The sequence below is a fragment of the Dipodomys spectabilis genome, unplaced genomic scaffold (genome assembly GCF_019054845.1).
Source record: "Dipodomys spectabilis isolate Male_0828 unplaced genomic scaffold, ASM1905484v1 ptg000036l, whole genome shotgun sequence".
In the NCBI taxonomy this organism is placed as follows: Eukaryota; Metazoa; Chordata; class Mammalia; order Rodentia; family Heteromyidae; genus Dipodomys; species Dipodomys spectabilis.
The window spans coordinates 2446572-2587536 of NW_024870713.1; the positions used below are offsets into that span (position 1 = coordinate 2446572).

General features: G+C 45.4%; 1 protein-coding gene across 1 annotated transcript; it reads right to left on the bottom strand.

Moving 5' to 3' along the window:
- Window positions 1–39893: 39893 nt before the first annotated feature.
- Uck2 (uridine-cytidine kinase 2) lies at window positions 39894–108324 on the bottom strand. The gene is made up of 7 exons (XM_042677352.1): window positions 107907–108324; window positions 56434–56593; window positions 55379–55475; window positions 51721–51863; window positions 45281–45378; window positions 42504–42552; window positions 39894–40325 (listed from the first exon to the last, which is right to left on the bottom strand). Exons 1-7 carry the CDS (start codon window positions 108003–108005, stop codon window positions 40186–40188), a joined length of 786 nt encoding a protein of 261 aa, XP_042533286.1. The 5' UTR covers window positions 108006–108324; the 3' UTR covers window positions 39894–40185.
- Between the last annotated feature and the right edge of the window lie 32641 nt (window positions 108325–140965).

The window sequence follows — 140965 nt, forward strand, 5'->3', positions numbered from 1 at the left end:
CCTGTAGAATGCAAACACACATAACACAGCTAGGAAACATGCTAAAGAGGAAAGAAATAACTAGAACAATACCAACAAGCCAATTCAGCTCCAATGGAGAACTGCATTGGGACTCTATAATGACTGGAGATGAGCCAGGAGACAGGACACAGGACACAGGACACAGGACACGATCACGGAGATACATGTGGCATGGAGTCCAGAGGCTAGGCTGGTCCAGGCCTAACTAGGTTGGTGTAGGGGGTAGATCCTCAGGAAATTCCCAGTCCCAGGCACTAGACTGACAGATTCGGTAACCTATCAGCCAAGTGCCTGCCCCTGCCTCCAGGGGTCTGGGCACGCCCATTACCTGGGGGCGGGGGCAGAGGAGGTTCCTTCCCCCGGCATGAAGACAAAATGCCAGACCTAATATATGTGGCCAATATGGTGCCAGCCAGACCTGGCCTCCTTGCTTCAGTATTAAGCATTCTAAATAACCTAGAGATGATTTAGACAGGAAGATGAGGGTTCCACACAAATACCATGCTTTTTTATATGAAGGATTTGAGCATCTGTGGACTTGGGTATTCATGGAAGATCCTGGAACCATTCCCTCGCACATGCCAAAGGATGACTGTATCACATATTTGGACAGAACTTCCAAACTAAACTAACAGCATATAGTACAGTACTTGACTGGGCTGCCAGGTCCCAAGACGCTTGGCTACCAATGACCAGGCCTTCCTCTCATGGCTCAAAGACATTTGTGGGAGATAAGAATTCACTCAAGTAAGATATCAGCTTCCCTTATTTGAAAGGAGACTCCATGGTTTACCAGTACTTGGCCCCAAATTGTCATCATGCCTCCCACTGCAACCAACTTTCCTCGGAAAGTGTAAAGGATTGGACTCACAGCACACCTTGAGGATCTGCAGAGGCTGGCTGTCACCTTCGGTGGTCAGATAAGAGACTTTCTGTACGTGAGCTGATGCCAAACACAAAAAAGGCTGAGACATAGCCAATTAAAGATTTGAAATTCCAGGAAAACTGGAGAAATGAACAACAATAAAAAGGCAAACATTAGAATTAGCCGATCTTATTTGAGAATGTATTTATTGAGTGTTTATTATTTACCAGGCAGAAACTCTTAGGACCTGTGATCATTGCAAACCAGAAATCCATACCCTCAAAACATGAACTGATCAGCATATAAGCAAAGAAATGTTACAAGGTAATTTCCATTACTGGGCAAGTCAAATAGTAAAGTAAGATACAGACATATTGCAAAGCTGCCTAACTGGAAAGCCCAGGAAGAGGCTAAGAAAGTGGTAGTTGAATGATGAAAGGGGAACATACCAGAATAGATCTAGAAGAACCTTATCCTGTGACAGAGCATGACTGGTACTTTCAAACCCAATGCCAAAGATCAAAAGAGGGGAAAAGCATGGAAAGAGACCCCTAGATAGGAGTCAGATAGTAAAAGATCTTACAGGTTATAATGAGGAGCTTGCTTGCTTTTCTTTCTTTCTTGCTTGCTTGCTTGCTTGCTTTTCTTTCTTTCTTTCTTTCTTTCTTTCTTTCTTTCTTTCTTTCTTTCTTTCTTTCTTTCTTTCTTTCTTTCTTTCTTTCTTTCTCTGGTCCTGGGGCTTGAACTCAGGGCATGGGCACTGTCTCTGAGCTTCTTTTGCTCAAGGCTAGCACTCTACCACTTGAGCCAAAGTGCTACTTCTGGCTTTTTCTGTTTATGTGGTATTGAGAAATTGAACCCAGGGCTTCATGCATGCTAGGCAAGCACTCTACCACTAAGCCACATTCCCAGCCTGAGGAGTTTTTTTTTTTTTTTTTGGGAGGGGGGGGCAGTCCAGTCGTGGGGCCTGAACTCTAGGCCTGGGCTCTGTCCCTCAGCTCTTCAGCTCAAGACTAGCGCTCTACCACTTGAGCCTCAGTGCCACTTCCTGCTTTTTTTTTTCTGCTGAGGAATCGAACCCAGGGTCTCATACATGTAAGGCAAGCGCTCTATCACTGAGCCACCTTCCCAGACCCGCCTGAGGAGTTTTATTTCACTCTTACTACATTGGTAAATCATTAGAGTTGGTTAAACAAGGGAGTGACATAACTTGATTTATCATTAGAAAGATAATGCCAGCTACTATATGGAATTTAGATGGGGAGAATGGAGACAGACTTGCATGTTAAAATTTTATGAATGGGATTCAGGACATTAAAAATAATCTCCAATAATTAAACAAAGTTTATCCCATAAATACAAGGCTAGGTCAAACAGGAAGAAATCTGTGGGTGTATCTTATTACAACACATATAGGACAAAAGATCTGATTATCTCAATAGGCATACAAAGGGCATTTAATAAAATGTGATTGTATTCCAAATAAATACATCTTTGAAGTAAGAAGAGTCAAATTGTTTCTCAACATGATAAAGAGATTTTATTTCCCACTGACATTATTTTTAGCTGTCAAGTGCTAGAAGTCTGAAACTGAAGCACCTGTCATTATCATTATGGTTTATTACTTTGTTTATAAAGTTGTAGACAATCTAATAAGACATGAGATATAAATAAGAAGCCTCAATTTAGGGAGAAAATTGTTATTATTGATAAGAAATTTGGATTAATTTACCCTTTTGAGAATCTAATCCTTGGCACCGAACTATTATCTTGCAAATGTTCCTATATACCACCTCATCAAATACCACAATGCAAATACCACAATGCAACTGTTCTCACCTGAAGGACACAGACAGTTAACTTTCTGAGCTACTAATCAGGAAGCTGAGATTTCACAATACTTATGTGATTAGAAAGCCTGTGTTCTTGTACAACGTTGCCAAAACAAAAAAAGATACCTCCAGAGCCTATCAGCATTTCTTCTTGCCCATAAACCCAAAGCTGTGAAAATTTCAGCCTACCTCTGGGATCAAGGTAGAACCTAGACCACACCAGCACCTCAAAAATCTAGGTGCCAACCAGGTGCCAGTGGTTCATACCCATAATCCTAGCTACTCATGATTTGAACACAGCCCAGGCAGAAAAAGTCCATAAGACTCTTATCTCCAATTAACCACCAAAAAGCCAGAAGTAAAGCTGAGGCTCAAGTGACAGAGTACCACCCTTGAGTGAAAAAGATAAAGGGACACCAGGCTCCTCTCATTTTAAGCCCTAGGGTTAGGGTTAGGGTTAGGCACAGAGAGAGAAAGAGAGAGAGACAGACAGACAGACAGAGAGACAGATAGATAGAGACAAAGAGAGACAGAGACACATAGAGAGAGGAGAGGTGGAGGGAGAAGAAGGGAGGGAGGGAGGGAAAATACCTTAATGCAGAGGAAGGCAGCATGACTCATAGCAGCCTTCTAGCCTTCTGCATCCCTTGGGCCATTTCAGCTAGGAAAAGGCCCTAGAATCTCAGCTGCTCTGCATAACAAATGCTAAAGAATGCTATATTTCCGTGTGAGTCTTAGCCCTTCAAGGGATTATTTAAATTTTTCAAAATAAGAGACATTTTCAACCAGTTGAATCAACAATTAAATTGTGTGAAAAAATATTTTTCTGTACAAGGGGCAGTTCTAGATTCTCTTGCTTCCTCCAAGTTTCTGCCACATGTCACCTCCCCTATGCTAGAAGAAAGCTAGGACATTCTCTCTCTCTTTCTCTCTCTTCCTCTCTCTCTCTCTCTCTCTCACACACACACACACACACACACACACACACACACACACACACACACACACACACACACACTGGTGGTAGTATGCTGAAGTTGAAGTTGCTTAATTTTCAAGGCACAATTACCCAAACTGGCTAGTTTCTTTGTCCAGATAAGACTCAGCCTACATTCATGGATCTTGAGAATTGTCTTGAACCAAAACAAATTTCAGCCACTCTGAAACACTAAGTGCCTGCTGAGACCCCAGAACTTTTTCTCATTTGGATGGCAGCATCCAACTAAATATTTCTCTTCCCACTTTTAAATGAAACCCTCAGTTCAAGGAATTGAAGCCCTCTTGCCTCTCCAAGATAAAGTAGACTGACATCTCTCTACATTTTCCTCATTACTCTGGAAATGCCAGTATCTTGGGCAGCAGGCCATTCACCAGCTGCTTCACATCAGCTGTGTCTAATAAATTGGCAAGCCCAAACTGGCCTCTCCTCAGTTGCCAGTCAAGTTGAAGCTTCTTGGTTTCCTTTGGAGATTCTTCATTCCTCCCACTCTGAATAACACAGTGCTCACCTGCAAGCAGCCTGTGTATCTCACTCTGCTCCCAGCTCAGCCCTCTATCACGGAGCAAGAGTGACGCCATGTACAGTAGGAAGGAAAGGAGAAGGATGGACAGATGAGAGGAAGGTAAGAGTGGGGGGGATGGAAAGGAGGATCGCCTTAGGATGAGTCAGGAGGGGTGGGGTGCAATGGAAGATCTGAATCTACAGGGCACATGGCACTGAGTTCATGAACTAGAAGGTTCTTCCTTGATGCCTGAACATCTTTTACAATACCATGTTATTTCAACACTTATATTCCAACCATATAGCTCAATACTGAGGAATTGGGAATTTCACTGTTCTAGAATCTTGGGAAATCTGCCTTAGAGGCTACCTTCTATTTCCTCCAGACCACACCTGTAGAATACCCTGCGACCTTGGACAGGACCCAGGACCTTGGACAGCTCCCTGCAACCCTTCCCTTTCAGAGATTTTCAATAATTATAGTCTACCTTTCCTGGATTTCAGTCACATCAACAATAAAGATGGATAGTAAAAAATAAATAAATTTGGGGCCATCTAATGCACAGGCAGGACTGGGTTTTCTAATTCCAAGGCTCTTTAAACATGGGTCCCAAGTCCCCCTCAAGTTACCCCGTTTATCATTTATGACAAGATGTTTATTAGCAGCAGAGCAGTAAACGGTGAGTGAACATCTGAAAACAGGCTATAAAATCCCCTAAATCACAACTCTGCCCGGGAAGCCGCCAGCACTAGGGCGACCCCTCCCTTCATGGCTGTGGAAATGTGGCCCATCTCCATCTGTACTGGGCTGTTCATCAGCTTGGATGCTGTGGAAGGTTTCTCCTGGAAGACTCATTCTGTCCTCTGAATGCTTTGCATGCAAAGAGCCTACTGTGTGTTGCATGCTAGAGTCAGTGTCCTGAAGTTTAGTACCTCATAACCCATAAACAAGGGACAAGTAGATTCATCCTTTGTTTTCTGATGGGCCCAGTTTCCCCTTCTCTCTGTCTCTTTCCACCACCTTGCCCGTAAGCTCATATTTGGGTACAGAATTCAATCAGTATGGGTCTGAGATGAGCAAGGCCATGGATTATTGATGTTGCTCCAATGGATCACCTGACATTCCTACATTTTGGGAAGGGGGCGACAAGAAGAGGGTGATACCATAGCTGGAGATTTGTTGAACTTTGCAACAGCATTCCTGGCAGATGCATTTGGCTTGCACACTCTGCCAGGCTCAATGTGGCAGTAGCATCCTGTCTCCGATGTTGCTCAAGGCACAGGGTAGTCATGTATCTCAAGTCTCACTGGTCAGACTCCATGCCTTGGGCTTCTACTTGCCATCTGCAGGACCCACTGTGCCTCCCCAAATATGTGTACATGCACACACATGCCACAAAATACGCATGTACACAGAGTGGTTAGACTGTAAGGTTTCTATTGTTAATTGGCAGGGAGGCTTACAACCATCACCTATAGTATGGGATCTGCCCTTCCAAGAGGGCCAGGTGACAGAAACTATGAGTGCAAAGAAATTAGGGCCCATGGGGGAGAACTTGGGCTGACCAGAGGACAAAGACAGGAAAAAGACCATGATGAGTTCCTCCCCCTTCCTCCTGCCAACAGACTGCAACCAGAGAGTGTGTCTGTACAATGTTTCAAAGACTTTTCACTCAGCTTTGTGCCAGTGGCTCATGCTTGTAATTCTAGCTACTCAGAAGGCCAAGATCTGAAATTACAGTTCAAAACCAGCCTGGGCAGAAAAGTCTATGAGACAATTATCGGCAATGAACCAACCAAAAATCCAGAAGTGGAGCTGTGGCTCAAGTGTACAGTGTTTGACTTGAACAAAAAAGCTCAGGGCCAGCACAAAGGCCCCATGTTTCAAGCCCTAGGACTAGAACAAACAAATAAATAAATAAATAAACCCTGACTCAAATAATACACTTATGATTATTCTGCAGTCAGCTTGGTAATGGAGCTCCTTATTCTTGCCTTCCCTCCCTGTTTGCCTCAGTTCCCTTTTCCCCCACACTTGTACCTCTCTAGGATTTTACTCCTGCATTCTGATAGACCAGGAGCTCATGTTTTACCTCAAGTTTTATTTCCAAGGAAATTCAGGCTAAGGTTGTGTGTGTGCGTGTGCACGTGCATGTGTGCATGCATGTATGCATGCATGCATGTGCACACACATGCCAGTGCTGGGGTTTGAACTCAGGGCCTGGGCATTATCCCTGAGCTTTTTGTTCAAGGCTAGTGCTCTGCCACAGCTCCACTTCTGGCTTTTTGCTAGTTAATTGGAGATAAGAGTCTCACAGACTTTCCTGTCTGGTCTGGCTTTGAACTGTAATCCTCAGATCTCAGCCTCCAGAGCACCTAGGATTACAGGTGTGAGTGACTGGCACAGGGCTAGGCTAAAGATTATAATAAACACAAAATAACTACTCCATAACCTTCTCTTTGTCCTGTTCATCCTGTCTCCCTAAGGCCTGCTTCAGGCTTTGCCTCAGAGCTAATTCCCTGCCAAAAGATAGAAGACACAAGGAACTTTTCAAAAGAAGTCACAATGGAAGGTCACACTTCACCCATGTCTCCCAAGTTCCCAGGCGCCCTCTTTCTCTGCTAGGATACCCAGTGCTGGTCAGCCCTGAGAACTCATCTCCAATCCCTGGGGAGTACAGAAAGCTTGAGGCATTACCCAGGGCCCATCAAAACTGGGTCGGTGATGGTTTTCATCCTTTCCAATTTTAAGCATCCCCCCTCAGACTTCCTCTGTTTTTGCATCATTTTTTCTCTTCTGACAAGCAGCACACAGAGAGAGGAAAATGATGAAATCTCAAGGCTTAGGCACATTCATAATCTCAAGGATTGTCACTGCTAAACATGGCTGCAGTTTGTGGTTGCTTTGTTTGATTTCAATCAGTGTGTGTGTCACTTGCCACTTCTTAGAATCCCCAGCAGATCCTCAGCAAACAGGCACCAAAAAGATTAGGCTTTTCTCCTCCTGAACATATATTTCCAGGAACTTTCCAAGCAACAACACATACAACTAAACAGCTTTGAATTCTCTTTCTCTTCTATCTTTCTCTCATACACATTCAGACCCTTTCATTCTCTTTGTCTCAAACTTTTTCACTCCTTTCTCTGTCTTTCTCTCTCTCTGTTTCTCTCCCTCTCCCTCCATCCACCCCTCTTTTTTAGGTACTGATTCTAGCCATCTAGAGGGAACTCTGAGTCACAAACACCTCCATGTGGCTAATTTTCTTAAGCCAGATACATGTAGCACCTGGCAGCCCAGTGATTTGGGAAAATAGCTTCTTGTCACACCTCTCTGCACTCAGCCAGCCCAGGGAACCATGGGAGATTTCAGAGCTTGGTGTGGCTGCTTCTTACTTACCATAGAACAACCGGGGTAAGGAAACCCAGCTTCTTTGATTTCATCTCAGGACAAGATGGGAAATACACACCACCTCATTTCATATTTTGTTCATATAAAACTCTGTATCACATGCTCCTCGCAGGCCAGAAAGCAACCTCAAATGTCTCCTCATGGAATCCAAATTAAGTCCAACATCTTTCCAAGTCTCAAATAAGCTGAACCAGATCTACTTTTCTATTTCACATTGCACAGAATGTTAGGACCTGAGCAAAGACAATCATCGTCCATCCATTCTCTGAACTTTCCCTCATTTGTAGTGGTACTCATGTAACCCCCTCTCTTCCTACCTCCTGAGCAACTGAGCATCTCCTGCAATCAGTAACAACTGTAACAGCTCCAAGGTCACCTGACCTCCTGTAATCCTTCCATGCGCCTCCTTTACTATATCTCATGATCTTCATGATCTCCTCACGTAGCAATCACTGATCAGAGTGCCTGGCTCTTCCTCTGTGTTAAAATCTAATAATTGTAGAAAGATAACTGCCACTTTTGACTGTATCTCACATGTCCTAGGCACTCAACAATATTCTCCAGAGTGAATGTTAAAATAAAAAAGAACAAGATGGCATGCCAGTCATTTCTCTTTGGCATCAAACAGCCCCCAAGGAAATCTTAGCCAAATCAGCTCTCCTTGCAAATGCCCTGTTTAAGAGCCTCTGAGGTCCCTGAGTTTAGTTTCTCAATCTCAGTGCTGGCCAGACAATAGAGTGCTGATCAATGCCCGAGGGATAAGAAAAACTCCACTCTAGATTCACCGTTCCTTCGCTCACTAATTATCTACAATGTCCACTGAACAAATTGCTCCATAATCAGTGACTTCATCCTCTGCGCACAGCCTTAGTCTCACTTCCAATCCTCTCTTACTTTCTCGGGGATAAGATGGCAGCACACAGGCCCGAGAGTGGCCTTGACACAGGGCATTTAACGCAGAGACAAGAAGCCTACAAGAGCTGAACTGAAAGGAATTGGGGGGGGGGGGGAATGAGGGAGGGGATAACAAGACATGTACTCACTACCTTATTTATGTAACTGTAATCCCTCTGAACAGCACCTTAACAATAAAATTAAAATATTAAATAAATGAATAATGGGTGAGAAAGTTGAAAGGAACTCTTCTGCCTATCTGGACCAATGCTCTTATTTTACACACAAGAAAAATAAAGCCCATAGTGTAAGGTTCACCAAAACGATACCTCCATGTGGTTCAGGCAGAGAAAAGTTTGGAGGGGGAGGGGCCAAACTGCCGGCCTGCACAAGATGGAGATGGGCAGGGGGTACAGGGAGTGCTGGGCCGAAGGGAAAGGGAAAAGAAAGGAAATGAAAGAAGGGACCTAATGATGGAGACTGGTTATATAGGGAAAGGGTGGGAGGAGCTGCAGTCCCAGTGATGACCTCAGAGCCTGGGAGACCTCCCACTGCCCCCAGGTGCATCAGTTACCTGGGTTACAAGTGCTGAGAGGAAACTTCTAGGGAGGGACACATGCCCACAGAGGGAAAACAAAGGTAAGGGACCATTCCCCTCCTTCAGGTTAGTCCTGTTTATTGAAGAAGAACAAGGGGCAGCAACCTTCTCCTGGGATCACAGGTTTATGAGGGGGTGGATTTGGGGTCAGGCTTATATGGGTCTTAACAATGAAGCAGAAAATAAAAAATAGGCTATGGTCTCTTGGGGGCCAAGGGCGGGTGCCATTTTTCCCAGTTGAACCTAACACAAAGAAAGCTGGGAACTAGCCAAGGTCGTGTGGTTCCTTCAACATATAAATGTGCTGGTTGCTGGTGGTTCATGCCCATAATCTGAGGACTGTGGTTCAAAGCCAGCCCAGGCAGGAAAGCCCGTGAGACTCAAAGTGGAGCTGTGGCTCAAAGTGGTAAAGTGCTAGCCTTAAGCAAAGGAGCTTAGGGACAGTGCCCAACCCCTGAGTTCAAGCCCCAGAACCAAAAGACACACACATACACACACACACACACACACACACACACACACACACACAGAAGGTATACATGGGAGAGGCTAGCTGGAAGCCTCAATCTCAAAATAGTTCACACCACCAATTGTGCCAGTGTTTCTCCAAATTAACCTCAACATGCATTCAAATTTCCTGGTGTTAGCAATCCCACTTTTGGGCATTTACCCAAATGATCATAAACAAGACCATACTAAAGCTACCAGCTTTAGTTTATTTAGTTTATTGCAGCATTATTTACTATAGCTAAGATATGGAACCAACCCAGATGCCCCTCAATAGATGAATGGATCAAGGAAATATGGTATATATACACAATGGAATTCTATGCCTCCATTAGAAAGAATGACATTGCCCCATTTGTTAGGAAAAAATTATATTAAGTGAAGTAAGCCAGGTCCAAAGAAACATAGGTCCCATGGTTTCCCTTATTTGCAATAACTAGTATATGTCTGGGACAAGCAGAAAAGTTCAAAAGCTATGTACATATGACATATAAGATGATGTTAAGTGAAATGAACCCCAAGATAGGAACACAAGTGGTTTTTTCTTTCTTGCTATTGTTTTTAATCTATTTATAAATTTCCATTTGATGTTTTTGTTGCTTTGTATGTTCCTCCCCCACAGTCTAGCCGCTGTTTTCACTGTATTTGATGTTGGTATAATTTGGGGAGGGGTAGGGAAAAAACGAAATGTTTAAATAGGGATACAGGTTGACTCATTGTAACAATGAGATGTACAACACACTATGTGGGCTGGGAAGGCAGCTCAGTGATAGAGCGCTTGCTTTGCATGCCTGAGGCCCTGGGTTCGATTCCTCAGCACCACATAAGCAGAAAAAGAAAAAAGCCGGAAGTGGCGCTGTGGCTCAAGTTGTAGAGCACTAGCCTTGAGCTGAAGAGCTGAGGGACAGCGCTCAGGCCCAGAGTTCAGGCCCCACGACCGGACCCAAAAAAAAAACAAACATATGGGGCAGTGCCTAAACCCTCTAAACCCTGAGTTCAAGCCCCAGTACCAACACAAAACCAAAAATAAAATAATATTAAATCTTGAAATGGAAAAAAGAGGAAGAAAAATCTTGAAGTGAGAGATTATCCTGGGTTCAGTGTATGGGACGATATAATCACAAGATCCTTATGAACAAGAGGTAAAAACATCATGGATATGTATGCTAGGAGCAGAGGTTAGAATTATACACCTTAAAGACAGGGGAAGATGCTAGCAGCCAAATAACATAGGTAGCCTCTAAGTATTGAAAAACACAAGGAAACTGACTCTCTCTCACTCTTGTTAATACCTTGATTTTAGCTCATAAGACCCACTTCAGACTTCTGTCCTACAGTCTATAATTATGATAATAAACACATAGTTTTAAGTTATAACTTTGTGGTAATTGGTTACAGCAAAACACACACATACACACACACACACACACACACACACACACACACACAGATATAAATGCCAAATCACTAGTTTACCTAACAGTTTCACTTTTACTCATGCCTTTGCTTCAAACAGAAGTAATTTGGAAAAATCTGGCAGGCAAATCAGTGTGTGTGTGTGTGTGTGTGTGTGTGTGTGTGTGTGTGTGTGTGTGTGTGTCCCTTGAAAGGTACAAGCCAAAGAGTGTTGTAAGACGTAATTATTACAAAGATAATTGGAAATTCATCATAAGGCAAATCTGCCATCATGACATTTCCTAGGTAGGCAATGCCATACCCAGGATGAGAATCTGAGCCAGGTGAAGATAACTGATCAGAATGGTCCGTGCAGAGCCTCTGCTTTCCGTGTTGTACATTCTTCCTCCTTACTGCCTTTAACCTCCTTACTGCCTTTAACCTGGCATGGGTGGCTGCAGTCTTTGTTCTCAGGAGCCTGCTGTCAAGCTGACTAATTACGGTAGTGTGATGATCAGAAATGGGAACTATAAAAGGAAAATTGCTAAGCGGTTGGCTGCCCATTAGAGAAGGGTTATGCCTATCACTCCCCATTAATAAGAGGAAGGTGGGACTTTGCGTCAAATCTCAACTCCGATCTTGCCTGGCTGGTTTTTATCGGTCATGGGAGACTGCAGGCAGGAGCTACTGGAACAGTTCAAAAGCACTTTATTGTACAAGATTTACTCCACATTTTACAAGGCAAAGCAAGTGTGATCTGCTGCTAGTTAGCCAGTAATGGGGTAACTAAGCATTTTGTTTTCAAGAAAATATAACCAGTTACCATGAGAAAGACGTAATTACCCTATGATGTGATGGAAATGATACCTTATCTCTGTGGATTTCCTCTCGAATGTGTGTACTCCAATCTAATCAACAGGAAAACATCTGACAAGTCCCAATTAGAGACATTCTAATAAAATAACTGACAATGAGCACATCTTAGTAGCTATAAGATAGCCACTTCCCACAAGGTATAAAACTCTCTCTCCCTTCTTCCTCTGGTCTTTTACCTCAAAGGCACTCTGAAATTCTTAGCCACAGGATCCAGATGGGAAATCGTCCTAATTTCAGAAATAACCACTATCAGTGAACACAATGCCTCATATATGCAAGCCTCAGGAGACACAAGACTTCAGCTTGGGCAAGTGTTCTCCTTCGTAAACGGAAGAGGTTGGGTTCTATCAGTGTTTTGCTAACTACATGCACATCAGCTAAGGACTTCTTTGGGCAGCAGATTCAGTAGATTTCGGATAAAGATCAGAAGTCATCTAGTAAATTCATAGGTAAAACTTATACTAGCAGACCATGGACTGATTGTGTTTTAGAAAAAAGGGTCTGGAGGGCTGGGAAGGTGGCTCAGTGGTAGAGCGCTTGCCTTGCATGCATGAGGCCCTGGGTTCAATTCCTCAGCACCACATAAGCAGAAAAAAAAAAAGCCAGAAGTGCCGCTGTGGCTCAAGTGGTAGAGTGCTAGCCTTGAGCTGAAGAGCTGAGGGACAGTGTCCAGGCTCAGAGTTCAGGCCCCACGACTGGACCCAAGAAAGAAAGAAAGAAAGAAAGGAAGGAAGGAAGGAAGGAAGGAAGAAAGAAAGAAAGAAAGAAAGAAAGAAAGAAAGAAAGAAAGAAAGAAAGAAAGAAAGAAAGAAAGAAAGAAAGAAGAGTCTGGAGTCTTAATTCTCAAATAAGGATGGTCTGGGCCTTCAGGGGGACATTTGGCTATGTCTAGAATCAGTTCTGGTTATCATAGCTGGAGGGCAAATACCTCTGGCATCTAGTAGATACAGGCCAGGAAGCTGTTAAACACTGCTTGATGCACAGAAGAACTACTCACAGACAAGAATTATCCAGTCCAAAGTATCGCTAGCACTAAGAGTGAGAGACCATGTGTATGTGCATCGTGGCTTCCAAACATGAGCATGCATCAGAATCACCTGGAGGCTTGTTCAAGTACCCACTGCAGGGTGACCCCCAGTTTCTTACTCAGTAAGTATGGGGTACACCTTGAAGACTTTGCAACTGTAGTGTTCCTCAGTGATGCTGAGGCTGCTGGTCCCTGCACCCAGAGTGAGAACCACTCACTGCTCCTGATGCTGATGAAGATCTTTGAAGCTCCAGCACATCTTGCCGCTTGCACTACCCATGCAAAAGAGGTCGCCACAACTCATGATGAAACACAACCCATTCAGTCCTAAGGTGGAAATTGTCACCCACCCCGACTCTCTGCCCCAACTCTTTAGTTCTAAAGATAAGCCAGAAATAAAGTAGAGCAGACAAACTGCCACTTGAAGATCATTCCTGATACATTTGGATTCATGAAGAAGTGGATCCCCTTCTCAAGGAACAACCTTTCCCCTGAGGTAATCTCGTCCTATGGTTACTGCCCCTTCCATCTTCCTTCTCCTCAAATGGCCAATTAAATGCCAGAATGATTCACAGGATGATAGCAAAAGAAATTAGTAAGTAAGGTAACATCTTGGTGGGGCCATGAGAGGGAGAGATGTGTCACCCCAAATCCCGCATTCTCTCACCCAAAACTGCACTGTCCCAATTAATCCAGCTGCCCTAGGAAGGAAAGCACATACTCTCTCTCGTTCTCTGTGTGACCTTGTGTGAGTCCCTTTGCCTCTGGAAGCCATGGTTTACAATCTATAAGTGACAATGATACCTGGACTCTAGGGGGAAGATCTACAAACAAAGCAATATAGGTTATTGATCCCCAACTACGGCAGTACCATTTTAAACAGCAGGTCCATACCAGTGAATGAACTTAGAAATCCATGCCTGCTTGTTCAGGGTAAGCTCTGGCCATTTTTTTTTATTACTGAATTTGCCCAAGAAAAATTAATGAAGGTGGGGGCTTCTCTGGCTAAGAGAGCTGTCAAGCACAGCCTGAAATCCACTCACAAAGAAAAATGCACACAAGCAAGGCAGAAGAGCAGAGAAAACTGAACCCAGTGAGGCCTTCTCCAGGATGAATTATTTTTAGGCACCAGGGCTGCAGCTCTCCGATCTTTAAATATTAAGAGTTTCATCATGGCTAGTTCATTACCCTAAGCAGTACATTCCAGGAGACGAAAGTACCCAAAGCACTGACCAAGGCAGGAGGTAAGGCTGGCTGGAGTCAGAAGCTGAGTCCTATGAGGCCATCAAATCCCATCCCCTGAGAACTCCTGGAGAATTGCAGGCAGTGGGCGGGACACAGGGGCACGGCAGACATCTTGACACCAGTGCTGAGTAGGTGACTACCAAACTCTACCCTCGGATGCCAAGGGCCAAAAGCTCTTTCTGGATGAAGGCTTCATCTAGAAGATGGCTGAGCTCCTGGCTGGTCAATATAGCAAAGGCTCAGAGCCTCAAGAAGGTTCAATGAACTAGCAGCCATGCTCCAACTCCTGCCCTCAGGCTGTCTCCTTATGGTCACCTCTGTACTTTTAGAGCTCTGTCTGGCCCCACTGCCTTCCCTCTTCCCCCAAGATAATGGCCAGTGTCCTTGGCACTGTGTATCTAGCCTTTGGTCCCCCTCTCTAGACTCCACCCCTGCGGCTCCTGTCAAACTAAATGTGATTGATTCTTTCAAGCACGGTGTCAGTGAATGCTGATTTATCCCTCGCCTGAAACACAGTCAGTAGACAGTTTACATTTTTCCTATAGGTTTTCTGTAAGCTAATTTTTCTAAGAGAAGGATGGATGTAGCCAGGCACTGGTGGCTCACACCTGTAATCATAGCTACTCAGGAGGCTGAGATCTGAGGTTCAAAGCCACCCTGGGCAGGAAAATCCATGAGACTCATCTCAATTAACCACCAGAAATCAGAAGTGGCGATAAGGCTCAAGCGGTAGAGCACTCACTTTGAGCTGAAGAGCTAAGGATCAGTGACCAGGTCCATAGCTCAAGACCCATGACAACGAGAGGGTCAGGGGGCAGGGGGGGAGGGGAGGGGAAGATTTGTAGCACCATGGGAAAATGCAGGGGATTGAAGGTAAAGTATGGAAGAGGTGAAAACATTTACTTGTGCAATCATGGCTGCTGAAGTAACAACAACTTGAAGCTGATCCAAACATTTTTTTCAGGGAAATTTTCACAAATGAAGAGTCTGTGGATAAGAACTTAAGAGTCACACAGCTAGTAAAACACCCAGGCAGAGTCTTCCATGTCTAAAACTACACCCATAACCACTAACCCTGGGAGGAAGGAGACAAGTCAACCCTTTGCCCCCACCCCATGTCTAACCTCCTAATAAAATCTGGGTTTAAGGAGTATGAACAGCCTAGACAATAAAGCCTTCTCGCCTTCTTTTCTGACTTCGTGACTAAAATCTGAGCTTGAGGAGCCTCGACAATAAAGGCTTGTCCGAACACCTGTTCTGAGCCTCCCCTTGACTTTATCCCATCCCCCAAAGTCCTAGTCTATGGGCTACAGCTGAAGTGATTAGAAAAACGGGGTCCAGCAGCCAGGCCATTCCGACCCCATCACGAGACTGAAAACAGTTCAGTGTTCCCTGACAGTAATCAGAAGAGTTAGACCTGACAGTTCAGAAGACCAAAGGGGGAGACTAGAAACAGCTGCGCTTCCAGGTCCCACTTTGGGCCACTAGCAGAGAAACTGGCCAACTAAAGCATTCAGCAGGCAGGGGCCTCTAATGTCAGCCCTCCAGGTCCCAGCTACATGGAAAGTCATGTTCAGTGAGGGGAGGAGATATGTTTGTGGGCGAGGGGCACAAAGAGAGGGTTTTCTTTGACCCAGAAAGGTTTTTGTTTTTCATGTTTACTGGACTCTTCCCATGAAGGCTGCTTCTCATTTCTCTTCTATTGCAATGAGAAGGACTCTGACTTCCAGGATCCCCTGCCTGAGTATTTTCTGGCCAAGCAGCATAGCCTCAGCTGAGCTGACTTCTAATTAGGCAAAGGCTCCATCTAACTTCTCTTGTCCCAGCTACCCAGTCTGGGAGGGCTCCTCCTGTCCTTCCTGCCACCTCCTATCCCACTCCTGCCTTGGATTTCTGTGTCTCCCAACTGGTCCCTTCAACCTCTACATCCCCACCAGCTCCGCAGCCCATTGTTCTACATACCCCAGTCACGTGATGATTGCAAGGCACTCACACACAGCCAGACTGCCAGTTCTGCTACCTGAGAACTGTTTGGCCTCACAGCACAGCACCTCTAAGTCTCAGTTTACACACCTGAGAAATGAGGAGGAAACGAACATCTGCCCAGCTTATTCCACAGGCTTGTGGAGGAAGAGAAAGAAGCAAGAGGCCCAAGCAATGACACTGCTGCTTTCACTCCTGATTTCAGAACCAACTGAAAATCAAAATTAAATAAATAAAAAAGCTGGCACCAGTGGCTCACACCTGTCATCCTAGTTACTTGGGAAGCTGAGATCTGAGGACCATAGTTCAAAGGCAGCCCAAGCAGGAAAGTCTGTGAGACTCTTATCTCCAATTAACCAACAGAAAACAGGGAGTGGCTCTATCGCTCAAGTGTTAGATCTCTTGCCTTGAGCTGAAGAGCTGAGGGACAGCTCCCAGGCCGAGTTCAGGCCCCATGACCAGACCCAAAAAAAAAAAAAAAAAGAAAAAGAAAGAAAGAGAAAAAAGGAGAGAAAAAGCGAGAGGGAGGGAGGGAGGAAGGAAGGAAGGAAGGAAGGAAGGAAGGAAGGGACGGAGGGAGGGAGGAAGGGAGGGAGGGAGGAAGGAAGGGAGGAAGGGAGGGAGGGAGGGAATATGAAGTGGATTCAACTTGGGCCAAGGAGTTTTCTAATATATCCCTCCTAAATAAAAGTGTAAAGGTAGAAATTAGTTGATGGGGTTGCACTGATAGGCCAATTCAAGATCCTCCTGCCTCAGCCTCCCAAGTGCTGGGATTATATGTGTGTACCCTATAGAAGTAGCCAAAGAGGGAATTTTTGAGCGGCACACTGAACTAGGGATGTACTGTATTCACCTCCAATAATCACACACTGGACTTGACACTTGTAGCTATTACTGACTTGCAAAAGAGAGTACAAAGATCCAAAGGGAGGAAGCAATTTATCTAAGCTCACACAATGAATAAACTGTGACACTAACATCCGAAGCAAATTAATTAATTCCAAAGCTCAGATTCCTGCCACTACTATAGGTGAACCCAGGGTCCAGGAAGTGAGTGAGTGACTTTGCTGCAGCAGGAACAAGGCATGTAACAACTCTTTCAATCCAGGGGCAACCCTTTCATATTGCAAGCGGATTCCACTTTCATCCTCTCATTTCATTTCCTTGTCTTCCTATCCATTCTAATGAGATAGATTCCAAAGTACTACCTGTAGAGGAAAAGCAAGTATGGAGAAACAGGCATAGAAAACTCAATGAAACAATTAAGTTAGGGAATTGGGAGAAAAAAAAAATGATCAAAGATGGCTGAGATTCATACAGTGAGGGAATGTGAAGACCAGCAAAGAAACATTCCAGCAGAAGACAACACCAGAGAAAAGTTTCTATGAAGGAAGCAATGTAATCATCGATTCTATTTTTAAAAAAAGAATCATGAGTCCAGGACTCTCAAGAGGATCATGGTTTGAAGCCAGACCAGAAAATCCAAGAGAGTCATCGCTAATTACCAGTAAAAGAAAAAAAAAGAAGTAGAAGTATGGCTCAAGTAGTAGAGCACAAGCTTTAAACAAAAATGCCAAGCAAAGCCAGGCACCCATGGCTCATGCCTATAATCCTAGCTACTCAGGAGGCTGAGATCTGAGGATTTCGGTTCAAAGCCAGCCCAGGCAGGAAACTCCATGAGACTCTTATCTCCAGTTAACCATCAGAAAACCGGAAATGGCACTGTAGCTCAAGCAGTAGAGCCCTAGCCTTGAGTTGAAGAGCTGAGGGAAAGCGTCCAGGCCCAGAGTTCAAGCCCCATGACCAACAATAAATAAATAAATAAATAAGATATGTATATTGTTGCAGGTAGCAGGAGATAAGAGCCTTATTGCCGACAAGAAAGACATTTGGGTTTTATTCTTCAGCGTATCAAGAACCAGAAAATATGGGGCTGGGAAGGTGGCTCAGTGGTAGAGCGCTTGCTTTGCATGCATGAGGCCCTGGGTTTGATTCCTCAGCACCACATAAGCAAAAAGAAAAAAGCTGGAAGTGGCGCTGTGGCTCAAGTGGTAGAGCGCTAGCCTTGAGCTGAAGAGCTGAGGGACAGTGCCCAGGTCCAGAGTTCAGGCCCCATGACCCAATCCCCCCCCCCAAAAAAAAGAACCAGAAAATTAGAACAGAGTATCTTGATTGTATTTGCATTATTGTTCCCCTGTTGTCACTGTATTTGACTTTGGTACCCTGGGCATTGTATATATGCTTATCTGCATTAGGGAAGGGAAGGGGAACAAAAAAAAAATGATGAGGTAAAGGACAAAGGGGAAATCAATGCAACAGCAAAACTCCTAAGACACTATGTTTGCTAGGTGCCGGTGGCTCACGCCTGTTATCCTAGCTACTCAGGAGACTGAGATCTGAGCATCTCCGTTCAAAACCAGCCCATGCAGGAAAGTCCATAGAATCATCTCCAAATAACCCAGAAAACCAGACGTGGCGCTGTGGTTCAAGTGGTAGACCACTTGCCTTGAACTGAAGAGCTCAGGGACAGTGCCAAGGCCCAGAGTTCAAGCCCCATGACTAACAAAAATAAAAAATAGGGCTGGGAAGGTGGCTCAGTGGTAGAGTGCTTGCCTTGCATGCCTGAGGCCCTGGGTTCGATTCCTCAGCACCACATAAGCAGAAAAAAAAAGCCGGAAGTGGTGCTGTGGCTCAAGTGGTAGAGCACTTGCCTTGAGCTGAAGAGCTGAGGGACAGCGCCCAGGCCCAGAGTTCAGGCCCATGACCGGACCCCCCCCCCCCAAAAAAAAAAAAAGTTAAAATAAAAAAAGGCACTATGTTGGAAATGCGGGGGGATGGGGGAGGGAAAGAGGGAGAAAAATGAGAGAGGGGATAACAAGTTCGACAAGAAATGTACTCACTACCTTACTTATGTAACTGTAACCCTTCTGCACATCACCTTGACAATAAAATAAAACAGGAAGAACAAGCTATAAAGGGCAAGGAAGAAAGAGCCCAGGTGAGTCATGAGCTATTAGTACTTCACCTGACAGTAATGGTGGCTTGTACCAGAGAGAAAGCAATGGAGATACTAAGAATCAGTTGGGTGTGGGGTCTCTTATGAAGACAACAGGGTGAGTGTCCCCAAAAGCCAGAATGAGGAAAGGAAGATCAACGTATGATGTGTGAGATGCTCAGTTAACAAGAGCTTCTCTCCCAGAAGCAGTTTCTCCAGACCTCTGACCAGAGAACGCTGCATTGAATGCACTAAACAAGCCAGGTTGTCCAGCTCAAGGCCCAGCCCAGCTATGGAGCCATCCATGGTTCTTCACCCTGCTCCAGGCAAGATGGCAGACCAGCAATCAATTGCTGTGTATGCTTCAACCGACATTTTGCCAATAGCAAAAACAGCATACCACTTGAGTGCAAGATGATGGAACCATGGAACAAATCTGGGGGAGACAATACAGATTGCCCCTACTCAGGGAGCCACACCATATCTCCCACAGAGAAGCTGGTGGCACTTCATCTAAAGAAATGTTCCTGAACAGACTTGCCAGGTGCTTGCTAGGGATTGGGTTATATGATATAGGGAGTGTTGCTCATAGCTGCAGGTGGGAAAGAGATGTAAAATGAGTAATCAGGAGAGCAATCACAGGCAGTATGGTCACCGGGGGCTAGGAAAAGGATCTTCAGTGTGCGCTATGGGGTCCACAGGTTGGTCTGAGCCGCGGGAGTACAGCCAAAACCATGGCAACCCACCTAGCAAAGTGCCAGGCCAACACTAGAAGCTTGTGGGTATGGATTCAGAATGCTCTGAGAGACAAGTGTTGGTGGCTCAGGCCAGTAATCCTAGCGTAAGGTTTTAGGATTGAAGTTTGAAACCAGCCTAGGCAGGAAAGCCTGTAAGACTCTTTTTTTTTTTGGGGGGGGGGGGGGGTCCGGTTGTGGGGCCTGAACTCTGGGCCTGGTCCCTCAGCTCTTCAGCTCAAGGCTAGCGCTCTACCACTTGAGCCACAGCGCCACTTCTAGCTTTTTTCTTTTTGCTTATGTGGTGCTGAGGAATCAAACCCAGGGCCTCAAGGCATGCAATGCAAGCACTCTACCACTGAGCCACCTTCCCAGCCCCGCCTGTAAGACTCTTATCTCCAACTCATCGGCAAAAAAGCTAAGGCACAGTGCCCAAGCCCTGAGTTCAAGCTTAGTACTATCCCCCGACCAAAAAAAAAAAAAAAACTAAAGAAAGAAAAGATGCTACCATAGTGTCTAGTTGGGGAACTGCTTTGAGGATGCAAATCCCAGGTGGGAATGTTAAAAAGGAATCTGAAAGGAAGGCTTGGAAGTCACGGTGTGCTGGCTGAGTGAACCATGAATTTTAGGGACTATCTTAGAGAAATCCAGTTGCAGGGAGGTTGAAGAACACAACTCTGTCTTCAAGATACCATGACACAGATCGAGATAATGGAATGTAAAGGAATACGGTTTAAGCTTTGCAATCAGTAAAACACAGATTCAAGTGCCAGCTTCTGTAGGTATTGCTGACTCAGCACCATTTACTTAACCTCTCCCAAACTTCAATTCCCTTTATGGAAAGAGGGGTAATACAATATTCCTCACAACATTGTTTAACAACAATGCTGTGACAAACATACTGGAAAGGTTAGCTAAGGAAAGGTTCCATACATGGTTGATGAATGAAATGCGTGAGAGAAATTGCAATCCTGCCCCCTGGTGGGATGTTGAAGCCTAGCATATTAGAGGATGAGAGAAGCCTTTGGTGTGTAGTGGCCAACACACAGAGGCTACCTGGGCCAGATCCATCTTCCTGCTGCCACAGCAGAGGCGAGCTTGGATTAAGTCCCTATGCCCGTGCTCTCTCATACACGAATGCAACCAAGAGAATGCCTCCAAGTCTGAGTGTGCCCATGATCTCCATTAGAAATTGTCTATTAGCAAACTGGATGGCACCATTGCTGACTACAAGATCTCTGAATAAACAAATAAGTCTGTAACATAAAACAGCTATCAGAGGCCCAATTGGAGGCCTTTCAGGGAAAATTCTCTTTAAAATAGTCTTTCCTAGCTGGGCACCGGTAGCTCACACCTGTAATTCTACCTACTCAGGAGGCTGAGATCTGAGGATCGTGGTTCAAAGCCAGTCCGGGCAGCAAAGTCCATGAGACTCTTATCTCCAACAAACCACTAGAAAAACCAGCAGTGGCACTGTGGCTCAATGGTAGAGCACTCACCTTGAGCTGAAGAGACCAAGGACAGTGCCCAAGCCCAGAGTTCAAGCCCCACAACGGACCAAAACATAAATAAAAAATAGTCTTTCCTTTGGTGCTTTATTCCTGCCCCAGCAGCTCTCTACATGCACACAAACACACACACATACACACACACTCAAAATGCCTGCAATGGAAAACTTACCTTCAATGAAGTTCTGAAAACACAAGTTGTGATCAAATCAATAGATTGTTCTTTAAAAAGACTCTGAAGGTAGCCAGGCACCTTTGGCTTATGCCTGTAATCCTAGCTACTCAGGAGGCTGAGATCTGAGAATCACTGTGCATAGCTAGACCAGGCAGAAAGGTCCCCATGAGATTCTTATCTCCAATTAACCACTCAAAAACTGGAAGTAGGGCTGGGAATGTGGCTTAGTGGTAGAGTGCTTGCCTAGCATACATGAAGTCCTGAGTTTGATTCCTCAGTACCACAGAAACAGAAAGAACCAGACATAGCACTGTTGTTCAAGTGGTAGAGTGCCAACCTTGAGCAAAAGAATCTCAGGGATGGGCTGGGAAGGTGGCTCAGTGGTAGAGCGCTTGCCTTGCATGCTCAAGGCCCTAGGTTCGATTCCTCAGCACCACATAAGAAAAAAGCCAGAAGTGGCGCTGTGGCTCAAGTGGTAGAGCACTAGCCTTGAGCTGAAGAACTGAGGGACAGCGCCCAGGCCCAGAGTTCAGGCCCCACGACCAGACCCCCCCCCACAAAAAAAAAAGAATCTCAGGGACAGGGCCCAGGCCCTGAGTTCAAGCCCCAGGACTGGCAAAAAAAGAAAAGAAAAATTAATTAATTAATTAAAGAGCGCAGGGACTGTGCCTAGACCCTAAATTCAAGCCCTATGACAAAAAAAAAAAAAAAAAACTCTAAAAAAAAGAAAAAGAGCTTAAACATCTCAGCTAGTTGACATGCCTGGTCTGACTTCCTTTCCCCTTTCGGATCACAGTGAGCACTTTGAGACTCTCAATGGCTTGGAATGGGTGGCTCTCTACTCAAGAGTGAGGAGCCAGGTATGGTAGCAGCATCCCATCTATTATTCCCACAACAGGGTTGCAGCCCAAGGCTAGTCCCAGAGAAAAATGACACCTACTAGAAAAATAACAAAAGCAAACAGAGGTGGAGGTGTGACTCAAGTGGTAGACCACCTACATAGCAAGTATTTAGGCCCTGAGTTAAAAAAAGAAAAATCGGGCTGGGAAGGTGGCTCAGTGGTAGAGCGCTTGCCTTGCATGCATGAGGACCTGGGTTCAATTCCTCAGCACCACATAAGCAAAAAGAAAAAAGCCAGAAGTCGCACTGTGGCTCAAGTGGTAGAGTGCTGGCCTTGAGCTGAAGAGCTGAGGGACAGTGCCCAGGCCCAGAGTTCAGGCCCCACTACCAGACCCAAAAAAAAAAAAAAAGGAAAATCCCAGCATTATTAAAAAAAAAAAAAAAGGGCTGGGCATCAGTGGCTCACACCTGTTACCCTAGCAACTCAGGAGGCTAAGATAAGAGGATCAAGATTCAAAGCCAGCCTGGGCAGGTAAAAACCTTATCTCCAATTAACCACTAAAAAGCCAGAAATGATGCTTAGGCTCAAAGTGGCAGAGAGCTAGCCTTGAGCAAGAACTGTGCCCAGGTCTTGAGTTCAAGCCCCAGGACTGGCACAAAAAGGGAAGGGAACAGAGAGGAGGGGAGGGGAGGAGAGGGGAGGGAAGGGGGAAGGGAAAGGGAGAAAGGGGAAGTGGAGGGGAGAGGAAAGGGAAGGGAGGAGAAGGGAAGGGAGGGGAAGGGGAAGTGAGGGGAGGGGAGGGGAGGCGAAGGGCAAATCTAAGTCCTGAAAAGTGGTCTGATTTTTCTTCTTGAGAGCTCCTCAGGGGAGAGTGTTGTCACTCTACCCCTGACTCCATCCTCCCAGTCCTTGTAAAGATGTCCCCCTTTTCAGGCCAAAGCAGATCCTCCTACAGGACCACTCTTCTCTAGGACAGGCTGCATCCTCCCACACAAGGGAGCGCACAGTATTCACCTGACACTTTAATAACACTGCTGTTTCCTGGACTCAGAGGTGTGTCTGCACAAGCCTGGGGCCCACCAGCCAGCTGTGGGCCTCTCCTCCTGGATGAACTTATATTCTAACTAGTTAGGTGAATGTCCACAATGAACCTGACCTTCCTAGGCTTGAAGGGATTTAGGGGAATTTATATTCAATATTCTAATGGCTCAAACACATGCAGCACTTAAGAATTGTTTTCAAAGTGTTCTAACCTTCATTACCTCTCTTAAATTTGGTGCAACCCTATGAGGTGGTAAGGATTTGCTATTATTATCCTTAAATTAAAAAAATTAAGGATGGGGGCGTCGGTGGCTCACACCTGTAATCTTAACTACTCAGGAGGCTGAGATCTGAGGATCTCGGTTCCCAGCCAGCCCAGGCAGGGAAGTCTGTGAGACTCTTATCTCCAATAAACCAATAGAAAACCAGAAGTGGTGCTGTGGCTCAAGCAGTAGAGCGCTCATCTTGATCTGAAAAGCACAGGGACAGTGCACAAGCCCCAGAGTTCAAGCCCCATGGCCGACCAAAAAAAAAAGGATGAATGTGTGAGTGGCTGATCTTGGGTCTTGCAGGAGGTCGACGCAAAGCCAGGTCAATGAGGGTCGTAGTAGAGAATAAGACATAGCAATGTATACACAGCCATGGTAAGACAAGGTTCCATTGAAAGGATGGGTGACAGACAGCCAATCTGTGAACTCTAGGCAAGACACCACAGCTCCTCACACTGGAGGACCCCCCCCACCCCCGAAATGAGATTGGCATTGCCTTGAACACATTCTAGGCTGGGTTTTTGTTTGTTTGTTTTGGGGGTTTTTTTTTTGGGGGGGGGGTTGTTTAGGTTTTTTTTTTGCCATTTGTGGGCGCTGTCCCTCAGCTCTTCAGCTCAAAGTTAGCACTCTACCACTTGAGCCACAGTGCCATTCTAGTGGTTAATTGGAGATAAGAGTCTCACGGACTGTCCTGCTCTGGCTGGCTTTGAACCTCGACATTCAGATCTAGACTGTTTTCTATGAGACTGTGTCTATAAAGGACCATGGGCCATTTGACGGCATCTGTGAGAACAAGCAGGGCTTGACACAGCACTTCACTTGTGTTTGGCGTCTCCTAATGTTTTATAATTGACTCCTCCAGCTGTTGTGAAGGTTACAGGATGTGACTGTGCTGAGACTCATTACTACCAGCTAGTGGCCAGCTCTACAAAAGACTACAAATGGAGCTGAGTTTCCTGGGCCTACCCAGAGGCCTACACACACAGGTCCCAGTTCACTGTTCCCCAGAGAGGCAATTTAGATTCAAATAGTCACAACATTCTTAAAAACAAACAAATCGTTTAAATAGGGATACAAGTCGACCCATTGCAACAATGAGATGTACCTTATGTCGAAAAACAAACTTTATAACTTTGGCCCCCGGGGTGGGGGGGGGGGGGGGAGGGTAGGGGAGAAGAGGGGGGAGGAGGGGGGGAGGGAAAGGATGGTAAGGGAAGGGGAAACAAAGGAGGAGGCAACAAAGCTTGATAAGAAAAGTACTCATGGGCTGGGAAGGTGGCTCAGTGGCAGAGCGCTTGCTTTGCATGCCTGAGCCCTGGGTTCGATTCCTCAGCACCACATAAGCAAAATGAAAAAAGCCGGAAGTGGCGCTTTGGCTCAAGTGGTAGAGCGCTAGCCTTGAGCTGAAGAGCTGAGGGACAGCGCCCAGGCCCAGAGTTCAGGCCCCATGACCGGACCCCAAAATTAAAAAAAAAAAAAAAAAGAAATGTACTCATTACCTTGCCCATGTAATTGTAACCCCTCTGTACGGTATTTTCACAACAACAACAACAACAAAAAAAAAAAAAATATATATATATATATATAATTTTTTTTTAATGTATGTGTGGCCAGGCCCCAGTGGCCTATGCCTGTAATCCTAGCCACTCAGGAGACTGAGATTTGAGGATCGCAGTTCAAAGCCAGCCCAGGCAGGAAAGTCCATGAAACTCTTTTTTTTTTAATATTTTTTTGGGGTCCAGTCGTGAGCCTGAACTCTGGGCCTGGGCGCTGTCCCTCAGCTCTTCAGCTCAAGGCTAGCGCTCTACCACTTGAGCCACAGCTCCACTTCTGGCTTTTTTTTCTGCTTATGTGGTACTGAGGAATTGAACCCAGGGCCTCATGCATGCAAGGCAAGCGCTCTACCACTGAGCCACCTTCCCAGCCCGAAACTCTTATCTCCAGTTAACCACCAGAAAATCAGAACTGGTGCTGTGACTAAAGTGGCAGAACACTCGCGTTGAGCTGAAGAGCTCAGGGACAGTGTCCAGGCCCAGAGTTCAAGCCCCATGACCAAAAAAAAAAAAAAAAAAAATGTGTGTATGCATGTGTGTCACACTAGCACAGTGCCTGGCTCTAGAGCAAAAGTCAGAAAAGAAAATCAGCCAGATGTTGGCTAGCTGTGATGATGTGGGTGACTGTTGTGCAGAATACATGAAGATACAGGAAAAGAGCTAAGGAAAAAAATCCACAGTGAGTTATGTCCGTGTGTGTGTGTGTGTGTGTGTGTGTGTGTGTGTGTGTGTGTGTGTGCGCGCGCGCGGCTTGCATGCTGGTACTCGTGCTTGAACTAAAGGCCTCTTGCTTTTGCTCCACTTTTTTTCATGGCCAGCACTCTACTGCTTAAGCTACACCTCTTCTTGTGGCTTTTTGAAGGGTAAGTGGGGATAAGAGTCTCAAGAATTTGTCTACTCAGGCTGGCTTCAAGCTGCAATTCTCCCAGCACTCAATTCACAACAGCAGTGACTGGAGAGGTGCCTACAGGTCAATGTTTAGAGGAAATTTTTTTTGTCAGTCATGGGGCTTGAACTCAGCCTGGGCACTGTCCCTGAGCTCTTCAGCTCAAGGCGAGCACTCTACCACTTGAGCTACAGCACCACTTCTGGTTAATTGGAAATAAGAGTCTCACAGACTTTCCTGCCTGGGTTGGCTTTGAACTGTGATCCTCAGATCTGAGCCTCCTGAGTAGCTAGGATTACAGGTGTGAGCCATCAGTGCCCGGCTTAAGATAAAATATTTTTTAAGAAATATTCTTTTTGTTGTTGTTATTGTAGGGCTTGAACTCCTTGAGCCCGTCTGCTCTACCGCTTTGAACCATAGCACCACTTCCAGTTTTCTAGTAGTTAATTGGAGATAAGACTTCCTGCCTGGCCTGGCTTTGAACCTCAATCCTCAGCTCTCAGCCTCCTAAGTAACTAGGATTACAGGCTTGAGCCATCAGCACCCAGCAAAGAAATTCTTAACACATACATAGCTGAGCATGTAAGAAAACATGAGCCAGTGGCTCACGCCTCTAATCCTAGCTACTCAGGAGGCTGAGATCTGAGGATCATGGTTCAAAGCCAGCCCGGGCAGGAAAGTCCATGAAACTCTTATCTCCAATAAAACCGCCAGAAAACTGGAAGTGGTACTGTGGCTCAAGTGGTAGAGTGCTTGCCTTCAGCTGAAGAGCTAAGGGACAGTGCCCAGGCCCAGAGTTCAAGCCCCATGACTGGGAAAAAAAAGAAAGAAAGAAAAAAGAAAAAGAAAACAAAAATTTTCAGGTGCCGAGTGGTGCTGTGGTTCAAAGTAGTAGAGTGCTAGCCTTGAGCAGAAAAGCTCAGGGACAGTGCCCACGTCTTAAGTTCAAGTCCCATGACCAACACAAAGAAAAAATAATTTTTTTTGTGGGGGGGGGCGGTCCAGTCATGGGGCCTGAACTCTGGGCCTGGGCGCTGTCCCTCAGCTCTTCAGCTCAAGGCTAGCGCTCTACCACTTGAGCCACAGCGCCACTTCCGGCTTTTTTCTTTTTGCTTATGTGGTGCTGAGGAATCGAACCCAGGGCCTCATGCATGCAAGGCAAGTGCTCTACCACTGAGCCACCTTCCCAGCTCCAGAAAAAAGAATTTTTAAAGGGACCAAGAATAGGATTGAAATGTAAGTTAAGACTCTGTAGGTTGGGCACTGGTGGTTCATTCCTATAACCTTAGCTATTCAAGAGGCTGAGATCTGAGAACTTCAGTTCATGAGTCTAGGAAGGAAACTCCATGACTCTTTATCTCCAATTAAACACCAAAAAGAGTAGAGGGGACTGCATACGTGAAACTGCAGATACACAGGGAGAAAATAGAAAAGCAGATAAATAAGCAGGCAAGACTAGGAAACATAATAACTATTAATTTCTTCATTAAGTGAAACACATAGATCTTGCCATTCAAGAAGCACAAGGCCTGAGCTGGAATATGGCTCAAGTGATAAAACATCTGCCTGGCAAGTGTTAAGTACCAGGAGGAGGGGAACACTAGGTCTAAGTAGGATAAATAAAAATAAAGGGGATGGAAATGTGGCTTCCATGGTAGAGTGCTTACCTAGTATGCATGAAAACCAGGGTTCAATTCCCCAGTACCACATAAACAGAAAAAGCTAGAAGTGGCACTGTGGATCAAGTGGTAGAGTGCTAGCCCTGAACAAAAGGAGCTCAGGGACAGTGCCCAAGCCCTGAGTACAAGCCCCAGACTGCCAAAAAATACAAAAATAAAAAAATTAAATGAAAATAAATCCACACGGCAACACTTCACAATGAATTATAGAACATCCAGGATAGTCCACACAGAAGTCAGAGCAACACTTACATCTAGTCAGCAAAAAAGGTAGAGCACCAGCCATAAGCGGGAAAAAAAGCTGACCAACAGCACAAGACCTTCAGTTCAAGCCCCAATACTAGAGTGAAACACAATATGTATGTACACGTGTGTGTGTATATATATATATACATATATATATATATATATATATATATATATATAACTATATGCCAACTATACCCCAATGAAGTTATTTTTAAACAGATAAAATCACACAAGAACCTGAATTCTATCCCCAGAACTGCCTAAATAAAATTATAGGCAGGATACCGGTGGCTCACGCCTGTAATCCTAGCTACTCAGGAGGCTGAGATCTGAGGATCACTGTCAAAGCCAGCCCATGCAGGAAAGTCCATGAGACTCTTATCTCCAATAAACCACTCAGAAAACCAGAAGTGGTACTGTGGCTCAAGGGGTTAAGCTTGAGCTGAAGAGCTGAGGGACAGTGCCCAGGCCCAGAATTCAAGTCCCTCGACTGACAAAAATAAATAAGTAATTAATTAAGTAAATAAATAAATAAAATTATATTAACAGCTTTCAGCTACTAAGAACTATAGGGTCTGGCTTGTCTTCCTCTCTTCTCTGGATGACAGTAACTTCTGGCTTCCACTTCATAGTCGTCTCCTGCACCTGTGGAATTGATTTTTAATGTGTTCCACACTAAAAATGTCTATTCATGAGTTTCCCAAAGATTTTGCCTTACCAGATTCCTTATAGACAGCAGTCCTTTTATTTCTCTCGACCCTGAATTGCTTTGAAAAAGATCATTTTCTCCTTATTCATGGCGTAGCCAGCATCTATTGTTCCTGCAGGGAGATGGCCTGCTCACCCATCGCTGAATCCTCTCCAGCCCTTCACACGCTCCATTCTCGCCCTCTCAGCTCTTTTAAGCCATTTTCTGGCCTCATTCTTCACTATTGTTCTGAGCAGCCTACAGCCTGAGCTATTCTTGAAGGAGTCACGGTCTTCCTCCAGCCACATAAAGACAGCTTGATGATAGCACTGCTGCTAGACCAGTGCAAATGAAAGCTTTGCTCTCCAGCTGGCTAGCCATGACCTTGAGGCAAGTTAGTTCCTCTCTCGAGCCCTTGCCCAGCCCTGACACAGGAAAATTCTAACATATTGACATTTACTATCCAATGACATGGGCCACAACCACATGCTGTTGAGCCTTAGAAATGTGGCTAGTCTGATCTGTGTTCTGAGTGCAAAATAGATATCAAGGGCCACGCAAAGAGCCAGGTGCCAGTGGTTTGTGGCCTATAATCCATGCTACTCAAAGGGCTGAGATCTAGCCAGACATCTGTGACTCACACCTATAATCCTAACTACTCAGGAAGCTGAGAGCTGAGCATTGTTGTTCCAAGCTATTCCAGGCAAGAAAGTCTGTGCGATTTTTGTTGTTGTTGTTGTTGTTGTTGGTCATAGGGCCTGAACGCTGGGGTCTGGGCGCTGTCCCTCAGCTCTTCAGCTCAAGGCTAGCGCTCTACCACTTGAGCCACAAGTGCCATTTCTGGCTTTTTCTGCTTATGTGGTGCTGAGGAATCGAACCCAGGGCCTCATGCATGCAAGGCAAGCACTCTACGACTGAGCCACCTTCCCAGCCCTGTGAGACTCTTATCTCCAATTAAATACCAAAAAGCCAGAAGTGGAGCTATGGCTCTAGTGATAAAGTACTAGCCTTGAGCAAAAAAATTCAGGGACAGTGCCCAGGCTCTGAGTTCAAGTCTCAGGACCAGCTCCTCTGAAATAGAGAGAGACGGGGGGGGGGGGGGGGGGGGGGAGGCTGAGAAATGAGGACTAAGGTTCAAAGCCAGCACAGATAAGAAAGTCTATGAGACTCTTTTTTCCAATTAGCCATCAAAAATAGTTGGAAGTAAGCATTAGCCTTGAGCCAAAAGCTAAGGGACTGTGCCCAGGCCCTGAGTTCAAGCCCCAGTACAAGGGTTCCAGGCATACTGAGACATTGCATATGTGCAATATCCCTTAGCAATGTGGCCCCCAAGAGACTCTTTGGTAGCAGAATCCGAGGGGACAATATCTTATCCCTATATTTGATTCCAGCACTTTTTTTGGCTTTCGAAGCCTTAAAATACCATTTAAAATTGCTAAATAATATATACCAACAAATATCCAAGCTCCTCATTCCACCCAGGCACACAAATCCCACCTCAAAGCCTCATGATAGTATGGGTATCAGGCTGGCAAGGCACTGGGAAATGGATGGGTCTCAGGCCTCAGAGGCAGACCAGCTCTGACTCACAGAGCATCTGTACATCCACACTCCCCTGACAATCTCTGAGGTCAGCCTGGGGTAGGGCTCCAACATGGCTACTGAGAAAATTCCTTTAGGGATTCTTCCTCAAGCCAGCAGCTACTCCTAGATCCCCAAGCAACTCAGCCTCACCCACGGCCCACTCACTAAGCAGCACCCCAAAACTGCCAGGCAACTTTTTCGCCAGGGAAAGTCCTGCCACTCTGGCTATACCAGTGCTTTCTGTATTCTTGGAAAAGTAAGAATGGCATCTGAGGCTATAAGAATAGACACTGAAGCCTGTCAAAAGACTGCAAAGGAAATGGATGGAGCTAGAACAAATCGTGTTAAGTGAGGTAAGCCAACCTCAGAGAGACAAACAGCACAAGTCCTCTCTGCTAGCACACAATGAGACCAAGAGAATACTCTTAGGAGAGAAACACAAAGGTGCAAGGCCTAAGTGCCTCTTCACATTTATCTGATGTGATATACATATTGAAACAAACTCCAAGATAAAGGAACAAGAGTCCTTTTGTTTCTTTTTTCTTTTTTGATGATTCTGCCTTCTTTACCTTATGGATAGCATATTCATGTGTATATCTTCAGAAGGGTGGGGGTAGGACACAGAACTTGAGGGAAAAGGGGTGAAAAAGGGCAGCAGTGGAGCCCGGAGGACATTGATCGTTACTATGCAACTCATGAGTGGAGAGAGGAGGGAAGGACTGGGAGACAGTGGGGGCACAGAAGACATTGTAGGAAAGGAAATGAACCTGACTCATGTAATTGTAATCTCTCTGTATATCACCTCTATAATAATAATAAATTAATTTAAAAAGAGTGAGAGACGGCAGCTCTTGAAGCAGAAACCAAGTTCCTACTCTAGGTCTGCTTTGATCCAGTGCTATTTCTCCCAGACAGGCTGCCTCCCCCATGAGTCCAGGCCAGCTAATACTAAAGCCTTCAACAAAAGATGGAAATCCTGCTGGGTGCCAGTGGCTCATGCCTGTAATCCTAGTTACTCAGGCTGAGATCTGAGGATCACAGTTCAAAGCCAGCCTGGGGAGGAAACTCTGTGACACACTTATCTCCAATAAGCCACCAGAAAACCAGAAGTGGCGTTGTGGCTCAAGTGGTAGAGCGCTCGCCTTGAGCTGAAGAGCTGAGGGACAGTGCCCAGGCCCAGAGTTCAAACTCCATGACCCACCAAAAGAAGAAGAAGGAGAAGGAGAAGGAGAAGGAGAAGGAGAAGGAGAAGGAGAAGGAGAAGGAGAAGGAGAAGGAGAAGGAGAAGAAGAAGAAGAAGAAGAAGAAGAAGAAGAAGAAGAAGAAGAAGAAGAAGAAGCTGGGCCTATAATCCTAGCTACTCAGGAGGCTGAGCTCTGAGATCTCAGTTCAAAGCCAGTCCTGGCAGGAAAGTCCATGAGACTCTTTTTTTTTTTTTTTTTTTGGGGGGGGGGGGGAAGGGTCCAGTCATGGGGCCTTGAACTCTGGACCTGGGCGCTGTCCCTCAGCTCTTCAGCTCAAGGCTAGCGCTCTACCACTTGAGCCACAGCGCCACTTCCGGCTTTTTCCTTTTTGCTTATGTGGTGCTGAGGAATCGAACCCAGGGCCTCAGACATGCAAGGCAAGCACTCTACCACTGAGCCACCTTCCCAGCCCCTCCATGCGACTCTTATCTCCAACAAACCACTAGAAAACCAAAAGTGGTCCAGTGGCTCAAGTGGTAGAGCCTTGAGCTGAAGAGCTCAGGGACAGCATGCAGGCCCAGAGTTCAAGACCCATGACAACCCAAAAAAAAATAAAAAAATAGGGCTGGGAGGGTGGCTCAGTGGTAGAGCGCTTGCCTTGCATGCATGAGGCCCTGGGTTCGATTCCTCAGCACCACATAAACAAAAAGAAAAAAAAGCCAGAAGTGGCGCTGTGGCTCAAGTGTAGAGCACTAGCCTTGAGCTGAAGAGCTGAGGGACAGCGCCCAGGCCCAGAGTTCAGGGCCCACAACCGGACCCAAAAAATAAAAAATAGATAGATTGTAGCAAAGGAGAAATTAAGAGGATCAATTTCTATCTACTCTTAGTGAAGGCTATAAATATTTTCCAGAAAAGCAAGACCATACCTTAGTGAAGATTGTACAGGCACTTGGGCAGTTCTGCCATACCAAAGTAGTGAAGCTGTCTGAATTTGCCCACTAGGTGGCAGTGGTAGATCAGATAACTTCAGATAACTTCACACAGCTTGCCCTTCACTGGAGTTGTTTTGAGTGAAATCAGTTTAGCAAACACACAGAACAGGACCACATTCCTTGCATACTTTGCAAGTCTGTCTCCAGGATAAAGTGAAAGTGTAACAGGCTGGAAGAGTGGGTGGATATCAGTTGCACATGACAGGGATAGGAAAGGACTCTTGCTGGGTGCCAATGGTTCACACGCGTTAATTCTGGCTATTCAGGGGGCTGAGATCTGAGAACTGCAGTTCAAAGCCAGCCTGGAAAGTGGGTGAGTCTCTTCCATGAACAATCAGAAAACTGTAATCAGAGCTGTGGCTCAAGTAATAGCATGCCAGCCTTGAGCAAAAAAGCTAAGGGACACACTGATGCTGATGGCTCATGTCTGTTAATTCTAGCTACTCAGAAGGCTGAGATCTGATCAGTTTGAAGCCAGCCCCTGGAGGAAAGTCCATGAGCGAAAAACCTAGAGCTGTGGCTCAAGGTCAGTGTCTAGGCCCTGGGTTCAAAGCTCCAGTACTGGCACACAAAAAAATAGGTGAGAAAGTTAATGAAAGTTTTCATATATGCACACGTCAAAATGAACCCCTTTGTACGATTAATAAACAATAACAAAACTGTTAAAATAAAAATAAATGAGACAATGCCCAGACCCTGAGTTCTAATCCAAGTACGGGCACAAAATAATTCTTAATAATAGCCGGGCACCAGCGGCTCATGCCTGTAATCCTAGCTACTCAGGAAGCTGAAATCTGAGGATCACAGCTCAAGGCCCAACAAGGCAGGAAAGTCCATGAGACTCTCATCTCCAATTAACTACCAGAAAACCAGAAGTGGCTTTGTGGCTCAAGTGCTAGAACACTAGGCTTGAGCTGAAGAGCTCAGGGACAGTGCCCAGGCCGAAAGTTCAAGCCCCATGACCAATCATCATCATCATCATCATCATTACCATCTTGTTGCCAGAAGCCAGTGGCTCACACCTGTAATCCTAGCTACTCAGGAGGCTGAGATCTGAGGATCCCAATTCAAAGCCAGACCAGGCTGGAAAGTCTCTAAGACTTTTATCTCCAATTAATCACCAGAAAACTGAAAGTGGAGCTGTGGCTCAAATTGGTACTAACCTTGAGTGAAAAAACTCAAGAACAGAGCCCAGACCCTGAGTTCAAGCGCCACAACCAAAAATAATAAAATAAAAATAATCATCGTGTGAGCATCCACAACTTCATCTTGTGTGGGAGAATCCTGAGCATTTAAGCTCACCTGCTAATTGTTCCTGGACTTGGAGTCAAAATTCAGTGTACACTGAATCTTTATACATAGAATTCTTTTTTTACTGGCACATTCATATTTATTATAGCACTTTTAACAATAATCAAGATATGCAAACAGTGTAGGTGCCCAACAACCAGTTAGTGGAGGAAGAAAACGTAATGTACATATAGTGACAAATAAAATTATGTCATGTATAGAAGGGACAGAATTGGAGATCATTTGAGCAAGATGAGCCAAGCTTGAGATAGGAAAATGTATTTTTGCTTAGATGCAAATCCTAGATCTAAAAGTAACATAACATCATACTAAAAGATTTATTTTATTATAAAGATGCTGTACAGCCGGGCGCTGGTGGCTCACGCCTGTAATCCTAGCTACTCAGGAGGCTGAGATCTGAGGATCGCGGTTCAAAGCCAGCCCGGGCAGGAGATACCGTGAGACTCCTATCTCCAATAAACCACCAGAAAACCAGAAGTGGCACTGTAGCTCAAGTGGTAGAGCGCTCGCCTTGAGCTGAAGAGCTGAGGGACAGCGCCCAGGCCCAGAGTTCAAGCCCCACGACCGACAAAAAAAAAAAAAAAAGATGCTGTACAGAAGTGTTACAGTTACGAGTCAGGTAATGAGTACATTTCTTGTCAACCATTGTTACCCCCTCCTTTGTTGTTCTCCCACTATCCCTTCCCTCCTCCACCTCCCTCCCTCCTCTTCCCCACCCCCCACATACAGAGAATTCTATGTATCATTTTTGTTCTACACATCATAGGCACCACTGGATCCAGTCCAAACTGGGAAAAAGCCAGTGCCCAGCATGGACTTGGTAGGCTGAGAACCAAGTTTGTATGAAGTTATTACATGTTCCAAACTCTTTGCCTTATTTCCATCCATTTCATTGAAAATGTCATGTTTAGTCATAGCTCTAATTTTTACCTCAAAGTTTTTTTTTTTGTTGTTTTGTTTTGTTTATTTGGGTCCGGTCGTGGGTCCTGAACTCTGGGCCTAAGCACTGTCCTTCAGCTCTTCAACTCAAGGCTAGCACTCTACCACTTGAGCCACAGCGCCACTTCCGGCTTTTTATTTTCTTTGGCTTATGTGGTGCTGAGGAATCGAACCCAGGGCTTCATGCATGCAAGGCAAGCGCTCTACCACTGAGCCACCTTTCCCAGCCCCTCAAAGTTTTTTAAAAGCCAGGCACCAGTGGCTCACACCTGTAATCCTAGCTACTCAGAAAGCTGAGATCTGAGGATCACAGTTCAAAGCCAGCTCAGGCAAAGTCCGTAAGACTCTTATCTCCAATTAACTACCAAAAACAAAGCCAGAGTGAAGCTGTGGCTCAAGTGGTAGAGCACTAGCCTTCAGCAAAAACGTTCAGGGACAGTGCTCAGGTATTAAATTCAAGCCCAAGCCCAAACAAACAAACCTGGTAAATTCTGAGAGGAGGGGAGGGGAGGGGAGGGGAGGGGAGGGGAGGAGAGGAGAGGAGAGGAGAGGAGAGGAGAGGGGAGGGGAGGAGAGGAGACACAGGACAAAAGCACACACGTCTGGGAGAGCAGATGGGCTCTGACTTGACTGATTTCAGCTCAGCAATCCAAGCTCATAGGCAATGGGTGGCAGTGAAGGGTAGCTAAGAGGTCAAGAGGTCAGAGCTAGCAGGGGTCAAAGATATTAAAAGCTTTTATTTTTTTTTTTAAAATTGTACTGGGGTTTGAACTTAGGGCTTTGTACTTTTTAGTGGCTGAGCTACACCTCTAGCCCCAAAAGCCAATTACTTCTTTAGTCCCTGGCTCAGGTCTTTCAGAACCAAGGACAGATATTTATTCTATGGTACACAATGTGATGAAAAACAAAATTACATCATGTCCCTGCGCTGCTTCACACACTGCAGATGTAGTACTGTGACTCAAGTGGTAGAGTGCTAGTCTTGAGCACAGAGCAGCTCAGGGATAGTGCCTAGGCCGAGTTCAAGCCCCAGGACTGGCTAAGAAAAAAGAAAAAAAAAGTCACAATGTGTACTTGTGTACCCAACTTGAACTTGCGTGCCCTGTTACATAAACTATCCTCCACTCAGGGACACAGTCTCTCCAACTGCACTTCACTTAGCAATTTTTTGTTTTCAATGTGGAGGTAGAAGAGCCCAGGCCACTGGGCTCAAGAAGGCAGAGCTGTATATATCAGATGACCATGGGGGAGGTCAGAATGTTCCCTAGAAACTGGGGCCGAATCCTCCTGTTTCATGAGGTCTGGGACCCTCTCTGCCCCAACCCCCAACAACCAGGACTGAGGCTGAATCACAGCCGGCTAGGTGACTTGCACAAACAAGCCATGACCCTCCCTCCACCACTGGATCTTACAGCCAGAAGGCCACAGTGACTGCTCTGGGCATACACTACAGAGAAAGCAAGAAGGCTGAGCACTGGTGGCACACATTTGGAATCCTTGCTACTCAGAAGGCTGAGATCCGACGATCGCAGTTCGAAGCCAACAGGAAAAGTCCATGAGACTCCTCTTACCTCCAATTAACCACCAGAAAACCAGAAGTGGAGCTGTGGTTCAAAATGATAGGGCAGTAGCCTTAAGCAAAAGGAACTCAGAGACGCTCCCCCTCCCGCCCCCCCCCAAAAAAAACCCCAAAAAGAAAAAAGCAAGAGGTTGCATCTTTTTCATTCATTCTTTATTTACAGCAAAGTACAGAGTATGTGATCTTATTTTGTTTGGAAGTGCTAACAATAAAGGTATGGTAGTAAAAAGCAGAAGCAGAAGAGCAAGCATCTTGAAAGGAAAGAAAAGCCCAAGTGTTTACTTAGCTGCTTGACTTGGTTCCTGTGCAGGCCTGGCTGCGCACTCACTTCCTCTAGATGACGAGACCCCCATTTCCTGCATCTGCCACCAGGAGGGCACAGAACACCCAGAGACAGAAAGTGTGAAAGGGGTCTTCAAGCTTCAGAGCAGTCCCAATCATGCCCTTTGCAACCTGTCTTCTTCCTTGTCTTGTCTGATGTCAGTAAGCTTCCTCCATTCTGCCTGGAGCCAAGTGCGAAGGGGAAAGGAGGTAGAGAAGGCCCACTGGTCCTTCCATGTGTATTGTCCTATCTGTCAGGACCAACCCCCAGCCTCAACCATAACAGCCCTTTCATTCCCTAGCACTGGAATCTTTGACAAGCACACATGAGACTCGGGGCAGTGGAAAACATTTCCCTGCAGAAATACTTCTGTCTTGGGTACTATCATGGATCAAGCTAATTCAAGGGCTGCTAGAAGGCAGGTAATAATACCAACCAACCAACTCAAGCCAACCAGACTTGTGCATCTCCACTTCCTGGTTGCTCTGAGGAGCACACAAGCCTCCAGACCCAGTGGCCTTATAGGGACAGGATCCAGTTCCAAGCCAGGGCGAGGCTGGAACCAACCTCCTCTTGATCATGAAGCAGCCTCGATCAGAAGTATTAGTTCCAAGAACATGTGAGCTTGGAGACTCCTCCCTTTGGCCTAGTCTGTACATATCCCTCAGTGTAACCCACTACACTACCTCCCCAGGCCCTGCCCGTCCACCTTCCATCTTTGCTCATTCTAGCTTCAGACTGCCTGAGAATGGAACACTTGGATCAGAAGTTGTTGCATTGTGTAAGTGTGAGGCCAGTCTTCTCATGACGAACACTTGGACCATAGACAAGTGAGCAGGGAGGGGAAAGGAGCACCACTGGGTGGCTCTGAAGCCAAGGAATTCCTGTGCACACGTGACTACTTCACCCCCTGCTGAGCTCATCTGTGCCCCACCTCCACCCCGATAGCTCAGTGCCCCAGAGACAACGGTCATGATTTCTGCCCAAATAATTCTACCCCTGCCTCTCCAGTGGCATCGGAGATCCAGAGGCTCTTGAAAGTCAGATCACATTGTAAGAAAGTTCAAACACAGATACACAAGTGGCTAAATCCTAGTTTGCCACAAAAAGGTAGAGTCTCCCATCTACTCCCCTGTCCCAGACACAGTGTATCACAGTACCCAGGGCATCACTGCATCCAGGGTCCGACACCACAGACCCTGAACACTGCCCAAGAACCCTTGCCAAGCTGTCAAGAACTAGTGATGATTTCCCCAAGGGTAGGGGCAGAACAGCTGGAAGCTGTGTCCTAACTTGGAGGGGGCGCTGCTCAGAGATCCTGGAGGCTTGGTCCCAACACCACAGGTAGATGAGGAAGCGGATAAGTAAGTAGAGGCTCAGAGATGAAAAGAATCCATCTTCCAAGGCAGTGGGATAGACAGCCAAGGCACTAAATGGTTTGGCACCTGGGAGCTTCAAGTATAGTTAAGCATGCTACCCACTGAAAGGCCAAGGCTCTCCTGGGTAGGGAGATGGGCTTCACCTGAGCACAGGGAAGGCCAAGGACCCTATGTCCTCAGGATCCTAACCCAGGCCTGCCCTCCACCCTTAATCTCAGAACTGTACAGGCATGACCATGAAGATGACAGAGACAGGTCCTGAACCACACCCTGCTGAGAAATGGCTTTCAACACAGGTGTCCTCCTCTTCTCCCCACCAAATCTTCCTTCGCTGTCATCATGGGGACACCCCTGCAGAGCCTGTGCCATGGCTTCCTGGCATCCTGGGTGGCAAATCTCTCGAATACCAGGGCTGACTGTGTGAGTTAGCAAAAACGTATTTGGAGACAAACCAGACCCATAAAAGAGAAATCCAGCTGCATGGCAAGTCTGAGAGGGAAACTGTTGTGATGGAACAGTGACAGGTCTCATTCACTCACATGGCTCAAGTGGGCTCTGAAAAGCACACAGGAGAGCAGTTCTCCAGCGTTCCAGCCACCACAGCCACAGTGACAGAACTGCAAGTGGGACTTGCCAAGTGCTAGGATGGTCACGACAGACATGACAATCTCTGGCTCTTCCCCAGCAAGACACTTAGACTTGGGGGGGGGGGGGGGGGGCGCGGGGGCAAGGGGAGAGGGAGAATCTCATCTGCCCTGTCTCTCACTTGGTCCTTCAGTTCCTCCAGCCCTCCACCAACATTCTAGGAGTTTGAGCTTCCTCTAGACAAGGAGTTTCCACTATGAGGAAGTTCCATGTCTAGTTGAGTGTTTTCTACCCATGATTCTAACTCAGGTAGCCATGATTTAATATCTTCCTTTTAAATACTTTGTTTCGGCCTGTCCCTTGTGACCTGGCAGCAGCCATATTCGTGTAATGATACTATAGTTAAAGAAATGGCCCTGGCCCTGCTGCTGTGAGGAAGAATGCTAGGGTGACAGGTGTACACTGGCATTTCCACACCACAGGGGAGTAACACCTACTGTCCCTCCATGAGAAGAACTCCCTGGCAATGCCATGAGCGGATGCTAGCAGTCCTTTGGTCCGTTACAGAGATCCTCAACCATAGCCCGGACAGTGAAGGACAACTCTGTTCCCCAATGAAGCTCACAGGGGTTTCCTTGGAAGGCGCAGGACCAGAGCTTCAGATACTCCAACAGGCAGTACCTCATTCTTTTTGAGTTAGGAAAATGACTCCTCAAAAAAAATACATCCCCAAGGGCAGCTCTGGATTTCTGGACTCAGAAGAGGCAGGATTAAGGAGTCTAAGCCATCCAAACAACCCAAGTCGGATGAAGTAGCGCAAGAAGAATTGCAGACTTGCTCTCCTCAGTGGGCCTCTTCCCTGAGTTTGATTTGAGTTGAGATCTTACCTAATGTCAACCCAAAAAAAGAAAGCAAGAGTATCTCTCATCCACACATGAAGCAGCTCTATCTAGCTCCAAGGAGGCAACATGGGATGGGAGGCAACTGAGGGCTTCTAATCCCATTCCCATCAAGCCCCCGGGAACTGACAGTCATGGAACATCAGCTGCCCTCTTCCACTCCCTGTCTCTCCAGATGCCTGAGCTGGGCCCCCAATGGAGCACAGGAGCCACTCATCTCAGTGGACCTCCAAATCTGGGCCCAACATACAAGCGCAGGCCCCTGCTGAATACTTACGGCAAACAGCTTTACAGTATTTGTACATTTACACAAAAATAGATCCTTTTATATATATATATATATATGTATATATATATGTATGTATGTGTGTGTGTATGTATTTATAACTGGTTACACGTTGGATTCATAATTAGGCATCACCAGTAGTAGTTGGCACGGTCCATCATTAAGCTCAGGGTTAAGTTCTGTTTGATTCGCTGTTCAAAAGTACAAAAAGGGGGTTTGGAAATCAAGGCATTTCATCTCTGGTGTTTTCTTAAATACGGTCATGTCATAGGAAAAGGTATGTACAGATGAATGATGCCTTCTGGCCCCTCCTGTTTCTTGGAGCTAAGGGCTGGGGTCGGAAGAAGACAAGGGTCAATGTGGCCGGCTGCTGGACTCTGATGCCTGCCTCTTGCGTGAAGGGGTGTAGCCGTTGAGACAGCCATTGGTCTGCCGCTTGGAGAGCCCTCCGTTGAGGATGTCCTGGATATGCTGCACAATGAGGTTGATGGCCACTGTGGGACAGAGACCAGCAGCGTTAGGGTACAAAGGGAGGGGTAGGGACACACATGCAGGGCTGTGAGCACAGAAGTCAAGTACACAGGAACCAGAGACAGACATCTCCTGGGAAGTAGCCACTCCTCAAGGGCAAGACATACACCATCCCTGTGCCTGGGGCTGGGCTAATACAATCTCCCTTGTGGAAGGACTCTTAACAAGTAATGCTTAATTAATGGGCATCCTGCCAAGAGACTATCAACCAGAATTCCCATTGGATAAAGCAATCAACCAAAACCCTATAGATGACCAGCTATGGTTGTGACACCACTCTAAGGAACCTACCAGCTCATTTCAAAATGGGAAGCCTCATCATGCAAGGCCCTCTCCTCCCACAAAAAGTTCAAAGTAGGGCTGCTTTATAAAAGCATCATCAGGGGCTGGGAAGTTGGCTCAGTGGTAGAGCGCTTGCCTTGCATGCCTGAGGCCCTGGGTTCGATTCCTCAGCACCACATAAGCAAAAAGAAAAAAGCCAGAAGTGGTGCTGTGGCTCAAGTGGTAGAGCGCTAGCCTTGAGCTGAAGAGCTGAGGGACAGTGCCCAGGCCCAGAGTTCAGGTCCCATGACCGGACCAAAAAAATAAAATAAAATAAAAGCATAATCAGGGGCTAGGAAGGTGGCTCAGTTGTAGAGCACTTGCCTTGCATGCCTGAGGCCCTGGGTTCGATTCCTCAGCACCACATAAGCAAAAAGAAAAAAGCCGGAAGTGGCGCTGTGGCTCAAGTGGTAGAGCGCTAGCCTTGAGCTGAAGAGCTGAGGGACAGTGCCCAGACCCAGAGGTCAGGCCCCACGACTGGACGCCCCCCCCCCCAAAAAAAAAAAACATCATCAGAAATTAACTATATACCTCAATCAACTGACCAATGTTCACATCACCAACTATGGAACAAACACCAAGTGCTTTCAGATATAATAAACAAAGACACAGCACAGTATTGCTCCTGTGGCATTATATACCCAAAATTGTATGACCTGAATCTGATCACTAGGATATAAGGGGCAGATCTAAAGTAAGGGTCACCAACCAACAATAGACCTGTGCTCTCAAAAGTATCTCTATCAGCTGGGCACTGGTGCCTCATACCTGTAATGCTAGCTATTCCTGAGGCTTAAATCAAGGTTCAAAGCCAGCCAGAACAGGAATGTCTGTGAGAGTCTTAGACCCAGTTAAGCACCAAAAAAGCCATGAACAGAGCTGTGGCTCAATACATGGTAGAGGGTTAACCTTGAGAAAAAAGTTCGGGGACATGGTCAGGAATGTAGCTTAGTGGTAGAGTGCTTGCTTAGCATGCATGAAGCCTGGGTTTGATTCCTCAGTACCACATAAACAAAAAATAAGTAAGAAAAATAAAATTAAAAGAAAAAACAAATGTCAGACAGTGTCTAGACCCTGAGTTCAAGCCCCAGGACCAGTGCATCCAAAAAAACATGGTGAAATAGTTATCACTGTGAGAACTCAGAAATCCCTTTTCTTTTTTTCCTTTTCTTGCTGTTTCTGGGGTTGCACTCAAGGTTTGGGCACTGTCCTTGAGCTTTTTTCTGCTCAAGGCTATCAAGCCACAGCTCTACTTCCAACTTCTTGGTGATTAATTCTCCAAACCGTTCTCAGATCTCATCTGCCTAGGATTACAGACAAACCACCAGCAATACCCTTTTCTTAAAAGGAAGAAATATGAAATGAATTATATGAAGAATAAAAAGACAAGATCCAGTCTCATCTTACAGATCAACTCTGCCACATTACATCAGGAAGTTTGGAAACACTTGCCAGACCAGCCAAAACACATAAATGCCTACAACCAACCAGTTCCTTTTCAGGATCTACCATGTTGGCAGATTATAAGGAAGAATTCCACTTTTGCTGAAGAGCATGATGAAAACAAGGTACTCAAATGTTATTGATGACTCAAATGTTATCTGAAGACAGTCTGTAACCGTCTCTCGGTATGAGAGAATTGTTCTGTGCCAGCATTTACAGGTGCCTAGACACCTCTCCCCAATATCAGAGATGCAGGTAGGAATGCTTCTCTGACTCAGACACAGACTACAGATCTCTGTTCGGTCACATCCTGCCCAAACTAACACTGACAAAGGCCAAAAGTTTCCCTCCACAAGAGATATCCAAATGGGACTCACCAAGATTGTCTGCACCTCTTGGAATGATCACATCAGCGTATTTCTTTGTCTGGAAAAAAGATAATTATAATACATTAATAGAGGAACTCAGAAAAAAACTGTTCCAAGGCTGCCTCAAAGGGATATGAGGGAGGATGCGACTCAGGCACAGCTCAAGGTTTTGAGTGTAATATTGTTTACAATGTCGTGGGAAAGAGTCTCAAAATGCGGGAAGCCCAAGAAGGAAAGTGGTTTGTTTACAGGGATGTGAATGGAAGAAGGGAGACTGAATGAAATGAGGAAAGAGGACTTTTATGTGACAGTGAAGGGAAGGGGGTTGCTCCACTGAGCACTTTGTCCACAACCAATTTGCAACTCAATTCTGAATTAAGTACCCAGAACTCTACTTTATCCAGATTATAATAAAGCAGTTTGAGTTCTTGTTATTAATGCTTAATCTACACAGAAAATATCCAAAACCAAACATATGTGTCCAACATTAGGGAAAACGAGTTTAAAAAAACTCAAACTCTAGAGAATGCTGAAGGGATAAGATTAATCAACATGTATTGTGTTCATAAATGCTTTGTTGAATGGCAATTCCTTTGTACAACTACTTAAATAAAGTTGTTTTTTTAAATAAATCTTAAAAATGAAAAGAAATTTGAGATCCATGCTCAGGGCCAGTGGCTCACTCCTTGTAGTCCTAGCTACTCAGGAGGCTAAAATATGAAAATTACAGTTCAAAGCCAGTCCAGCTCAAGGCTAGCAGTCTACCACTTCAGCCAAGGTGCTACTTTCTTTCGGCTTTTCCCGCTTCTGTGCTGCTGAGGAATCAAACCGAAGACCTCATGCATGCATGTGGCTCTACCACTGAGCCACCTTCCCAGTCCCAGGCAGAAAAGGTCTGAAAGACTCTTTATTTAATTATCACAAAAAGCCAGAAGTGGAGCTAAGGCTCAAACAGCAGAATACTAGACTTGAGCAAAAAAAGCTCAAGGACAGTGCCCAGGCCCTGAGTTTAAGTCCCAGGACTGACTTTTCAGTCTGCAAATTGACACAGTCCCTCCAAGCCCAGGGATAAAGACAGAAAAAATAATCCCTACTGATAACTACTTTCCTGGACTCTATTATTACAATATTTAAAAATAGTAAAAACCATAATTAGACATATTCTATAGTTTCTGTTTTTGCATTGCTTGTTTCCATTTCTGTGGACCCTTCTACAAATAACTACATCCTGATTCTGACTTGAGTTTAGCCTACCACCACCTGTATAACCAACCTACAAATCTAGTATATGTGAGCATCTGTACGACAAGCACCCCAGCTTGACTTCTGGGAACATTTATTAGGTCCCATTTCCTGGTTTTCATGGGACTGAGCAGGTCTTCATTCAGCCAAGAGTGGCTGGACAGTGGGAAACATCAAAAAAAGGCCAAGAAAACAATTGCCTGAGTTTCAGCACCATTAACGGCTTAGGGAATGACCAGTTAACTCTGACCCAATGAAACATTCACTTCTTGTTCTTAATAGGAAGTTTTCAAAGGAGCAGGAAGGACCTCAGATAGGTAAATAGACAAAGGATTTCACAGTTCCCAGCTTCCGTTTTCCTCTTAGCAGGAACCTAATCTTGTAACCTAATTCTTGCCAGGGCAGTGAAAAGGGTAGTAAGGCTACTCAGGCAAAGTATACTTGGCCTTGAATGGAAACAGAAAGTGTAGTTGGACAAACACCTTCTAACAGACATCTTATTCAGAAGAGAATGGCAGGCATTCAATATTAGCATGAAGAGAGAAGTTCCCATAGCCAGTCTTACCCTAAACCTATTCTCAAGGCCTTCTTGAATTCCAGTGCCAAAGCCAGGTGAAGTTCCAGCCTCCTCCTTCCTTCATTCTCTTCCTTCCCTCTTTTCCACCCTCACTTTCTTAAATATAAATAATTGAGATGTCAGACTACGGTTTGGCCAAGCTGGGGAAGACAGGATAACTCACAGGCATGGTTCTCCTGAGTTAAATACTTATCCTACCCAAATTAGGCCATATTCCATGCCTTTTCCTACACAGTCCCACTCTGGTGGCTTCCCTCCTCAGGAGGAAGGGGAAGTGTATGTATTATTGGCTGAGGACTGTTGGACCAAAAGAAGAGACTTGGATCTCTTTCCCCACTTCATTCTCTGAAAACCATTTCACTAGATAACCCCAGCTGCCTCTGGAGACAGTTGATAGCATGGCCTGGGTGAAAATAGGGACAATTGTTTGGGTATAACACAGCATTTCCAAAATGGGGCTAACCAAGGAGCCAAGAAGAAGTTGCAAAGCTCTGTGGCAGATCCAAGCATCCCTGTACCAGCACTCCACCCTCCTAAACCTTCTGAGGACCTAATCAGGGACATGGCATGGCTTGGCATGGCATGGCCAGGACACCATCAAGCAAGAAATGCGGCTCTAGCTAAAAATTACATAGCCAGCCAAAGCAAAGCATGTCTCTAAAGGACTACTAGAAGAATGAACGGCAGAACAGAACTCCAAGTACCCAGGTTGCCCTCTTAGGACAGGAGGGCAGTCAGAGAGAAGAGTCCCTGGCAACTTAAAAACTTAGGTCAATCATTACATTTTAAGTTCTAAGCTGGAAGTGTGGCTCAAGTGATCAAAAGACTTGCCTAGTGAGCACAAGACCCTGTATTCCAACTCCAACACTGCCCCCACCACCACCAAAAAGAAAGTCAAACCCTAAAAAGGAGGAAAACATTTTTTAAGTTCTCCATTCAGCAAAAACAAATCAAGAACACAACTCACTGGCAAGCAGAATTCCTCAAAGGCAGGCTTGACGAATGTAATATACTGAGACAGAATCTGTTCCAGGTCCCTCCCTCTTTCGCTGATGTCCCTTAACACTATAAGAGAAAAGGAAAGACAAGAATCAAAAAAAAAAAGGTTCAAGAGCCAGCAGCACCAACCTGCCCTTGCTGGGGATCCGGGCTCTTGGGCTCTCGCAGGCTGACAGTCACTGGATCATTCACAAGGCGGACTCCAGGTGGATTTGACCCAGTACAGTCAACAGAAGCTCCAACAAAAACAAATCACTTTGTTTGTTTGTTTGTTTGTTTTGGTGCTATCCCTGAGGCTTGAACTCAGGGCCTAGGCTCAGTCCCTGAGCTTCTTTTGTTCAAGGCCAGCATTCTACCACTTAAACCACAGTGCCACTTCCTAAATTGGCTTCAAAACTCAATCCTCAGATCTCAGCCTCCTGAGTACCTAGGATTACAGGAATAAACCACCTGTACCCATCTAACAATTCAGTTTTGTTAGGACCAAGCATCAAATTCTGTCACAAAATGCTCTCTAATGTTAGACTGACCAACCAAGGTCTTCTCATCCCAAGCAGCATTTTGAATTTCAGTGTGAATGAGCAAAGAGCAGGGTAGTCCGGAGAGCTCATGGTAGCTGAAAGCAGTCTGGCCTAGAGAGGTGATGGGCTTTACCCAGCCCCTGTGCACTCACCTGTCTAGTGGGTCAGCTCATTGGCCAGTGCCCCAGTACTCTCCTGGGGCAGGGAGGGCAGGTTGAAGGTCAGTGGGGAGCAGGGGGTGGGGAGGACTTTAATGAGAAAATCACACATCAGGAAGAGCCCAAGTGGCCCCAGGCTTTCCACCTTCTATCATCTACCATCTCTGCCAGATCAGTTCTAATAAGGGACTCAAACACTGGAAAGGGAGTGGGAACTGCATACCTGACACTATTTATTAGCCCCCCAGGCTCCATCTCCCTTCAGCAGTGGCCTGGGAAGGCATTCCTCTCATGCAACACAGAGGTCCCTGAAGCTGTCTCATTACATCTTATTACCAAACTGCTGACCCCTCACTCTCAACCTTAAAGGTGACCATATCTACTCACAACCTGGGTTCTGGCCCCTTGGCTCCTTCCCAATCATTTCTCAGAAACGGACAGTATACAAATGTTGGGGCTTCTCTGTGAGTTTCTGGAAAGCTGTTTCTAAATAACTGTATTCTCACTAAGCACCAATGGCTCATACCTACAATCTTAGTTACTCATCGGTCTGAGATATGAGGACTGCAGTTTGAAATCAGACTGGGCAGCAAAGTCCAATGAGACTCTTAATATCCAACTAAGCAGAAAAAAAGCTGGAAGTGGAGCTGTTGCTAAAGGGGTAGAGCTCCAGCCTTGATTGAAAAGACTAAGGGATAGATCATGCCCCACCTTACCCTACAGACCTGTAGATATAGACAGACAGAAACACACACACACACACACATACACACACACACACACACACACACACACACAAATCTGAAGAAAGGAAGAACATTATAGTTATGATTTAGATAAACATGACCACTCTAAGACCAGAAGGGAGAAAACTCAGCAAGACCTAAGAGCTAGGTACCAATGCTACCACTCCCTGATCTTTATGCCAGCTTCTCAATTTACAAAGTGCTTTCCACATGAGCCCTGGTAATGAAAAATGGTTGGTTCCAAGACTTACACAGTCTCCTGCTGCGAGGGCTTGGCTTTCCCTAGCATTACCACACAGGTCTCTGGCTCCTCCTTCCCCACAGACCTGCTCTGGAGCCTCAGCCAGGAAGGAGCCCTGGGGAGCTGCGACGTGGCTTGCCTCCATACATTCTTAGTGCTCTAGTACATATAGGGGCCAAACTACACAGCCAGGATGGCCTCCTGATAAAACCTCAAGAAAAAGAAAAACAGATCAAAAGGATATCTGAGCTGGAGGAAAAACACACACTGGGCAGCTTTTACTGTCTTGTCTACGCCTGGGACCAGATTTGCTTCACAGCATGTGCCACTGGCTTCCTCACCTAACACCAGGTCATTTTCCTTATACTCTTTCATGTGGCCCACTGACCTCTACTGGCCTCAGGCGGAGTTTCTGCCTTGCAGACCAGTAAGTAACCTGTTACATTGGAGAAGCAAACTTGCAGAAAGCTACAGTCACAGCAAATCTGCTCTACAGTCCAAAGGCCATTTCTTATAATGCTATCTACGGTTAGGGCCTAGGGTGAAACTGACCTGGATTTGAATCCTAATCCCAGTAACTCCTACTCCGGTGAATATGGACAGGCAAATGACTTATCCACTTTGAATTTCCATTTCCTCAAAACAGAGAAAATGCCTTCCTCATAAGGTTATTCTCTAGGAAAATAGGAAGGTGCAAATACTCTTCTGCCCACCCACTGATATATATGTTCAATAAACCTGCACTGTCATGATTCCTGTGATGGCAAAGCCCTAGGAGGCTCTAGGAAAGCAATGTCTCCTGCCAGGCAGACCCATGTGGCAGAGGGCAGGAAACTATAGACCCAGGTAAGAAAGAGGAGTCTTCCAGAACACTGGTACGTGAGGTGCTCTGCAGGAGGGACTAACAGGAATCCAGCACCTTAAAAGCCATCGTGAGGAGGAGAAACAGGGAAAAGGGAAAAACCACACCAAACCAAAGGACATGGGCCCCAAAGTGGTCCATCAGAAACATAACAATTAGAAGGCACTGGTATCTCTTCTCCAAGAGCCTTTGAGAGAGCTGCCACCTTAAACAGCCTGGGACCACTCCCTCAGCCCAGTACAATCCCAGCCAGCTAGCATCCTCCTCCATGGGCACAAATTAAGAGAACTCCAAGGATTCAAAGCTAACTCTCCCTTCCTCCCCATGACCCACGCACATTTTCTGGCCAGGATGCCACAAATCTATCTGCATATACCCTGTTCGGCCTTTCATCTAAGCCTTTCCAAATCTACAAATGTTCTTTCTTGGCAGTGGAAGCCAAAAGCAAAATTTAAAGGGACCCACAGTAAGGATGATTCCCCAGTGATTGTCACCTTACTTGGATAAAACAACTTGTTGAGATATAGTTAAAGAACAGAATGAACAAACTGATCAGTACTGCAGCGGTAACTAACAACGTGACCTGGTATAGGGTGTGATGCAGGGGAGAAACAAGGAGTCAGCAGCCCTAAGCCCCTGGGTCTCCTTCCTCACTGTCCCAGAATTCAAGGGTAGACAAGGGTAGAGAGTGCAGAGAGAAAGTTGTGCCTAAATAGGGAGCTCCCGGGAAAACACTTTATCCTATCAGGGCTATCTGACTCAAGACAAATTCTTCCCCCATCAGAGGGTCACCTTGGGATCTAAAGGTTCAATGCCCAGGAGAATGAGACAAACCCTTGGGCAAAATCATCAAGCTAGATTTCCAGAAATGTCCTCCAGCTCTAACAGCTGTTCCTGACTCACTCAGCCCTCCCTAGCTCTGCACCAGGCCCACACCCCACCCAACACATGCCAAGCATGTTGTTTGTCCCACATGAAGAGAGGATATACAGTTGTAGAAATAGTATGTAGAAAAGTCCCTAAGACTACCTGGAAAGTGACTCAAGAGCAAGTGACTTGTAAAGGCAGCAGATCTGAAAGGAGGCAGCAATAAACCTATGCAGGCAGCCTGGGGTTGGCAGAACTGGCCCCAATCCTAGGGTTGGGAGTGGTGCAAATCTCTCAGGGGGGTTCCCTCATTTAATATAATAAGCCCAGGCCAAGAAAGGAAGAAAGAATGTTCTGTTTATTTAGAACATTATTAGATGTCAACTCTCTTTTCCAACAACTTTGATCCTACTCTAAGCCTGGTTATAATTCCCTACGTATCATCTTGTATGGACTGCCTCCTGCCAGTCTAGTGCTGGTTTCAGCCCAAAGACATGGTCTGAGGACATAGCCCAGCCAGATCCATTCAGAGGCCCTGACAGCCCACAGAGACAGAAAGGCACCAGCCTCTAGATCAGAAGCTGATTACTGATCCACCATGTAGGTATTTGCTAACTAATGAATCTCCAGGCTCTTCTCTAACCTTTTTCTAGTCTTAATAACCAACCCAGAAGTATTCAATGTTAGACGACTAACAGGCATTTTTAAGAACTAACCAGGAAATATTAAATGTTAGATGACTATAGACTAATACTAATAATAGACAAAGTATAAAGAGGTAAAGACACAATTTACCTAAAGCTACATATCTGAAGTGTTGTAAAACTAGGATCTCAGCCCATCTCATCTGAATCCAAAAACAAACAAGAATTTTTTGGTTGGTTCTGGGGCTTGATCTCAGGACCTAGCACCATCCTTACGCTTTTTTGCTCAAGGCTAGCACTCTATCACTTAGAGCCACAGCTCCAATTCTGGTTTTGGGATGGTTACATGGAGTCTCATGGACTTTCTTGTCCAGGCTGACTTTGAAGTGAAGTTCTCAGATCTCAGCCTCCTAAGGTGCTAGAATTACAGACATGAACCACCAGCACCTGGCTGAATCCATAATTTATTTCTCTCAATGCATCTTTCTACTTCCCTAATTTGGTACCTAACAGTGATATCAAGCACTCAAGCAAGGAAAAACCCCAAATGACTTGTAGATATAATGATAAGCCAGGATCTGGGGTAGAAGCAGCATAGGTGTAGGTATTAAGATTTCAATTATCTGCCAAAAGAGACTAGCCCAGGCCAAAGTCAAGATACTAAAAAACAAACCTGTCTCATAGTCCCTACAAAGAAATCCAAGCCTGAATGTCCCAAGAACATTACAAAGTCAGACAGACACTAGAGGCTAGGCTGGGCCAAAAACACTGGCCTCTTATTTTCATCCCTTTCCCATCACACTTGTGTATCATCTAGTGTGAATCCTACTGACCTAAAAAGAGTGTGGACAGCCAGACACTGGAGCTCCTACCAGTAATCCTAGCTAACTAACTCAGGAGGAAAAGATAGGAGGGTAGCGACTCAAACTCGGCCCAGGCAGATAAACCAGAAAGGCTCTTATCTCCTAAAAAGCCAGAATGGTTGTGTGGCTCAAACAGTACAATGATAGAGTGGAGCAAAAGTTAGGCAATGTTGTTGCTAGCCTCCTGCGTTCAAGCCTCAGTACCAACATGCACGCGTGCATGCATGCACACATGTGTGCACATACACATACATACATCCATACAAACACACACATAAAGTGTCACTTCTTAGGAAGGCAAAAACCAGATGTACTTTTCTATAATCTACACGTTCCATTAACAGCTCTTATACTGATATTGCTAAACTGAATAAACTCAAGATTTGTTTCATGGACCAAGGAGAAAAAAAATTACATAGATTGAAAAAAAAAAAAAAAAATGACAGACCTTGAGAACAGAAGGCTCTGGCTTGGAGCTTACAAAATGTGTATCTGCCAATAATTGGCTCTGTGGCTAGGAGCTAACCTCACCATTTCTTATGACTCTCCCTGTTTCACACAACAGAGACTCAAACATCAGTCACCTCTCTTTCCCCTTTCCTGGCACCACCATCCTTCTGCCTTTGTTGAGCCCCGGTCAGTTCTAACTGCTGATACCTTCCTCACCTCACCCCAACCCTTCACCCCCTCCGTCCCACCTAAAAGTGCAACCGCCCACCTCTAGTCCAGGTCCATATGGTTTCCAAATGGTCTCCCTGTCTAGTCTCTCTTTCAACTTGGGCCTGAGCTAGCTACATCCCAAATCTCTACAGCCTTCTGTGTCCTCCAGCTACCTGCCATTTTCATGGGGAGCACGCAGTCCCTTGGGTACTTTGGCACTGCTGGACCCCACTTCTATGTTCTGACCTCTTCCTTCCCCTAAGTCTCCTGTATCTCCCAGTAGAAGTGAACTCCTTAGTGTCCTGCACAGCTCACACCTGCAGTGGGCCTGTGGGCTCTGCACATCACAGGTGCATATTGGGTTAAGACCATGGGGACTCTGTTTTGGGCTGCCTGTAGAGAATGACACCACACAGGGGAAGCAGGTGGAGGACAAACCACCCCAGTGCTGCAGTTACACACAGAGGCTTCTGTCCCCAGATCTCCTACAGTTGGCCTCCAGTCAAGACATCTTGATGCCTTGTATGTAAGAAAACCATAAGAAACTGGGGTTTTCCCAGCCAAATCAGAATGTCAACTTCTTATTTCACTTTAGTGACCTCACAGGTCTTTCATATCCAAAATAGTTAAGTGACTAATCCCTTCTCATATGTCACCAAACATTTATTTGGGCAACAGGATGTCCTGGAACTGAACTGGCACGGCCAGGTTGGATGACACCACCACAGAGTTGTCTCATGAAGGCCCAGGCTTGAGTCTCAGTAAGGGCTGTCTCTGTTGCAGGCATCCAGCTTCCTTCTCCCAAGGCAGCTACCACCAAGGCCATTGGAGACTTTCAGAACGCACCTCTTCGGGAAAGCCGGGTGTCCGCATCTGTATCTACAAAAAGCTTCATCTGGAAGAGGTCTCGAACCTCCTGGGAGTAGAAGGCCAGGATCCCTTCAAAGAGCACCACGTCTGCAGGGTAAATAGTGACCGTCTCCTCTTTCCTGCAAAGCAAAGGGCAGGTAATGGGCCGGCCAGCAGGGTGAGCAATAAGACATGAGCCAGAGCTCGTGCTGGACTGCAGCTGCTGGGATCCTCTTCCCCAAAGTGAGAATGGGGACCAGGGGCTTGGCCCTCAGCCTCACAGAGACCTCAGACCACCACCAAAGGGCCAAGAAGTGAGCACAGCTAGGACAATGGTTCTCCTTTGCCCAGATCTTCTGAGGTTTTGCCACCAAGTAGAAATAGAGGCGAACATACTTCTCCTAGGAATACTTTAAAAAAGAAAAAAGAGCCAGGCATTGGTGGCCCGTGCCTGTAATCCTAGCTACTCAGGAGGCTGAGATCTGAGGATCACAGTTCAAGCCAGCCCAGGCAGTAAAGTCCGTGAGACTCTGATCTCCAATAAGCCACTAGAAAACCAGAAGTGGCGCTGTGGCTCAAGTGGTAGAGCGCTCGCCTTGAGCTGAAGAGCTGAGGGACAGCGCCCAGGCCCAGAGTTCAGGCCCCACAACTAACAACAACAACAAAAAGTTTCTGGAATGATACTTCAGACAGACAAGGAGATGTGAGTTCTTACTCTCTGAAGGCGTCTCCAGGAATGCTTTCATGCCTGGCATTTCTGCAACCTAACTCTGAACTTTAAAAAACAGAAACTCTGTTCTCTCTCACATCAACCCCTCCCCCAGACCTAAACTAAATGGAGAGAAGAAAGGAAAAAATAAAGTATTAGAAGATGGATAAGAAAGTATTTGCGTGAACATGCAGCAAAGTAGCTCAAGGCCTCAAGTAGCTAGGGCCTAGTACCTACATTTCAGGATTGATAAAGCAGGGAGCTGGGTACTAGTGTCTCATGCCTCTAAACTCTGTGACTCAGAAGGCTGAATCATCAAAGTCAGCCTGAGCAGAAAAAGTTTGAGACTCTTATCTCCAATGAACCATCAAAAAAGAAGTAGAGCTGTGGCTCTACTGTGGTAGAATTTCAGCTTTTAGTGGAAAATGCTAAGAGCACAAGGCCCTGAGTTCAAGCCCAGTATCCCCACACACAAAAAAGGAAGAAGAGGGGAAGACGGTGGAAGAGAGGGAGGGAAACAGCAAGGGAGGAGGGAGTCAGGCAGGCAGGCAGGCAGGCAGGCAGGCATGTATATACATGATCCTGTCCACCCACCCCACAGGGTTGAGCAGACCATGGCAGATATTAACGTAAACCTGACTCTTCCAAAGGTGGGTAAAGTATTGTGAAATGGTTAAGGGATGGGCCTCTGTCTTGTGGACTGGCCTACTTGGATGTATTTCTGTCCCTTGATCCTGACCCTATATCTTCCTTATTATCTTGCCTCTCACTCAAAATTCACTGGCAGGTTTATTAGTCATGCTATCAGATGAACTAACATGTGCAAACAAAGCCAAACCAAGTTTTCTTAAATTCCCTAAGATAACAGTTCAGTGCAAACACAGGCCAGCAGCAAAGGGTCTCTAATGAAGATGTGATCAGAACTCCCTCAAAGACATGCTCTGATTCTGTGTGAGGTCCGACCCCTGGCTTTGTGTCCATTTGCTGGAGAGAAATAGGTTCTCTAGAACTGTGAAGTAGCTTAGGTACACATCAAAATCAGGGTTGGAAGGAGAGCATGGATATTTATACCTGTTGATAGCTGGATCCAACACCCAGGGCTAGGGATGTAGCTCAGTGGTAGAGCACTTGCTACATTAGGTCATCATCTCCCAGCCCCCAGCATTTAGGGTAACTCCAGTCCCTACACCAAATGCCATTATTCTTCTATAATCTGTAATTCAGTAAAAGATGGGCACAGAAGATAAGGGGTTTGGGACCTCTCACACAGGAGGATCTGGCCCTTGTGTGATGTGCTTCAGAAGACACTGGCAAGGGATGGGCTGGGTAGCAAAGCAGCCCCATTATGCATCTGAGATACTCTCTCTTCCGGTGTAACCTTTTCCACACTGTCATACTCTGCTCATGAGAAAGGCACAGAGCATGGGCACACTACATTCAGGAACAATTGAAACATGTGCAGGAGCCCACAGGGAGAAAAAAAACTGGCCTTAAGCTGGGTGCCAGTGGCTCACTCACGCCTGTAATCCTAGCTACTGAGGAGGCTGAGATCTGAGGATCGCGATTCAAAGCCAGCCCGGGCAGGAAAGACCGTGAGACTCCTATCTCCAATAAACCACCAGAAAACTGGAAGTGGCACTGTAGCTCAAGTGGTAGAGCGCTCGCCTTGAGCTGAAAGACAGCACCCAGGCCCAGAGTTCAAGCCCCATGACCGACAAAAAAACAAACAAACAAACAAAAAAACTGGCCTTATAAGAATATCTGGTAAGAGACATGTGAGATCAAATTTTCCTGCTTCAAAAACTTTCAACTCAAGAGAGAATGAATAGAACCAGAGAATGCTACTGGAGAAACTTTCACAAAGGCTTACCAGCTTAAAAACACTCTCAGAAGGGCTGGGAATGTAGCTTAGTGGTAAAGTGCTTGCCTAGCATGCATGAAGCCCTGGGTTCAGTCCCTCAATACCACATAAACAGAAAAGGCCAGAAGTGGCGCTATGGCTAAAGTGGTAGAGTGCTAGCCTTGAGCAAAAGAAGCTCGGGGACAGTGCCCTGGCCCTGAGTTCAAGCCCCAGAACTAGGGGAGGCGGGGGGGAGGAGCACATTCCCGGAGTCACAACAAACCCAAACTACGTGAAGAACCACACATGTGTCATAGGCCATTTAGGAATTCAGCATCTGGCTGGGTAGTGCCATATTAATGGGATACTGAACAGAACTGTCCCCAGTTCTCAAGGCCCCGTGGGGGTGTGACCAACAAGATCAAATGCTGTTGGAACCCATTTTCCCCACTTGGGAAGGAAGACAAGCTAGAAGTCTAGCCATTACTCTATTCCTAACCAAGATTACCACCTCACCTTCAACCTCATCTCTAATCTTCATCAGGAAGTTTTCAGGAGAGTTTATTGAACTTTGAGATATGTCTTTTTCTTTTCTTTTCTTTTCTTTTTTTTTTTTTTTTTTTGGGGGGGGGGGGGAGGGTGGTCCGGTTGTGGGGCCTGAACTCTGGGCTTGGGTGCTGTCCCTCAGCTCTTCAGCTCAAGGTTAGCACTCTACCAATTGAGCCACAGCTCCAGTTCCAGCTTTTTTTCTTTTTGCTTATGTGGTGCTGAGGAATTGAACCCAGGGCCTCATGCATGCAAGGCAAGCATTCTACCACTGAGCCACCTTCCCAGCCCATGAGATAGGTCTTTCTTTTCCAGGAAGGTCAGACCTTTCCAGGAAAAACAAAACAAAGCAAAACCCCCCAAAAAACCTATATGATCTCACCACCTTGTGCAAACTCCCAACCTACACTGCATTGTGGACAGCTGCGGTAGCCCAGGACCAGGTCAGGACCGAGGCCCTGAGTGCCCAGGATGGAGATGGGGGTACAAGCACACAAGAGGGATGCTATGGATTAGATGAGTATCCATCTCCAGCTCAGCCAGTTCACATATCAACTTACCTGGAATGGGAGACAAAGTCATACACAGGGATCTGGACTGTTTTCCCTTCCGTGATTTCTTTGAGTGTTTTGAAGATGAGTTCATTGTCAAAGGCATCTGAAGAAAATTAGGTTGTGTAAATGTTTTCCCAACTAATATTTCCTATGATCACATACAAGACAATCCCAGAAACCGGTATTTGATATAAGCATATCACATCCTAAAGCAGCTTACTGCCCACCACCTTGCAAAACCAATCTCTACCCAAAGCAGAATACAAATGTTCCCTAGATCTTGAAATGGGATGTACAAATTAATTCCTCCTGACATTCCAACTCCTCCTTTTAAGTTCAGCTGTTGGCTTAGACTGGCACATGTTAGCCAGAATACCTGTTGCTGACAACTAGGGGAGGACATGCCCGGTGTGCTGGTGGCTCACGTCTGTAAGCCTAGCTGTTCAGAAGGCTGAGATCTGAAGCCACCCTGGGCAGTAAAGGCTATGAGACTCTTATCTCCAATTCACCATCAAAAAGACTCAAGTAGAGCTGTGACTCAAATGGTAGAGTGCCAGCCCTGAGTGAAAAGCTAAGCCCAAAGTTCAAGCTCTAGTCCTTGCAACCAAAATATGAAGGGTTGGCAACAATAATAAGGAACCCAAACCAGCTGAAGGAACACTGTATGGATCTGGCTGTCAGACACTCATTTAGGCAGCCATACTAAGCTCCACATCTCAAGATGATCAGTCTGTGAGCTGAGCACACACAAGCCAGCTTATACACAGGGCAAGGAGAGGTGATAGGCTACTACAGATTAGTGTGTGTGTTTGTGTATGTCTGTACATGTGTAAGTACATGTATGTGCACACTCACTCTCCTGGGGCTAGTCCATCTCAAGTTCCAAGTTCCCATAGGTCATCCTCTGTACTGACAATACTGAATAAGCCAAGTACTATATAGCATTCCAATAGATTCACACTACCCCTTCCATCTCCCAACACATATGCTCACAGGTGTGCACGCATACACATGCATGCACGCATGCACACATGCATACACAAAGTCAACTTCCCACTCACCGGGGTGATCAAAGTTGAACTGGCCCTTCAGAGCTTTGGCCTTCTGCTCCGAAGTGAGGACACGGTAGAAGCTATCCTGGCTCAGGATGACCACTTGCTTTTGGCGATAGTCCACCTCATTCTGCCCCAGGAGCTGTACAATCTTTGCACAAACTGAAGACTGTAAGGAGAGAAGAAGACACTGGGGAATAAGAGAAGGGGAGCGAGTGAGGGAAAAGGAAAATTTGGGGCTGTTAAGGTGGTACCCACTCCCTGACAAGGGCTGAAGGAAGCATTCATAGGCTGCTGTAACACAATAAATAGTCCTTATCCTGTTCAGCTTAGCACAAGTTACTACTCCTGAATGCTCCTGTCTCCAAAAGGTGGTAAAGCATTTAATTGTGCTGCTCTCAACTCCCATAAAAGCTTCCCCCAAAGCCACTGAGAAGGATAGTGCACTTACTCATTCTGCTGTGCCCTGGTGCAGACACACAAAAGGCACCAAAAAGCGGGAACAGGGTCCTGCTGATATTAGGCTAATGGACCAAAGGGCCATAAGAGCAAGAAGTTAACTGTGAGGCAGGAGGGGGTCATGAGGCAGAGGTAGTATTGCAAGTCCAAGGTTAACCTACAAAGCTAGTTCAAGGCCACTGTAAGTTCCATGGGGAAATGCTGTTTCAAAGAAACCAAGGGTTGGAACTGTAGGTTAGGGGGTTCCATCATCAACACTCCAAAAAACAAAGGGTGAATGTATCCATGGGACATCTAGAATCTGGCCCATCTATCAGTAGAATTGGAAAGCATAGCTAAAAGTGCAGCTAGTTAGAGGAAGCCAAGATGGCGGTTCCATCCTGGTTATTTCCACTCTGTCTATATACAGAAAACTGGGGCTCTTTCACAAATGTGGACCATTATGTATGAAGTGACTGACATAGGACACAAACATCATTAACATTTAAAGCAACTGTGAGGGTATCCTAGCAGAGCAAGGAGCCACATATCACCCTGATCCCTTGCCAAAAAAAAAAACAGTTTATGAAAGGAAAACTTAAGAAAAAGGAATACACAAGAATGAGATGATAGGGGCTGGGAAGGTGGCTCAGTGGTAGAGTGCTTGCCTTGCATGCATGAGGCCCTGGGTTCTATTCCTCAGCACCACATAAACAGAAAATGCTGGAAGTGGTGCTGTGGCTCAAGTGGTAGACCACTAGCCTTGAGCAAAAGAAGCTCAGGGACAGTGCCCAGCCCTGAGTTCAAGCCCCAGGACCCCCCCCCCCCCCAAAAAAATGAGATGACAGCGTATTTATGTACTCATTTCTTTTTTTTCATTTACAAATGACTCAAAAATGTATTAGAAAAACTCTAGAAGCCACATGTCAAGGCTTCTTATAAAATTTGATCTAATTATAAGAGATGAAAAATTCGCATCTTTCACAGAGTTTGGAGATCAAACTTAGAAAGCTTGCTATTATTGGGTTTTCTTTACCAACTGATTTTTTTAAATATAGGCAAAAATTGTTTTAAAGTTACAATTCACATGAAGTTCTTTGATTTGCTTGTACTTAAGAAAAACTGGTCATTCTTGCTATACTGGTCCATGCAAATTAAACTGTTTCACATAATATTCTCTATTACACAAGTTGTAACCAAAACCAAGGAAGAATATTTCAAGGCACAACATTTCCTCACAGTTGTTATATCTTTTGCTTTCATGACCCACTTACATATTAACCCATTTGAAATTATTTTGGACTGTGAGACTGAAAGTTTACTATAAAAAAAAGTCACATATAGGAAAATGAAACTCGCACAACTCTGCCTCAAACCAAAAAGTGCCAGGCATGGTGGTACATGCCTGTAGTCCTAGCAATTTGAGGAGACTGAGGAAGAAGGATCACCAGTTCAAGACTGGCCCAAGCTAAAACAGCATGATCCTGCCTCAAAAAGGGAAAAAGTAAAACAGCAACAAAAACTACAGCAAAACCAAAGGCTCTATAAAATTACAGACAATACGCCTGTAATTCCTTTTCCTAGATTAACATCTATTTCTTATACTCTATGGTTGTGGGAGCATAGAGTCTTTACCTGTAGCCTTTTAGTACACAGCATTCCTTCTAGAAGCCCAAAGAACAAAACAAAAAGAGGAATTAATGTAGCTAGTTGTATATTTTCTATATAGTTAGCTGAAATATTTTTGTTTGTTAAAACTCTTTAAATGTTTTTATATGAATAATAATCCCAACACAATTTTTTTGTTGTTGTTGTTGGTTGTGGGGCCTGAACTCTGGGCCTAGGCACTGTCCCTCAGCTCTTGCTCAGGGCTAGCGCTGTCTACCACTTCAGCCACAGCACCACTTCTGGCTTTTTCTGTTTATGTGGTGCTGAGGAATAGAACCCAGGGCCTCATGCATGCAAGGCAAGCACTCTACCACTGAGCCATCTTCCCAGCCCCAAGCTATGCTTTCTAATGATAATCTTATCTTTCAACCCAGATACAAACCAGAACAGCAGCCAGTAGTTCGGTGGCTACTGAAATTGAGCTAAGAAGGTAATAAGTAATACACTCCAGAAAGTTAAGCATTTAACGTAATTCTTTTTTTTTTGGTCGGTCGTGGGGCTTGAACTCTGGGCCTGGGCACTGTCCCTGAGCTCTTCAGCTCAAGGCGAGTGCTCTACCACTTGAGCTACAGAGCCACTTCCGGTTTTCTGGTGGTTTATTGGAGATAGGAGTCTCACGGTCTCTCCTGCTCGGGCTGGCTTTGAACCGCGATCCTCAGATCTCAGCCTCCGGAGTAGCTAGGATTACAGGCGTGAGCCACCAGCGCCCAGCTTAACGTAATTCTTGATCAAGGGTGAAATCCGGATATTGTCAGTAAGTCTATGTCTGCATTCAGTGTTCTCAAAGGCCTGGCTGGTGACCCTTTCCTTCCAGACACACCCCCAACAACAATCAGTACTGACACTGGCCCATGTCAAGTGCTTCAAGGATGATAAAACCAGGGTAAAGTGACTTGCTGCTGTCACCCAGTCCTCCTGCCCCATCTTGGCCTTAACCTGAAGGCAAAATGACCAAGTCCCAGACAGAAGAAATCCAGTCTAAGGAGATAAATAACACCACTACACACACACACACACACACACACACACACACACACACACACACAGATTGTTAAGGTTATTTCCTTCCTTTTGGTTCACGTTGTAAATGGGCCCTTAGATATCCAGATAAAGGTTAAATTGTATTCAGAAGGAAGCATGGAAGGAAGGGAGCAAGGGAGAGAGGGAGGGAGGAAGCCTTACTTAAAGCACATCTCTATCTCCTTCACTTTGTGTTCTCCATTCCACCAATCCTGCGCCCTCTTTGAAATGATAGGATGGTACTATCTTGTTCCCTTATGAAACAACTCACTAGTAGCTACAGGTGACAACCGTGAGCATACAGAAAGCTGAAAAGAAAGGGGGGGGGGGGGGGGATGGATGCAATTGCTTTTGGTGGGCTAAGACTTACGAAGTACCTTCATAGAGATTAAGTTTGATGGTGGCTGACTGGGACTGAGGGAAGGAAACATGGGGATCCGTTTAATGGACACCATTTATGTGGTACAAAGGTTCTAGAGATGGGGTTGTCCAACAATGTGTGAATGTGACCACATTTAACACTACTTAAAAATGTAAATTTGATCTCCAGTCCATCCATCCCTACCCAGCAAAAAAAAAAAAGAAAAAGACTGTCGTGGTGCGTGCCTGTAATTCTTTGCTCTGGAGGCAGAGGAAGGAAATTTGCAAGTTTGAGACCAGCCTGGGCTACACAGGGAGACCTTTTCTCATAAAGAAAAAACAAGCAGGGAGCTTGTGTCCTTCACCTGAAGGCAGTGCCTGTAATCCTACCTACTCAGAAGGCTGATTTCTGAGAATTATAGTTCAAAGCCAGCTAGCCCAAATAGGATCATATCCATGAGACTCTTTTCTCCAATTACTTACCCCCCCAAAACCCAAAAACCAAGGGCTCAAGGGATAGAGCACTGGCTGAAAAAACTCAGGTACAAGATCCAGGCCCTGAGTTCAAGCTCAGGACATTGGGGGGGGGGGGGGGGGGGATATCACGCAGATTTATTTCTCCCCTAGAGAGTAAATGACACTTAGGGAATCAATCACGCTAAATGACTCACTCAGCCACAGAGCCAAGTCTCAAACTACTGCTCTTCTAAACTGCAGGTGCACAATTCTGCTACTCCAGAGTGGAAGCAGGTCTGGGTGGGCAACCATGTGCTCCATCAATGTACTCCACTTCCAGAGAACCAAGGTGGGGAAGGGAGACAGCAGGAAAACATTCCCCCCCCCCCATCCTTGCATTTAGTCAACATTTAAATGAAAATGCTATAATAAAGGAGACAAGTGATTTACATATTTTTAAGCTGAAAGTTCATCTTTTAGAAGAATTGTTGTTGAAATTTTTGTTATCTTTGAAACAGTCTAGCTGTTAGAAGCCAGTAGCTGTGAGCCAAATAAGCCAGATGTGCTCAACAGTAGACTCCTTTTTCTCAGAGACTCCTGGGGAGCCCTGAGATTATCTCACAGAACTCTCCAGCTGGCAGCTCCCAAGGGGGCAGCTACCCACACAGGTTCCTGCAATGTTAGAAAGGCTTCTTCTCTAAAATCATCCTTACACGAAGATGGCTCTGACATCCCAGGCTCCACTCTGCTACCTCATTTCTAGTAAGCATGGCTTCCAGAATCTGCTTCTGGCCAGATCCCAGTATTGTCAGGTGAGTCAAACTGTAAGAAGAGCACTGGAGCGCTCAGCCTCAAGTCCTGTGTGCCACCTCCATGACTAGCTGGGAGCTTCAACAGGGCCCAAGGCTGACTGACTCAAGTATCTGCCCTGGCGAGGGGTACAAGGCTGCACCCCCAGAGAAATGGGGCATGTTTCATCAGCAGCCTCAAAGAAGATCCCAAACCAAGAGCCATGCTGCCCAACATCCCAGAATCCCACCTAGTTTGTCTGTGATGTTCTGGCTGAGCTGCTCCCAGAGAGAGGAGCAACTAGCAATGGCTCAGCCAAGCTTAGAGGAGCCAGTCAGCTCCTAGGGAGATCCACTGACTGACCACTTTCCCTACACACACTCTTTTCAATGGGCTTTAGACATCAGTGAACATCTACCCTGAATTCAACTGACCCCACCAGCTAGTAGTACCAGAAGACCAGACACCTGGCTTCACATATGCTTTGCTCAGGGAATGTGAGCAAGTGACATCATTATACAGGAAATGCTCTCCCTGCCATTGTCATTAAGTAAATTATCATTAAGTCCCGGGGAAAACCACACAACCCCCAGATATTACATCCCTCCTCTCAGGGAGCGGGGAACAGGGACTGCTCCCCCATGTCTCAGTCTAATTTACAGGTGTTAGAAAATCAAAGTGCCTGTTGTTTTCCCTGATGAAACTAAGAATAAAGTTTAAATCTGCGGGCTGCACCCCAGAGCAAACCATTCTGCAGCAACATTTGAGGTTATCGCTCAAATTGTACCCCTGAAATTGGCCATGAGGAGAGTGGATGGCTCCAGATCCATGTGTTACTGAGGAGACTCTACTAGATACAAAATGAACACATGTACAAAAGATCTGAGCTAGAAACTCACTAAACTCCAGTACCAGAAGGCAGTCACTGATCAACCCAATAGCCTAAGAACTCCTAGAGTCTGAGGATCATTTTGACTCTCCATGGATTCCACACAAAACTACAGGAGATACATGATAAGAATGGCTGGTGGTGGACCCTAAATCTCAATCCTGAGCTTCAGTGAATAACTGACTTTACTCAGCCTCCCTTGCAGCATCTTTGTGACCATGCTAAAGTCTAAGCCAAAGTTAGGAAGTGGCAGCTTCCTGGAATCTCCTTAAATAAACTAACTGTCCCTCTTTCTTATTACTGGAGTAATAAGAGTAGGATGCTCAAGTTGCCGCTTTGTAGCATCTAAAGATGGAAGAGACGACTTCCACATAACCAAGATCAGGCTGAGAGGAATGAGAGTGAGCGCTAAGATACAAATATGCCCACCAGTTTTTGTGTGTTCAAACCAGGTGGAGCCTGGTGATAAGCCCTGTGGTTTCCTCTTGGGCCCCTACAGCTAAATTTTATTCACAAGCTTATTCTCCCAGAGGAGGCAGACCTGGGCACCATCTTGGAAGCAAAGCGGCCCTCCACAGACATCAATGCCATCACCTTGGACTTCCAGCCTCCAAAATGCTGAGAAATATTATTTTCATTCATGAATTACATGGCACACCTGTGGGCAACATTTCTTGTTTCCACCCTGGTATCTGAGGTTTTTCTATCACTTTCGAAGTGAATGATCCTGATACCTAAGTCCACGCCCACACAATCAGCATACATCAGTGAGACTCAGTGTGAATGTTCCCTTGAAGGTTAGGAAAACCCTTCAGATCTTATCAGAGAAACTGCCTTCACCACAGAAGCCACAAGTATTTCGAGAAATAAGCCATCATGTCCAAGAGTGTTCAAAGGTAGAGTTAGGAGCATCTGCCTAGACCAATGTTCCCAGGCCACTGGGCATGTCCCTATCACCCATCAGCCTCTTTAAGTTTACCCAGGTGTCAGAACAGTTACATAGCGTTATCCACTCCTTTTGCACCTACTATGCTGAAGATAAGGCCCTCACGTTGGAAACAGTCCCTAGGAAATGACTACGAGTGAACAACTCCTCACATTGGAGCTCCCATTTTAGTCCCTGATCTCTATGTGTGTGATTCACAGGTATTCCACATAGAAGTGCTCCGGTGTTGGACCACATCTGAAAGAAATTCTGATGAACAAATATGTTCCCAGGCTTTACAATTAACCCAATTCATCAGGCCCTTTGATAGAAAATATGTGTCACAATTCACAATCTGAGTTCATAAAATAATGTTTGGCTCTGCTCTCTTTACAATCGCAAGCATATAAAATTAAACTAGTTTCCTTGGGGCCATGACTTAGGTAGTAGAGAGCTTGCCTAGCAAGCACAGGCCCCAAACACAGTACTACTTATTAAAAGAAATTAAGCTGACCGCCAGTGGCTCACACCTGTAATCCTAGTTACTCAGGCAGCTGAGATCTAAGGATCACAGTTCGAAGCCAGCCACAAGGAAGTCCATGAGACTTTTATCTCCAAATAAACTACTCACAAAAAGCCAGAAGTGGGGCTGGGAAGGTGGCTCAGTGGTGGAGCACTTGACCTTGCATTCATGAGGCCCTGCATTCAATTCCTCAGCACCACATAAGCAGGGGGGAAAAAAGCCAGAAGTGGCACTGTGGCTCAAGTGGTAGAGCGCTAGCCTTGAGCTGAAGAGCAGCGCACAGGCCCAGAGTTCAGGCCCCACGACCCGACCAAAAAAAAAAAAACAGCCAGAAGTGACATGTGGCTCAAGTGGTAGAGCACTTGCCTTGCATGCATGCATGAGGCCCTGGGTTCGATTCCTCAGGGACCACATAAGCAGAAAAAACAAAAAAGCCAGAAGTGGCGCTGTGGCTCAAGTGGTAGAGTGCTAGCCTTGAGCTGAAGAGCTGAGAGACAGTGCCCAGGCCCAGAGTTCAGGCCCTACGACCGGACCCAAAAAAAAAAGGGGGGGGAGGGGATAATATTCACATACAGCCTACATCCATCCGCTCAAGGTTACTTCTAATAGCTAATACAAGGCAAATGCTGTACAAATAGTTTTTATATTGTATTGTTGGTGGAATATTGACAAGGGAAAGGTCTGGATGTGTTCAGTAAAGATGCGATCTTTTAGAAACATTTGCAACCAGGCTGGTTAAAAACATGGGGTATGGAACCTGCAGGTACAGAGCCAATTCAAACCAGTGATGTGGGTATTACTGGCCCTATCTTGCATAACAGGAAACTGAGTCAGAGGCAGATAAAGTGACTTGGCTGAAGATCCCACATTTGGAAAACAGCTGAGCCTGTCTGCAAGCCCCAACATGCTGCCTTGAGGCTGCACCCTCTTAACCACTACACTGGCTGCCGATGGAAAGGGCCTGGCTTCTGAGAACCATGGGCCCCTATGTGCAGGGTGTCCTGCCTGTGACATGTGTAAATCTGGCACAGGGGGGAAACTTTCAGCAGAACTACAACTCTAACCAGCCCATTACAGGTGCCACAAAGTGCTGGCTGGGACTCTTTAGATGGTAGTATTTCTGATAAATACTAGGAAGAGAGAAAAATAAGTTACTTCTGATTCCATACAATTCGTCATCTGGTAAGAAAGCCTGACCAAGCACATGCTTAAAGGGCCTAGGATTGGTACACTGGGAAGCGGGTAAGCCCTGATATTTCCCTGGGAGAGAAATGAGCAGACAGTGTTGAAACTGCTACACTCACCCTAGGCCACTGGGCTACAAACTGGCAAACCTTGTTCAGAAAGCAGTACGGTAAGCAGTACAGCATTCCTCCACCCCACCCCCACCCCCATCTTGACTACATAACAAGCTCCCACCAGTGATGGCTGAGGAGTCCTGACTAACCCTAAAAGACAGTAAGACACAGGCTGGTGAAAATACCACAACTATTACTTAGTCAAGCATGGTACATATGAAGGGGGAAATTCTGAACAAAAAACTGGTCAAAATGGAAAACTGTAGTCAGGCCCTAGTGACTTACACTTACAATCCTAGTTAATTTGAGATTGAAAGGATCCCAATTTGAGGCTATCTTGTACAAAAAGGTTCCTAAGACCCCTTCTCTGGTATCCCTGAGTGGTGCAAGTACAGAGTGATACAGGCATACACTTCTCAGACCCTAGCCTCCTGAGGGAGCAGGATTGTAGGTGTGAGCCACTCGTGCCCAGCTGAAGCCCATTATTTTAAACAACATATGCTAATAAAAAGCAGGCCATGAGTGAGTAGAAAAGAAGATGCTCCGTAGGCTGGTGGGGCCTCTGCAAAATCTTTCCAAACGGAATACGTGGCCTTAGCACTTCTAGTGCTTTACTGTACGAAGCCTATTTCAGTTTCAAGCAGTAGAAGACCAGAAATCAAACTCGTCACCCAGAAGTGTTTGCCAAATGTCCTGTTAGTCCTCTGCGGGCACCTGCACCTCATACCAGGTAGAGAGCAGTGAGGAGGGGATGGAGCCTGTGCCAGGAATCCAGGTGAACTCACCTCATACCTCTTGGAAAAATTGACTCACATTTTGAAAAAGGCAAAATATGGAAAGAAAAAGATCAGAGGCTGCTAGGGGTCATGTGGAAAGGATGAGTAATACAGGTGCATTTATGCAGTGAAACTTGACTGTATAGTTCTACAACAGTGGGCACAGAATGATTACATGGCAGGCACCATTGCCTGTAATCTACTAGCTACTCAGGAAGCTGAGATCTGAGAACTGAGGCTTGAGGCTAGGCCTAGTACAGACAAATTCAAGAGATTCTATCTCCAATTAACCAGCCAAAGCCAGAAGTGGTGTGGTTCAAGTAGCAGCATGGGCTGGGAATGTGGCTTAGTGGCAGAGTGCTTGGCCCTAACATGAAGAAACAGTGGGTTCAATGCCACATGAACAGAAATAGCCGAAAGTAGCATGGTGGCTCACTTAGAAGAGTGCTAGCCTTGAGCAAAAGAAGCTCAGAGACAGTACCCAGGCCCTGAGTTCAAGTCCCAAACAGGCAAAAAAGAAAAGAAGTGGCAACATGCCAGTCTTGAGTAAATAAGCTAAGGGAGTGAAAAAGTTATGCAGGTACAAAGACTTTGAGTTCAAGATACACACACACACACACACACACACACACACACACCCTCTGAGGTCAGGCTCCAGTACCAACACACACACACACACACACACACACACACACCCTCTGAGGTCAGGCTCCAGTACCAACACACACACACACACACACACACTCACACACACTCACACACGCACACTCACACACACTCACTCACACACGCACACTCACACTCACACACACACACACACTCACACACACTCACACACACACACACACACACACCCTCTGAGGTCAGGCTCCAGTACCAACACACACACACACACACACACGCACACACACACACAGACACACACACACACTCACACACACACACAGACACACACACACACTCACACACACTCACACACACACGCACACACACACACACAGACACACACACACACACACTCACACACACACACACACACACACACACACACACACACAGAGTTTTGCCGGGTTTTTAATGAGTGAGTTCAATTTCTTTTTTATGAATAGGAGAGAATATGCATACCACCTTCAAATGCTATTTATGTCCACTCCTTTCATAGTCAGCCTTGCTCTCCCTCTAGATAAGTATCAGAGTCCCGTCATTGCATTTCATCATCTTTCCTTGCAGAACTTTTCCTGGTGTTTCTGTTTGCTCTAATAGTAAACTGTTCCTTTATGGAATACAAATGTTTCTATAATATCAAGTAAATATCCTGGTTAATAATTACTACACACACTAAACACAACCACTGAGCACTAGACTGAATCTAGTTCCTTGGTGGCTACATACTTGCTTCCAGATCTAGGAGGGTTCTGGATTTGGATCTTCAGAGAAGCAATCATTAGTCTGTCAAACTAGGGAAGTGCCCATACACTTGGGGCTTGAATTCAGGGCCTGGATGTTGTCCCTGAATGTTTTTGCGCAAGGCTAGCATTCTACCACTTGAGCCACTTCTGGCTTTTTTAGGCTTACGTGGTTAATAGGAGGTAAGAGTCTCACAGACTTTCCCATTCAGGCTGGCTTCAACCCACAATCCTCAGATCTCAGCTTCCTGAATAGGTAGGATTACAGATTTGAGTCACTGGTACCCGGCTGGCAACATTAATTTTTAGGGAGCAAGACAGATATGAAACTCAGGGCCAACTACCACCTACCATGTGGTCTAATCAAAACATGGGTTCCTTTAGAATCAGAGTAGGTACAAAAGACCTGGCTTAATCCCTAAAGATATCTCTTGTGGGGCTGGGAAGGTGGCTTAGTGGTAGAGTGCTTGCCTTGCATGCAATGAGGCCCTGGGCTCGATTCCTCAGCACCACACAAGCAGAAATGGCAGGAAGTGGTGCTGTGGCTCAAGTGGTAGAGCACTAGCTTTGAGCTGGAGAGCTGAGGGACAGCGCTCAGGCCCAGAGTTCAGACCCAGGACCAAAAAAAAAGATTATCTTTTGTAAGCTGCCTCTTGGAAGGTGAATATCCTTCCAGTAAATTCAGAGTGATGGTGTCCATCCTACAAAAGTCATGTTAATGGCTAAAATGTTACTCGGGGGCTGGGAAGGTGCCTCAGTGGTAGAGCGCTTACCTTGTATGCATGAGGCCCTGGGTTCGATTCCCCAGCACCACATAAGCAAAAAGAAAAGAGCCGGAAGTGGCGCTGTGGCTCAGGTGGAAGAGCGCTAGCCTTGAGTTGAAGAGCTGAGGGACAGTGCCCAGGCCCTGCCCAGAGTTCAGGCCCCATGACTGGACCCCAAAAAAAAAAAAATTAAAAATAAAATAAAATGTTACTCGCTTGGAACCATCATAATGAATCAAGCTCTGATTTCTTCACATGTTTAAGACTGCACAAAACCATACTATCAGCCCAGTGATCCATACTACACAATTAAAATAACATACCAAGGTAAGGGGCAATGTCATTCATAAACCTATGGTCCCAGATATGAGGGAGGCATAAGAAGGTAAAACATGAGACATTATCTGAAAACTGAAGTGGAAAAAAGAAGGGCAAGTAGCTCTAGCAGTACAATACTTGCCCAGCAAGAATAAGGATCTGAGTTCAAATTACAGTATTGCCACTAAGACAAAAGTGAAAATATAGTCTGTTCCAGTGAAGACCAAGACCTTAAGCTGTGGGTATAGCTCAGGGGTAGACCAAATGAAGGTCATGAATTAAATCCTAAGAACAGGCACAACATGGGCAAGGGGAAACATCTAAATCTGCCTTCTAGGCAGGTATAATGAAGTCCAGAACTCAAGAGGCAGAAAAAGAAGAGCTTGAGGCCAGCCTTGACTAAATAGCATGGCCCTGCCTTAGGCAGGAACGGGTAGCTTTTACCCAAACACTTATTTAGGCTTTGTTTTATTAATAAATCACCCTTTTCTTTTCTTTTTCTTTTTTTTTGGTTGGTTGTGGGGCCTGAGCTCTGGGCCTGGGCGCTGTCCCTCAGCTCTTCAGCTCAAGGCTAGCACCCTATCACTTGAGCTATAGAGCCACTTCCAGCTTTATTCTGCTTATGTGGTGCTGAGGAATCCAACCCAGGACCTCATGCATGCAAGGCAAGCGCTCTACCACTGAGCCAACTTCCAAGCCCCCAAATCACCTGTTTCTATCTTTCCAAAAAAAGAATAAACAAAAAAGAGCTTCATCACAGTTCTACTGAATAAAAAAAACTATAGCTAGATAGTCCTCAATTGATGGACACCTAAATGGTATCTAACCTTTTTCTTAGAACTTTGGGTATACAATTATAAAATTATAAAATTTCTACTAGATTTGTTACAGCAAAGCATTTCCATCTATTAAGAGATAGGCTCAGGCTGGGAAGGTCCCTTAGTGGCAGAGTGTTTGCCTAGCATGCATGAAACCCTCGATTCCTCTGTACCAAATAAACAGAAAAAGCCAGAAGTAGCATTAGTGGCTCAAGTGGTAGAGTGCTAACCTTGAGCAAAAAGAGCTCAAGGAACAGTGCCTAGGATCTCAGTTCAAGCCCTGGACTGGCAAAAAAAAAAAAAGATAGGCTTGTTCAGCAGTGGAGCACACTGGCTGCAGTAGTCATTGGTGAAAGTGAACTACGCAACTCGTGGGTGGAGGGGGGAGGAAGGGAAGAGAATAGGAGAGAATGAGGAAACAGATGACACTCTGCAAAAGGAAATGTACTGTATACCTGTTTTATGTAAAGCTAACCCCACTGTATTGAAAACAACAAAGTAAAATTTTTTTTTAAAATAGGCTCTTTACAACTACTATTTACATACACTATTTACCCATACTCATTTTATTTGCTGGGCCTGGGCTCTGTCCCTGAGCCTCTGTGCTAAAGGCTAGCACTCTGCTTGAGCCACAGAGAAACATCTGGCTTTTTCTGTTTATGTGGTACTGAGGAATCAAACCCAGGGCTTCATGCATGCTAGGTAAGCACTCTACCACTAAGCCACATTCCCAGCCCCACCCATACTCTTAATATCTAAATTTTTTAATTAATTTGTCTACCTATTTTAAGAGAGGGCAGAGAGTTTTACCTAAAAGGACCTTTTTTTCCTGCAACTAATTTGTTGATGCTCTATCATCACTGATGTTGTGTGTGTGGGGGGTGGTTCTTATTGGCTTATAAATGCTCTTTATTATTAAGAAAACTGGCTGTCACTTAGATCAAATTCTTTCCAATTAACTGTCTTTGGTGGGGGAGGGGGAAATATAGATCCTAGGGCCTAGATGCTATCCCTGCACTAAGATAGCAAGTACGAAAGCCACCAGCACCCGGCTGTCTTTTTATTTTTATTTATTTTATTTTATTTATTTTTATTTTTTGTCAGTCATGGGCCTTGAACTCTGGGCCTGAGTGCTGTCCCTCAGCTCTTCAGCTCAAGGCTAACACCCTACTACTTAAGCCCCGGCGCCACTTCGGGTTTTCTGGTGGTTTATTGGAGATAAGAGTTTCACGGACTTTCCTGCCCGGCCTGGCTTTGAACCGAGATCCTCAGATCTCAGCCTCCTGAGTAGCTAGGATTACAGGCGTGAGCCACTGGCGCCCGGCTTTATTTATTTTTAAATGTAATTTTGTTATTAAGGTGTTGTACAGAGGTCACCATTTCATAAGTCAGGTAATAAATAAATTTCTTTTCTGGACAATGTCACCCTTTCTTTCACTTTGCTCCAGTTCCCCTTTCCCATCCCTGCCCACAAGTTCCATAGTTCATTTGCCTTTTTATTTTAAAGAAATGCTTGCAAAAGAAATTTTTGTTGATGTGGTCAGATTCATCTTGTGTTGTCTATCAAGTTATATTTTGAAACAATTCTTCTCCGAAGGATAAAGTTTCCCTACTTTTTTTTCTTGGTTTCCCACCTTCTTTATTCATTTCTTTTTTGCCAGTCCTGGGACCTGAGCACTGTCCCTGAGCTTCTTTTGCTCAAGATCAGCACTCTACCACTCAGACCCCTTTCTTTATTCTCGTGTGGTTCTCTTATTCTCCCTTTCCCTTCAACTCCCAGGATTGCAAATAGATCCCAGGAGGACCACAAGAGGGCACCAATCCAGGAGTTTCCTGAGCCCACTTAAAGATAGGCCAAACACCCAAGGAGAACAGAAGGCAAGTAACTGAAAGGAAATGAGGTTGTAAGGAACTTCCTGTGCATATACAAAGAGGCACAGAAAGACCTGCAGCTGTGTTCCTCTGGAACTCATCAGGAAAGACACAACGGGCTCTGCTCTCAACCCTGTATCACAGCTGCCCATATGCTAAGAAAGGAAGCTTTGAGGTCCACTTGATGAGGAGAAACCTGCAGTTTGTATGGTCCTCCACAATGCTATTTTTCTTTAAAATACATGGTTGCATCACCACCCCATGAAGGGTCTCCTGTTAAATAGTGTAAGTCTCTCCCTGCCACAACAAATACCTAAAGTGTATGCACACACACACAAAATGCCACAAAGCACTGGAAACCACCACACACACACACACAAAGACAGACACACACACACACACACACATATACACACACACACACACAAAGACACTACACTAAGACCAAATGGAAATTTCTGTCCTGACAAATGTTCTATGAAATAGTATGTATAGCTCAAGACACAAAATCAAGCAGCACTGTAAGTACTCTTTGACCCAATCTCCCCTGGACAATCTTCTCCTCCTTTTCCTTCCCTGCAATACTTCTTGCAGCATTCCCTGGGGAAGCTCACTGTCCAGTGCTGCCTATACATAATGGAAAGAGGTCATGAATCTCTTCCTCCCACATCATCAAGCAGAACCCTGATTGCCAGATACTGCAGCTCAGTAACTGCTGAGCAGCAGCTAAGCCTCTTCTTTCCATTTCTTTCTGGAGATGGAGGGTCATGATGGCTATGAACAATGTAAGGATACTTATTAATTAATGCCATGGATCTAACTGGTCTCATCCCTCCGCCTCTCACCAAGGGCAAGGACTTACCTTGCAAATCTTTGGACACCCATAGCAGAGTCAAGCCCTCTATAAGAAGTGTATGGGACCTAAGTGACACTTCTCAGGTACAACTACTAAAACCCAGGTGTGTCTTCCAGTTCTGTGTACTAAATCATATTTGAAACCACAATAAGGGGAGGTCTTATTCTCTAAGCCCTTTCTTAATATACAACTCAACTCACTCACTCACAAATACCTTAAAAACTAAGCTTCCATTACTGAAGGGTAACTACATAAAATCTCAATTTTACAAAGAAAAAAGTTCTATGTATGTATGTACACGGGCATGCAATATAAATTAAAGCTGGAAACAGAATTGTGGCTCAAATGGTATAGAGCACTAGCCTTGAATGAAAAGGCTAAGGATAGCATACGAACCCCGAGTTTGAGTTCAAGCCTCAGTACCAGAAAGAAAAAAAGAAAAAAAAGTAACCCTTGCCTTGAAAAGACCATTTGCTTCAGTCACTGTAGATGAGGAGCACATTTTCCCCTTACACAAAAGAACAAGATCAGGCTCCCAGCATAACTACCCCCCCACCCCTCAATGCTACAAGGACACCAGGGCACTGAGCCTGCTAGCAAGTATTCTACCACTGAGCTACATCCCAGCCATAAGCATGATAATGATTTCTAACGCCAATTTACCTCAAAGTGCTGGTGAAAACAAAACTGCTGTACATCAAAAATGTAAGATTTAAGAAGGAACATTAAAACTGCTGATGCCTGCAGATGGAGCAAAATCTAAATTTTTTTCTTTTCTTTTCTGCATGCCGTGACAGCAGAGGGCCTACATGGCTTATTCAACAAACACTGTTGCCACCTTCCACTGGACTTCTCTGCTCCCAACCCCTCTCCCACCCTGCCTACTTTCAGTGTTCCCAGATATAAGCCCCAAGGGCCTAAATAACCCGTTAAAGTAAATTTGGATGGGCCTTGGTCCCAGAGAGGACAGTGTCTTCTGAGAGGCCATCACAATAGCCCTGTGGGTCTCTTTTCTGGCCCTAAGTTTCCTACGTAATTACGTATCTCCTATACTCCCCATCCAGGCAGTAAAAAGGATTTTTACACAGTCAAATGCCTACTAACATCCTGAAGCATTATTTTTCTACACAGGGAAATCCTATTTCTTCTGTTTACTCATAGAAATCTAAAATGCTTCTGTGACATATTTCAAAGGCTACAAATGCGGAAGTGAAAGGAAGGTGCAGTGACATTACTTGAGAACCTCTTTGCATCCAGAGAAGACACTACGTGATTAGTTGTCATGCTTAACGTCATTGGGCAATGACACTGACCTGTGAGCTGCCACTAAATGCACCTAGAGGCAGTCTGTTGCCAGAGGCCACCTGCACAGACGTCACAAGTCACAAACACTGACATCAGACATACACTAACGTTCCTTATGGAAACAAGGTATGTCTTCCTAAGATTCAGTTGCCTAAGGGCTGGCAGTTAAAAGGGCCCATGTAAAAGCCAGGCTCCGGTGGCTCATACCTATAATCCTTGCTACACAGGAGGCTAAAATCTGAGGATCACAGTTCAAAGCCAACCTGGGCAGGAAAGTCTTTTATCCCCAATTAATCACAGAAAAACCTGGAAGTAGAGGCTTGGGTCAAGTGGTTAAGAGGCAGACTTGAGCTAAAGGAGCTCAGGGATGGCACACGGGCCCAGAGTTCAAGCCCTAGGACTGCAGGAGGGAGAGGGGGTAGAAATTGAGAAGGGGGATCTATGTGAATGAACCACTGTTGAACACTAGCAAGGTTGCATACAGGGAGATTTTTTTTTTTTTTGTCAGTAGTGGGGCTTGAACTGTGGGGCTTGAACACTATCCCTCAGCTCTTCAGCTCAAGGCAAGTGCTCTACCACTTGAGCCACAACACCACTTCTGGCTTTCTTGTGGTTAATTGGAGATAAGAGTCTCATGGACTTTCCTGCCTGGACTGGCTTTAAACTGCGATCCTAAGATTTTAGCCTCCTGAGAAGCTAGGATTATAAGCCTGAGCCACCAGTACCCGACTAGATTTTTTTTTAATTTTAATTTTATTGTCATGGTGATGTACAGAGGGACTGCACAGTTACATAAGTAAGGTAGTGAGTACATTTTCTGTTGAACTCTACAGAGATATTTTTTGTTGTTGGTAGTAGTCATAGGGCTTGAACTTTGGGCCCGGACACTGTCCTTGAGCTCTTCAGCTCAAAGCGAGCGCTCTACCACTTGAGCCACAACACCACTTCCAGTTTTCTGGTGGTTAATTGGAGGTAAGAGTCTCGTGAACTTTTCTGCCTGGACTGGCTTTGTACCGCAATCCTCAGATCTCAGCCTCCTAAGTAGCTAGGATTATAGGCGTGAGCCTCTACAGGGAGATTTTTAACACCAAACTCTAGTCCTCTCTGTGCCCATCAGCTACTACTGCCTCACTTCTCAAGGCTGAACCAGCCAATATCCTGTGGCAATTCTCAGCACACAGCACTGACCTGGCCCCACTCCTCTGGCCACAGTGACTTTGATTTTCTACTGTTTGTAATACAGCATGAAGACACTCACACTCCATAGCAGGAAAGGGTTTCGCTTTCCAGAGACTTTGATGACCTAATGGTGCATGCTTGGTTTGGGGCAAGAAACCAGCTAGGAGGTACATGGAGGGTTAGCAGGGAGAAGGGTAGCATCCAAAGTAAAAGCAAGGGCCATCTTCCCAGGTTTGAGAAAAATCGCATGGATAGGGTATTTATTTAGGTCTCAAATGCAAGGAAGGTTGAGGGATATGAGCCCAAGAGCAGCCATAAACAGAGAGTGGGTCTCTAACAATGGAGGGAGATGAGGACTCCAGACTAGAGGGGTGCTTACCCAGAGGAATGCCAGAAGCCTCCCCTGCCAGAGAGTGAAGGGCTGGCACAAATGCTATAGTTGTGTCTGAAAATTTTAAAGTACACTGAGAAAATGTGGCCTCTTTGTGTGGATTTAACTTTGTTGTAAATGTTGCAACTGTGAACTTGTTCATCTGTTTTTAATTCTTCAACACACACAGATGTTAGACATGTAGCCATAAAAATGGCAACCCCAGGGCTGGGAATGTGGCTTAGTAGTAGAGTGCTTGCCTAGCATGCATGAAGCCCTGGGTTCGATTCTTCAGTACCACATACACAGAAAAAGCCAGAAGTGGCGCTGTGGTTCAATTGGTAGAGTACTAGCTTTGAGTAAAAAGAAGCTCAGGTGGGGGGGGGGGGGGGTGGAGGAGGAGGAGGAGGAAGAGGAAGAGGAGGAAGAAGAGCAGCAGCCAAAAGTGGTGCTATGACTCAAGTGGTAAAGTGCTAGCTTTGAGCAAATGAAGCTCAGGGACAGAGCCCAGGCCCTGAGTTCAAACCCCAGGTCTGGAGGGGGAAAAAAAAAATCCTAGCAGATGCCACCCAGCAGGTGCCAATCTAGAGAATCTGATTTGTAGTTTGCAGCTCCACTATTTACTACTAATAAGACAGGACCTGGAGGTCTTGGAATGATGAATATATAGAACAGAACCATGACCCTATCACCTTCAGCAGCCGTGCATCCCCTTCCTTGCAAAAAGGGTCTCTAAGAACTGTATTTGTGCTTGTATTATTTTGTAATTGTATTTGTATTTGATCACTTACCCTTAGAAAACTTATCTGAAAAAAAAAAAACTGTAATGAGTGGGAATACTTAACATATGAATTCTAGGACAGACATCTTGGAGCAAAAGAAGGAAAAGTTACAACTTTAAGAAGAAAAAAAAAGGGGGAGGGGGAGGCTCTAGCTACATCCCTGAAAGCATCGGAGAGAAGTTGCTAACATTCTGCCTCTCCAATTGAGCCTTTCCTGGGCTCAGAAAGGAGCAAGTGCACCAAGCAGAGTCAGCACAAGAGTTCTACAAAATGGGAGGTAAAGCAGAAGTTGCTGGCTCAGCAGAATCTGTGACATGTCCAGACACTTCTTACTGCAAAGCCTGGTATAACCTTTCTGGACTTGGCTATCTCTCCAAAGACAAGTTCCCAGGGCCATCAGAGCAGCTGGCAGCTTGCTTATTCACCTGTCACCAAATTACACTGCTGTAAAAGCAAGGCTGCCAAGGAGGCAGATGGGAACCCACAGCCATGCTGTGTAGCTTCCAGGGCAATAGTAACATAACAGACTCTCCTAACTACACAGACAGCATAGGGCAGGGAGAACTGCAGAGACCCACAAAGGAATCCTAGGTTCCATCAATCACTAGCCAAGCAAACTTAGGCAGGTTGTTTAGCCTCTCTGAGCCTCCAGCTTCTCTTCTGCAGAGAATACAACTCTCTCTCTCTCTCTTTCTCTCTCTCTCTCTCTCTCTTTCTCTCTTTCTCTCTCTCTGCCCATGTGCACATTTGTACCAGAACTAGGGCTCAAACTCAGGGTCTGGGTGCTGCTCCTTACATTTTTTGCTCAAGGCTGGCATTCAGTGAGCCACAGTTGCACTTCTGGCTTTTTTACTGGTTAACTGGAGATAGTCTTGTGGACTTGCCTGCCTGGGTTGGCTTCAAACTGCGATCCTCAGATCTCAGCCTCCTGAGAAGTTTGGACTAAGGTTGTGAGCCACTCAGTTTGAACCATTGTCTCTATGCGCATCTTGCACAGTGGCTAGACATCTCAGTAAGTGCCACTGGTTCTTCCCAGCCCACATACCTAATATACCCTCAATCTTTTAAGTTTTGGAAGTAGCAAAGCTTTCTCCATCACTTCCATGCTCACCTCCCCCACCATGTCAGTGTACCAATTGTAGACTGTGATCCACTCACAATCCACCAGCAGATCTCCTAGTGGGGTGAGTCAACAATGACAGCTTAAGGAGGAAGCTGGGGGGGGGGGGGGCGGTAAAAAGGAGGGAGTAAGGCAGGATAAGGATGAAGCAGAAAGACAATCAGATGTCAGCCAGGGCCCAAGAATGGTAGGTGGGTATGCAGGGACAATGGTGCATCATTCAAATACTGCTGCTTGGTACCCAGCTGTCAAACTGGGTGCAAACTGCTATTCCTACCATGCTGTGTGAGCACACACTGCTTCTCAAACGCCACCCTGCAGCATGCTTGCACCCACCTCCCATCCATCATCCTGGCTAACTCATCCTTCCAATCCCAGCTCAGTCACCACCATCTGTTGTCTGCCTTCTCCACTTCCTCCCCCTCCCCTGCCCCATGCAATTCTTCCTCTTCATCATGTTCTCATAGGGCTCTGCATTCTGTATTTGCCACTTACTGCTCTGCTTTGTCATTGGTACATCAGTGGTCTGATGCCTCACACATCTTTGCATGCCAGGAACTAGGGATACAACAGAGCACTCAAGGCTGGCTAAATAAATTAATGACTCAAGTTGTATTTACAGCTTATACTTACTGCCTGCTGCCTTGATGGACTCTGATCGGCTACACAGGAACAAGAATTAGGAGGGAATTGGACTCGAGTACTGGCTATGCCTGATTAGCTGTGATGCTTGGGAACTTTTCTGTGGACCTTGCTTTTATTGTATATTGAAAAAACATGAGCCAGGCACCAGTGGTGCACATCTGTAATCCTAGCTACTCAGTAGGCTGAGATCAGTAGTCTGAGGAAAGTCTGTGAGATTCTTTTCTATGGACTCTTTTCCACTAACAGGAAGCTGGAAGTGGAGCTGCTGCACTATTGAGCAAAATTGCTCAGGGAGCTGGGTGGCGGTGGCTCACATCTACAATCCTAGCTACTCAGGAGACCAGATCTGAGGATTGTGCTTCCAAGCCAGCAAGGGCAGAAAAGTCCCCATGAGACTCTTTAACCACTTAAAAACCAGAAGTGGCACTGGGGGCTGAAGGTGGTAGAGCACTAGCTTTGAGCAAAAGAACTCAAGGAGAGCAGCACCAGGCCCTGTGATCAAGACCCACAACCAACAGCAACAACAAGTGCTTAGGGACAGTGCGTAGGCCCTAAATTCAAGTCCCAGGATCAGTGTGTGAATGTGTGCACACGCGTGCGCACACACATACACACACACACACACACCATATACAATATGATTACTATGATTACTACCATGCCAGGCACTGGTGGTGGTTCATGCCTATAATCCTAGCCACCAAGGAGACTGAAATCTAAGGATCAGGTTTGAAGCAGCCCAGCAGAAAAGTCTGCAAAATTCTCATCTCCATTAACCACTAAAAAAGCCAGAAGCAGACCTAGGGCTCAAGTGTAAAGTGCTAGCCTTGAGCCAAAAAGCTCAGGGACAGAACCCAAGCCCTGAGTTCAGCACCTAAAAAAAATTTTTAAGTGTACATATACCTACTGAGATTACCAACTTATACCAAGGTACACAGAAGCTAAGTCTTTCAACTTTCAACTTCTCTTCTCTGCAACTCTCCAATGTGCCATGCTGGCTAGGATAAGGAAAAAGAGTTCCCAGTCTCTACACAGCCTTGGTGGCTCTGTGACAATCTCCTTGACCCCATCCATACTCATTAGCACTCCTGAGATCTCCACATTACACATCATAGATGGCACCAGTATCTAAAAAAGCCATCGCCAATACAGACAGTTTCCAACAGATGTTTACCCAAAGCAAGGTTCACACAATGCACTGATGTCCTGCACTATTTAGACACCCGCAGAACCCCTGGAATGCACACCTCACACCTCACAGGGCATGTGGCAGGACAAGAGCTTGCAAGGCCGCTGGGGGCGGGGGTGGAGGTGGAGGGGGTGGGGGTAGCTGTGAAGTGACTGAATATACTGAGACAGTTTTGCTTCCTAACACACTAGGTTCTGTTCCTGTTGAAATGTGTTCAACTGTGCAAACTGCTCTGAAGCAAGATGAAGGATGTAAGGTCTGCTGCTATATATAAGCACCTTATTTTAGAACATCTTTGCTATAAAATAAAGGGAAATTCAGATGGAGATGAGGATAGAGGTTTGCAACTACCCTCTGCATACTGGAACCCTACTATTGAAAATGTCCTGCAGAGAGCCAGTCAGTAGGATCCTGTTTATTATGATCTGTCATCTCAAGGATAAAGAACATGCTTTTCTGCCAGTCACAGGTATACTCAGGAGGCTAAGATCTGATGAGTCTATGAGATTCTCCAATTGAAACACAAACAACAACAAAAAACCCTGAAGTAGAGCTGTGGCTCAAGTGGTAGAGTACTAGCCTTGAGAACAGAGGGGCTCGGGAACAGAGTCCAGGCAGGCCTTGAGTTCAAGCCCTAGGACTGGCAAAAAAAAAAAAAACTTCTCATTTATTTAAAAGTAGAATAGTTTAAAACAGAGACAGAGCTGAGTGTATCACTCGGTGGTAGAATACTTGGTACCAAAGACCCTGAGTGTGACCCCAGCACTACAAAAAAATAAGTATTAAAACACAAACAGGAAGGGAAAAAAGTTGGCCAACACCATGAACTGTAATGGTTCCCTCTTATCTGTAAGGGTGATGGTCCAAAGCCCCAGTGCAGACAGCACCAAACACATTACTTTTCCCTAGGTTTGTAATTTAGACACCCTCAGAGATAGCCATTCATAAAATGGAACAATCATAACTTACTACAAGTCATGTGAATGCGGTCTCTTTCTCTCTCAAAAGATCTTACTGCACTATGCTCACAGCTCATAGGACCAGGTGTGATAACATGCCTGCAGCAGGAAATGAAGGGAGGGGAGTGAGCTAGGGAACGGCGGGACAGAGTGGGAAAACGTAACATCTCATCACACTAACTAGCACGTACAGTTTTATATTTATAAATTATTTGCTCCTGGGATTTTTCATTTAACATTTTCAGTCCATGGCTAGCTGAAATCAGAGACCCAAATGATGGCTAAGAAAAACTACTGCATTTATCACTCAAGACTGAAAAAGGAACAAGCCGGGTTTTCCTCAGGGAGCTACAGTATAGCTTGGGTCCCTTCTTTTCTGTGCCCATGTCTACCTGGCATCTATTGTTGATGACACCCACCTAAAGGAACTTATTTTTCAGACTCAGGTAACTATTTCAATTGTGTTCTCCTAGAAGCAGGATTCTGAGCCAGGCACTGGTGGTTGATGCCTGTAATCCTAGCTACTCAGGAGGCTGAGAGCTAAGGATCACCGTTCCAAGCCAGCCCAGGCAGGAAAGTCCATGAGACTCTTATCTCCAATAAACCACCAGAAAATCAAAAGTGGGGCTGTGGCTCAAGTGATAGACCAGGGACAGCTCCCAGGCCCAGAGTTCAAGACTCACGACTGACAAAAAATAAAAATAAAAATTTTTAAAAAGCTCAGGGACAGTGCCAAGACCCCAAAATCAAGCTCCAGAAACCAAACAGGCAAGGGAAGGAAGGAAGGAAGGAAGGAAGGAAGGAAGGAAGGAAGGAAGGAAGGAAGGAAGGGAGGGAGGGAGGGAGGGAGGGAGGGAGGGAGGGAGGGAGGGAGGGAGGGAGGGAGGGAGGGAGGGAGGGGAGGGAGGGAGGGAGGGGAGGGAGGGAGGGAGGGAGGGAGGGAGGGCAGGGGAGGGGAAGGCAGGGGAGGGGAGGGCAGGGGAGGGGAGGGGAGGGAGGTGAAAGAGCTGCCAAGGGAAGTGGTGAATGGAACAGCTTCAGAATGGAGAGATGGAACAAAATCTGGATATAAAACATAAGAAAAGCGGGGAGCTGGTGGCTCATGCCTGTAATCCTAGCTACTCAGGAGGCTGAGATCTGAGGATCTCGGTTCAAAGCCAGCCCGGGCAGGAAAGTCCATGAAACTCTTATCTCCAATAAACCACCAGAAAAACGGAAGTGGCGCTGTAACTCAAGTGGTAGAACACTAGCCTTGAGCTGAAGAGCTGAGGGACAGCATTCAGGCCCAGAGTTCAAACCCCATGACCGACCAAAAGAAAAAGGAAAAGTATTGACTTTATTTTTAAATCTAGAGAATTAACAGATGTATTTTAAAATGAGGCCAAGTTAATAATGTATAGTCAAACTCTAACGGACTGATGGGGACTAAGGAAGGTGACACGGTCTCCTGACATGATCAGGCTGGTGACAGGACCTTGAATGACTATATCATACAGATAAAAGGAACCAAGAGCTGGGAAGGTGGTGCAGTGGTAGAGCGATTGCCTTGCATGCATGAGGCCCTGGGTTCGATTCCTCAGCACCACATAAGCAAAAAGAAAAAAAAAGCCAGAAGTGGCGCTGTAGCTCAAGTGGTAGAGTGCTAGCCTTGAGCTGAGGGACAGCGCCCAGGCCCAGAGTTCAGGCCCCACAACTGGACCCAAAAAAAAAAAAAAATTAAAAATAAATAAATAAATAAAAGGAACCAGGAAGTCAGTTTGTTTTTCCACAGGTCATCTGGGAATCTCTGGGCTGAAGTCAGTTGACATCCAAGGACCAGACACCATTTTTGTTCACTACCTCCCTCCTCCAACTCCAGTGTGAAAAGGCCAGATGCACTTGCGGCAATAGGAGGTAACCTACACACAGAGGGGTCTTTGTGTGGAGATCACAGGCATCCACAGTCCTACTGCTATGCTCCACAGGGTCTAGGTGGGTGAAGACATTCCAAAGCCCATAGCATACTGCATGACTTCCGACCCTTTCCCTTAGGAACCTTTAGCAGATATAATGCCTGAACTACAAAATGAAAGGAGAGATGAAGGGTTACTCAACCTTCAGACTTCCTTGAGAGTCTGGCTCTATTTAGTTCACAAGTCAGTGCAGGTTCAAGCAACCAAGAATCTCAAACTACTAAGGAGAAAGCTTTGAAACATGATACCCTAGGCAAGGCACTTATGGCTCATACCTGTATTTCTAGCTATTCCGGAGGCTGAGATCTGAGGACCAGGGTTCAAAGCCAGCGTGGGCAGAAAAAACTACAGACTCTTGCCTCCAACTAACCAGCAAAAAGCTGAAAATGAACGCGTGTTTCAAGTGGCAAAACTAAGCAATGTGCACACTCCCGCTCACACACACAGATTATCTTCACATTCAAGCAACTAAAGAGAACTGCCTCAGGTTGAGAAAGTGGCTCAGTGGTAGAGCGCTTGCCTTGCATGCACGAGGCCCTGGATTCGATTCCTCAGCACCACATAAGCAAAAAGAAAAAAGCCGGAAGTGGCGCTGTGGCTCAAGTGGTAGAGCGCTGGCCTTGAGCTGAAGAGGGACAGCGCCGGGGCCCAGAGTTCAGACCCCATGACCGAACCAAAAAAAAAAAAAAAATACACACACATACACACACACACACACACACACAGAGAAAAAAACAGTAGCTTGAGCCAATCTGAAGTCAAGGTACCATTTTGTACTAGGAAAGAATAAATGAGTTCCCAAAAGGACATAAAAAGTTAAGACTAACAAAAGAGACAGGATCTGTGCTTGTGGGTAGAGCCAAGAAACAAAAGGATGAACCAGAGGGAAAACTCCCAGACAAGGCAACCTTTCACACAAGCCGGTCTAGCTCCTGTTGCCCCAGGGGCAATCGCTCACATACCTAGGTGTCCTAAGCCAGGGACAAAGATGAGTCAGAGATAAAGAGAACAGAATTTAGCTTTACCTTCTCACAGACAGGTTAGGGGAGCTAAAAGGGACTTTCAAGTCTGTTAACAGAACCTTTCAATTGGCACCTAATGCAGAGGTAGCTGCTGGGGGATACATGGCGGATACCTAGAGAACTCAGGTTCTTTTCACTATTTCAAGCAATTTCTAGAGCACACCAGTCAATATCTTCCCTGTTGACCCAGCCAGCCTCTGGGTAGTAGGTGTGATTGATTACTCCTGCTTTAATGGACAGTAGCCAAGTTGGAGTCTATGACTTACAAGGAGCCAGAAAAAAAAAAAAAATGTGGCAGAGGCACCACACAAGAACACACAAGGGCTGGGTGCCAGTGGCTCCAGTCTGTAATCCTAGCTACTCAGGAGGCTGAGATCTGAGGATCGCAGTTCAAAGCCAGCCCGGGCAGGAAAAGTCCATGAGACTCTTATCTCCAATAAACCATCAGAAAACCATTAAGAGGTGCTATATAGCTCCAGTGGTAGAGCGCTAGCCTTGAGCTGAAGAGCTGAGGGCCAGAACTCAGAGTTTAAGCCCACAACTGACCAAAAACAAGGGGGCTGGAAACGTAGCTTAGTGGTAGAGTGCTGGCCTAGCATACATGAGGCCCTGGGTGCAATTACTCAGTACCACATACACAGAAAAGGTGGTACTGTGGTTCAAGTGGTAGGCTGCTAGTCTTGAGCAAAAGAAGCTCAGGGACAGGGCCCAGGCCCAGAGTTCAAGCCCCACAACTGACCCAAAAAAAAAAAAATACACAGGGAAGTACTTTGAACGAAACCCTTTGTTGCTCAGGCTGCACATCCAAAGCCTCAAAGCAGCTGCTCCAGCTTCTCGAGCTTCCCTCGTTATAAACTCTCCAAAACTGCTAACTCCTAAAAAGTCCAGGGATAATGATGGGGAAAAAAGAACTTTGTCTTCAGCAAAAATTAATTTCAAGCTGGGTGTTCATGGCTCATGCCTGCAATCCTAGGTACTCAGGAGGCTGAGATCTATGGATCGATCAATCAGTTTTGAAAGCCAGCCATGGCAGAAAAGTCCATAAGACTTATCTCTAATGGGAGGAAGGGGGGATGCAGAGCTGTGGCTCAAGTGGTAGAGCACTAGCCTTGAGCAAAAAGACTCAGGGGTAGCACACGGTGGCAGAGTTCAAGCCCCAAGAATGATACAAAAAATAATAAGTTCATGCTTATCCTTGATCAATTCTGTCATCTTGCCAAACTTATTAGTGCTCAAGAACTGTGTTCCACAGTAGAAAAGGCTTTAACCCTCCTCACCTCCAGTCTTCATGCACTGCCCTGTCCTGTCTTGTCCTGCCTTGCCTAGCCCTGCTCTGCCTAGCTCCCACCCCACCCAACTTGCATCCTTCTCTACCACAGAAGCCAGACAGCCCCAGTCTAGGTTCACTTTGGTACCTGCACTGCAACCCCAGAAAGAAATTTCCACTTAGGTTGTGAGTTACCCACCCCCTTCCTGACCCAGAAACCACAAGCATCCATGCACCACCCAAGAGACAGTGCCTAGCCTCCAGCTGGATTCCCAGACCTGCACTCTCTACCACCTGACCTCCTTCATCAAGTTTATGTGTTAGCTGGCAAACACTGGAAATCCACAAAGCCACAACTCCCCCTTTGTCTTGATCCTCTGCCCTTCCTCCAATATGGGTAAACTGTGAGTAAATCAATATTGACATTCTAACTCTGCCAATCTGCCCAGTCCTTTCTGTGAGTGCACTTCTGAGAAAACTCTGCTCTTCTTCTCTGCTATCATTCTTTACCCTTTTTATAATCATATGAACTTGCCTTTCCCCACACTGATCTCAATTTGTCCCACAGACAACTGTGTAGTCCCCTGTATGCTTTCCTGTAACTCGCCAAGTTTCCAGGAGTACTGAAGGTTGCCTACCTTCAAATGACATCAGTATAAGTAAGGACAAAGAGAGAAAGGTGTGACAGACCCAGCATTGAAGGGGAAAAAAATAAGTAAATAAATAAAAGCCAGGTGCCCTTAGCTCATGCCTGTAATCCTACCTAAACAGCAGGCTGAGATCTGAGGATCAAGGTTCAAGGCCAGCCCAGACAGGAAAGTCCGTGAGACTGTTATCTCCAATAAACTACAAAAAAAAAAAAGGAAGTAGCCCGATGGTAGAGTAGTAGAGAGCTTGCCTTGAGCTGAAGGGCAGTGCCCAGGTCCAGAGTTCAAGCCTCAGGACTAACAAAAAAAAAAAAAAAAGCTGGATGTGGTAGCCCCTGCCAATATCCCAGCACTAGTGAGGTAGGCAAATCCCTGACTTTCACAGCAGAGATCTTGTCTTTAAAAAAAAAAAAAAAAGTAGGAGTGAACTAATCCAGACAATACCTAGGAAATAAACTATACACCTTGGGGGATAGGGAAGGTCAGGAGGGAAAATTAGGAGGGGTGACATTATTCAGAAAGAAATGTACTCAATACTTGCTTTATATAACTTTAACCTCTCTACATCATCTTTACAATAGAATTTTTTAAATACACCCTACCAACAAAAATAAAATAAGCAAAATCGAAACTACCAGGCGCTGGTGGCTCATGCCCGTAATCCTAGCTACTCAGGAGGCTAAGATTTGAAAATCACGGTTCAAATCCAGCCAGGTCAGGAAAGTCTGTGAGACTCTTATTTCCAATTAACCACCAGAAAGCCAGAAGTGTCACTGTGGTTCAAGTGGTAGAGCACTTGCCTTGAGCTGAAGAGCTGAAGGACAGTATCCAAGCCCAGAGTTCAAGCCTCATGACCGATAAAAAAAAAAAATTGAAGAGACCACAATTGCTGTTGAAGGTGCTCTTAAAGGATAATACCTCCTCATGGAATAAAAAAAAAAAATACAAAATAAATTTTGTATTTCTAAACAATAGGGGGAAAAAGTAGTCCAGACCAACACAAAGGTCCTTTGCTTTCTTTCTTTTTTTTCCCCTTTTTTCCTTTGTTGGTCAGGGGCTTTTATTCAGAGCTTAGGGGCAGTCCCTGAGCAATTTTGCTTAAGGCTAGCACACTACCACTTTGAGTCACAGTGTTACTTCTGGTTTCCTGGTAGTTAGTTTGAGATGAGTCCCACAGACTTTCCCACCGGAGTTGGCTTTGAACTGGATCCTCAGATCTCAGCCTGGTGAGTAACTAGGATTACAGGTATACACCACCAGTAGCACTTAGGTCCTTTGTTTCTAATCTAAACTTTTCAACTATCTATAGCTCTATCAACACCAGTGTCTCTTCAGAAGTTTGACCTCATTGGGCATGTGTGTCATGGTCCTCATTCTCTGAAGGCTAAGGCGGGAGAGTCTCAAGTTGGAGTGAGGCCAATCTGGGCCACACAGCAAGTCTTGTCACAAAAAAAGGATAACCTCTACATAAAATTTCATACTAAAGCCAGGAGCTGGTGGCTCACACCTGTAATCCTAGCTACTCAGGAGGGATGGTTCATACTTGTAATCCTTGCTATTCAGGAGACTAAGATCTGAAGATCTCAGTTTGAAAGTCAGCCAGGCAGGAAAGCCTGTGAGGTTCTTATCTCCAATAAACTACTCAGAAAAAGGCAGAAGTGATGCTGTGGCTCCAGTGGCAAAAGACTAGCCTTGAGAAAGAGGCTAAGGGACAATGTCCAGACCCTGAGTTCAAGCTCCAGGAATTGGGGGGGGGGGGGGGCGGGGGGCGGAAAAAGGATTTCAGACTAGATTTCTCCTTAAGAATTCCTTAAGACTACATTTACTGGGGCTGGGAAGGTGGCTCAGTGGCAGAGTGCTTGCCTTGCATGCATGAGTCCCTGGGTTCGATTCCTCAGCACCATATAAGCAGAAAAAGCCGAAAGCGGGGCTGTGGCTCAAGTGGTGGTAGAGCGCTAGCCTTGAGCTGAAGAGCTGAGGGACAGCGCCCAGGCCCAGAGTTCAGGCCCCATGACCGACCAAAAAAACAACAACAATTACATTCACAAACCAGACGCAAAACTGAGCACCTGAGGACATAAAAGAACAAGTCACCAAAAAACCTCAGACCCCAAGTGCATGACAACCGTTAACTCCTCTCAGGAACAGAAGGCCTATCCACAACATTCCAACTCAGATTAGTAGTTCAAATGTTCATGAAGATATAAATAGCAAATGTCAATTTAACCAAAACATCAGGAGGGGAAAGCCGTCAATGGGGTTGGGAGACTCCAGTAATAACAGAAAAAGTAGAGAACTCACATAGAGATGTTTGGCATTTTGTGAAAATTCTGGGGCTTGAACTCAGAGCCTCAAGTTCTCTGGGTTTTTTTCTATCATGACTAGCACTTATATGCTTGAGTCATGCCTCTACTTCCCGTTTTCCACTGCCTAACTAGGGATAAGAGGCTCAAAAGATTTGTCTGGCTTGGCTTGGCATCTAGATTCTCAGATGTCAGCTTCCTAATTACAAAGATGTGAGTCACCCTAAGTTCTATTTTGTTGTTCTTGCTTTGTTTGGGGTTTTGGTTGTGTGTGTGGTGTGTGTGTAAGAGCATGCTGGTCCTGGGACTTAAACTCAGCCTGGGTGCTGTCCCTAAACTCTTGTGCTCAGGGCTAGCATTCTGCCATGTGAACCACTGCTCTACTTCTGGTTGTTTGGTGCTCAACTGGAGATAAGAGTCTTGTCAACTGTTCTGCCTAGCCAGCTTAGAAAGGTGATCTCTCAGCTTCATGAGTAAGCATGAGCCACTGAAGTTTTTTTTTTTGAATAAAAAGTGCCTCTAAGAAACATGATGGGGGTCTCACAAGTGCCAGAAGGATTACTTGTTCTGGTTAAAGGTCTAGCAGCAGAGGACTTGTCATTGCAATCACCCTCATTGCCATCACTATCACAAAGGCTAACATTTATCCGTTTGTCCTACACCAGACGCACTTGAGCTTCTTCTCCCTCCCCCCCTTACCCCCCCCCCCCCGCCCTAGGTCCTAGTGCTTGAACTCTGGGCCTGAGCGCTGTCCCTCAGCTCTTCAGCTCAAGGCAAGCACTCTACCACTTGAACCACAGTACCACTTCCCATTTTCTGGTGGTTTATTGGAGATAAAGAGTTTTACCAGGTGCTGTTGCTCCCACCGACAATCCTAGCTACTCAGGAGGCTGAGATCTGAGGATCACAGTTCAAAGCCAGCCCAGGCAGCAAAGTCCATGAGACTCTTATCTCCAATAAACTATTCAGAATAAGCCAGAAGTGGCATCAAGTGGTAGCACCCTAGCCTTGAGCACAAAGAGGCTCAGGGACAGTGCCCAGGCCCAGAGTTCAAGCCCCAGGACTGGCAAAAATAAAAATAAAAAGTGAACCATGTGACCCTCAGCACAGGCCAAACGGATGGGGCCACTTGATCTTGGACTTTCAGCTCCCAAAAGTGAAAGCTAAATTCCTTTTCTTTAAACACTGTCTAACCTCTTGTATTTTGTTCTAACAATGAAAAATATTCCAATGTAGTCATTAAACAGAATGCCCCAAATTCCTAGTTGGTTTTTTTTTTTTTTTTGGGGGGGGGGGTCCGGTCCTGGGCCCTGAACTCTGGGCCTGGGCGCTGTCCCTCAGCTCTTCAACTCAAGGCTAGCGCTCTACCACTTGAGCCACAGCGCCACTTCCGGATTTTTTCTTTCTACTTATATGGTGCTGAGGAATCGAACCCAGAGCCTCATGCATGCAAGGCAAGCGCTCTACCACTGAGCCACCTTCCCAGCCCTCCTATAGTTTATTCTTAGTTATCCAGGAACATTAATTTTCTTCATAGGATCTTCTAGTAAGAATCAGCAGAATCTGGATGGCAGCAGCACCTGCAGGAGCACCTCTTCTCCCAGGATATTACTGATTAGACTAAAATGCTTCCCTAACCTCAAGGAGACTGACACTTAGCTAATGTAAAAACAAGCTCAGATCCATCTAATTGTTACACACTCAAGATAATGTCACTTCTCAAGGGACATGTTCACCCAGGGAGTCAAGGAGGGAAAAATATCTTTCCTAAGGGGGATTACTGTATTCTATCTGGCCAGGTGCTAGCTCACTCCTGGAATCCAAGCTACTTAGGAGGCTGAGATCTAAGGATCACCTTTCAAAGCCAGCCCCAGCAGAAAAGTCTGTGGGACTCTTATCTCCAATAATTTACTCAGAAAAAGCCACAAGTAGTGCTGTGGTTCAAGTAGTAGAGCACTAGCCTTGAGCCAAAGAGGCTCAGGGACAGCGCTCAGGCCCTGTGTTCTGTGTTCAAGCTCCAAGATCAGAAAAAAGAAAAAAAAAAAAAAAGTATTCTATCTGGCTGAGTACAGTAGTATAACTTGTACTCCTAATAAAAGTAGGGAAACTGAGACTGGGAAAGCACTTGAACTCCAGACAGCCTAGGTGGGATTTAGCTCCGTGGAAGAGTACTTGCCAAGCAAGTGTGTAGCCCTGAGTTTGGTCTTCAGCACTGGAGGGGGGGTGGGGGGGGACAAGCCTGAGCAAAACCTCATCAACAAAGCAAAACAAGTACTATGTGCTGCCAATTAAAAAGAAAATGTTTTGTGAGTAAAAGAACCAAATTTGTGTAAATAATTTTTGAGGAAGGATGGTTCTGAAAGACACTGAGGAGGGTGAGGGAGGGTCATGGAACATACAGAGTCTTAAATTCCCCATCTAGACTTCCTATAGACTATTTCTTCTCTGGTCACTGAAGTGTGTGGGATTTCTCCTAGTGTGCACACCATCAATTACTTATTAGACACAAGCTGGATGGTCTATGGTGTCACTCAGTCCTGACACCAACATGAAGATAAAAGAGTCAGGTCAACAAGTTGAGGACTCAGTCCCAAGATGTCATATGCATTTTAGATGCCAAACACAAGCCTCATATGCCAGTGCTTGTGACTGAGAGGCTATAAATTAGAAACTCATATAACCCCCTATACACAGGTATGATTAATTTATCAGGACAGCTCAGAAAACTGACAGACACTCCTTAAATTCACCCATTTGTCATAAAGGATAGCTATCATAGCCAGGTGTGCTGGTATACATCACTAAGTCCAGTACAGGATCATAAGTTTCAGACCAGCCTAGGGTACAAGTGAGATCATGTCTCAAAAAAAAAAAAAAAAAACTAATTAATAAATAAAAAGAGATTGCAGAGGAAACAAGCCCAAAGCCATGTGAGAGATGCACAGTGCAAAGTGTGTGGGAAAAGGCGGAGTACCCACATCCTCTTTGGTGCCACCCTCCAGGTCCACTCCATGAGTTCAGCTATCTAGAAACTCACCTGAAGTCTGTCCTCGTGGGATTTGATAGAAGCTACAGTCCACAGGATGATTCATTACAGTACTAATCAATAGAGCTCAAATCAACCTTTAGTCCCTCCCACTCCGTTCTCTGAAGGTCAAAGGATGGGGCTGAAAATTCCAACCCACTGAACTTGTAGCTCACAGTCCCCATCCTGAATCTCCAAGAGCCCACACCAAGAGCTTCCTTGTTAGAACAAGATGATTTTAACACGCAGGCTGTAGAGCACATGGGCAGCAAAGGTGGCGCTGAGAGGGAGTTGAGTGGGCAGAGCCCAATTTGCTTTCCGTTCAGTGTAATCAGCCCGTGGAAGCTTAGGTGCATGATAGGGTGTGACCTTGACAGTGATTGGTTCCTCTTCCTCCCCTGCCATGCCACCCGCTCTTTTTTGCTTTAAAAAGGGCTTGCTCTGTGTTAATAAACAAGTTTTTTCCTGCTTGACTTGACTCCCCGCTGTGTCTGATTGTCTCCCGGCTGAAGGAGGCTGGGGAACTTGCGTACTTACCTTTCCTCGGACCCAGTCCGTCTTTCGTGGGACAGACGAGACCTGACAGCAGGCAATGCCCAAGAATTCATCCAGGTGCAGTTACCACTCATAAAATTACAATTTTCTTAGGAGCTCTGTTGTGCTTTCACAGAAGCTCATGTTGTAGAAGCCTTGGTCTCCAGGGCAAGGGTTGGAGGAGGTTTTGGGAAGGATGGAATCATAAAGGCTCTGACCTCATTGAGGGAGGATCTGGTTAGGGAGAGTAGGTGTTTGAAGGTATGACTCTGGAGCCTGTTTCTTTTCCTTGACCCCCTGCTGCTTCCTGGCCACCATGAGGTGAGCAACTTTGCTCCCCAACACCATTCTATACCCAGATCCACCTCAGCCCAGCTCAGAAACATCCCAGTCAAGTGACTGAACTGAAACCTCTGAAAGAAACCATGAGCCAAAACAAACCTTTCCCTCCTTCAGTGGATTTTCTCAGGTGTTTTGTCCTAGCAATGGAAAACTGACTAACACAGCCTTCTGTAGCAGGAACTGGAGACCAGGAAGGTTGCCAAAGACCAAATATTAGAAAACATTTTCCTATTTCCCACATACAAATGAGTTTTAGGAACTCTAGGCGAGGAACCGAAGGACAAACACCAAATAGATTTCTTTTTACATGACCACATGGTGGGGGCAGGGGGCAGAAGAGATCCTATTTTCACCTTTTGCTTGGATTATTTTGAGTCCATCCCACAGAGTACCGTCTGTGGGGAGGTATGGTCCCAGTTGCTGCAGGTACATCAGAGCAAGCACACAGGCCCTCCTCAGCAGAGCACTGCTCAGCAGAGCAAGGTGAGTTGTCTGTACTCCAAAGTCAGGCTGCTTGGGCGTAAATTCCTGCCCCAACCATTCAATGGCTATGGTACTTGGGAAACACTTCCTTAACTTTTCTTTGCTGCAGTCTCAGATGGAAAGTGAGGATAATTACACGACTCACCTTGGAGAGATCTTAGGAGGTAGCACTTGTACAACATGACTACTGTACCTAGCTGATAGTTAGTGCTCAGAAAAGTGCCTGCTATTAACAGCAGAAACATAAACCAAAAAATAGCAAGCAACAGCAATAAATACAAGCATACCCAATTTGGGGTAGTGTTAAGTGATGCAAGGAAAAATGTAAAGGAGAGTGACATGAGCTATTCAGATACTATTATGTCCAGCCCTAGTTACTTTTTTGTTTGTTTGTTTTTTGTTTTTTTTGCCAGTCATGAGGCCTGAACTCTGGGTCTGGGCGCTGTCCCTCAGCTCTTCAGCTCAAGGCTAGCGCTCTACCACTAGAGCCACAGTGCCACTTCCGGCTTTTTCTGTTTATGTGGTGCTGAGGAATCGAACCCAGGGCCTCATGCTTGCAAGGCATGCACTCTACCACTGAGCCATCTTCCCAGCCCCCTAGTTACTTTTGAGTAAGAAGAAACTATGTGGCAAAATGAGATCAAAGCTGTTCTAATAAAGTCAAAAAGTTTGTGCCACACCTCAGAGCTCTGTGGGCCAATAACTTCCTGCAACTCAAACATCTGCCCAACAGAAAAGTAATTATCTCTGCTATGACACCAGATTCATTTTAAAGCTGACTTTTCCCAGAGCAAAAGACTTCAAATGATGGCATTAGACTATGGGAGGAAAGGGAGACCCAGATAAACCCCATTTGACCCACTCCCAAATTAAAAAAGTATGGAGACCAGATTCGGTATGCTTGTTCAAGTGCTTCTGATCATCTACTATGTTCTATGCATCAAGGATGGAGATGAAAGGCAGTGCCCTTAAATCTCACAGCCTACTGGGAAGACAAACTGCACAGGGTGGGTGGTAGTAGAAGAAACACCTAAGATGGGAATCTCAAGTCGACTGCCAGTAAACTGACAGACATTTCCAAGTGTAAGAAAAAGCCAAAGCAGGCTTTGCAGAATAAGCAGAAGACAACAAATGAAAGAGAAGGTGAAGCAAAGGCAAAGGCACAGGGCTGAGCTGAGATCTGGGAGCTGAATAAAAGTAGCTGCTCCTGAGGATGAGAAAGGACTAGAGTATCATACAAGAAGTGACTGGAGCCGGGCGCTGGTGGCTCACGCCTGTAATCCTAGCTACTCAGGAGGCTGAGATCTGAGGATCGCAGTTCAAAGCCAGCCTGGGCAGGAAAGTCTGAGACTCTTATCTCCAATTAGCCACCAGAAAACCAGAAGTGGCACTGTGGCTCAAGTGGTAGAGTGCTTACCTTGAGCTCAAGAGCTCAGGGACAGCACCCAGGCCCAGAGTTCAAGCCCCATGACCAACAAAAAAAAAAAAGTGACTGGAAGGAGGATGGGGAGACTAAACCTCATGGCTGGGCTGGGAAGAAACGCTGACTGCAAGACTCGAGGTGAAGAGAGCCACTGAAGAATACTTCAGGTGTGTAAAAAATCATTCCAGGCTGGGAAGGTGGCTCAGTGGTAGAGCGCTTGCCTTGCACGCATGAAGCCCTGGGTTCAATTCCTCAGTACCACATAAGCAGAAAAAGCCGGAAGTTATGCTGTGGCTCAAGTGGTAGAGCGCTAGCCTTGAGCTAAAGACTGAGGACAGTGCCCAGACCCAGAGTTCAGGGCCAGAGTTCAGGGCCAGAGTTCAGGGCCAGAGTTCAGGGCCAGAGTTCAGGGCCAGAGTTCAGGGCCAGAGTTCAGACCCAGAGTTCAGGGCCAGAGTTCAGGGCCAGAGTTCAGGGCCAGAGTTCAGGGCCACGACCAACCACCCCCCCCACACACACAAACACACAAAGATCATTCCAGCAGCAATGTAGACAATATTCTGGAGGACGTCCACATGGACAGTTGGGAAAGCAACCATTCAAGCCTGGCAAGAAGTGATGGATGAAAGTTAGGGAAGTAGGGGCGATTGCAAGAGAAATGAGAAAGAGGGGATGAGGACAGCAGCCTGGGAAGACTGGGTGGACGCGGGGAGGTGAATGCACAAGAGAATGACAATGGACTGTTAGGTGCATATCCTATGGGGGGAGGGGCACAGAGAAACGCATGGTGCGCAGCAGGTCTGAGTGAGGAGCAAGGCACAGCTGGAGGTCGGGAGTCTACTTCTCAACAAATGTGCTTCAGAGGGAAAGAGACTGTCACTGTCTGAGTATATGAAAAAGGGCAGCAGAAATAGCAAACCAGAAAATCACCAACAAATGACAACACAGAAGGGGCAGGTAGATGGGGCTGGGAAGGTGGCTCAGTGGTAGAGCGCTTGCCTTGCATGCCAGAGGCCCTGGGTTCGATTCCTCAGCACCACATAAGCAAAAAGAAAAAAGCCGGAAGTGGCGCTGTAGCTCAAGTGGTAGAGCGCTAGCCTTGAGCTGAAGAGCTGAGGGATAGCGTCCAGGCCCAGAGTTCAGGCCCCACAACCGGACCCCCCCCCCCCCAAAAAAAGAAGAGGCAGGTAGAAAGCTAGTAAGCCAAGACATGAGGCTTCTGAATAAAAACCTCTACACAGGTTTAAAAAAAAAGAAAGAAAGGAGAAAGGAGAAGGGAGAAGGGAGAGGAGGTAGAGAGGAGAAGGGAGAGGAGGTGGAGAGGAGGAAGAGGAAAGTAAAGGAAGGAAGGAAGGAAGGAAGGAAGGAAGGAAGGAAGAAGCTGCTGCTATCACCACCATCACAGAAGTGGCTGGGAGGGAACTGTGAGCCAAGAAATCAAAACCAGTCAGGTAAGGATGATAAACTCAAACAAAGTTTCCCAGGAGAATAGCACTGTCAAACGTGACACAGAAAGGTGACATGAAGAATGGACAACTTTAACGAAATTTGCAGACTGAGTGGTGTTATTGTGACAAGAAAAGGTTCAGCACAGCCACTAATACTCTCCAGCTCCTCTTGACCTTCCAGAGCACTGACTGACTGGACCACTTACTAGGCACTCATCAGACCCATTAACAATCAGGCTTAAGTGTTCTCCAGGCGAGAAGCAGGGAACACAAGTCATACCTCATATCCCAACATTGTGGAAGTCAGAGGTGCAAGAAGCCAACTGTGACAAGAGGAAAACTGCTCCCAAAGACCAGGAAAGGATGGACTGTGTAGTCTAGCTCAGCAGACATTTGTGAACACACTGAATCACCTGTGGGCCAGGTAATATACTCCGCATGGAGAGCTAGAAATGGAGGCTCCTCACACAGGGCTTCTCTCTCATGCACCACAGCATCCCAGCTCCTTCCACAGCATCTGGACCCCTCATGGCGAGTCTGGCAGAGAATAAAACTGAATGAAGACTGTGGGGGAGGCATGAAGATGTCTTTCAGGAGCAAGAAAGGGTGAGAGGCAATCAATTTGTACTGTGGATTAAAGAAACAGCAGGATTTTGTCATATACATGGAGATCTTATCTTTGTATTTGTGTATCTCTACAAGACTGATTCCTACGGTCACAGCACTTAGAATACTGAGGCAATAAAATACTGCCTTGCCTCCGGCTGGTAATGCAGAAAGAGATGAGGAGGAGGAGGAGTGCCAGTGAAGGGAAAAGGGGGAAGGATGTCTGAGGACTTGGCAATAATCCATTTTCTTGATTTGGCTGGAACTTACCACAGGTGTGTGTTCAGTTTGGGATCATTGAACACTTATCAAATCCGTACAATGTCTTGTGTTCTATTTTAATCAAAAGGTTTGCTGTGCTAGGCACTGACAGCTCATGCCTGTAATCCTAGCTACTCAGGAAGCTGAGATCTGAGGATCACAGTTCAAAGCTAGGGAAGGCAATCAAAGTTTGTGAGGTTCTTATCCCCAGTCAACCAGGAAAAACCTGGAAGTAGATGTGATTCAACTGGTAGGGCACCAAGGGTCTAGTAGAAAATGCCAAGAGAGACTATGGCCCTGAGTTCAAGCCCCAATGCCAGCAACATGACTGAATGAGTATGTGAACAAAAATAGTATTAATTGGGCTGGGAATGTGGCTTATTGGTAAAGTGCTTGCCTAGTATGCATGAAGTCTTGGGTTTGATTCCTCAGTACCACATACACAGAAAAAGCCAGAAGTGTCCCTGTGACTCAAGTAGAGTGCTAGCCTTGAGCAAAAGAAGCTCAGGGACAGTGCCCAGGCCCTGAGTTCAAGCCCCAGGACTGGCAAAAAAAAAAAAAAAAAAGTAGTATTAATTGCCTTTTCCTTAATCCTTAATTCTTTTAAAGGAAAGGTCTGCCTTGACAACAGAAACAAACAAAGGCATACAATATGGAGTTGATAACAAGAGAGTAAGAAAACTAAGAAAACTGAAAAGTTCATTCTAGAAGAGGATACCTAATCTAAGATTCAGTGTTTGTCAGCAAAGAAGAAAAGCCACATCTTAAGTCACTACCATCACTTTACTCAGTGAAAGCCTAACTTATCCCTGTCAATATTCCTTTTGCAGGCATCCATCTGCGGGGGGGGGGGGGGGGGGGGGGGGCACATTAAAAGGATGGTCAGACTGGCCAAAGGTGGATGGGAACCTGTTTATTTGAGAGAACTCCCATACAACAGTGACCACAGTTAATTGTATTATATTTATGAAAATTGCTAAGAGCACTGTCTTATCAGTAGCAGATTCTGCCCACTGTAGAGGTATGGCTACATACATTCATTAATGCACATTTTCATTTTATCCCTAACTACTCTCCAAGGAGACACTATCTCTGGCTCACAGAAGCAGGAGTGGATTGGAACCAAGCAGATTAAAGGTTGTGGAGCAACCAACAGCTCAGCCCACCTAAGCCAGTGGGGCTTGCCTCACTCACAAGGCATTTCCCAAGCAAGCAAATGGTTCTGAATTATAACTGCAAGTAGACTCATCATAAAGCTTTAGTTCTGCAAACTAGACTGCCAGCCTCATCAGGCCCAGCAAAGTTAGGCTGGGATGGAGTGCTTCCTGGAGGCCATCTCTACAGCCCAGGCTTTCCCACTCCAAGTATGGACATATCTCCTGCTCCCATCTCCTCCAAAATACAAATACCTGCCAGTGCTTTACCTCCGTGTATATCCTCAGAAGTCACACAGGGAAGGTTCAACATGGCTTACTCTCCCTACCAGAAAAGCTTTCATTGCCTCACTGGTTTAAATACTGTTACTCAATATTCTGTATCTTCTGCCCTCAAATTTTGCTCTACAAAAGAGTTGAGGGGGGCTGGGAAGGTGCTCAGTGGTAGACTACTTGCCTTGCATGCATGAGGCCCTGGGTTTGATTCCTCAGCACCACATAAGCAGAAAAAGCCGGAAGTAGCGCTGTGGCTCATGTGGTAGAGCGCTAGTCTTGAGCTGAAGAGCTGAAGAACTCAGACCCAGAGTTCAGGCCCCACGACCATCAAGGAAAAAAAAAAAAAAGAGTTGAAGGTCATGTAGGCATTGATGATTCAAAACGGCTTGTCTGAGTAGGGCAGTGGTGGCTTGTAACTATAATACTAGCTACTCCAGAAGCTGAGATCTGAGGATCAAGGTTCAAAGCCAGATCAGGCAGAATAAGTCTATGAGACTTATTTCCAATTAACCACCAGAAAAGTGGAAGTGGTGCTGTGCCTCAAAGTGGTAAAGCGCTAGCCTTGAGCAAAAGAAGCTCAGGGACAGTGCCAGGCCCTGAGTTCAAGCCCCAGGCCTAGCAAAAACAAAAACAAAAAAACAAAAAAAAACAGCTTATCTTACTGCAGTAGAAAATGCAACAGGTCACCAGATAAGGTTCACAGAAAATTGCAAGACCTGAGCCAGTTTCCTCACTGGAGAAATCCAGATCAAGTTCCCTCAGACAACCAACACAAAGAAGCAGTCTGAGATGGGGCAGTCATCCCACAACTACTTCAATACATGCCACACTGCTCCCAACACACCTGCTAAGACACAGCCAACGCCTGAGCCACACAGCTGGGCATACTTCCTGCTGCTCCAGTGACTGCCCTGAGTAAGCTCTAGTCAGATCTACACATTCAGTAGGACAGAAAAGACCTAAGTTCCTAACAATTTAGGGTTTGTGCTTTTTTCATTAAAAAAAAAAAAAAGAGTTTAAATAAATCTTAACACAAGCTTGCAAGACATATAATTACGTATCTTCCCTGTGGATAAAAGAACAGTAATCAAACAGGACAACACAAAATAGAAAGCTTTGCAAGGTGTATGTGTCATGTGCTTTTGAAATCTTAACTTCAATGTCCTGTTCCCAAGAAGCACAGTAAACTCAACAAGCTAAAAAACTATCAGGCTAGGTAGGTACTAGTGACTCCTAGCTACTCAGTAGGCTGAGATGTGATAATCATGGTTCAAAGCCAACCTGGGCAGGAAAGTCCATGACATCTTATGTCAACTAAACACCATAAAAGCCAGAAGTAGAGCTGTAGTTCAAGTTGTAGTATGCTACCTTTGCTCCGAAGAAGCTCAGAGACAATGCCTAGGCCCTGAGTTCAAGCTCCAAGGCTGGCAACAACAACAACAAAAAAAAAAAAAATTTAGTTCAAGGGGCTGGGAAGGTGGCTCAGCGGTAGAGCTTGCCTCACATGCATGAGGCCCTGAGTTCTATTCCTCATCACCACTAACCAGAAAAAGCTGGAAGTGGCGCTGTGGCTCAAGTGGCCTTGAGCTGAAGAGCTCAGGGACAGTGCCCAGGCTTAGAGTTCAAGCCCCACGACTGATGATTAAAAAAAAGAAAAAAGAAAAAGGGTTCAAACTCTACTAGTACTGGTGCTTGGGCGCACGCGCACACACGCACACCTGCCAGGCTACCATAGCATACTGCTTAGCCACCTCCAAATGTCTCTTTTTTTTCTTTTTTTTTCCCCCCGCCAGTCCTGGGGCTTGAACTCAGGGCCTGGGCACTGTTCCTGAGCTTCTTTTTGCTCAAGGCTAGCACTCTACCACTTGAGTCACAGAACCACTCCTGGCTTTTTCTGTTTATGTGGTACTGAAGAATGGAACCCAGGGCTTCAAGCATGCTAGGCAAACACTCTACTACAAAGCCACATTCCCAGCCTTCAATTTCAAACTACGCTAGAAAAGGTTTGTACTTCCTAAAACAGCCTAAGATTAGAGAAGATAACAGTTTTGACTCATGATGTCTACTGGTACTTGTATCTTGCTAAAGATCCATATTAACAAGTCTTAACAAAATAGATACAATCAGGTTTTGTTTTTTTAAGTGTGTGGAGTTGTTTAAAGTCCTTGTCCAGCTAATTATATATTTTACTTTTTTAAAATGTTTTAGAGGGGCTGGGAATATGGCCTAGAAAAAGTAGCGCCATGGATGAAGTGGTAGAATGCCAGCCTTGAGCTCTTTGATTTCAAGCCCCATGACTGGCAAAAATATAAAAAACAAAGTTTTAAATGAATCATTATAGATACTATCAAGCCATCAAGCAAATATACTTACACCAAGTTCTGAGATCAACAATAGACTAGCCAGCCCTTTGAGCTCAGGAGAAAAAAAAAAGGAAACACAGATGTGAACAGTGAAAGAACTATTTAAATCTTCCAATAATGCCAACACAACCAGGTTTGAAGGCTGAAAACTGAGCAAAAATACCATGCATACTTTAGACATTCGCTCACCAGATAATCCAGTGTCTGTGCTATGCAATTTTACGTAGGGCAGTCATGAGACATGAGTGCACTCATTAACCATATTGAATTAACTTAATATTGGCAGTAACTGAGATTACTGAGTTCACATTACCTGTTTCATTTACAGGAAGCAATATCCTGGGCAAAATTTAACATGCCATGTGTAAACATGGACTTTTGTAAACACCTTCTCTTTTTTGGAAGATGGTCTCACTACATAATTCCTCCTTCCTTAGCCTCCCAGGTTGGATTAAAGATGTACATTACCACACCCAGCCAAAGACTTAGGCTTTTATGGGGGAGTAAAATATGAAGGCACAGCTAAGTTTTCAATAAAACAGAGCAGGGATATATAATCTAACTGCCATTTTAACAGGTTTCACTCAGACTGTTATGATGAGGATAGAATGTGTAAGGACAAGGATAGCTGAGGAGGGAGGAAGGAAGGAGGCAGTGTAAAAGAGGAAGGAAGAGAGGGAGAGGGAGGAAGGTCAGGGTGTTCCATTCCCTACTATGACAATGAAGACGATTGGTGGCTTGGACCAGAGTTGGAATGGTGGAAGAGAATTCAGTCAGATTGTGGCTAGGTTGTAAAGGTAAGGAATCTAAAATTCCCTAAGGGACTGAATGCAAATAAAAGACTATAGTAGTCAAGGGTGACCCCAGGGTTTCAGGCCTAAGCTGCTAGAAGAAAAAGGTTGCATCAACTGAGATGGCAAAGATTGCAGAAGGAGCACACAAGAGTACATTAGAATGAAGCACTGATCATGTTCAAGTTCCTATAATTTGTGAAGTTTGTGGAAGAACGTGATTATTGAAATGGTTGAGACCATGTGCTAGCCTCAGACAACCAACTGATTCCCTGATCCCTGAGAGCTAAGCCTGGAGAAGGCAGGCCACACAAGCACAGCATTACCCCTCCACAGAAAGGAAAGAACTGAGTCTGTTCAGGATGCTTCAGCAACAGAGAAGGAAACCCTAAGCCAGACAGGGAAGGCTTCCCACAACTAGCCAAAAAAGACAGGAAAAAGCATAAAAGGAAACATTATCAAGATTACCTAGGTAAGAAAAAAATTCACTAAAAACTAAGATTCCACTCAGGAGGCTGAGATCTGAGGATACTGTTTCAAGGCCAGTCTGAAAAGGAAAATTCATGAAACTCTTATCTCCAATTAACCAAAATGCCAAAAGTGGAGGGGTAGCTCAAGAAGTAGAGTACTAGCCTTGAGTCATAAAGTTCAGGTACAGAGCCCAAGCTGAGTTCAGGCCCCAGTACTGGCACCAAAAGAAAAAAAAGGAAAAAAAAAAAACAGGGATTCCACAGCAAGAAACAACATTCCCAAAGGGACACACCCACACAAACAAAAGGACCAATTAAAGCCACAAGACAGGAAAAAAATACTTCTAGTTACTTGCTCTGTAAAGTACAGAATAAGATGGTTAAATCATGTAAGCATTCACAGAAAGTCATGAAACTTTTAAATAGTTTTATAAGGAGCAATTAAGTAAGTGAATTTAAAAATTAGCTTAAAAAAAAAAACTTATGGATGGGCACCAGGGGCTTACACGGATAATCCTAGCTACTTGGGAAGTTTGAGATCTGAGGCTGGCAATTCAAGACCAGCCTGGGCTCCCACCCCCCCACCCCTACCTCCTCGCTCCCCCTCCCTGTCCTGGGGCTTGAATTCTCTGGGCCTAAGCACTGTCTCTGATCTCCTTTTGCTCAAGGCTAGCGCTCTACCACTTGAGCCACAGCTCCACTTCCAGATTTTTCTGTGGTTAATTGAAGATAAGAGTCTCATGAACTTTCCTGCCTGGGCTGATTTCTAACTGTGATCCTTAGATCTCAACCTCTTGAGTAACTAGAATTACAAGTGTAAGCAAACAGCCCCTAGCACCCAGCTCATGAGACTCTTATCTCCAATTAACCACAAGAAAACTAGAAGTAGCACTGTGGCCCAAAGTGGTAGAGCACAAGCCTTGAGCAAAGAAGCTCAGGGACAGTGCCCAAATCCTGAGGTTCAAGCCCCACAGCCAAAAAAAAAAAAAAACCAGTCATCCAACTATCTGTAAAATCTGCTTTCAGATGTTTCAACATGCTGCCAAAAAAAAATGTATAACTTCTAACCCTCTTAAACAGAAACACTTTTACTTGTAAATATAGTTTTCTAACCTATTTTTAAAATAGTCCCAGTGCTATTTTCAATGGATTTTTATCTACTATTATGGCTTTAAAGCTTCAGTGGTAGCAAAAACAACTGATACATGGGAAAAAAGTAAAAAGTTCTAAAAACTAAAAGTGTTCGAGCAGGTTTCTAACAAAAGCCACTGCATAATTGGGGGATGGGAACATGACTTGATAAGAAATGGGAATGACTGTTCTACTTGGCTCTTTTTATAGGATAACTTTTTCAAATGTCATTAAATCAAAATCTAAACTTAACTTAGACCCAAAGATTTAGCCTTACACACCAAGAATTCATCTAAGAATCACCAAATATTCAACATTTTAATCACAAATACATTAATAAGAACCATGTGGGTTCATATTGTTGAATAAATCATTTTTCTAAATGTTTTTGCTATTTTCAACCTTTCCTGATCCCTATTTTATGATATGAGTTATGCTTATAAAAAATTCACAAATAGGGTCTATATGATGGATGGAGATATTACATGCTTTAATGACAAATTGGCTTAATGATTAAAAAAAAAAAAAACAGTTCCAAGGACCAGTATACATATTTGGAGAGGATAAGTATACTCTCAAGCCTGCCTTTCTATTGATTTTTAAAAGCAAGATATATATGCCTAAATGACTTCAAGACCCTGAACAATTGAAATAGAGCCATCACAGAGCTTCCTAGCAAAAAAGGTCTGGTCTTCAGCAGAGGACTTGCCAAGGACAATCTGTCTGTCTGCATCATAGAACTCATAAAAGCAAGACTCAACAAAGAAATAGCATCAAGCCTAAGACCCAAACCAAGCAAACGTTGTACAGTGAGTGAGGTGACCAGACAGGGAGAGTGAGCATCAAAAACCACTTCAAAGACACCCAAACAAGGAACAAAGAAACAGTCTGAAGTGAATAAGGCAGCAGGGGAGAGAGAGGAATCACTAGAGGCTGCTGCGAGAGCAGAACCTGCAGCAGCTGCTTCCTCCCACCAGGGGCTGTGCTAGGCGTAGCCCAATAGTGACACAGTGAACTAGACAGAACAGCAGTGCGGACACCCTTGGGCAGGAGAAAGTAATGTGACCTTCCAAGCAGCAGGAGGGGCTGGCATAGAGGGCAAGGAAGAGACGAGTGAGAGGAGGGCAGCAGGGCCACATCACACTGGGCCCTCCAAGCCAAGGCAGCAATTTGAAATGATGGGAAATATACAGTGCCTGCTCGGAAAAACAGAGTTCAAGGATCCAATCAGTCCCGGGTGTCTGGGAGCACCTGACAGGAGGGTATGGACTATGCAATCTAGCCAGGTAACCTGGCTGCTGAGGTTCCAGGAATGGGGCCGTGGAGGCCAAGGTGGCGTGGTCCAAACACATGCTGAAGCACTCCAGAAGCAGATGCTGACTCACAGTCAAGCTGAAGGAGACGAGGTGACAATCCACACCTCTGTGGGGATGGCAATGTCTCATTGTCCTGTATTACTCATCCACAGACCAATTGCCCCAAAAATATCTACAAGGAGTAGTCCCTGCTTGCACAAAGTTCTAAGCAGCACAGGTTTAGAAGGAAAAGTCTAAGGCCAGGCAACTGTGGCTCATACCTGTAATCCTGGCTACTTAGGAGGCTGAGATCTAAGAATCATAGTTCAAAGCTAGCCCAAGCAAGAAAGCCCAGGAGACTCTTATCTCCAATTAACCACCAAAAAGCCAGAAGTGGAACTGGCTCAAGTGGAAGAGTGCTAACCTTGAACACAAAAAGCTCAGGGACAGTGTCCAGGACTGGAGTTCAAGCCCTAGGACCAGAGGAGGGGTTGGGGTGGGGGACAAGAAAAAAGGGGGGAAGAATCTAGATCATATGTATCATTAAGTGAAAAGTCTCCTAACTTCATTCATCTCCTTTGTCATTCGCTGGCTTCAAGGACACCTACCTAGGCACCTAGAAAGGGGTGAGATAATGAAATTTTTCAATGGTTAATTTGATAAGAAAAACAACTGCTGCCATTTATAAGCTGTAAGACACTCAAGACAGAGACTTCGGGGCTGGGAAGGTGGCTGAGTGGTAGAGCGCTTGCCTTGCATGCATGAGGCCCTGGGTTCGATTCCTCAGCACCACATAAGCAAAAAGAAAAAAAAAAGCTGGAAGTGGCTCTGTGGCTCAAGTGGTAGAGCGCTAGCCTTGAGCTGAAGAGCTGAGGGACAGCGCCCAGGCCCAGAGTTCAGGCCCCACGACTGGACCCAAAAAAAAAAAGAGACAGAGACTTCCTTTCTAATGTCCATCAATGTTTATCCCCTTGGTTCTGAACATTTAACTAGTATTTTGGTATTTGCTGGAGCCAAATGGGAGCAAAAGAGGAAAAAATAGTAATTCAGATGGTCAGATGTCAGTGGCTCACGCCTATAATCCTAGCTACTAGCTTCTCAGGAGTCTGAGATCTGAAGATGATGATTTGAAGCCAGCCCAGGCAGGAAAGTCTGAGGTTCTTAACTCCAATAAACTACACAGAAAAAGCTGGAAGTAGCACTGTGGCTCAAGTGGTAGAGCCCTAACCCTTGAGCAGGAAGAGGCTCAGGAACAGTACCCAGGCCCTATTGTTCAAGCCCCAGGACTGGAAAAAAAAAATTCAGATGAAAAAAATTTATAACTAAAAAGTACTAATGACCAACCCAGGAGACAAGAACAATGAGGGCAGATAAGACACAGTATGAAAACAGAGGGCTCACACTTGGTGGGTAATAGGATTTACACTATGCTGAAGGTTTGGGGTTGTTCTATTTTTGTTTTTTTGTTTGTGCTGGTACTGGGGCTTAAATAAAGGACCTGTGTGTTAACCACTTGCTTTTTGCCTGCACAAGGCTGGTTAGTGGCCCAATGGAGCCACACCTCCACTTCTGGCTTTTTGGTGGTTAATTGGAGATAAGAATCTTGGAATTTTCTGCTCAGACTAACTTCAAACTGGGATCCTCAGATCTGAGCCTCCAATAAGTTTTTTGTTTTGTTTTGTTTTTATCTGTATGCTTGGTAATGGGAGGAAATTATCCCCAAGAAGACAACGAAGTGGCTTTGTAAATAAAGGAAGAAGCACACTCTGACAACAGCAAAAGTCAAAAGGAAGAGCGGGAATGGCACCTAAAAGTCGTGGATATACATTCAAGCAAAGTTAATTTAACACTGGTGAGTCGGGGCATTTTGTTGATGTTTTCGGTCCATTGTGAGGCTTGAACTTCTTCTGAGCCAGGGTGCTATCCCTCAGCTCTTCAGCTCAAGGCAAGTGCTCTACCACTTGAGCCACAGTGCCACTTCTGGCTTGCTGGTAGTTAAGTGGAGATAGGAGTCTCACGGACTTTCCTGCCTGGGCTGGCTTTGAACCATGGTCCTCAGATCTCAGCCTCCTGAGTAGCTAGGATTACAGGCATGAGCCACCAGCACCCGGCCTTGGGGCATTTTATTCCCCTCTTCCACTGTTACTTTGCCCAAACTGGCCCAGAACTCCAGATCCTCCTGACTCTACTCAAATACTGAGTACTACTCTACTCAAATGGCTAAGATTAAAGGCCTGAACCATCAGCCTGGCTGAGAATCTTTATGATGTAGGGCAGAGTAACTTCTTCAACCCATCACATTTTCTGAGTTTATTTTCTGTTTCTTCATCTATCTGCTACCCATCTTTATTTCTCTTTTGTAGTACTTCCTAGGATTCAAACGTCGTGCTAGGGAAGAAATCTACCAAGGAGTTATATTCCCAGCCCAGTCTTTTTTTTTTTTTTTTTTCTTTTTTGGTGGGCAAGGGGTTTTAAACAAAGCCTGGGCACTGTCCCTAAGCTTTTCTGCTTAGGGCTAGTGCTCTACCACTTTGAGCCACCATTCAAAGTTTTCTGGTGGCCAACTGGAGATAAGAATTTCAGAATTTCCTGCCCCAGCTGGCTTTGAACCATGATCCTCAGATCTCAGCCTCCTGAGTAGCTAGGATTACAGGCGTGAGCCACCAGCACCCAGCCCCAGATCATTTTAAAGTAAGTTTTAATGATGATTTGCAATATCCGCCTAGCCAAGTTTACAGGAAAGCACTAATTCATCTTCATCTACAAAATGAACTTAAGATGTGCTGAATACATGGAGCTGCCATTGCTCCGCCACTCAAGGGAACTTCTTTTTCTCATAAAGACCAAAGGTTGGGGAGAGATCAATCCAGATCCATAAAGTTACAAAGGAACCTGCATTCCTGTTCCTTTGGGTTAAGAACCTGTAAACATTCATTCACAACTATTTCCAAGTCCGCAAAAAAATCTGTTAAGTGCCCTTGGGTCTTAGCTCTTAAACCAACAGGAAGCACTGGTCTAGTCCTAGCTCTGCCACTTACTACATGATTTCAATGCATTACTAATTCAGGCCTCATTTTTCTCCTCTACAACGATGACAGTGCACATGTAAGCCCTTTGGTGAGACCCACAGCAATACCAAAAAACAAAAAGTGGTGGGCTTGGAATGTGGCTTAGTGATAGAGTGCTTGCCTAACATGCATGAAGCCCTGGGTTCCATTCCCCAGTACCACATCAACAGAAAAAGCCAGAAGTGGCATGGTGGCTTAAGTGGTTGAGCACTAGCCTTGAGCAAAAGCTCAGGGATAGTGCCCAGGCCCTGAGTTCAAGCCCGAGGACTGGCAAAAACAAGTGGTGATATGACTGCTGTACTTTAGAGGCTGAGGTTCCTTCTAGCTCTAAAACTCAGGTGTGAACGATGCTCTTCACCCTGCCTTATGCCAAATTCCTTTAACCAGAATATTGATTATCAACCTGCCTTCCTTCCAGCCCCTCCTGCACCACTACCACAGGAGGTAGTGTATTCATGCTCACCACCAAAGGGGGAAAACAATCTTCCACTCCTCAGTGGAAAGGTAATAATGCCAGAATAATAAAGGCAAAATATAACTACAGCCAAATAACTGCAAGTTGGAATTTAAGGCATTCAATTCTCCTTAAAATTTTGTTCTGTTGTTATTTGGTCCTGCTGGTCCTGGGGCTTGAACTCAGGGCCTACTACTGTCCCTAAGCTTTTTTTTTTTCTCATGGCTAGTATTCTACTTGAACTACAGGCTTTTTGGTGATTAATTGGAGATGAGTCTCACAAACTTCCTGTCCAGCTTTGAATGGCAATCCTCGGATTTCAGCCTTTGGAGGAGCTTGAATTACAGACGTGAGCTACCCACACCAGGCTTTGTTTTGTTTTTTAGATCAGGGTCTTCTACACAACACAGAGTAGCCTAGAACTTGCCCAGATGGGCCTTATACTCCTGATCCTCCTGCTTCAGCCTCCCTAGTACTGGGATTACATTAACACTCACAGGAGGCTACCAGTATGTATAAAACTTTTAAATGGTAACAGACTATATCATATTACCAAAATGAACAGCATGCTTTGAGACTGCAAGCAAACCAACACTTCCTTTGTTGGAAGTCCCCTGCTGTTTTCTGTTGTAAGAATTAGCTACTACCATAAAGGCCCAAAGTGACCACCCATTCCACATGTACACAAGTAATATGCAAAATGAATACTCATTACCAACTGACCACAGGTTAACAGGAATAAGGAAAGTGGAGCTATTTCACCTTTTTTTGTCTCACTTTTCGCTTCTGTGGTGACTAAATTATTTAGATTATCAAGTTCACGCTTTCCAAATGCTCCACTCCTCTTTTCCCTCACAGACGGGCTAGACATATACACCAGGCCTAGAGCTGGGAATACAGCAATGAAGAAAAAAGGTCCCCATACAACAAGAATGTTATGAAAACAGGTCAGAAATAATTCTTAAAAAAAGAAAAAGATAGGTAAAGTTTCCCGGAACGACACCTAGTTTTGCTTTGAATTACTAGAACTAGTAAAGAACACATTCCAAAATTTACTGGGGGGGGGGGGGGGGAGGGGGGGGGGAGGGGGGGGAGGGATCAAATGGAACATAAACTTCAGAGCCCTAAAGAAAGCACAGATTCCTATCAACGGAAGCTAGGAATGAGATTAACTAAATCACGAAAGGAGGTCCACAGCGCCAGCCATCGCGTCTGGGCCCTCGGTGCCAAAGTAGTGCAGGCGTGGAGGGGAAAATATAAAAGCAAAATGGAGGAGGGGCCCACGGAGGAGTCAGCCAGGGAAGCCAAAACCTCGTGGCTGGCTCCTCATGGCGCCAACCAGCCTTCCTGCTCCGCGCTCCCCAACCCTGGGGGCATCACTGCGCCTCCCCAGCCCGGCAGCACGCAGCGCCCCGCTCCCTCTGGCTCCCCTCGTGGGGCCCGAGCTCTGGGTCAACTTGGAGGCTTCTAAACGGCAGGGGCAACGAGAAGCCCCATCTTAAGAAAAGACAGGACAGTAAAAGAAAAGAACCATCTGGGAGGGCTCCACCCTTCACCTGCGAGGGGGAAAAACACAAATAAAAACGAGATTACGACCGGACGTCCCTTCCAGCCTGGCGGATTTAAAACAAAGAGGCTGCTAAGAAAGTCCCACGCGGGGAACCCTCTTCTTCGAGTCAAGACGCGTTAAGACGCAGACGCCCAGAGCACCGAGCCAGTACACAACTTTCTCATGGAAGCCAACCACATTTCCTCTTTCAATCAGGAGAGGTTAGAAGCGCCAACGATCCACTCGGGAGTGTCGCCGCACCTAGCGGGAGGCTCCGGTTTTTACCCCGGAAAGCCCTGCAATCCCCCAGATGGGCTCCCCTTCCCCGGGGACGCCGCCTCGCGCGTTCCCGCCACCCTCGCCAACCCTCCGGGGTCAGGCGTCCCGGCTCGCTCCGCCCTTAGCCAGCCTGTCTGCGCCGCGGGGCGAGCAGATCGGAACGAGGCCGGGAGAAGGGGCGCACGGGGCGGGGGGGGGGGGGGGATTGGTGGGGGGGGGGGTCTTATAGAGTGGGGGAGAGAAGACAGAGGAAAGGCTTCCATGCTCTGGACTTGCAAAACAGCAAAGCATCCGCTTTTGCTGCCCATCCCCCACAGGACCTTGGCCACGAGTTCCAGCCGCCGGGAGCGCGCCGGCCCTGAGATCGCGGCCAGGTACCCCCAGGACCCTCCACGGCTCGGGTCTCCCAGGTCTCCGCTCGCCGATCCCTACCCACCCCGCCATCCATCCAGGGCCCCCATCCTGCGGCGCCCCCCAGAGCCAGGACGCGGCCGTGAGCCGAGGCGCGCGCGCCACGCGGTGGCTGCTGCAACTGACACGGCCCGCGGCCACATGCGCCGCCGCGGGGCCCGGGCCGGGGAGGAGGGAAGGAGGGGAGCGCGGCCCCGCCGTACCTTGCCGCTGGCCGTGCCCCCGCTGACGCCGATCAGGAAGGGTTCCCCGCCGTTGGGCTGCTGGTGGTTCTGAAGGGTCTGCTCGCTGTCCCCGGCCATGGCTCGCGCCGCCCCTCGTCTCCCGCTGCCTGTGCGAACGGACGGACGGACGCGGGTTCCTCGGGTCCCCGGCTCCTCGGTCCCCGGCTCCTCGGTTCCCCGGCTCCCCGTCCGCGTCCGCGTCCGGTTCCCTCCGCTTCCCGCAGCCGCCACTGGGCGCTGCGGAGGTCGAGGTGGCGGCCGGCAACCGCTGCCGATCGCCCGCCGGGATAGACTGCTCGGAGCTGGGGAGATGAGTTGGCTTTCCCGGAGGAGCTGACAGCCTTCTGGTGCCCGCTGCGGCCGGCGAGGTTTACATCCCCCCCCCCCCCCCCCCGCCCCCCAGGGCGAGGGCAGCGTGATGCTGCGCCTCCAATCCGGGCGGGCAGCGCGCTGCTATTCGCCGACGAGTCAGGCCTCAGCCTCCGCCCCGCCCGGGCCCCGCCGGCGCCGCCGCCGCCGCCCACCGCCCACCGCCCGAGGTCTCTGGGAAAGGTGTGAACCCGGCTCCCGGCACCCCACCCACCCGCCCGATTAACCCCTTCCCAGACGCCCTCCGGCGGACCCTGGCTGGAAAGAGAACGAACAGGCTCGTTCGGTGTTGGAAATGTGGTTTGCTGCCACCTACCTCCGAAGGGATTAAAAAGCGAGAAGGGACTCATCAGCAGATTTTATAATATGGAGGAAAAGCCCCGGAGAGGCAAAATTAGAACAAGCTGGAAAGATTGAAATGAAACGAAGAGCTAATGGCATTTAACCCCTTATCCAGGCCCCAAATTTAAAAAAAAAAAATTGTCTTTTCAGAAAATGAGACTCTCCCACCCCACCCCCATACTCCATATGCCGCCGCTGGGCTAGAGATTTCCTGTCTAGGAAACCCCCAGGTGCCATTCTCTTTAGCAGGCCTGGCCCTCTCCCACATGACTCCCCAGAAAAGGGTGGCTTTAGGAGCTTATTCTGAGGGGCCTACCCACACCACTGGAACTGTTCGCAATAATGAAGTTCATTAGCCATGCCTTTTTGATCCATTGGTATCTTTCATTAAACTGGTTTTTCAGAATTTGACAATTAGTCACTTGGTTTAGGAAAGCAACCCCAAACACTAAGAGCAGCCTCAACCTGTGAAGCCAGATTTCTGCCTCTCTAACCCAAGTGCTCCCCTAGGTTAAGTGCTAATGATGATGGCAATTCCAGGGGTTTTTTGTGAGGTTATCTCATGGAAAGTTTTGGAATAGTGCATGACACCATCTGTACCCTATACACGATTAGAATTTGAAGAGAAAGTCTCCTAAAAAATGAACCAGTTTGCCTGGGCACACTTGAGAACGTTGGAAACTTGACTGAACTGCTTAACTAGTTCAATGTTTGTTCCTGCGAACAAATATCTAATATATCTCTGAATGAATAAGGCGCTACCACCTAAACTCCAACTTAAGTCAATAGCACTTTTCTTTAAAATGTACTTCATTGGGCTGGGACATAGCTCAGTGGCAAGGCTCATGCCTAGCAACTGCGGCGTCCTGGTTTCGATCTCAAGTACCAAAACAGGAAAAATGTACTAAATTGTCTTAAATTATTTTCATTAAAGAATATTAAGAGGGCTGGGAAGGTGGCTCAGTGGTAGAGCACTTGCCTTGCATGCATTAGGCCCTGGGTTCGATTCCTCAGCACCACATAAGCAAAAAGAAAAAAAAAGCCGGAAGTGGCGCTTTGGCTCAAGTGGTAGAGAGCTAGCCTTGAGCTGAAGAGCTGAGGGACAGCGCCCAGGCCCAGAGTTCAGGCCCCACGACCAGAACCCCCCCCCCCAAAAAAAAATTAAAAGCATCAGAGAACATAAATTTTCTTTCCAGTTTTCAAGTATTTTATGTCACTGAAGCAACTCAGACAGCAAACCAAGCCTGGAGACTTGGCTGCCTGTTATCCAAAGGCTTCTTTTGCTCAAGGCCATTTGAGCCACAGCACCACTTCCAGCCTTTTCTGTTTGTGTGGTACTGAGGAATGGAACCCAGGGCTTTATGCATACTAGGCAAGAACTCTACCACAAAGCCACAATCCCAGCCCATCATTGCAGAACTCTTTATAGCTCAGTTATAAAACTTGCTGGAATTTGGAATTTGATGAAAGTATGCCTGGAAAAAAGGATTAAGGAATTGTTTTGTTCTCTGTGAACTTGCCCAAATCTCCACCTTTCTTGTTATTCCTATGCCTTTTTCCTATAATATTTGAATACAAAAAGTTTCAAATTTGGCTATCTTATAGTAAACAATATACCCAATCACTAACCTTGCTTTATAACATACAAAGTCATACATCTCTCCCTTTGACTATCAAAACATTTTTCGTGCCAGATACTAGTGGCTAGCTGTTCAGGAGACTGAGGCCTGAGGATTGTGGTCCGAAGTTAACCCACGCAGGCAAGTCTGTGAGAATCTCCAATTTAACACCAAAAAGCTAAAAGTGGAGTTGTGGCTGCACTGGAAGAGCACAAGCCTTGAGTAAAAAAGCTAAGAGTGACTAGATCTTTAGTTCAAGGCCCAGTACTAGCATAAAAAAATAGGACCTCTTTTGCAGTTGGCTTACTCTGAGCTGATTTAAACATATCATGCCTTTTGCTCTAATTAACAAATCACCAGATTAAATATATATATATTTATATATATATATTTATATATATATATATATATATGTCACCAACACCTAGAACACTCTGAGGCACTTGGTAGAATCCAGTACATATTTCTTGGCTCATTTCTACATACCCAAAGCCCACTAAGCAGAATGATAAACAACCAGGAACAATTCAATATGTGATGGTGAGTGTAAGAATGACCAAACGAACAAATACGTAAAAAGTAAGATGCCAACAAGCCAACATTATTTTCATCAGTATGGAAGGAAAGATGTTCCCTTGATTGTAACTATATGGTTATTGCTCTCATTTCTGGATGTTTTGTTTACCTGGCTACAATGGTTTAGATGTGGTTTATCCCCACTAAAACTCATCTTGACGCTTAATTTCTAATGTAACATTGTTGAGAAGTTATAGAACCCTGAAGAGGGAGATGATGAGAGGTCATGGAGCTGGATCCTCACAGAGGAATTAATGTAGTGCCTACCAAAGTGGGTGGATTATGGAGTGTGGGTCCTTAGCTCTCTTCTGCTTCCTCTGACACAGGTGTTTCTCTTCTGCGTGCATCTGCCCAGCACACTCAGAGATGACACGCACCCTTCATTGTGATGAAATGTGAAGTAGGGTGGGTGCTGGCTCCATGCTTGAGAACAGTCCTTTTTCCCAATGCTTCCTTTTCATTGTTATTCCAGCCAATTACGTTTTTTTTTAAATTGGCTTACATTAGTTACACAGGAATTTCATTGTTATACTTACATATTTATAATGTCTTCCGTTAAATTTCTTCCCTTCTGTCACTCTCCCTGTTCCCTTCCTGGCTTCCGTAAAACAATTTCAAAAAGTTTCATTGTTCTACTTTTATAGTTGCAAATCTATTTTGATTATATTCAATCACCTTCATCTTCCTTTTTCTCCATCCCCCTCCCACTAGGACCCCTCCCAGTCTCTTTCTCTTTCTCTACCCCCATCTTTCTATCAGCAGCTTTCACTCAGGTTCTTTACACTGTTTTCATCTATACTTGCTATATATTTCTTTTTCCCCTTCTCCTAAGTGGTCTCTTTGTTCAATTCAGGTTCTATGTGTTATAAATATGCTGCCCAAGAACCACTGGAGTCACAATAGACATGAAAATAAAGAATTGTCTCAGGAAGGCAAAATTTACTTCTGTGCAGAAGGGAGTATCATCAGCCAACAAGCACACAGAACAGGCAGTGTGCTCAGGTATTTATTCCTAACCCAGCAGGCTCTGCTTCTCAGATTGGTTGAGCTCATGTTCACAATCTGGTCACAGGTAGCTAGTCTGAATAGGATCAAATATATTTACAGGGCTGGGAATGTGCCTTGGTGGTAGAGTGCTTGTCTCACATGCATGAAGCCCTGGGTTCAATACCTCAGTACTACATACACAGAAAAATCCAGAAGTGGTGTTATGGCTCAAGTGGTAGAGTGCTAGCCTTGAGCAGAAGAAGTTCAGGGACAGTGCCCAGGCCTAGAGTCCAAGCCCCAGGACTGGCAAAAAAAAAAAAAAAGTATTTACATAGGTGACTTCGAAATAAGGATAACAGTTCACAAGTAATCTCAAAATCTCTCCATATCCTCAGCTATTTTTTGTATCGTCTGGGGCATCTCCTGATTCCATCTCAAAAAGGACAGACCTTACATTTTACAAATTCTTTCTTACCCCAAAGCAGTTCCTCATTTTCTTAATAAGAGTCAAGCCACCAAGCCAAAGCAGCAACCTTTAAGCAATACAGTTTAATAGAAAAGACAGTTTTTAGGCCGACTACCAGTGGCTCACCCCTGTAATCCTAGCTACTTGGGAGGGTGAGATCTGAGGATCACAGTTCAAAGCCAGCCCAGGCAGGAAAGTCCATGAGACATTTCTAGGTAATATTCTCTTTTTTTTTTTTTGTCAGTCATGGGGCTTGAACTATAGGCTGAGGCGCTGTCCCTCAGCTCTTTAGCTCAAGGTGAGCACTCTACCACTTGAGCCACAGCGCCACTTCTGGTTTTCTGGTGATTTATTGAAGATAAGAATTTCATGGACTTTCAGGCCTGGGCTGGCCTTGAACCATGATCCCCAGATCTCAGCCTCCTTAATAGCTAGGATTACAGGCATGAGCCACCGCCGCCTGGCTGAGACTCTTGTCCCAATAAACCACCAGAAAACTGGAAGTGGTGCTGTGTCTCAAGTGGTAGAGCACTAGCCTCGAGCTGAAGAGCTGAGGAACAGCACTCAGGCCAAGTTCAAGCCCCATGACCGACAAAAGACAGTTTTTCTCACATATTTTATTCATATAAATAATCATGTATGTGGATATGTATGTATGTAGATGTCCACAAATATATATTATGTCTTTAATATTTAGTTTCCCCATATGAGTGAAAACATGACTCTGTGTGTGTGTGTGTGTGTGTGTGTGTGTGTGTGTGTGTGTGTGTGTGTGCACTCTAGTACTGGAACTTGAATTTAGCAGGGGCCTGGATGCTATCCCTTACTTGAGCCATAGCTCCACTTCCAGCTTTTTCCATTTTGTATTTTACTTGGAAATAAAAGACTTTACTGCCCAGGCTGGTTTCAAACTATGATCCTCAGATCTCAGCCTCCTGAGTAGCTAGAATTATAGGCTTGAACTACCAGCATCTTGAGATATTTGGGTCTTGGCTTGTCTCACTCAATATGATGTCCTTCATTTGTATATATTTTCCTGCAAATGACATGATTTTTCTTTATGGACATATAATATTCCATAATACATATATATAGGTGGTGTGTATATGTATATGTATATATGTACATGAGGGTATGTAAGTGAATATCTGTCCTATCTTCATCTGTTTTTGTTTTGGTGTGCTTTGGTTTGGCTTTTTTTCTTTTTTTATTGTCAAAGTGATATATATAGGGGTTACAGTTACATAAGTAAGATAGTGAGTACATTTCTTGTCAAACTTTTTTTTTTTTTTTTTTTGGGTCCGGTCATGGGGCCTGAACTCTGGGCCTGGGCGCTGTCCCTCAGCACTTCAGCTCAAGGCTAGCGCTCTACCACTTGAGCCACAGCACCACTTCCGGCTTTTTCTTTTTTGCTTATGTGGTGCTGAGGAATCGAACCCAGGGCCTCATGCATGCAAGGCAAGCGCTCTACCGTTGAGCCACCTTCCCAGCCCCTTTTTTTTCTTTTTTTGGTCGGTCGTGGGGCCTGAACTCTGGGCCTGGGCGCTGTCCCTCAGCTTTTTAGCTCAAGGCTAGCGCTCTACCACTTGAACCACAGCACCACTTCCAGCTTTTTCTGCTTATGTGGTGCTGAGGAATCAAACCCAGGGCCTCATGCATGCAAGGCAAACACTCTACCACTGAGCCACTTTCCCAGCCCCTCTTGTCAAACTTGTTACCCCTTCATTTTTATGCTGCTTTCCCTCCCCTCAAATCACCCCCCAAAACTGTACAGATCATCTCCAACATGATGTCTTGTGAATATCACTGTTGCGTTGGATCCCCCTTGTCCATTGTCTCACCATTCTGCTGTTCCCCTTCCCTTCCCTAATTCAGATAAACACATATTCAGTACCAGGGCACCAAAATCAAACACAGTGACAACAGGTGATATACCACAGGGGGAAGAACATACAAAAGAAACAAGAAATGGGGGCTGGGAAGGTGGCTCAGTGGTAGGGCACTTGCCTTGCATGCCTGATGCCCTGGGTTCGATTCCTCAGCCCCACATAAGCAAAAAGACAAAAACGGGAAGTGGCTCTGTGGCTCAAGTGGTAGTGCGCTAGCCTTGAGCTGAAGAGCTGAGGGACAGTGCCCAGGCCCAGAGTTCAGGCCCCACGACCGGACCCTTCCCCCCACAAAAAAAGGAAAGAAACAAAGAAATGGTTTGGCTTTTATACTGTGCTGAGGATTGAACCCAGGGCATTACACATTCTAGGCAAATCCTCTTAAGACTTGACAGCAAGGGAAGGGGTGACATCACCCAAAAACAAATGTACGTATTACCTGACTTATGTAACTATAACTCTTCTATATGTCAGCTTTATAACAATAAAATTATTTATTTAAAAAAAGACAAGCCATGAACCACCACCACCTCCTACCCAGCCCTTTGCTCATAGTTTGTTTCAAAGATAGTATCTCAATAACTTTTCCCAAGATATCCCCAAACTTGTGATCATACTGCCTCCATCTCCTCAGTATCTGGAATTACAAATGGGTGCTACCATTACCCACTTCCCCATGTTTTCTTCCTTCCTTTCTTTCTTTCTTTTCTTCCTTCCTTTCTTTCTTTCTTTCTTCCTTTCTTTCTTTCTGCCTGTCATGGGGCTTGACCTCAGGGTCTAGACACAGTCTCCAAGCTTCTTTTTTTTTTTTTTTGTTGGTCATGGGGCTTGAACTCTGGGCCTGGGCGCTGTCCCTCAGCTCTTCAGCTCAAGGCGAGCGCTCTACCACTTGAGCTACAGTGCCACTTCTGGTTTTCTGGTGGTTTATTGGAGATAGGAGTCTCACGGTCTCTCCTGCCTGGGCTGGCTTTGAACCGCGATCCTCAGATCTCAGCCTCCTGAGTAGCTAGGATTACAGGCGTGAGCCACCAGCGCCTGGCTCTCTCCAAGCTTCTTTTGTTCAAGGCTAACACTCTACTACTTGAGCTACAGTGCCACTTCTGGCTTTTTCTGTTTTTGTTGTACTGAGGAATTGAACCCGGGGCTTCATGTATACTAGGCAAGCACTCTACCACTGAGCCACATTCCCACTGTTTTCTTTGGCACTTGTGTCTGGTATGTTTATTAGGTAGCTGGACCTACTCTCTTTAATTTTTTCTTTTCTTTTTTTTTTTCACTATGGATTTGCACTCAGGGCTTTGAGCTTGTTAGCCATGCTCTAGCCCTTTATTCTCTGGTTATGTTTTAGATAGTTGATTTTTTTATTATTAATTTTTTTTAGTGTGAAAGTACCGTACAGAGGGGTTACAATTACATGAGCAAAGTAATGAGTACATTTCTTTTTTTTTTTTTTTTTTTTTTGGGGGGGGGGGTCCGGTCTTGGGGCCTGAACTCTGGGCCTGGGCACTGTCCCTCAGCTCTTCAGCTCAAGGCTAGCACTCTACCACTTGAGCCACAGCGCCACTTCCGGCTTTTTTCGTTTTTGCTTATGTGGTGCTGAGGAATCGAACCCAGGGCCTCAGGCATGCAAGGCAAGCACTCTACCACTGAGCCACCTTCCCGCCCATGAGTACATTTCTTATCAAGCATTGTTGCCTCCTCCTTTGTTTCCCCTTACCTTCCCTGCCCTCCCATCTCTCCCTCCCCCCTCCCGCCAAAGTTGTGAAGTTCATTTTTTGACATAGCATCTAGTACCTTTCATTGTTGCAATAGGTCCACCTGTGTCTTTCCCCAGGCCAGTTTCCTTATTTATACTTCCTGCTGTACCTGGGATTACAGAGGTATACCACTGTACCCAGCTATTAGCTGAGATAGGATCTCACAAACATTTTCCCTGTGCTGTCCTCAAACAATGGTCCTCCTGATGTTCACCGCTGGAGTAACTGGAATTATTGGCATGTCAGCAGTGCCCAGCTGAACTTAATAAATAAGCTAACTCACTATAATACTCTGTACCTTGCTTAATACTGATAATAATATTCACCTCTGTGCATGAGTTAATATCCATGAAAATACTTTCAAAACAGTCAAAAGCTAGATAGGTATCATTAATTCACACCTGTAATCCTAGCTGCTTAGGAGACTGAGATCTGAGAATTGAGGTTCTAAACCAGCTTAGGCAGGAAAGTCCGTAAGACTCTTATCTCCAAATAACCACCAAGAAGCAGAAAGTAGGGAGGGAAGATGGGAAGGGATGGGAAGGGTAAACAAAGGAGGAAGCTACAATGCTTGATAAGAAATGTACTCACTATCTTGCCCATGTAATTGTAACCCCTCTGTATAGTATTTTCACCAAAAAAAAAAAAAGAAGCAGAAAGTAGAGCTGTGGCTCAAGTGAATGATAGACCACTAGCCTTCAGTGGGGAAAAAAAAAAACAACAAAACCTAAGGGACATCATCATTTAGGCCTTGAAGTCCCAGTACCAACACACATACAAACAAAAAGCTTTCTACATAAAGGTAAGGACTACTTGGCAGATGACATTAGCTACACTCTGCCCTTCCTGCTTTCAATTTGCTCCTTTTCTTCCCTTTCTTTATCCCTAGGGCTGCCTGGCTTACACAGAAGTTGCCTGTGTCTGTTTAAACTATTAAGACTATCTCAGCACCAGTGACCTCAACAAGGACCTTCACATCTCTGCTATCTGCAAAGCACAGCAAGCTGCTATTCCCTATGCTGTGTCATTCTCTCTTGGGAACCTGGTCACCAAATCCCAGAGCTAAGGATGCTCAAGTCACATCTGAGCTACTGCAGCAATTACACAGCAGATTCTGAATTAAGTGATTTTTGAACTGGCCTCCTTCCTCTCCCACTAATTGAGCTTCTTTTATTTTCCCCCCTCTTTTAAATCTGTAGACCAGATTCAAGGAAAATACATCTTCTTGGTGTCTGTGATCATTCTTTTTGTTATCTTTATACAGTTGTCAGTGTGATCAGGTTCTGGCTTAGCTAACACTGGGGGGATGCAGTCAGCATGAGTATGCAACTGCAGCTGTAATCAAGGAACAAGAAAGGACATTGCCCCTGACAGGTTTTTGTCTCTATTCTCTGTCTTCTGACCTTAAGCAGCCAGAGGTGTTTTTGTTTGTTTGTCTCTTGGAGAAGGGGTGTTGGTCATGGGGCTTGAACTCAAGGCCTTGATGCTGCTCGTGAGCTATTTGCCATAGCTCACTTTGAACCATAGCTCCACTTCTGGTTTTCTGGTGTTTAGTTAGAGATAAGAGTCTCATGGACTTTCTCGCTGGCTTTGAACCTTGATTCTCAGATCTCAGCCTCGGGAGTAGCTAGCATTCGGGTCATGAGAAGACACACGTGCTCTCATATGGTCATCTTTTCAGAACAGTGCACTGGCCTGACAAACCCACTGTGAATGGTAACAAATAGAAAGGCACAACGGAGAACTGAAATGCCTTGCAAACAGCTGATGTGTGATGACATCTGTCCTTCTGGTTTGGGAATGAAAGGAAAATGGAGGCCAGGCACTGATGACTCATACCTGTAATCCTATGTAGTCCTAGCTAGTCTTCTCACAAGGCTGAAATTTGAGGATTACAGTTCAAAGCCAGCCTCAGTAGGAAAGTCCATGAGAGTCTTACCACCAATTAACCACAAAAAAAAAATCCAGAAGTGGAGCTGTAGCTCAAATGAAGGAGCTCAGCAACAGTGCCCTGAGTTTAAGCCCCAGGGCTGGCAAGAAGAAGGAAGGAGGAGGAAGGAGGAAGAGAAGGAGGAAGAAGAACATTGTGTTTAGTCAAACCAGCAGCACATCCTTGGGCTCCACACCCAGCCCTATCGGATTCTGAACTTTGTGAGTTCAGAGCAATCTGTGTTTTATGGGCTTTATTGGTGATTCTAAGGCTCATCAAAGTTTAAGAGCCATTGTTCTTGTGCAAGGAAGAGGAAGCTCTACATAGAAATCCAAGTCATTGCTCTGCGTGTGTATGTGGGGGAGGGGGTTTGTGGTTGTGCCAGTACTGGAGCTTGAACTCAAGGCCTGGACAATGTCCCTGAACTTTTTAACTTAAGGTTAACACTCTGCCATTTGAGCCATAGCTCCACTTCTGCATTTTGTGTGTATATATGTTTAATTGGAGAACAAAGTCTCACAGACTTTACTGTCTGGACTGGCTATGACTGCAATCCTCAGATCTCAGCCTCCACAGTAGTTAGGATTATAGGCATAGGCCACTGACAACTGGCTTCAAGTCCTTGCTTTGTTACTGTGTAACATTTGACAAATTACTTGATTTCTATAAAACCTCAGTTACTTCAGCTATTAAATGATAGCTAGCTGGAAGAATGTTTTTGAAAATAACAAAACCATACTAGCAGATAGTAGTTGATAACAATCATTTCCTTTATCACAGAAGTCTGCCATTTCAAGACTAGGCATTCCAAAAAAAAAAAAAACCCAAAGACTTTTTATTTTTATTTTTTTTGCTGGTACTGAGGTTGGTAGAGGGTTGTCCCTTAGTTTTTCGCTTAAGGCTGGTGTTGTACTACTTGAACCACAGCTCCACTCCTGGCCTTTTCTAATTGGATAAGAGATTCACAGACTTTCTTGACTGGGATGGCTTTGAACTATGATTCTAAGATCTCAGCCTAACTAGGATTATGAGCATAAGCCAAATTTCAGTAAATTTAAAAATAAAGGGTGAGCATATAAAGTAGTGGTACTCACTAGACACTATGTTGAAATGGAACTATACAACTTATGTGTGGGGACTAGGGGGAAAAACTGGGAGGAAAAAGGGTGACATTGTCCAAAAAGAAATGTATTCATACCTGACTTATGTGACTATAACACCTCTCTGTACATTGCCTTTTTTTGGCGGGGGGGGGGGGGGGGGGAGGGGAGGGGGTGAGGGGATTAGGCCATGGGGCCTGAACTCTGGGCCTGGGCACTGTCCCTCAGCTCTTCAGCTCAAGGCTAGTGCTCTGCCACTTAAGTCACAGTGCCACTTCTGGCTTTTTCTGTTTATGTGGTGCTGAGGAATCAAACCCAGGGCCTCATGCATGCAAGGCAAGCACTCTACCACTGAGCCACCTTCCCAGCCCTGTTCATCACCTTTATAATAACAGTTTTAAAATGTTTTTTAAAATATTCAGCAGTAGGCTAGAAGAGAAATGCGCAAATGCACAAAAAAAAATTGAGAATTTAAAAATACTAGCTAAGGGCTGGGAATGTGGCTTAGTTCTTACCTAGCATACATGAAGCCCTGGATCTTCAGTACCACATAAACATAAAAAGCCAGTAGTGGTGCTGTGGCTCAGGTAGCTAGCCTTGAGCAAAAGAAGCTCAGGGATGGTACCCAGGGCCTGAGTTCAAGCCCCACAACTGGCAAACAACCGCAACAAAAAAGACAGAAGAGGAAAAGGAAAGAAAGAAAGAAGGAAGGAAGGAAGGAAGGAAAGGAAAAGAGAAGAGAAGAGAAGGGAAGAGAAGAAAAAAAACTAGGCATAGTTGTGTAATCCCAACACTTGTATGAAGAGGCAAGAAGAAAATAAGTTTGAGGCCAGCCTGGGCTACATAGCAAGACTCAAGAAAAGGGAGGGAAAAGGAAGGGAGAGAAGGGGAGGGGAGGAGTCACTATACTAGGTTATGATTTCTTTCTCTGTTTGGCAGTTGTGGGGCTTGAACTCAGGACCTAGGCACTGTCCCTGAGCTCTTTCACTCAAGGCTACAGCCTTACCACTTTGAGCCATAGCTCTACTTCTGGTTTTTGAGTGGTTAATTGAACGTAAGAGTCTCACGGGGACTTTTCCTGGGCTGGTTTTGAATCACAATTCTCAGATCTTAGCCTCCTGAGTAGCAGGGCCCAGCTCAGGTTATATTTTCTTTCTTTTTCTTTTCTTTTCTTTCTTTTTTTTGTTTTTGTTTTTTTTTTTTGTTGGTCTTGGGGTTTGAACTCTGGGCCTGGACACTATCCCTCAGCTCTTCAGCTCAAGGCCAGCGCTCTACCACTGCAGCCACAGAGCCACTTCCAGTTTTCTGAGTGGTTTCTTGTAGATGAGTCTCACAGAGTTTCCTGCCCTGGCTGGCTTTGAACCGCAATCCTCAGATCTCAGCCTCCTGAGTAGCTAGGATTACAGGTGTAAGCACCTGTAATATATTTTCTAATGTGATTCTACACAACAAGCTGAAATAAAGTCGAGTTCTCCCCTCTCCCCTCCCCCCCATCCCCCCTCATGGGACTTGAATTCTGGGCCTCAGCCCAGACATTCAATTCAATGTCCCTCAGCTCTTCAGCTTAAGGTGAGCGCTCTGCCACTTGAGTCACAGCACCACTTCCAGTTTTCTGGTGGTTAATTAGAGATAAAAGTCTCACAGATTTTCCTGCCTGTGTTGGTTTTGAACCATGATCCTCAGATCTCAGCCTCCTGAGCAGCTAAGATTACAGGTGTGAGCCACTGGTGCCTGGCTAATCAAGAGTTCTTTTTTTTTGGGGGGGGGGGTCTGGTCGTGGGGCCTGAACTCTGGGCCTGGACGCTGTCCCTCAGCTCTTCAGCTCAAGGCTAGGGCTCTACTACTTGAGCCACAGCACCACTTCCGGCTTTTTTCTTTTTGCTTATGTGGTGCTGAGGAGTCGAACTCAGGGCCTCGTGCATGCAAGGCAAGCGCTCTACCACTGAGCCACCTTCCCAGCCCATCAAGAGTTCTTTTACCTTGACTAGCCAGTTACAAGTATCCAATAAAGGTGGGCTTCAGATCCCTGGTTTGTTAATTATGCTCTAAGCTGTTCAGCTTCATCCTTTTAGTTGTAGTTGTGAAGGTCAAAAGACGTGGTTCCAGACTGTCTACCCATCTTTCTGAAACCTGGCTTTTGTCACCCAGGCTCTGATACTCAATATTACTTTTCTAACAAGTAGGGTCAGATTATAGCTCAAATGTGTCCTATCTTTAAAGGAAGAACTCAGGGCTTGTGTGTGTGTGTGTGTGTGTGTGTGTGTGTGTGTGTGTGTGTGTGACTTACAACTCAGGGCCTGGGGGCTGGGAAGGTGGCTTAGTGGTAGAGTGCTTGCCTTGCATGCATGAGACCCTGGGTTCGATTCCTCAGCACCACATAGGCAAAAAAATCTGAAAGTGGCACTGTGACTCAAGTGGTAGTGTGCTAGCCTTGAGCTGAAGAGTTGAGGGACAGCACCCAGGCCCAGAGCTCAGGCCCCAGGACCAAAAAAAAAAAAAAAAACCAAACCAACAAAACAAAACAAACTAATAAAAAAAAAAAAAACTCAGGGTCTAGGCATGTTCCCTTAACTTTTTTGCTCACGGCTTGCCCTCTACCATTAGAGCCACAGTTCTACTTCCAGCTGTGTGTCTCACAACTTTCCTGCCCAGGCTGCATGAGCCAATGGCACCTGGCTCGAACTCAGGGCTTTTGTGTAAACTACGGTGGGCCTGCATGTTTATTGCAGCACTGTTCACAATAGCTAGGATATGGAAACAACCCAGATGCCCCACCACAGATGAATGGATCCAAAAATTGTGGTATCTATACACAATGGAATATTATGCAGCCATTGGAAATGACAAAATAATGGCATTTGCAGGGAAATGGATGGAGCTAGGAGGAATCATGTTGAGCGAGGTAAGCCAAGAGCAAAGAGACAAACGGTACATGGTCTCCCTGATAAGTGAATGCTAAATCCAAAATGTTAGGTGATATCCAAAATGTTAGGTGATACAACAAAACTAACAGGACTTAAGAAACAAAGAACTCCCACTCATCTGATCGAACCACTACTAAATATCCCCATGCTGCTGATCACATGTATGGTGTATAACATATGTACACCGTTATATGTTATAGACTGTGATAGACAATTTGCTCCAGGAAAGTTAGAATGAACTTGTGACTTTAAAAGAGCATCATTATTCCACAATACTGTGAAATTCGGGAAATTATATAATTACTTAATCACAATAAAAAAAAAAAAGAACCTCAGGGAAGGTAGGGAGGGAAGGGATGGTAGGGGGAAAACAATGGAGGGGGTAACAATGCTCAATAGGAAGTGTACTCATTACCTTACTCATGTAACTGTAACCCTCTGTATAGTATCTTTACAATAAAAAAAAATAGGAAAAAAAAACTACGGTGGGTCTCCACTCAACCACTGACTGCTTGTTACCAGTGCCTACTCTCTAGTATCCTTCTTTGAAGCATCACTACAACATAGCAGCAAACAATGTACTCCACTTTTTTTTGGTCTGTCATGGAGCTTGAACTCTGGACCTGAATGCTGTCCCTCAGCGATTCAGCTCAAGGTGAGCACTCTTGCACTTGAGCCCAGTACCACTTCTGGTTTTCTGGTGGTTTATTGGAGATAAGAGTCTCATGGACTTTTCCTGCCCAGGCTGGCTTTGAACCATGATCCTCAGATCTCAGCCTCCTGAGTAGCTAGGATTACAGGCATGAGCCCCTGGCTTGAAATCTTTAGCAACTCAGCTACCACCATGCCATTCCCAACTCACCAATCTGGACAGAGTTCTCTTCTATGCTTATCAGTAGGTAAGCCACGTCTAAATTCCCATTTTGCCATTGATTTTCTTGGACTCCTTCTGGTACCTTTATTAGTACCTTTATCTGTACCCTTTGAGAAACAGAACCCACCAGGTATTAATAAATCACTCCTGTAATCCTAGCTACTCTGGAGGCTGAGATCTGAGGATCACTGTTCAACGTTAGGGCAGGAAAGTCCCTGAGACTCTTATCTTCAATTAACCAGCAAAGAGCCAAAAGTGGGAAGTTGTGGCTCAAATGATAGAGCACCAATCTTGAGAAGTGGAGACTCTTGAGTTCCAGTGTCAGTACCGGCACACACACACATACACACACACAGAGCACACACACACACACACCACACACACACACACACACACACACACACACACACAGAGCAAATACCAGGATGGAAAAGACAAAGACTTCATTAGGGGGAATATCTATGATGGGAAATAGACAGCTGCAGGGGCGGGGGGTGGGAGTGGAGGGCGGGGGAGAGGCCAACAGATTTCAATACAAGCCTGATTAAGTTCAGGAGAGAGTCAAACAAGATTGGGTAAAAGCATCCTAGACTATTGTGCAAACCAAAGCTGAGTCTATTGACAGCCTGAAGTCAAAGTTGTTGGCAATCACATGGCTCCCAGGAATGTGCTTGCCAGAGTACTCTGCTGAAGCAATTCAGTCATCTCACTGGCAGGGAGTAGACTATGGGAAGCACAGCCCCTAAGGAATTCAGCAGTTGATGGCAGAGCATTAGCTTGGAATCTTGATCATATGTCCCTTAAAGACAAATGTCTTTGAGTCATTGGTATTGGCTACGGCATTGTAAGAGGATTTCAAGTACTGAAATCTCCAACTAAACTAAAATGGTTGAATTGTCAATTCCTTTCAAATTTTTTCCTTTTTTTTTTTTTTGTCATTCCTGGAGCTTGAACTCAGGGACTAGGTGTTGTACCTGAGCTTTTTTGCTTAAGGCTAGCACTCTAACCCTTTGAGCCACAGCGTCACTCTGGGTTTTCTGGTGGGTCATTGGAGATAAAAGTTTCACAGGTTTTTCTGCCCAGGCTAGCTTTGCACTGCGATCCTCACATCTCAGCCTCCTGAATAGCTAAGATTACAGGCTGGAACCACTGGAGCCCAGCTCCTTCTAAACATTGCAGTTAATTTTTTCTGTGTGTATATGAGGGTTTTTCCTCCCCCAGTGAGACAGAGTTGCTCTGAGTAGCCCGGGTAGGTATAAAACTTGCTGTCCACTTCCTTCTTCAGCCTCCTCAATGCTATAGTTACAAGTGTATGCCACCACACCCTGCTCTTGGCTCTTCGAGGCTCTTCAGTTAAGTACATACGCATTTATAATTGTTACTTTTTATTTTGGTGTATTGATTCAGCCATGAAGTATGGTCCATTTTGTCTTCAGTAATATACTGTATTCTAAAGCCTACTTGTGGATCAAAGATGAGGTTCAGTAATAGAGTACTTGTGCAGTATGTAAGAGCTATAGTTTCAATGTAAGCACTAGGAAGGAAGGTAGGAGGGAAGGAAAGAGGGAGAGAAAGAAGATGGGAGGTAGGGATGGAAGGAAGACCTGTTTTGTATATTATTTACAGAGTATATAATTTTCACCTTTCAGTTTTGACCTGTTTGTGCTTATGGATCTAAAAATGTGAAAATGTGTCTCATGTTGGAGGTCCTTATCCAGATCTTGCTCTCTGGTGGGGAGAGGAGGGACTGGGGCTTGAACTCAGGGCCTGGTCAATGTCCCTTCGTTTCTTCACTCAAAGCTAATGCTCTACCACTTGAGTCATAGTTCTTCTGGCATTTTTCTGGTTAATTGGACATAAGAGTCTCACAGACTTTCCTGCCCCAGCTTTGAAGAGTGATTCTTAGATCTCAGCCTTCTGAGTAGCTAGGGTTACAGGAGTGACCCACTAGATTATTATTGTTATTGTTACTATTATTTTACTTGAGTTATGCCTTCAGTTTGGCATTTTAGGATTAATTGAATATAAGAGTCTCAAACTTTTCTGCCTGGGCTGTCTTCCAACCTCAGTCATTCTTCTATGTCTCATCTTCCTGAGTAGCTAGGATTACAGCTGTGAGCCACCAGTCCACCAGTAACCAGCACCATACCTTTTTTTTTTTTTTTTTTTTTCAGTTTTTAGGGCTTGAACTTAGAGCCTGGCCACTGTGCCTGTGCTTTTTTGCTCAGAGCTAGTACTCTACCCTTTGAGCCACTCCCAGTTTTCTGGAGGTAAATTGGAGAGAAGAGTCTCACAGACCTTTCTGCTTGGCCTGGCTTCAAACCTCAATCCTCAGATCTCAGCTTCCTGAGTAGCTAGTCACCAGCTCCTGGCTACTTTTTTTTGGGGGGGGGGTTCCGGTCGTGGGGCTTGAACTCTAGGCCTGGGCACTGTCCTTCAGCTCTTCAGCTCAAGGCTAGCACTGCCACTTGAGCCACAGCGCCACTTCCAGCTTTTTTCTTTTTGCTTATGTGGTGCTGAGGAATCGAACCCAGGGCCTCATGCATGCAAGGAAAGCGCTCTACCACTGAGCCACCTTTCCAGCCCTCCTGGCTACTTTTTTAATTCCTATTTTTTTGTTTCCTAGCTTTAATGAGGTTTTTATCTAGTCATTCATTTTTTCCATTTTTTATTTTAGTTTTATTGTCAAGGTGATGTTCAGAGGGGTTACAGTTACATAAGTAAGGCAGTAAGTTCATTTCTAACTTGTTACTCCCTCCCTCATTTTTCTCCCTCTTTCCCTCCTGCCTAGTTATTCATTTTTAGCTGTGTACCAATAGCACAAATACCATTCCTACTCTCCCTGAGCTCAGCATTCAAGTATTTGAACAGTGCGTGTAATGCTGGAAGTTTCTGTAGAAATATATACAGCAAAGACATTAAATGGGCCCAGAGTATTTTTGTTCTATTAATTTTTTTATCTATTTTTTTGTTTATTTGTTTGTTTTTGAGGCTGGATCCTACTATGGAGCCCAGGCTGGCCTCCAGCTCTTGATCCTCTTGGTAGGCCTCCTGAGTGCATGACAGGTTTTCACCATCTACATCTGACCTCAGTTTTTTAAGATGACCCTTTGACTTGGTTATTTAAAACTCATAATTTTTACAGTTCTTATTTATTTATTTATTTATTTATTACCAGTCTTGGGGCTTGAACTCAGGGCCTGGGTACTGTCCCCAAGCTTCTTTTGCTCAAGGCTAGCACTCTACCACTTGAGCTACAGAGCCACCTCCAGCTTTTTCTGTTTATATAGTACCGAGGAATCAAACCCAGAGCTTCATGCATGCTCTATAAGCACTCTATCACTAAGCTACATTCCTAGCCCTCTCCTTTATTTAAAAGAAAGTAATTGTCCGTGCCAGAGGCGCATGCCTATAATCCTTACTTCTTAGGAAGCTGAGATCTGAGGATCATAGTTTGAAGCCAACCCAGGCAGAAAAATCCATGAGACGCTTGCTTTCAATTAAGCTGGAAGTAGAGCTGTGGCTCAAATGTAGAGCGCAAACCTTGAGTAAAAAAAGCCAAGCAAGAGTGAGGCCTTGAGTTCAGGCCCCAGTACCAGCACACACACACACACACACACACACACACACACACACACACATACACACACACACACACACACATACACACACACACACACACACGCGCGCGCGCGCACACACACACGCAACATCATTTAGAAATTTTCTGTTTTCTGTCTAAAAAAAACAGATCATTCAAACTTCCCTTATATGTTCACATCTTAAAATCAGGGACAACATTTGCTAAATAGTTTAATGTTTCCTAATAGCTGAGTAAACAACCTGGCATTTCCACAAATGCTCTGCAAAAGTGGCCCAGCATGGGTGAAGTGTGTGGAGCACAGTATAATTTACCTATTGGTCCCAGGAGCATTTTGGCTGGGGCACCTCAAATCTCCCCCCAGAAGTCACCATGATGGCCTGTAAGGAACATGACTGGCTGGTGTATACAGTAGTCTTTGTGTGTTTAATAGAGTAAGATTTCTCTGTTGCTACAGCTGAGTACTTTTTTTTTTTTTTAACTGTATTTTTTGGTTGGGCATTGGTGGGTCACACCTGTAATCCTAGCTATTCAGGAGGCTGAGATCTAAGGATCACGGTTCAAAGCCAGCTGGGGCAGGAAAGTCTGTGAAACTCATATCTTCCAGGAAATGGGAAGTGGCGCTGTGGCTCAAGTGGTAGAGTGCTCACTGGAGAGTTAAAAGTGGCTTCGTTTCGAAGCAGTAACCCTTCTGTTGCTCATATTAACCTTGGGCCCACCTGAATTTCAGAAACGGTCTCGTTTGGGCTGAAACTGCTAATCCATAGATTACTTGAACAAAGCTACTCTGAAGTCAGGCCCCACTTTGTACTATAGCTGGCCTTGGGTCCCCACAAACTTCAGGAGATGACCAAGCTGGCCCAAGATAAACAGACCACCAATTACTCCCTGATAAGCTTTAACTGCTCTGGAATGTCCAGATGGCCCATTGAGACCCAGCCAGTTTGATAACTCCGTACTACCTCTTATCACCTTGGAATGCCCTGCTGATGCCTCTGGTTGCTGTAAATTTGTCAGTCTGTGATTTTTTTTTTTCCTTCTCCTTTTGTAACTTTGTAGTTTTTGCCTTTATAAACTCTGTGACATTTCAGCTTGGGGCTCTCCTCCTAAGCTCTGCTGAGTCGGTGTGTAGGACGAGGACCGAGCTGTAGCCCGCCTGAATAAAGCCTTGCTTTTGCATTTCGGAACGTCTGACTCTCGGTGGTCTTCTTGGTGGGGGTCCTGCGACAGGGGTACAACACTCACCTTGAGCTGAAGAGCTGAGGGACAGTACCCAGGCCCAGAGTTCAAGCCCCATGATCAATACCAAAAACACAAAAACAAAACTGTATTTTTTTTTGTCTTTTCTTTTTTGGTACTCGGTATTGAACCCAGAACACTGTACTTGCTAGGCAAATGCTTTGCCACTCAGCTACATCCCAGCCCTTGCTGAATTTTTTTGGCTAGTCCTAGGACTTGAACTCGGGGCCTGGGCACTGTCCTTGAGCTTCTTTTGCTCAAGGCTAGCAATCTACTACTTGAGCCACAGTGCCAATTCCAGCTTTTTCTGTATGAGGTACTGAGGTATCGAACCCAGGGCTTCATGCATGCTAGGCAGGCACTCTACCACTAAGCCACATTCCCAGCCCCTACTGATTACTTCTTTTATGTTGAGTTTTTCGGTGTGTGTGTGTGTGTGTGTGTGTTTTCCTGTGGGTCATGGGGCTTAAGCTCTGGGCCTGGACGCTGTCCCTCAGCTCTTCAGCTCAAGGCTAGCAGTCTACCATTTGAGCCACAGCACCACTTCCAATTTTCTAATGGTTTATTGGAGATGAGTCTCACAGACTTTCCTGCCTGGCCTAGCTTTGAACCACAATCCTCAGATCTCAGCCTCCTGAGTAGCTAGGATTACAGGAATGAGCCTCTGGCACCAGCATTTATATTGAGCTTTATAATACTGAATTTTATTATTTCCTCATTGATCCTAGTTTAAAAAAAAAAAAAAAAGAGAATCAGCCTCAAGGCTGCAGTCAAAAGTAAATAATACACTGCTCATATGGTAACTTTCTAGATGGTACTTCCTTTGCAGCTTGCTTCTGTTCTCTCTCTCTCTCTCCACTTTCTTTCTCTCTCTTCACGCTTCCTCCTCTCCCTCTCCCTCTCTTCTTTGATACAGTCTTCTAACACAGTGAGGCTCTTTCCTCAGCATCTGAGGATATTTTTTGCCAGTCCTGGGGCTTGAATTCAGGGCCTGGACACTGCCCTGGACAAGTGTCCCTGGACACTTCTTTTGATCAAGGCCAGCACTCCACCACTTGAACCACAGTGCCAATTTTGGCTTTTTCTGTGTATGTGGTACTGAGGAATGGAACTCAGAGCTTCATGCATGTTAGGCAAGCACTCTACCACTAAGCCACATTCCCAGTCCTCCCCACCTCCCATGCTTTAATGCCAAGAATGTATAACCACACCTGCTTCTCTCTTACATATTTGTTTATTTGGTGGCACTGAACTTAGGCTTGAACTCAGGGCCTCACACTTGCTGGGAAAATGCTCTACCCCTCTAGCCACACGTCTAGCCCTATTTTGGCTTTAGGTTATTTTTTCAGATAGGCTTTTCATTTTTCCCTGGGCTGGCCTCAGATCTCCACCTCCTAAGTAGTTGGGATTATAGTAGTCAGCTATGCTATCTGGCCATCTCTGAGTTCAAGCTCCACAACCACCACCAACAACAAAAAGAACAGGTAGCAGAAGAAAGTGGGGGTGGGGGGTGGGGGAGAAAATACTTGTAAGGTACTGTTGGCTTACACCTATAATCCTAGCTATTCAGAAGATTGAGATCTTCAGGACTGAGGAGGTTCCTGGGGAGGAAAAGTCCTCTAGATTCCATCGACACACACGCACACGCGCGCACACATACACCCCACACTCACATTTGAAGTTAGGCATGTCCAGGATGTCAACTTAAATACATATAAGATGGGGTTAAGGGCTGGGAAGGTGGCTCAGTGGTAGAGCACTTGCCTTGCATGCCTGAGGCCCTGAGTTCGATTCCTCAGCACCACATAAGCAAAAAGAAAAAAGCCAGAAGTGGCGCTGTGGTTCAAGTGGTAGAGTGCTAGCCTTGAGCTGAAGAGCTGAGGAACAGCGCCCAGGCCCAGAGTTTAGGTCCCATGACCAGACCCAAAAAAATAAAAAAGATGGGGTTAAAAAATTTCCAAGATGGGGGCTGGGAATGTGGCCTAGTGGTAGAGTGCTTGCCTTGCATTCATGAAGCTCTGAGTTCCATTCCTCAGTACCACATACACAGAAAAAGCCAGAAGTGGTGCTGTGGCTCAAGTGGTAGAGTGCTAGCCTTTAGCAAAAGAAGTTCAGGCAAATGTGTAATCCCTGAGTTCAAGCCCCACAACAGGCTTGGCTCAGCAGTAGAGTACTCAGCTAGCAAGCATGGGGACCTGAGTTTAAACTCTAGTCTTGCAAAAACAAAGTGCAGAAAAGTGCCGTGGCCTCAGTAGACTAGATAGTTTTTGTTCACTTGTTTGTTTCCCTTGAACTCCATGGGTAAGTTAACTTTTACCCAAAGCTATTTTAGGACTTATTTTGTTAGAGGTTCATCTTGGTGGCTGAAGCAAGAGGCAATTAGAGAAGTGTTTGAGTCAACCTCCAATAGGATTGTTGCTGTATCTAGCAAACTTTCCAGCCTGCAGCTAAGTCAGTCACACTGCACTGAAATACTCCCTCTCCCTCTCTCTCTCCACTATTTTATATTTATTTATTTAATTTATATTATCATTTTTTGGTTGGTTGTGGGGGCTGAACTCTGGGCCTGGGTGCTGTCCCTCAGCTCTTCAGCTCAAGGCTAGCATCCTACCACTTGAGCCACAGCCTCTTACGGCTTTTTTCTGCTTATGTGGTGCTGAGGGCCTCATGCATGTGAGGCAAGCACTCTACCGCTGAGCCACCTTCCCAGCCCCTTCTATTTTATATTTATAAATAGACTAATCAGCTAGAATTCTCCTTGGGTGCATCTTTTTTTTTTTGCCAGTCCTGGGGCTTGAACTCAGGGCCTGGACAATGTCCCTAAATTGCTTTTGTTCAAGGCTAGTGCTCTACCACTTAAACCACAGTACCACTTCCAGCTTTTTCTGTCTATGTGGACTGAGGAATCAAACCCAGGGCTTTATGCATGTTAAGCAAGCACTCTACCACTAAGCCACATTCCCAGTCCTGACAGATCCCTTCAAATACTCTGGTTTGTCTCAAACTTTACATCCATCTCTTCCCTGATAATTGCCAACACCAAGTTACAGAATTCAAGTTTCCCTTACAGACAAATGGCAGAAGTCTGAATTAGTTCAGAGAACCCAAATGGCTCACAAGAGACTCCACAATAAAAAAAAAAGAAATAAAGAAATCCACATTTTTCCATATCTGACAGATGGATCTCAAACAGCCCAAAATGAGTATTAAAAAGAAAGGGAAAGGAAAGGCACTCATAATTCAGCTAAAATTTATGCAGGGTCAGAATTCAAGGCTCAGACAGTTTAAAATTTATTTCTCTGACTATTTGCTAAAAGCAGCTCATGACGATCTGAAATGGAAATGGGGCACCTTAAATGAATGTGATGTTGGAGGTTCTATGATTCCCATAGAATTGTTCTTTTCTGACCTTTATGGAGGTTGGTATTTTGCAGAGGAGGGCAGTCATGGGGCTTGAACTCAGGGCCTGGGCACTGTCCCTAAGCTCTTTTGCTCAAGGCTAGTACACTACCACTTTGAGCCACAAGTTCACTTCCTGATTGTTTATTTGGTGGCAGTGGTTAATTGAAGATAAGTGTTTTTGGGGGGCTTTTCTGCCCAGGCTGACTTTCAACTGTCATCCTTAGATCTCAGCCTCTTAAGTAGCTAGGATTACAGGTATGAGCCACTAGTGCCTGGAAAGGGTTAGTATTTTGTCCTGACTTACCAAAGTTGTAACCAAGCCAGGCACCAGTGGCCCATGCCTGTAATCCTAGCTACTCAGGAGGATGAGATGTGAGGATTATAGTTCAAAGCCAGCCAGGGCAGGGAAGTCTATAATACTCTTGTGGATTTTGTTTGTTTTGTGCTGAACTCAGTGCCTGTCCCTGAGCTTTTATGCTCAAGGCTAATGCTCTACCACTTTGAGCTGCAGCACTATAGGCTTTTTGGTAGTTGGAGAAAAGAGTTCCTGGATTTTCCTGATCTAGTTGGCTTTGAACCGTGATCCTCAGATCTCAGTAGCAAGGATGACAAACATGAGCCCCTGACACCCGACATCTGTGAGACTCTTCCCTCTAGTTAATCACCAAAAAGCCAGAAATTGAGCTGTGGCTCAAATGGTAGAGTGCAAGCCTGAGCTCAGGGACAGTGCCCAAACCAGGCCATGTGTTCAAGCCTCAGGACTGGCACCTCTACCACAACAATGACAAAAAAAGATGTAACCAGAATTCTAAGCCAGAGGCCTATCTCTAGGACTTTCAACATGTGATGACCAATCACTCCTGTATACACTAACTAGGAAGAATGGTGAAGAGCAGAAAAAGGAGATTTATTATGCAGCATGGGCATGCCACAAGAGAATCAAACTAGCATCTCAACCTCTCTGTGGAAATTTGACTTGAGTTTGAGGTTTCAATAGAGTAAGAATTGTAACAGATAGTAAGAGATGTGCATAGTTTTTAAGAAGCCCCAGAGAAAGGTGTGGTTCTCTTTATCTTTTATTTCCAGGTTGCTTTGGCGGTATCTTGTTTCAATAGAGTCACTTAGTCTAAGATGGTAGTTTTGATTATGTCACAAGGTGTTTATACATGACCCTGTCATTCCTGAGATCCAGTGACCTCAAAAGACAATGACCTAGAGCAAGTGAGACAGATGCAAAATGGAGACAGAGCATACTGAGTGGTTTTCTTTTCTGTTGGTACTGGGGCATGAACTCAGAACCAGGGCACTTTGCTTATTGCTCAAGGCAGATGCTCTACCATTTGTGCTACAGCTTTATTTCCAGCTTTTTGCTGGTTAATTGGAGATAAGAACCTCAAGAACTTTTCTGCCCTGGCTGGCTTTGAGCTATGATCCTTAGATCTCAGCTGTCTGAGTAGCTAAGATTAGGCATAACCCACAAAGTCTTTGTTTCTCTCTGACATTTGCTGACATTTGCTGACCCAAGTGAAGAGTCAATACTTTTTTTTTTTTGTCAGTCATAGGGGCTGAACTCTGGGCCTGGGTGCTGTCCCTCAGCTCTTCAGCTCAAGGCCAGTACCCTACTACTTAATCCCCAGCGCCACTTCCGCCTTTTTTCTGCTTATGTGGTGCTGAGGCAAGTACTCTACCACTGAGCCAATTTCCCAGCCCTAAGAGTCAATACTTTTAGCAAAAACAACTTCTTTTTTTTTCTTTTTCTTTTTTTTGTTGGCTCAGATGCTTGAACTCGGGGCCTGGGCACTGTCTCTAGCCTCTTTGTACTCAAGATAGAGCTCTACCACTTGAGCCACAGCACTACTTCTGGCTTTGTCTGAGTAGTTTATTGGAGATAAAAGTCTTTTTTTTTTTTTTTTTTTTGGGTCCAGTCGTGGGGCCTGAACTCTGGGCCTGGGCGCTGTCCCTCAGCTGTTCAGCTCAAGGCTAGCGCTCTACCACTTGAGCCACAGCGCCACTTCCAGCTTTTTTCTTTTTACTTATGTGGTGCTGAGGAATCGAACTCAGGGCCTCAGGCATGCAAAGCAAGCACTCTACCACTGAGCCACCTTCCCAGCCCCTCTTCTGTAGTTCCTGAAAACTAGAAGGCCTAAAGTCTGGATTAAACTAGATGAAAATGAGCTTGGGGGCTGGGAAGGTGGCTCAGTGGTAGAGTGCTTGCCTTACATGCATGAGGCCCTGGGTTTGATTCCTCAGCAGCACATAAACAGAAAAAGCCAGAAGTGGTGCTGTGCCTCAAGTGGTAGATCACTAGCCTTGAGCTGAAGAGCTGAGGGACAGTGCCTATGCCCAGAGTTCAGGCCCCACAACCGACAAAAAAATTAAATTAAATTAAATTTTAAAAATTGGCAAGAATTCTGTTATAGGGAGTGTTATGTACTTCATAACATATCTTATCAGAAGGCTTATAATGGAAACAGGGTATCAGTCATTCACATATGTAATATTAGCTACTTGCAAGGCTGAGATCAGGAGGATCACAATTTGAGGCCAGTCCTGATGTAGACATGAGATTGCTTCTCAACAAATGGCTGGACATGATGACATGGTGGCACATACCTGTCATCCAAACTACTTGAAAGGCTGAGATTGGGAGAGTAAGAGTTACAGTCCAGCCTAGGCAGAAAGTCTGTAAGAATCAATTGAAGAACTCAACTGAGTGAGTTGCTGCATATCTGTTATTCTCTCTATGGTAGGAAATGAAAAATAGAAGGATTGTAGTACGGTTTGTGGCCAGGCAGAAAGTGAGACCTTATCTCAAAAGCAACCAGTGTTGGGCTGGGAAGGTGGCTTAGTGGTAGAGAGCTTGCCTTGCATGCATGAGGCCCTGGGTTCAATTCCTCAGCACCACATAAGTAGAAAAAAAAAGCCGGAAGTGGCGCTATAGCTCAAGTGGTAGAGCGCTAGTGTTGAGCTGAGAGAGCTGAGGGACAGCACCCAGGCCTACAGTTCAGGCCCCATGACTGGACCCCCCCCCCAAAAAAAAAGGAACCAATGCAAGCAAATGGTTGAAGGTTTAGCTTAGCTAAGAATGCCTTCCTAGCAAGTGTGAGGCCCTGAATTCAAATTTTAGTGCCACCAAAATAGAAGACACATAATGTCAGGTTTTGCAAGGTAAATTCAAGCTTTTAATGAATACCTTATGTTATTTAATAATTTTATTTAATAATTTTAAAATGTACTGATGCATATTTAAGTGATTTTTTTTTTTTTTTTGCTTGTTGGTTTTTCTGGTGATAGAGAATTCCACTCAAAACCTCTTGAAAGGTAAGCAAGCACTCTACCACTGAGGTACTTCTCTTTTTTTTTTTTTTTGGTCAGTCATGGGGCTTGAACTCTGGGTCTGGGCACTGTCCCTGCGCTCTTCAGCTCAAGGCGAGCGCTCTACCTCTTGAGCTACAGTGCCACTTCGGGTTTTCTAGTAGTTTATTGGAGATCAGAGTCTCATGGACTTTTCTGCCCGGGCTGGCTTTGAACTGAGATCTTCAGATCTCAGCCTCCTGAGTAGCTAGGATTACAGGCGTGAGCCACCAGCGTCCGGCCACTGAGGTACTTCTCTAGTAACCTTTAAGTAGTTTCTAATCTATATTGCTATTATAAATTATGTTGTAATGACCACTTTTTTTTTTTTCTTGCCAGTCCTGGGGCTTGAACTCAGAACTCAGAGTGTGGGCACTGTCCCTGAGTTGCTTTTTTTTTTTTTTTGATTGGTCATGGGGCTTGAACTCTAGGCCTGGGTGCTGTCCCTCAGCTAGTCAGCTCAAGGCGAGCGCTCTACCACTAGAGCCACAGTGCCACTTCTGGTTTTCTGAGTGTTTATTGGAGATAAGAGTCTCATGGACTTTTCCCTCCTGGGCTGGCTTTGAACTGCGATCTTCAGATCTCAGCCTTCTGAGTAGCTAGGATTACAGGCGTAAGTCACCAGCGCCTGGCCCTGAGCTTCTTTTGCTCAAGACTAGCACTCTACCACTTGAGCCACAGTATTACTTCTGCTTTTTCTGTTTATGTGGGACTGAGGAATTTGAAACTAGGGCTTCTTGTATGCTAGGCAAACACTCTAGCACTAAGCCGCATTCCCAGCCCCTGCAATGATCATCTTTAAAGTACATGTGTATATATGTATATTTTGTATGTGGCAATGTCTCTTCAGGGTAGTGTCCTGCAAGTCAGTTTGCATGTATTAGATAATGCCAAATTCCCTGCATTTTTGCATTGCCATTAGGGATATTTGAGACTGTCTGATAGCTCACAGCTATGATCACAGACGTATTGTCAAACTTTTGGATTTCTGACAATTTGATAATGAGACAAATAATAGATGATAAAGATAAGTGATAGATGAGAAATAATGTCATAGTGATGTGTGTGTGTGTGTGTGTGTGTGTGTGTGTGTGTGTGTGTGTGTGTGCATACGTGTATAGGCTGGGGCTTGAACTCAGGGCCTGGGGGCTCTCCTTTAGCATATTTGCTCAAAGCTAGCACTCTACTACCTTAGCCATAGCTCCTTTCACAGACTTGCCTGCCCTAGCTGGCTTTGAACTGTGATCTTCAGGTCTCAGCCTCCTGCATAACTAAAATTACAGGTGTGAGCCACAGGTGCTGGCTATAGTGTTGTTTTAAGTGGAATTGTTCTTACTAACTGTACATCTTTTTTTTTTTTTTGTCTGTCGTGAGGCTTGAACTCTGGGCCTGGACACTGTCCCTCAACTCTTCAGCTCAAGCTAGAACTTTACCATTTGAGCCACAGCACTACTAGCTGGCTTTGAACCATGATCCTCAGATCTCAGCCTCCTGAGTAGCTAGGATTACAGGAGTAAGCCACCAGCGCACAGCTTTTTTTTCTTTTTTCTTTTTTTTAAATTTTATTTTAATTATTTGGAGGAGTTACAGTTACATAAGTAAGGTAATGAGTACATCGAGCATTGTTAACCCCTCCTTTGTTTTTCTCCTACTATCCCTTCCCTCCCCAACCTCCTAACTATAATCTTGAGCATTCATGGTTTTTCCTCAATGATGGTCTCCTTGGAGTCACACACTTATCCATGGAAACCAAGAGTAGATTGTGTTTTGTATGGTCAAGAAACTAGGGAAACAACTATATGTTAAAACTTAGAAGCCAGGTGCTGGTGGCTAACATCTGATCCTAGAAATTTAGGAGGCTGAGATCTGAGGATCACAGCTCCTGAAGTGGAGCTGTGGCTCAAAGGAGAGCACTAGCCTTGACCACAAAAGCTCAGGGTCAGCCCCCAGGCTCTGAGTTCAAGCCCCAGAGCATGGGCACACACACACACACAGAAGCCAGTGTCTCATGCCTGTAATCCTAGCTACTCAGGAGGCTGAGTATCTGAGGATTGTAGTTTAAAACCAGTCGAGGCAGGAAAGTCTGTGAGACTCTTATTTTCAATTAACAACCAGAAAACTGGAAGTGGTGCTATGGCTCAAAGTAGTAGAGTGCTAGCCTTCAGTGAAAAGCTCAGGGACAGCACCCAGGTTCTGAGTTCAAGCCCCATGACAAAGAAAGAAAGAAAAAGAGAGAAAGAGAGAGAGAGAGAGAGACAGAGAGAGGGAGGGAGAGAGGGAGAGAAGAAAGGAAGGGAAAGAAGGAAGGAAGGAAGGAAGGAAGGAAGGAAGGAAGGAAGGAAGGAAGGAAGGACTGAAGGAAGGAGGGAAGGAAGGAAGGAAGGAAGGAAAGGTGGAAAAAAAAAAGGGAGGAAAGGAATGAGGTTAGCTCTAATGTGGAGAAAGCTATGGGGGTGGGAATGTGGAAAAGATTCAAAAAAGAAAATGGGGGCTAGGAATGTGGCTTAGTGCTTGCCTACCATGCATGAAGCCCTGGATTCAATTCCTCAGTACCACATAAACAGAAGAAGCTGGAAGTGGCTCTGTGGCTCAAGTGGTAGAGTATTAGCCTTGAATAAAAGCAGCTCAGGGACAGTGACCAGGCCCTGAGTTCAAGCCACAGGACTGGCAAAAAAAGAAAGAAAATAGGGTTGGGATGTTGCTCAAGTGGTCAAGTGGTAAGTTGCCTGCCTAGCATATGTGAGTTCAAATCTCAATACTGCAAAAAAAAAAAAAAAGATAGATAATAGAGTTTACAAAGGAGATAAAAAGATTCACAAAGATGAAGCTGAGTTTGAATTTATGGATTTGTTCTCCCATGAGGCACAGTAGAAACACTAGAAACATTTTCAACATTTTTCTCCCTCTCTACTTTTTAAACTATGTCAAATTAATAATCCCTTTCATTGCTTTTCCTATTCATTTCTCTTTTCAATAATGACACCTCAGTTCTTGCTCTTTTTTCTGCATATCTGTACTTCAATAATACCATGCTAACCTGTCATCCCGCTTGAATTAGACTTCTAAATTAACTTCCTAAGGCACCACTTTGATCATGTTACTTTTTTGCTCCCAAATCTTCAAAGGCACCACTCCCACTGTTTTCTGAATAAAGTTTGGACTTTCTTGTATTTATCTGCAATTCAGTCATACTTTTTTTTAAAAAAGTTTTTAAAGTCTTTTCTATATACAAAATCATGTTCTCCAATAGACTTTCCTCTTACTTTAGTCATTAGCAAATACTTTTTTTTTTTTTTTTTTTTTGGGGTCCGGTTGTGGGGCCTGGGCGCTGTCCCTCAGCTCTTCAGCTCAAGGCTAGCGCTCTACCACTTGAGCCACAGCGCCACTTCTGGCTTTTTTCTTTTTGCTTATATGGTGCTGAGGAATCGAACCCAGGGCCTCAGGCTTGCAAGGCAAGCGCTCTACCACTGAGCCACCTTCCCAGCCCTATTAGCAAATACTTTCTATAGCACCTTTATTTGGAAGCATTTGTCTAGGCTAGTGATAAAATCACTCAGTTAAATCTCCTAGAGACAGACCAGCATCAGATCAGATCTCAGGAGGAAAATTACCCAGATGTTTTACCTGAAATAGCCAACTGGCCTCTGTCCATGCTCAAAGGCCATGGGAGGAATTATAACCATGAGATTCAAGAGAAAACACTGAAAACAAATTATAGAAAAATGAGAGAATCAGGGGGCTGGGAAGGTAGCTCAGTAGTAGAGTGTTTGCTTTGCATGCATGAGGCCCTGGGTTCAATTCCTCAGTACCACCTAAGCAGAAAAAGCCAGAAGTGGCATTGTGGCTCAAGTGGTAGAGCACTAGTCTTGAGCTGAAGAGCTGAGGGACTACGCCCAGGCCCAGAGTTCAGGTCCCATGACTGACAGAAAGAAAGAAAGAAAGAAAGGAAGAAAGAAAGAAAGAAAGAAAGAAAGAAAGAAAGAAAGAAAGAAAGAAAGAAAGAAAGAAAGAAAGAAAGAAAGAAAGAAAGGAAGGAAGGAAGGAAAGAAGGGAGGAAGGAAGGAAGGAAGAAAAAATGAGAGAATCAGGGCTGGGAATATGGTCTGGTGATAGAGTGCTTGCCTGGCATGCATGAAGCCCTGGGTTGGATTCCTCAGTACCAAATACACAGAGAAAGTCAGAAGTGGCACTGTGGTTTAAGTGGTAGAGTGCTAGCCTTGAGCAAATGAAACTCAGGAACAGTGCCCAGGTGCTGAGTTCAAGCCCCAGGACTGGCAAAAAGAAAAGAAAAAGAAAAATGAGAGAATCATGTTGAAGGGAAGGAAAGAAGTCTGGCCACTTGTGCAGAGAGCAAAGAGTATAGGAGAGGGAGAAAGTAGACTGTTCCACACTGATGGAAAATGAAATATCCCTGGGCTTTAGTGGTATGCTTGCATATATAGCACCTGCACTCCACTCGTTTTACATATATTTGGAGTACCCATTATAAGCACTGCTAGATTTATAATGTAATTTGAGACTGAGCTCGTGAGCAGGCCTAGGCTCAGGAATTTGAATCTATGGACATTCAAGTGTTGCTTAGGGTATTTATAGTCTTCTATGAACAAAATCAATGGCTTTTTAGCAGTACAATAAATCACTAAGGTGAAGGGTAACAGTCTAAAAAGTGAGTAAAAGTGGATGATTGGCCAACAGTATCCTGGGAATACTGAGTAAGCGTGACAGTGTGGATTTGTAAAAGGCAAAGTGACCTCAGATTTTAGGCTTCAAGGCCTCTGTATAAGCCAAGCACTAGGGACTTACCCTTGTAGTCCTAGCTACTCAGGAGGGTAGGATCTGAGGATCACAGTTCAAAGCCAGCTTGAGTAGAAAGCCTATGAGACTCTTATCTCCAACTAACTACCAAGAGCCAGAAGTAGAACTGTAGCTCAAGTGGTAGAGTCCAAGCCTTGTGCAAAGAAGCTCAGGGACACAAGCTAGGCCCTGAGTTCAAGCCCCAGGATCAGTGCGCGTGCGCGCGCGCGCGCACACACACACACACACACACACACACACACACACACACACACACACACACGACTATGTAGGCACACGTGAAATACACGAATGTGAATTTATTTAGATATTTAAGTATTTCCTAGGGTCTCTTCTAACTCTCATATCACAGAAATATATTGTCAAAGTGAACTTTTCCTATTTTTCTCCCCCTGAAAAAAGGGGGGGTTTCCCAATCCACTGGCAGCTTTGTCACTATTATCAGGTTTAAAATTCTGAGGCAAATTTACCATGAAGTTTATGGCATTAAAGTTTCTGGGCTCCTCATTTGTACTATGTAAATATTCAATTTTGTACCTACTTTTGACTCATAATTATTCATTTATTTCCTTCCTCCTTCTTTCCCTCCCTCCCTTTCTTCCTTTTTTTTTTTGTGGATGGGGCGCGGGACTTGGACACTGCCACTGAGCTTTTTCACTCAAGGCTAACACTGTACCACTTTGAGACACAGCACCAATTCCACCACCAGTTTTCTGGTGGTTAATTGGAGCTAAGTCTCAGGCCTGCCCTGGGTGGTTCCAATTGCAGTGCTCAAATCTTAGCCTCCTGAGTAGCTAGGATCACAGGCGTGAGCCACTGGCACCCCATACCAGAATAATTTTTTTAGAAAGAAATATGTTTTTTGTTGTTGTTGTTTTGTTTTCACAAGTTTCCATCAAATTTCAGAATATTTCAGTGACTATCCACTTCCATGGGTTTTTCTAAAGTTAGCTAAAATGCTCAGCCAAAACAAATGATTTTTTTTTTTTTTTGGTCGGTCATGGAGCTTGAACTCTGGGCTTGGGCGCTGCCCCTCAACTCTTCAGCTCAAGGGGAGCACTCTACTGCTTGAGCCACAGCGCCACTTCCAGTTTTCTAGTGGTTTTATTGGATATAAAGAGTCTCACGGACTTTCCTGCCTGGGCTGGCTTTGAACCGTGATCCTCAGATCTCAGCCTCCTGAGTAGCTAGGATTACAGGCGTGAACCACCGGCGCCGGGCTCAAGTGATTTTTTTTTGGGGGGGGGTCCAGTCATGGGGCCTGGGCGTTGTCCCTCAGATCTTCAGCTCAAGGATAGCGCTCTACCACTTGAGCCACAGCACCACTTCTGGCTTTTTTCTTTTTCTGCTTATGTGGTGCTGAGGAATCGAACCCAGGGCCTCATGCATCAAAGCAAGCGCTCTACCACTGAGCCACGTTCCCAGTCCCCGATTTTTTTTTTTTTTAAAGTAAGTACAGGTCAAAGGAAGATAGCTCAGCCAGTTTCCAGATTTTCATCCAGACGGTCTGAAAAAGTTAAAAATGTCTACACAGACCAAAATCAGGCTGCTGAAACATATTATCTGACCTTTATTTTATTGAGCTGCCAGTATTTAGAGAGCTTTCACATAAAACTCAGACTTTCTGAGTTTTCCTTAAAAAATAAAGACCTCAAAACTAGGTGCTGGTCTTCTGAATAAAGTGGTTAGATCTGAATCTCAAGTGATTCTTTCGCGTCAATTTAGCACTGCTGCCAGGCGCCGGGGGCTCACACCTGTAATCCTGGCTACTCAGGAGGCTGAGAGCTGAGGATCGCG

Bases quoted from the DNA above. Each gene is read 5' to 3' on its own strand.
- Uck2 (XM_042677352.1), bottom strand. From the start codon at position 108,005: ATGGCCGGGGACAGCGAGCAGACCCTTCAGAACCACCAGCAGCCCAAC. The intron at 56,594-107,906 runs GTACGGCGGGGC...CTCTCCTTACAG, and splicing joins GGGGCACGGCCAGCGGCAAG to TCTTCAGTTTGTGCAAAGAT. The intron at 51,864-55,378 runs GTAAGTTGATAT...TTTGCTTTGCAG, and splicing joins GACTTTGTCTCCCATTCCAG to GAAAGAGGAGACGGTCACTA.